The sequence below is a fragment of the Schistocerca serialis genome, chromosome 10, assembly GCF_023864345.2.
Source record: "Schistocerca serialis cubense isolate TAMUIC-IGC-003099 chromosome 10, iqSchSeri2.2, whole genome shotgun sequence".
Lineage (NCBI taxonomy): Eukaryota > Metazoa > Arthropoda > Insecta > Orthoptera > Acrididae > Schistocerca > Schistocerca serialis.
Window position 1 is genome coordinate 88,727,537 of NC_064647.1, and position 144,179 is coordinate 88,871,715.

Below are 144,179 nucleotides of genomic sequence, written 5' to 3' on the forward strand. Positions count from 1 at the left end.
TCTCCTACTTTGGATGGTCAAGATCAGCCGCTCTTCCTCCACCGTTTCCCTTACCGTCCGGATCCCTGAAACAACACCCGTCACCCCAGCCTCGATGAGTTTCGATACTGGAGAACCAAAGTCGGCGTCTGGGTCAGACCTGTGTTACTGCTACAGATTAGTGTTGAATAGGACTGAGAAGGTCTGCTACGCTTAGCACCAACTTTCAACGACTTATCTCTTTTTTCTTAAAAAAAACAAACAAACAAACATCCACATTTATTATTAATTTTCAAGGTTGCTGTGTACTCGTGTGCTGTTTAAAGTACTTTATACAGGAAGCGTCTTACGTGTATGTAGCAGTGTAATCCACTAGTAGTTATGGATTGACGAGTATCGAAGTCGACGTATAAGCAATCACCATCAAAATACACTGAAGAGCCAAAGAAACTGGTACACCTGGCTAATATCATGTACGGCCCCCGCAACGCACAGAAGCGCTGCAACATGATGTGGCGTGGACTCGATTAATGTCTGAAGTAGTGCTGGAGAGAACTGCCACCATGAATCCCGTATAGCTGTCCATAAATCGATAAGAGTACAAGGAGGAGGAGATATGCTCAATAATGTTCATGTCTGGAGAGTTTGGTGGCCAGCGGAAGTATTTAAACTTAGAAGACTGTTCCTGGAGCCACTCTGTGGCAATTCTGCTCGTGTCCGTCGGAATGCATAATGGACATGAGTGGATGCATGTGATCAGACAGGATGCTTATGTATGTGTCACCTGTCAGAGACGTATCAGGGGTCCCATATCACTCCAACGAACAGTCCCTGCTGACATGCAGAGTCAATGGATTCATGAGACTGTCTCCATACCCGTACACGTCCATCCGCTCGATACAATCTGAAACGAGACTCGTCCGACCAGGCAACGTGTTTCCAGTCATCAACAGTTCAATGGGTGTTGATGGGCCCAGGCGAGGCGTAAAGCTTTGTGTCAAGCTGTCATCAAGACTACACGAGTGGGCCTTCGGCTCCGAAAGCCCATGTCGATGATGTTCCATTGAGTGGTTCGCACGCTGACACTTGTTGATGTCCCAGCACTGAAATCTGCAGCAACTTGCGGAAGGGTTGTAGTTCTGTCACGCTGAACGAATCTTTTCAGTCGTCGTTGGTCCCTTTCTTGCAGGATCTTTTTCCGGCTGCAGCGATGTCTGAGATTTATTGTTTCACCGGATTCCTGATATTCACGGTACACTCGTGAAATGGTGGTACGGGAAAATCCCCACGTCATCACTGTCTCGGCGATGCTGTGTCCCATCGCTCGTGCGCCGACTATAACACCACGTTCAGACTCACTTAAATCTTGGTAACCTACCATTGTTTCAGCAGTAGCCGATCTAATAACTGCGCCAGACACTTGCTGTCCTATGTAGGCGTTGCCTACCGCAACGCCGTATTCTGCCTGTTTACATATCTCTGTATTTGAATACACATACCTATACCACTTTCTTTGGTGCTTCAGAGTAGTTGGCTGTTTCACCACTCCCCATTTGGTATAGAGTGCCGTCCACAGTACCAGTGCGTTAGCATCTCTGTTCATGTACTTTGTCTCAGCTGTGTCTACTCAGAATATGTAGAGACACACACAACAAAGAAAAAAAGTACAACCCAATAACAAGTACGTCTACGAGAAAAGTTTTGCGTTGAGTGCAGAGTGGCAGACCGAACAGTGTGAGAAACTTATTGTAAATGTACTTAACGTCATCCATAGCAAACTAACAAAACATGGTAACGTACATGTACCAAATTTTGTCTTAGTGAGAATGACAGTATGTCCAAATACAGGTTCGATTTTCGAATGTTTTTCTTCATAAGAGACCAAACCGCAGTAACTGGATAAAAGTGGGGAACCCTTTCTGTAAATATAATGGATAAAGAGAGCTAATACAACCGACGCAGTTGTTTTCAAATCGATATTTCAATTAATTTTGTCCATCTTATTTCTGATTATGATAAAATCATATGAATTTTTAAGTTGATGTAATCGACACCGACGATTGACAGTAAATACTTAATGACGGCTCTCTTTTTACAGATGTCCCCCCACCTTATGTCAATTCCCGCATTGTCCTCTACCCGAGGACGAAAGGCTACGCTGTCATGTGCATCAGAGGTCAAGCGATTCATTATTTATTTGGAGGTGGTGTTATAGAACTCATGGATTTTTGGAACTGTTTAAACGATCCTCATTGCGCTATTGTCAAGAACCATAAGTCCAGTCAACACTTTTCGAACTTCTTGCGGAGCATCTTCCACGATCCGCCCCATAGTTGGATTATTCATCGCAGGAGATAATGTGATACATTCACACAAGCAGATGAACAGACAACGGTACGTACACGACATTACAAGAAGACATGCCTTGAAAAAAGAGCGTCGGCGTCCGTAGAGTATCGACGCCGCGTGTGCGCGTTACAGAAGTGTTACCCAGTGTTTGTTTTTCTTTCTTTCAGAGACAAATCAGGAGAAATGTGGATTATATTTTGTCAAAAAAAAAAATGAATATTCTCCTGTGTCCATTTGCCCGTTCCATAAGTTCCCGTTTGGGGACGGAGACATCATGTCCAGACCTCGTACAATGACCCCTGCCCACTTCGCCTCCAGATCATTCCTTCTATTCCTTGACCCTACATAAAAAAGTGGTCCTTTTTGGAAGTCTTAACTCTCGAACTCCTTTGTTATATCATAGTTCACACCGGTTTATTTGTTTTCATTTATGTGAGACATCTGTATGGTACTTCGCCTGCTCTCACTATTCACGACGTTTACCTGCAACGGTAACGTATTCATGACTCATATTCTCTAACCAGTCTATAGTATAACAACTGCCAAGACTATGGAAAGAGAACAAATATTTCAATGACCGAACGGACAGTTCATAATGTTGTGAAGAAAATAAAAATAAGTACCACCAGAGAGTTTCGAACCTGGCTCGTCAGTTTCATAGTCAAATACCGTACACACTTTTCCATGACGCCACAGCTGTACACCTGCGCTCAGAATTGCACTTGCTAAGCTTCAATCGTTCACTTTTTATATTTACTTTTTTCTCACAGCTCAGTACACCTTCCTCCTTCTTTCATGCTTGATCTGTGTGAGGTTTTTGACGGGATATCCACTGGGCCATCATACCACTAAATCTGAGCGTGCTAGCTGTGTGTTTTGGTTCGAAGTTTATGAGTGGCATAAATGTTTTGTAGAAACAGGGAGCTCAGCAAGACACGGGAAATCATCAGGTCGTCCAAGCACAGCTGACGACGTCATTGAGCGAGTGAGACAACTTTTTGTCAACAACCTTACGAAATCGACCCAGCGTGCATCTCGTGAACTGCAAACCCAACATATGACCATTTGGCGCCTGTTGAGAAACCGTTTGCATCTGAAACCGTGCAGATTGACGATCGTACAAGCAATAAAACACACTGATAAAATTGCTCGCAAGCACTTCTGTGCGGATATGTTAAATCGATTACATGAGGATGAAAATTTCTTCGACAAAACCATCTTTCCTGGCGAGTCGACTTTTCACCTAATTGGCAAGGTTGACACACATAACTGTAGGATTTGGGGCAGTGAAACTCCACATCAAACATTGCAACATATTCGTGATAGCCCCAAACTCAACGTTTTTCGTGCATTGAGCAAGAACAAAGTGTACAGCCCATTTCTTTCCGTGAGAGAACCGTCAACGGGATAGCGTACCTGTATATGTTACAGCAGTTTTTGATACCACAGCCCCACTACCTGGCTAACGTCCGGGGTTTTCTCAGTGGCCATTTTCCAGGTCAACGGATTGGCCGTGGTGCGCCACTTGCATGGCCCACCACTCGATTTTTTTTTTTTATGGGGATTCATCAAGGATATCGTGTTTGTACCTCCCGTGCCGGTTTCTCTAACTGAACTTAGAGCACGAATTGACGCCGCCACTGAGCAATTTACACCTGCAATGCTACAGCGAGTTTGGGAAGAAATTGACTTCCGATCGGATGTGTGCAGGATAACCAAAAAAAAAGAAAACTTGATGTGTTTCCCTACAAAATAACACTAAACCCAGTTCTATATCTCCTTTCGATAAATTTGTACGAATTTTTAAAGTTGTAAAGTCCTTTTTGAAACACGCTGTATGTGAACGGTTGCGAAAAGCTGTCAAAGCATAAATTTTGATTGCTGTAGTAACGCTCACGAGCTACAATGACGCCCATTTCTTCATAAAATCTGGAAGCTCTTTTCTGGGGAAATGCCCCACCATAAAATCACGCTCCATGGTTTCAGCATTCCAATTTGTAAAATGGACGTTGAGGATTTTAGAAGAGTGTTATCGACCTCACTATCACACCTAAAACTGGTGTTCATCGTAACAATGTACTTTTAAGAAATTTTGAAATGATGAATTTTTCAACGGGTTTCCGTGAACATTGTTTAAAGCTACGTATTGTTGATTGGAATTGTGGGAGGCCACCATTTTCTTCAAGTCACATCGAGGGAGACCACAATTTGCTATTTCTTCACAGCGTGTAGATGCCTCGCAAATTCTAGGGTCCCAATACGTAGGTGGAAGGAAAATACCAACCTTGAAACAAGAACTCTTAACAAAATACTATATCAAACTTGAAACACATAGGCATAACAAATCTACTACATCTCATGCCTAAAGTGAACAGACAGTTTCGTCTGAGCCTCAAGCCAGAGAACGTGCTTAATGAAAATGATGATAACGAGGAATTTGAAGTGTTGGGACAGGTCACAACTATGTGTGTGGTGCATTAAGTGTCTGTTACTTATGTTCTGATTCTAGTTTTACATTAATTACAAACTATATTACAGTTAAAAGAAACTATTGTCTCTAGCCTATATACAAAAATTTTGTAAATTAACAATAATAATAAATATTCCATGGTTTTTATAGGAAGGATGTTAAAAAACAAATCAAACCTATGAGACTGGTGCTTTCCCTGCAAATCTGATTTTCACTAGTATCTATTTTTCCCTAAACTTTGCATATGTGCTTTGGGCCCTTCTGGTTCTCAGTGCCTGAATTATTATAATAGTTTACGCTAGGAAGTGAAAGAACCACAGACTATAAAGTTCACTGCAGTATCACGTATAGTAAACTCGTAATATTGTGGAATAGCGGCAGGTCTTAATAAGAAGTATTGAATCTTAGGAGGGGCGAGTTTTTGAATGGGCACAAACTGAAATCTAACACAGGAATCGCAAAATTAAATACATAGCAACTCAAACGAAACATAAGCAGGACATTATCGGGAGATAAGAAGAACGCAACACAGAATTTCTAAGAGAAAAGTCACTACACAAGTAACGAAAAAATAACAAATCTTGGAATCGATAACCAGAAGTGAGCTGTATAGGTCAATTCTAGTTGTCGAATCGAAGGTTCGCTATTAATCGCTTTTTTGCAGTAGTACAGGAAGCGAACCCATACAGGTAAATCCTGAAGGAATTTGGGAGCCACGCCTAATGAAAATGACATAATAATTGAACGTACAGTTGCCAATTAGAGCGGTATCATGCATGAAAATTCTAAAAGACTCCACAGTTATACGATTTCTGTTTTCGTGTTACCCTCTGTACTATTGTTGTTGCTGGTGTGTACTGCACATTCTTTGAGAATTGCCATGCATGGTATCACTCTAATTGTTGATTCCACGTTCCGTTATTTTCATGAGTTTTATTGGCTGTTAATTATTTCGTCAAACGTTTAATTTTTTTGTATCACTCGTTATGCTACTGTAAGAACGGGAAACACAACTAACGTTGGATTCGACAATTAGACTTGACCTACGGTATATAGAGACAAAAAGTAAATAAATAAACAAATATTCCTAAAAGGAATAACAACAAACAATGAAAAATCACGAAAAATAACGAACCGTGGGATGAAGAACTATAATTGACCTATATAACTGTCCTCTTACTTTGCTGCCTAATCTCGCCCTCGGCAGTGATCGTACATTAGGAGAAAAACAACCAAAGCAGGATTATATATACCGGTAATTGCAGATAGTCTCAGCTGTGCTCTTAAGTTTCTGGCCAAACCCACCTTTGTGAATGGTGCCATATTCGGAAAAAATAGTCATATATAGTTATGAGAACTAAGATTATAAATACGATTTCTACTTGATTCACGAGCAGCAACTTAAACTGTGCACTTAGGTTCCTGTCTACCCCACAACCTAAGAAATGGCGATATATTTGTTATAAACAGCATAGTTTACGGCAGTTATTAAGACAACCACAAATGAAATTTAATAACAAGCCACTTCCATTCTTCGCATCGTAAACTCATGGCGTCCTTCGCTCGGGATGTCATTGGTCAAAGGTGACAGGTGGAATCGGACACGAGATTTGACTCAAAATAGAATTTAATGCCTGAAATTCATCTAAAATACCTTAGAAAGTATATTATTTCTTACGACAGAGGCATGGAAACATGTGTTTCACGGCAGCATCGCGATGTATTAAACTTGTCGAGCGTTATCTACACGAGCGAATACAGTAAGCACTTGGCATGTGCATCTCCGCAGGAACACGTATAATTTGTAGTATTTAGATCTTACCCTAATTACAAGATGGTTCTCCAACACAAACTGCTTTAGACGATCTGTGATAAACGGTCTGGACGACTGATTTGGAAAATTAAATTACCTCGAATATAACTGCTGTGTTGAAGATCTCCATATTCGTTCAATATACGTGACGTGAGAATTAATGTTATGCATCCGCAGAGAGGCGCAATCGATTTAACGCCTTTGTGTTGGCTACCAGGGATTGCCGGAAATCAGATGCTAATTAATGACTTACCAGAGACCGCTATCGTCGCCCGTGCCCCTGCTGCACTTCTCGATTTCTTGAGGTTTTGCTGAATGCGGACAGCACCATTCACGCTGCTCGCCATTCGACTCGACTCAGACTGTTGCTAAGAAACGACACGGGACGTCGAAGAGCCCCCTGTATTGTTGAAAAATGCGTCATGTCGCGATTGGCGTTGTTTACTCTAAGAGGATATGAGCACAATTATGGTCGTATAACTAAACGATCTGTACACCGATAATAGTGGTAGCGTAAATGGTTTGTGTTGTCCGGGACAGTTCCGCCGAGAACGACACTGTCACAGCGGCAGTATCTCATCTAATACAACGAAGAGCCAAAGAAACTGGTACACCTGCACTGTATGGTGTAGGGCCCCCGCGAGCACGCAGAAGTGCCGCAACACGACGTGGCGTGGACTCAACTAATGTCTTAAGTAGTGCTGGATGGAATTGATACCATGAATCCTGCATGGCTGTCCATAAGTTCGTAAAAGTACGAGTGTGTTGATATCTCTTCTGAACAGCACGATGCAAGGCATCCCAGACATACTCAATAATGTCATGTCTGGGGAGTTTAGTGGTCAGAGGAAGTGTTTAAACTGAGAAGAGTGCGCCTGGAGCCACTCTGTAGCAATTCTGGACGTGTGAGGTGTCGCAATGTCCTTCTGGAATTGCCCAAGTCCGTCAGAATGCACAATGGACATGAATGGGTGCTGGTGATCAGACAGGACGCTTACGTATGTATCAGCTGTCAGAGCGTATGTAGATGTATCAGGGGTCCCATATGACTCCAACTGTACATGCCCCATACCGTTACAGAGCCTCCACCAGCTAGACTCCAACTGCACATGCCCCATACCATTACAGAGCCTCCACCAGCTAGAACAGTCCCCTGTTGACATGCAGGACCCACGGATTCATGAGGTTATCTCCAGACCGGTAAACGTCCATCCACTCAACACAATTTGAAACGAGAATCGTCCGACCAGGCAACGTGTTTCCATCATCAACAGTCCATTGACGGGCCCAGGCGAAGTATCAAGCTTTGTGTCGTGCAGTCATCGAGACTACACGAGTGGGTCTTTGGTTCCGAAAGCCCGTATCGCTGATGTGTCGTTGAATGGTTTGCACGCTGACACTTGTTGATGTCCCAGCATTGAAATCTGCAGCAACACGCAGAAAAGTTGCAGTTCTATCACGCTGAACGATTCTCTTCAGTTGTCGTTGGTCTCGTTCTTGCTAGATCTTTTCCCAGCTGCAGCGATGTTGGTGATCTGATGTTTTACCGCATTCCTGATGCTCACAGTACACTCGCGAAATAGTCGTGCAGGAAAATCCCCACTTCATCGCTACCTCGGAAATGCTGTATCCCAGCCGGCCGAAGTGGCCGAGCGGTTCTAGGCGCTACAGTCTCGAACCGCGCGACCGCTACGGTCGCAGGTTCGAATCTTGCCTCGGGCATGGAAGTGTTCAAAAATGGTTCAAATGGCTCTGAGCACTATGGGACTCAACTGCTGAGGTCATTAGTCCCCTAGAACTTAGAACTACACTCCTGGAAATTGAAATAAGAACACCGTAAATTCATTGCCCCAGGAAGGGGAAACTTTATTGACACATTTCTGGGGTCAGATACATCACATGATCACACTGACAGAACCACAGGCACATAGACACAGGCAACAGAGCATGCACAATGTCGGCACTAGTACAGTGTATATCCACCTTTCGCAGCAATGCAGGCTGCTATTCTCCCATGGAGACGATCGTAGAGATGCTGGATGTAGTCCTGTGGAACGGCTTGCCATGCCATTTCCACCTGGCGCCTCAGTTGGACCAGCGTTCGTGCTGGACGTGCAGACCGCATGAGACGACGCTTCATCCAGTCCCAAACATGCTCAATGGGGGACAGATCTGGAGATCTTGCTGGCCAGGGTAGTTGACTTACACCTTCTAGAGCACGTTGGGTGGCACGGGATACATGCGGACGTGCATTGTCCTGTTGGAACAGCAAGTTCCCTTGCCGGTCTAGGAATGGTAGAACGATGGGTTCGATGACGGTTTGGATGTACCGTGCACTATTCAGTGTCCCCTCGACGATCACCAGTGGTGTACGGCCAGTGTAGGAGATCGCTCCCCACACCATGATGCCGGGTGTTGGCCCTGTGTGCCTCAGTCGTATGCAGTCCTGATTGTGGCGCTCACCTGCACGGCGCCAAACACGCATACGACCATCATTGGCACCAAGGCAGAAGCGACTCTCATCGCTGAAGACGACACGTCTCCATTCGTCCCTCCATTCACGCCTGTCGGGACACCACTGGAGGCGGGCTACACGATGTTGGGGCGTGAGCGGAAGACGGCCTAACGGTGTGCGGGACCGTAGCCCAGTTTCATGGAGACGGTTGTGAATGGTCCTCGCTGATACCCCAGGAGCAACAGTGTCCCTAATTTGCTGGGAAGTGGCGGTGCGGTCCCCTACGGCACTGCGTAGGATCCTATGGTCTTGGCGTGCATCCGTGCGTCGCTGCGGTCCGGTCCCAAGTCGACGGGCACGTGCACCTTCCGCCGACCACTGGCGACAACATCGATGTACTGTGGGGACCTCACGCCCCACGTGTTGAGCAATTCGGCGGTACGTCCACCCGGCCTCCCGCATGCCCACTATACGCCCTCGCTCAAAGTCCGTCAACTGCACATACGGTTCACGTCCACGCTGTCGCGGCATGCTACCAGTGTTAAAGACTGCGATGGAGCTCCGTATGCCACGGCAAACTGGCTGACACTGACGGCGGCGGTGCACAAATGCTGCGCAGCTAGCGCCATTCGACGGCCAACACCGCGGTTCCTGGTGTGTCCGCTGTGCCGTGCGTGTGATCATTGCTTGTACAGCCCTCTCGCAGTGTCCGGAGCAAGTATGGTGGGTCTGACACACCGGTGTCAATGTGTTCTTTTTTCCATTTCCAGGAGTGTAGTTAAACCTAACTAACCTAAGGACATCACAAACATCCATGCCCGAGGCAGGATTCGAACCTGCGACCGTAGCGGTCTTGCGGTTCCTGACTGCAGCGCCTTTAACCGCACGGCCACTTCGGCCGGCTCATGGAAGTGTGTGATGTCCTTAGGTTAGTTAGGTTTAAGTAGTTCTTAGTTCTAGGGGACTGATGACCTCAGAAGTTAAGTCCCATAGTGCTCAGAGCCATTTTTGCTGTATCCCATTACTCGTGCGCCGACTGTAACACCACGTTCAAACTCACTTAAATCTTGATGACCTGGCATTGTGGCAGTAGTAACCGATCTAACAACTGCACCAGACACTTGTTGTCTTATATAGGCGTTGCTGACGGCAGCACTGTATTCTGCCTGTTTACCTATCTTCGTATTTGAATACGCATGCCTATACCAGTTTTTTTGGGGGCTTCAGTGAACATTCCAAACCACACAGTTCTCCTGCGAAACTTGCAAGGCCTGGACTTCTGGAAGAAAGGATGTTGTGGGGACGTGACATAGTTCCTGGCTGTAGCCAAGCAATGCCTCCGCAAACTTCTTTCTACTAGGAGTGCTGGTCTCGCATGTTTCGCAGGAGAGCTTATGTGAAATTTGGAAGATAGAAGACAAGGTTCTGGCAGAGGTAAGGTTGTGAGGACAGGTCGCGAGTCCTACTTGGGTAGCTTAGCTGGTAGAACACTTGCCCACAAACGGTGAAGGTCCAGAGTTCGATTCTCGTTCACACACTTTTAACCTGCCAGGAATTTCATAACAACGGAAAATGAAAATTTCGCTTTGGAAAGTAATTTATTTATTTTAATTTTATTTTAGATGCCTAGTTCATTAGGATCATATTGACTATCAGATCTCGGTGATCGTGGAACGAGGAAGTACATGAAATTAACATGAAAAACGTTAACAACAGATAACATTTACACGAATCGTATGCAAATTACAAGTTGATGAGCAAAATCTAGTACAATCAACAATATAACACACGAATTTCTTTCTTTTTTCCTCAGTAGTGGGTCGAGGTTTCGTGACGCTAGATATCACATGTCAGTGACAGAGCGGAGCAAAGGTCATTTTTGTAATGGACGGCCAGAGGGAAAACGACAATTTGTGGGCGGTGCAGTGGGCTCTTTCCTTGGCTTAGAGGGAGAGGTGTGAGATAAACATTGGTGGTTCCACTAGCAGTCATTTATTGAGACATAAGACTTCTCGAACAAACAGAGTAATACAGTGTTTTTTAACTCGCTCAATTACTCGCGGCGGAGTCGTAGTGGGCATGTTCCGGTGACAGCTGATGCGGCGACGGCTCGTGTTGCAGCGGCGCGCAACAGTTCAGCACTGTGCTCGTGACTCGCTGCGGCAGCGGCAGCGGCGCGGTCTTCTCCTTGTGAATTCGCTCGTTGTGTATTAACAAGCGACTACGGCGAGGCGCCGAGTGCTGCGTCCTGAAATCGAACCATCTACCCTCAGGTTAGGCGTCTTCTGTGGGAGTACATCAACCCCTAGCTTCACACGTGATCCATTTGGTGAGGCCGCAATCCTCACCAGGCACCTGGGTAATTACCACACTGTCCATAAAACTTATGCCACAACCTTCTCCACCCGGAATTGTCTTTGCTTTCTTTGGTGGCTGAGAATCGGCCTGTTTCCACTGCTTTGACTGTTGTTTTGTCTCTAGGGTATAGTAGTGCACCCTAGTTTCATCTGTGGTCACAAACCAGTGCAAAAAATCTTGTTCGTTTCTCCTAAAACAAGCCCAACATTGTTCAGATATGTCCATTCTCGTGCATTTTTGATCCAGTGTAGAGTCGCGGCACTCATCTTGCGGATAATTTTTTCATTTCTAATTCTTCAGTTAAGATATGATATACCCTTCCACATGAACCTGACAAGCGTGGGCAATTTCACGCACTTTCAATCGGCGATCCTCCGTGACCATTTTGTGCACTTTTGCAATGATTTCTGGAGTAGTGACACATCTTGGCCAACCAATGTGCGGATCATCATCTAAGCTCTCCCAAACAAATTTAAATTCGTTTGTCCACTTGCAACTGTTGAATACGAAGGAGCAAAGTCCCCCAGTGTATTCTGGAAATCGGCACGAATGTCCTCTGTTTTCATGCCTTTCTCTACAAAGTACTTAATCACTTCTCGAATCTCGATTTTTTCCTTCTTTGCAAATCACTACGTGGGAACAACAACAGAGCCATGTCACCACCACAGCTCTCCTCCAAGAGCACTGACGTGGCACGTGTTTACAGGCAGGATGAATATCACGTGAACAACCCGTTGCGCTAGTGCTGACCTCTGGTGGTGATTCCAAGAACTTTTCAAACCACCCTCGTACTACAGGCCATTTGCAGACATCTCTCCAAGACAATAATGCTGCCCTCGGGAATTGCCTCGCCATTAGTCGGGTGCTGCGATATTGCATATGCCTCGAGGACATTCTACTAGTGTATATCCGTAATAGTTACGCCAGAATTTGGCTACGGTCACCGCATGGAGCCGCTCATGGGTGTCCAGTAGTCTGTAACTCAAGCACCACAGCTGGTTTACTGCAACAATCGCATCGTCACAGTGATGATGGGACACAGAAATTGCTTTCCCATTGTATACTACAGGCTCCCTACCTCCATCCCTCAAAGACACAATTATTGCCCTCAAGAATTGCCTCACCATTAAACGTGTGTTGCGCTACTGCATATGAAAGAGGACATAGTCGAGGCTCCTTCTGATAGTGTATATCTACGATACTCGCGCTGGCATTTGGGTAAGGTCACTGCATGGAACCTCTCCTGGGTGTCCAGCAGCTTCCACCCATTGCACTGCTACTGGTTTATTGTAACCCTCGCATCCTCATAATTTCGATGGGATACAGAATTTGATTTGCTAGTGCATACGACACGCTCTGTGCTGACGTCTCTTCAAGACACTAATGCTGCCGTCAAGAACTGAATCTCCATCATATGGGTGCTGCGCTATTTCATATGCCTTGAGGACATTGTCGGAGTCATTATGCTAGAGTATATGTATAATACTGGAGCAGGCTATCGTCTAAGTTCACTGCATGGAACCTCTCCTGGATGTCCACTAGCTTGTAACCGATGCACCACTGCTGGTTTACTTTAACCCTCGCAACCCTGACATTGGTGATGGGATGCAGAAATACACACATCAAAAAAAGTTTTGCGTCACCCCGGTTCCCAGAACTCTTGAAGATAGCCATTGACTGTGGATCAGTTCCAGTTATTCGACCAGGAAGGAGGTACATGGCTCGTGTTGTCTGTAGTTCAGCCATGTCTAGATGGTCAATACCGCGGTTCGATCGCGTTCGCATTGTTGCTTTGTGCCAGGAAGGGCTCTCACCAAGGGAAATGTCCATGTGTCTCCGAGTGAACAAAAACGATGTTGTTTGGACATGGAGGAGATACAGAGAGACAAAACTGTCGATGACATGCCTCGCTCAGGCCGCCCAAGGGTCACTACTGCAGTGGGTGACCGTTAGGTACGGATTATGGCTCAGAGGAACGCTGACAGAAACGCCACCATGTTGAACAATGCTTTTCGTGCAGCCACAGGACGTTGTGTTACGACTCAAATTGTGCACAACTTCACTCCCGATGCCCATGGCGAGGTCCATCTTTGCAACCACGACACTAAGCAGAAAGGTACAGATATGGCCCATCAACATGCCGAATGGACCGCTCAGGATTGGCATCATGTTCTCCTCACTGATGTGTGTTGCATATACCTTCAACCAGACTATCGTCGGAGACGGTTTTGTAGGCAACCCGGTAAGGCTGAACGCCTTAGACACACTGTCCAGCGAGTGCAGCAAGATGGAGGTTCCTTGCTGTTTTGGGGTGGCATTATGTGGGGCCGACATACGCCACTGGTGGTCATGGAAGGCGCTGTAGTGGCTGTACGATATGTGAATGCCATCCTCCAACTGATAGTGCAACCACATCAGCAGTACATTGGCGAGGCATCTTCATAGACAACAATTTGCGCCCCCATCGTGCACATCTTGTGAATGACTTCCTTCAGGATAACGACATCGCTCGCTAGAGTGGCCAGCATGTTCTCCAGACATGAACCCTGTCAACCATCCTGGGATAGATTCATAAAAGCTGTTTATGGACGACATGAGCCACCAACCACTCTCAGGGATCTATGTCGAATCGCCGTTGAGGAGTGGGACATTATGGACCAACAGTGCCTTGTTGAACCTGTGGATAGTATGCCATGACGAATTCAGACATCCATCAACGCAAGAGGACGTGCTACTGGGTATTAGAGGTACTGGTGTGTACAGCAATCTGGACCACCACCTCTGAAGGTCTCGTTATATGGTGGTACAATATACAGTGTGTGGCTTTCATGAGCAATAAAAAGGGTGGAAATGATGTTTATGTTGATCTCTATTCCAATTTTCTGTACAGGCTCTAGAACTCTCGTAACTGAGGTGATGCAAAACTTTTTTTGATGTGTATAGTTTCACCATTACATACTACAGTGTCTTCAAGACACTAACACGAGGCTCAGTAATTGCATTTCTCTGCTACTGGCGCTGACATTCGTCTACAATCACTGAATGGAACCTCTTCTGGGTGTCCAGCAACTTGTAACCAATACTCTGCTGCTGGTTTACCGTAATTCTCACACAGTCCCGTTGACGATGGGACACACAAATTACTTCTCCATTGCATACTACAAGCTCGCTTCCCATGTCTGCTAAAGACACTAATACTGCCCTCAGAAACTGCATTTCCATCAGATGGGTTCTGTGCTATAGCATATACCTTGAGAACATTGCCAATATCATTCTGCTTGTCTGTATCTATGACAATGGCGCTCGCAGTTGGGTATGGTCACTGACAGAACCTCTCCTGGGTGTCCAAGAGCTTGTAATCGAGGCACTGCTGCTGGTTTACTGTACTCCTCACACCTTCACATGGACGATGGAACACAGAAATTGCTTCGCTATTGCATATTACAGGCTCTGTACTGACCTCTTTCCTAGACACTAACGCTAATTTCAGGAAATTTTTCTCTATCAGACAGGTGCTGCGCTACTGCATATGTCTCAAGGAGACTGTCGGAGACATTTTGGTAGTGCATATCTATGATACTGGCACTAGCATTTGGCTATGGTCGCTGCATAGAACTTCTCCTGGGTGTCCAGTAGCTTCTAACCAATGCACTGCTGCCAGTTTACTGCAACTCTCTCACCCTCACATTGACGATGGGACACAGGAATTGATTTGCCATATCATTCTGCAGGGACAGTTGTATAAAGCAATTGCTTCGCCATTGCACACAACAGGTTCTGAGCTGTCATCTCTCCAAGACACATATGCTGCCTTCAGGAATTACATCTCCATCAGACGGGTGCTGCGCTATTGCATATGCCTCGAGGATGTTCTGAGACTCATTCTGCTAGTTTGCTTGTGTATATCTATGATAATGGCGCCAACATGCGGCTACTGTCACCACATGGAACCCCTTCTGGGTGTCCAGTAACTTATCACCAATGCACTGCCGATCTTATACTCACATTGACATTGGAACACAGAAACTGCTTCACCATTGCATACTACAGGCTCTCTGCCAACGCCTCTCCAAGACATTATAGGTAACCGCAGGAATGGCATCTCCATCAGACAGGAGCTACTCTACTGCATATACTTCGATGAGACTGTCAGAGTCATTTTGGTAGTGCATACATATGATACTGGTGCCAGCATTCGGCCATGGTCACTGCATGGAGTCTCTCCTGGGTGTCCAGTAGTATGTAGCTGATGAACCACTGCCAGTTTATTGTAACCCTCGCAGCCTCACGTTGACGTTGGGACACAGAGATTGGTTTGCCATTGTATACCACAGGCTCTCATCTGAAATTTCTCCAAGAATCTAATGCTGCCCTCAGGAATTGCCTCTCCATCAGACAGGTGCTGCGCTATTGCATATGACTCGAGGACACTGTCAGAATCATTTTGTTAGTATAGTCTATGTTACTGGCACTAGCATTTGGCTATGGTCACCACATGGAAACTCTCCTTGTTGTCCAGTAGCTTGTAATCGATGCTCCCCTGCCAGTTTACTGTAACACTTGCACCCTCAGATTGACAATTGGATAAAGCAATTGCTTCACCATTGCACACTACAGGTTCTGAGCTGACGTCTCTTCAAGACACTAATGCTGCCCTCGTGAACTGGATCTCCATCAGACGGCTGCTTCACTATTGCATTTGCCTCGTGGACATTGTCAGAGTCATTCTGCTAGTGTATATCTATGATAATGGCACTGGCATTCGGCTTTGGTCACCGCATAGAAACTCTGGTGGGTGTCCTATAGTTTGTAACTAATGTACCATTGATGGTCTATTGTAACCCTCACACACTCATGTTGATGATGGGACACAGAAACTGATTCGCCATTTCGTACTATGGGTTCTCTGCTGATGTCTCTCCAACACATTAAAGCTGCCCTCAGGAATTTCCTTGCCATTTGACTGGTGCTGCGATACTGCATGCACCGCGAGGACACTGTTGGAGTCTTTCTGCTAGTGTATACCTATGATACTTGCTTCGACATTCGGCTGTGGTCACTGCATGGGAATCTCCTGGGTGTCCAGCAGCTGGTTGATGCACCACTGCCAGTTTACTCTAACGCTCCGACATTCATATTGACGATGGGACACAAAAATGCTTCGCCATCCCATACTTCAGGCTCTCTGCCTACTTCTTTCCAAGGCACTAATGCTGACTTTCGAAATTGCCTGGCAATTGGACAGGTGCCGAGAAATTTCGTATGGCACGAGGAGGTTGTCAGAATTATTCTGCTAGTGTATATCTATGTTACTGGTGCTGGCATTCAGCTACAGTCATTGCTTTGAACCTCTCCTTGGTGTTTAGTGGCTTGTAACCGATGCAGCACTGCCTGTTTACTGTAAACCTCGCACCCACACATTGATGGGGGGACACAAATATTGCTTCGCAATTGCATACTACAGGCTCTCTCCCAACATTTCTCCAAGACACTAATTCTGTCCTCAGGTACAGGCTTGCCATTAGACGGGTGTTGCAATATTGCACATGCCTCGAGGACAATTTTGGAGTCATTCTGCTAGTGTATAGCTATGATACTGGCGCTGGCTTCGTCTACAGTCACTGCATGAAACCTCTCCTGAGTGTCCAGTAGTTTGTGACTGATGTACTACTGTGGCTCACTGTAACTCTCGCACCCTCACATTGACAATGGGACAGAAACTGCTTCGCCAGTGCATACCCAACGCGCTATACCAACGTCTGTCCAAGATACTAATGCTGCTCTCAGGAATTGCATCCCCTCTAAACTGTTGCCGCACTACTGCATATGCCTCGAGTACATTGTCAGAATCATTTTGCTATCGTATATCTATGGTACTGGTGGTAGCTTTTCGCTATGTCATTGCATGTGACCTCTCCCAGTTGTCCTGTAGTTTGTAAGAGATGCACTGCTGGTGATTTACTGTAATCCTCGTACCCTCACATTGACCATGGGTCACAGAAATTGCTTCGCCATTGCATACTGTGGGGTGATGCCCAATCGTTGCTTATAGGGTGTCTAAAGGATGGTTTGTCCTCAGAACGCTTTACAACAATTCAAACTAATAACATTAGTAGCTTTATTTCTATAAAACAGATATGACAATACTTAAGTTTGGAATTACATCGGTATCGCAAGTAACATGCAAACAGTAATAGTTATCGCTATAGTCGATGTCCAGACAAATAACTGATAACAATCACAACTAGTTTTTCTTATAGCACGCTCCGAAAATACGTTCCACTAATGTCAGTACTGTGAAGCGATCTGAGCGGCCTTAGCCAACAGGAGCGGCGCTTATATTCACTTCTTCCAGAAGTCACTCTTGGCACAGTTCGGTACAATTCAACGCACCATTTTCCGACGTTTCCTCACCACCTTCTCTGGTCTTGCATTCTGCATCTCGGTTCCTTTGCTTACGGTTATGAAAGACACATTCTACTGGCTCAATGCCGTTGTCTCTAGAAGACATTAATGATGGGCCCAGGAATTGCATCTCCGCCAGACGACTGCTAACCCGTTCCATATGCCTCGAAGACATTGCTGGACTATTCTGTTAGTGTACATCTATGAAACTGGCGCTGTCATTTGGCTACTGACTCCGCATGCAACCTCTCTTGGGTGTCCAGTAGTTTGTAACTGATGCACAGCTGCCGGTTTAGCATACCCCACACACAGTATCATTGACGTTGGGACGCAGATATTCCTTCGCCTTTTCATACTACAGGCTCTCAGCTGACATCTCTCCAAGACAATAACGCTGCCCTCGGAATCGCAACTCCACCAGACAGGTGCTCCGCCATTGCGTATGCCTCGAGGACATTTGGCTAAGGTAATCACATGGAACCTGTCCTGTATGTCCAGTACCTGGTAATGGATGCACCGCTACAGGTTTACTGCATGCCTTGCACCCTCACATTGGTGACTGGACACAGAAATTGCTTCACCATTTCATATTACTGGCTCTCTGCCGACGTCTCTTCAGGTCACTTACACTGTCCTCAGGGATTGCATCTCCACCATACGGGTCTGCGCTATTGCACATGAATCGAGGATATCGTCGGAGTCATTTTGCTGGTGTGCGTCTATGATACTGTCAATGGCATTTGGCTATGCTCACCATTTGGAACGTCTCTTGGGGGTCCAGTAGGTTGTAACCGGCGCACTGCTGCCGGTTTACTATAATCCTAGCACAAGCAGTTCGACCATGGGACACAGAAATTGCTTCACAATTACATATTAGAGGCTCTCTACCGACATCTCTCCAAGACACTAATGCTACCTTTGGGAATTGCCTCGCCATTAGACAGGTGCTGCAGTATTGCATATGACTCGGAAACATTGTCACAGTCATTCTGTTAACGTATATCTATGACACTTGCAATGGAATGGGGCTACAGTTACTGCATGGAACCTCTGTTGGGTGTCCAGTAGCTCGTAACTGATGCAGCACTGCCGGTTAACTGTAACCCCTGCACCCTCACATTGACACAAATTGCTTTGCCATTACATGCTACAGACTCTGCCAACGTCTCTCCAAGACACTAATGCTGCTCTAAGCAATTGCATTTCCATCAGAAACATGATGCGCTATTGCATATGCCTGAAGACATTGTTGCAGTCCTTCTGCTAGTATGTATTAATGATAAAGGCGCTGGCATTCGGTTATGGCAACCACATATAATCTCTCCTGGTCGTTCAGTAGCTTGTAACTAATGCACTGCTGGTGTTCTACTGTAGTTCTTGCTACTGCACATTTATCATTTGGGACAGAAATCCTTCAGCACTGCATATTATAGGCTCTCTGCTGACGTCTCCCATAAACACTAATCCTGCCCTTGGGAAATGCCTCGCCATTAGATGGGCGCGGTACTATTGCAAATGCCTCAGGGACATTTTGAGATCATTATGTTAGTGTATATTTATGATACTGGCGCTGGCATTCAGCTACGTTTACACATGAAACCTCTCCTGGGTGTCCAGGAGCTTGTGACTGTTCAGCCACTGCCTTTTACTGTAACACATTGACGATGGGTCGCAGAAATTGCTTCGCCATTGCACAGACTCTCTCTCGTCATCTCTCCAAGACACTAATGCTGCCCTCAATAATTTCATCTTCATCAGATGGATTCTGACCAATTCCATATGCCTCAAGGACATTGTCCGAGTCATTCTGCTAGTATATATGTATTGTACCGGAGCTGGCATTCTGCTAAGGAACCACATGGAATCTCTCCTGCGTGTCCAGTAGCTTGTACTCGATGCACTACTGCAGGTTTACTGTAACCTTCGCAGCCTCACTTGGACGATGTAACACACAAATTGCTTCGCCATTGCATACTACATAATCTCTGCCAACGTGTCTCCAAGACACTAACACAACCCTCAGGATTTGCATCTCTACCATGTGGATACTGCGCCTTTGCAGATGCCTCGAGGACATTGTCGGATTTATTTGCTAGTGAATATCTATTATATTGTCCTGGGATTCGGCTACTGTTACTGCATGGAACCTCTCCTGGGCGTCCAGTGGGTTGTAACCAATGGTCTGCTGGTAGTTTACTGTAACCCACGCAGATTCACATTGACGATGGGACACAGAAATTTCTTTGGCATTGCACACTACAATCTCTACGCTGACGTCTCTCCAAGACACTAATGCTGCGTTCAGGAACTGCATTGCCATTAGGCGGATGCTGCGCTATTGCATATGGCTTGAGGACTTTACTGGAGTCATTCTGCTAGCGCATGTCTATGATACTGGCGCTGTCATTCAGCTACGGCCACAGCATGGAAATTCTCCTGCATGTCCAGTAGCTTGTAACTAATGCTCCTCTGCCGGTTTACTGTAACTCTCGCCCCTCACATTGACAATGGGAAACATAATTTATTCGCCCTTGCATACTACAGGCTCTCTGCTGACATCTCTCCAAGACACTAACGAGTCGTGGAAACTCTTGTAGTAGTCTAGCAGCCATGTCGTCGGGTGTGTGTGTGTGTGGGGGGGCAATAACATAATGGCAGCGGAAGTGTCTTATTCAGTTGTCTGCAGAATGAGTATTATATTTCAATGGCGAAGCAATTACTGTGTTCCAGGTGGGAAAGTTACAGCAACCAATCTGTTTTGTCCCATGGAAAGGCTGCTGGACACCCAGAGGAATTTCCACAGTGAGACCCTAGCACGATGCCAGCAGGAGTCTCAGAGAAACGCTCTTATCCAATGACTCCAACTGTGTCATAGAGACACTTGGTATAGGCCAGCAGACATGTAAAAGAGAGGCGACTCCTGAAGGGTGTCATAACTGGGTGAGTCAATGGTCGATGGAGGATTCCATGCAGATACTCATGAGGTAGGTGGGGCAAAGTCACTGCAAATGCGGCAGGCAGAATGGGTTTCAAGCGCAGGTTGTGTTTTCAGTTTGGTCAACACCACTACCTCCCTCATCATGGAGCTAAGCTTCATGATTATGGTGGTGAGGGTTGGAGGATGGAAAGGAGGTTGGGCCTGGCAGGGAGAGTAGCAGGTAAGGAAAAGTGTAAGTGTGGCATAGGGACAATTGTGACACAAGAGACCTTTTTGAGGAGGTCAGTGTTGAATGAGGGATCGGTTGATTTGATGTCCCTGCAGGTAATGAGAAATGGGGGCATTGGGGAAGAATTTGCAGATTTCTAAGCTTAGGGCGTGGGCATCAAGGAACTTGGAGTTGGGGTGGGAGAGGATGAAGGTGTGCATGGTGGGGGTTGGCATGTGGGGATAGGGTGGGGCTGGAGGAGGAACTCCAGGAAATGATGGTGGGGGCAGGGGAAAGGAAGGTTTGGATAACAATGGTGGTTGGGGTGTTCATGTTTAAATGGACAAGTGCCTCCTGACGACAGGTGGCGCCAAGGTAGGAAACGAAAATGATGAGGAGGGGGGGGGGGGGAGATGAAGACGAAGGCGAAGCAACAGCATAGGAACAGCGACGGCGACAGCGATGGCGACACGACAGAGGCAGCGGCAAGCAGCTGGCAGCAGACCCAGGAGCTGTGGGCGGAGGCGAAGACAGTGGCGGCAGGCAGACTACAACCACAGAGAGCTTGCAACCGGCGAATAGATAGTGAGAGTAGCCTAGTCGACAAATTCTTTCGTAAGGAAGGCGGGATTCCAACCCCCTGGATGCTACACTGCAACTGTAACAGCTTGTCATACGTACAGGACCTGTAGCAGCATCATAGGAGAATGAAACACGTTTATACCCATTTACGAGTTGCAAGGCACATCCTAACCAACAGAAACGTGGGACTATATGGTCTGATATTTTTTTACGAATTTTGTGGTTGTTGTTGTCTTCAGTCAAAAGACTGTTTTGATACAGCTCTCCATGCTACTCTATCCTGTGCAAGCCTCTTAATCTTTGAATAACTATTGCAACCTACATCCTTCTGTATTTCTTTAATGTATTCATCTTTTGGTCATCCTCTACGATATTTACCCTCGACACTTCCCTCGAATGCTAAATTTGTGATCCCTTGATGCATCGCAATGTGTCCCACCAACCGACCCAGTCTTCTAGTCAAGTTGTGCCACAAATTCCTCTTCTCCCCAATTCAGTTCAGTACTTCCTCATTAGTTAAATAATCTACCCATCTAATCGTCAGCATTCTTATGTAGCACCACATTTCGAAAGCTTCTACTCTATTCTTGTCTAAAAATTTATCATCCATGTTTCACATCCATACCTGGCTTCACTCCATACAGATACTTTCAGAAAAGACTTGCTGGCACTTAAATCTATACCCGATGCTAACAAATTTGTCTTCTTCAGAAATGCTTTCCTTGCCATAGCTAGTCTACATATTATATCTTCTCTACTTCGACCATTATCAGTTATTTTGCTCCCCAAATAGCAAAACTCATCTACCACTTTAAGTGTCTCATTTCCTAATCTAATTCCTTCTGCATCACCTGATTTAATTCGACAGCATTCCTCGTTTTGGTTTTGTTGATGTTCATCTTATATCCTCCTTTCAAGATACTGTCCATTCCATTAAGATACTCTTCCAGGTCCTTTGCTGTCTCAGACAAAATTACAATGTCGTCGGCAAACCTCAAAGTTTTAATTCCTAATCCAAATTTTTCTTTTGTTCCTTTTACTGCTTGCTCAGTATACAGATTGAATAACATCAGCGATAGGCTACAACCCTGTCTCACTCCCTTCTCAGTCACGGATTGCATTCCATACTCCTCGACTTTTATAACTGCCAACTGGTTTCTATACAAATTGTAAATAGCTTTTCGCTCCCCGTGTTTTACATCTGACACCTTCAGAATTTGAAAGAGAGTATTCCAGTCAACATTGTCAAAAGTTTTTTTCAGGTCTACAAATGCTAGTAACGTAGGTTTGCCTTTCCTTAACCTATCTTGTAAGAAGAGTCATAGAGTCTATATTGCCTCTAGTGTTCCAATACTTCAACGGAATCCAAACTGATCTTCCCCGAGGTCGGCTTCTACCAGTTTTTCCATTCGTTTCTAAAGAATTCATGTTAGTATTTTGGGACCATGAGTTATAAAACTGATAGTTTGGTAATTTTCACACCTGTCAAAGCATGCTTTATTTGAGATTGGAATTGTTATATTCTCCTTGAAGTCAGAGGGTATTTCGCCTGTTTCATACATCTTGCTCACCAGATGGAAGAGGTATGTCACGGCTGGCTCTCCCAAGGCTATCAGTAGTTCTAACGGAATACTGTCTTCTCCGGGGGCCTTGTTTCGATTTAGGTCTTTCAGTGCTCTGTCAAATTTTTCACGCAATATCAAATGTTCCATTTCATCTTCGTGTACGTCCTCTTCCATTTCCATAATATTGCCCTCAAATATATCGCCCTTTATAGACCCTCTAAATACTCCTTCCACCTTCTGCTTTCCCTTTTTTGCTTAGGACTTGTTTTCCATTTGAATTCTTGGTATTCATACAGGTGGATCTCTTTTCTCCAAAGGTCTCTTTAATTTTCATGTAGGTAGTACGTATCTTAGCCATAGTGATGTACACTATGTGATCAAAAGTATCCGGACACCAAGCTGAAAATGACTTACAAGTTCGTGGCGCCCACCATCGCTAATGTTGGAATGCAATATTGCGATAGCCCACACTTAGCCTTGATGACAGCTTCCACTCACGCAGGCGCTGGAAGGTTTCTTGGGAAATGGCAGCCCATTCTTCACGGAATGCTGCACTGAGGAGAGGTATTGATGTCGGTCGCAGAGGCCTGGCACGAAGTCGGCGTTCCAAAACATCCCAAAAGTGTTCTATTAGATTCATGTCAGGACTCTGTGCAGGCCAGTCCATTACAGGGTGTTATTGTTGTGTAACCACTCCACCACAGACCTTGCATTATCAACAGGTGCTCGATCGTGTTGAAAGATCCAGTCGCCATCCCCGAATTGCACTTCAACTGTGGGAAGCAAGAAGTTGCTTAAAATATCAGTGTAGGACTGTGCTGTGATAGTGCCACGCAAAACAACAAGGGGTGCAAGCCCCCTTCATGAAAAACACGACCACACCATAACACCACCGCCTCCGAATTTTACTGTTTGGACTACACACGCTGGCAGATGACGTCCACCGGCATTCGCCATACCCACACCCTACCAACAGGTCGCCACATTCTGTACTGTGATTCGTCACTCCACACAATGTTTTTCCACTCTTCAATCGTCCAATGTTTACGCTCCTTACACCAAGTGAGGCGTCGTTTGGCATTTACCGCGTGATATGTGGCTTATGGGCAGCCACTCGACCATGAAATCAAAGATTTCTCACCTCCCGCCTAACTGTCATAGTACTTGCAATGGATCTTGATGCAGCTTGGAATTCCTTTGTGATGGTCTGGATAGATGTCTGCCTATTACACATTATGACCCTCTTTAACTGTCGGTGGTCTATGTCAGCCAACAGACGAGATTGGCCTGTACGCTTTTGTGCTGTGCCTGTGCCTTCACGTTTCCACTTCATTATCACGCCGAAAACAGTGGACCTATGGATGTTTATGAGTGTGGAAATCTCGCGTACAGACTATGACACAAGTGACACCCAATCACCTGACCACGTTCGAAGTCCGTGAGTTCCGCGGAGCGCCCCATGCTGCTGTCTCACGATGTGTAATGACTACTGAGGTCGCTGATATGGAGTACCTGGCAGTAGGTGGCAGCACAATGCACCTAAAATGAAAAACGCACGATTTGGGGGCTGTCAGGATCCTTTTGATCACATAGTGTATGCCTCTACGTCCTTACATTTGTCCTCTAGCCACCCCTGCTTAGTCATTTTGCACTTCCTGTCCATCTCATTTTTGAGACGTTTGTTTTCCTTTTCGCACGCATCATTTACTAAGTTTTTGTATTTTCTTCTTTCATCAATCAAACTTAATATCTCTTCTGTTACCTGAGGATTTCTACTAGTCCTCATCTTTTTACCGACTTGATTCTCTGCTGCCTTCGTTATTTCATCTCTCAAAGCTACCCATTCTTATTCTACTGTATTTCTTTCCCCAGTTCTCGTCAACGCTTCTCTAATTTTCTCTCTGGAACTCTCTACAACCTCTGGTTTTTCCGTTTATCGAGGTCCCGTCTCCTTAAATCCCCACCTTTTTGTGGTTACTTCAGCTTTAATGTACAGTTCATAACCAATAAATTGTGGTCAGAGTCCACATCTTCCGCTGGAAATGTCTTACAGTTTAAAACCCTGTTCCTAAATCTCTGTCTTACTATTACATAATCTATCTGAAACCTTCTAGTGTGTCTAAGCCTCTTCGTTGTATACAACCTTCTATCATGATTCTTAAACCAAATGTTAGCTATGATTAAGTTGTGCTTTGTGCAAAATTCTACCAAGCGGCTTCCTCTTTCATTCCTTTTCCCCAGTCCATATTCACCTACTACTTTTCCTTCGTACAATTGAATTCCAGTCCCCCATAACTATTAAATTTTCGGCTCCATCCTTTTATTGCATCATACATTTCGACAGTCTCTTCGTCATCAGCGGAGCTAGTTGGCATATAAACTTGTAATATTGTGGTAGGTGTGGGCTTCGTGTCTATCTTGGCTACAATAATGCGTTCACTATGCTGCTGTTCATAATAGCTTGCTTGCATTCCTATTTTCTAAATTCATTATTAAACCTACTCCTGTGTTACCGTTAATTGAGTTTGAATTTATAACCCTGTATTCACCTGAGCAGAAGTCTTGTTCCTTCTGCTACCAAACTTCACTAATTCCCACTATATGTAACTTTAAACTATCCATTTCCCTTTTTAAATTTTGTAACCTACCTGCCCGATTAAGGGATCTGACATTTCCCCGTTCCGATCCGTAGAACGCCAGTTTTGTTTCTCCTGATAACGAATGTAGTGCACATTATCTTACCTGCACACGGTATCTCAAGACGAAAATGAAAACTGGCCCGTCGCTTCCAGTCTAGTCCAGCGCCATCTACCAGGTGTATTGTGTACCTGACGAGGCGGCCAGCCGGGGAACCCTGGCTGGAAGGAGGCTCAGGCTGGGTACTTCTCTGCTTCCACTCCCACCGCCATCTGCGTTACAATGCGGCGCCAGACCGTCCAACTGCAGCCACATCCCTGACATAGACTCCTCGCTTTAAAAGTCCCAAATGGGCATGTTCTTTTGTCAAAATACCTCGCATTTCTCTCGTGAATTCCTCCTATTTATAAGAGTTATTTTCGAAGACTGAAAAAGTCGGACCACAGATGTGTTGCCACATCGCTAAAGTATCGTTACTTCTTGAGAAAATTTTGTGCAACACTGTGGCGTAGGCTTCTTTTCTTCTAAGTATTCCTTCGTCAGTCAGAAAAGCATCTGTTGTTAACTGTTACGTCCTGCATCACTGGGCTAGAATATTAAACTCATTTTTGTCTCGTGATGGAGTGCTAAGAGCATCCTGTACCTCTGTCACTGGATGCTTTCTCACTTGCGAACTGTCTCTCAAAGTAACCAAATGTTTTACAACATATGAAGTCTCTTAAGTAACAGCTTAGAGAAGTTGTAGATATCAGATTTAGACTACTGTTATGTAAATAGTTCTGCGTAGTCAGCGCGTATACAACTTTCCCACTAGAGTAGCACAACAGCGCAGGCGCAGTGCTCGTCCGTCTCCTCACTACGAGATGGCACTGCCTTAGAGACGGACCTAATTCTGCTTCCGCCGATCCGCGTATTAATATGTAACGCTGCTAACGTAGAACCTTTTCTCCTCGCGGATCACACTCGCGCAGTGATACATGAACGCGCGAGTTATTATAACGAGTGTACAGACCTCCGATTAGTCAGTCTGCATTAGTTTGCACCAGTCTGTACCAGTCTGCATTTGTCTGCACCAGTCTGTACCAGTCTGCATTAGTCTGTACCAGTCTATAGTCAAGTTTCAGTCTGCGCCTAATAACATTACCATATTCCTGTACATAGCCATGAAGATATATGTATAGAAACTTTGACAAGTATCAGAGATATGTGAGAATAAGATTAACGTACCAAGACCAAAGGAACTTCAGATTGTCAATTGTTAATAGCATCCAGAATGAAGTTACGTAATATTTATGCTTGTTATTATTTTAATAAATGTGTGTGAAAATTAATCAAGTTCTGTTTAAAGTTGGTCACCATCAATCTGCTACTTTAAGCGTGCAAGTGGCAATTCTATCGTCTGACCTAACGGCAGAAGATAAAAACGCCACGATAAGACCACGAGACATATTGTAGACACTCGCTTACTTCGTTAGAGCGACAAGTCAAATAATCTGTTGGTTTGTGTACCGAAGGTCTTACAGTACGTACACCACAACTACACAACACTTTATAATTTCGATAATACAATGATTTTATTACGATTATCATCTCATGCTGTACAGGTTCTGTTTAAAAATCTCACTGCACCGAAAAACTGCCTGATTAACACCTCCTCATTTTCGAACTCTCTCTTAAGATAAATGAATGTGTCATCACATACAAAGTCCCTTGAGGTAACAGCGCAGAGAAGTTGTAAATATCAGGTTTATACTATTAGTCACTTTATAAATTCGACAGTATAGTTAATTTTACTAAGATGATCATCTCGCCTTGTGTAGATTCCATTAAAAAATTTCATCACAATGGGAAAACGCTTGATCAATGCTCCAACTCTCGAATCATATCCTTGGTACTCTCAGTCTTGCATGCACACGCCAGGCGACACGTCGTCCATATCAAATTGATAGGCTAATTTGATGATGAGATTTCCTTTTTCCTGCAATCAAATTACACTCGCCAGGTACCTATTACAGATTCTTCCTTGATGTCTCTGGAGGCTTCTCACAGGCTAGGTAAACACTTCATCTGATACCAATTCGGGTGGTAACGGCAGTAATAGATGACGACATCCATCGCTATTTGGATTCTGTCACTCGGTTTTCTTGACATACTGGTGCAAGCAAGTCACTTAGCATTCTGGTATTCTGTTCCGAAAGTAATTCTGCTGAGACCTGTCGGTCTATGGGGACAGTAGGATGTTTCACTATCTTTTACACCCCCAGATTGCTTATGAACAGCTGTCACCAGGACGCTAACCTCCTCCTGGGCTGTACCGCTGGCCGTGCCGGATAGCTGTTAATGATTCCAGATCCGCAAAAGTTGTCCTGTCCTTCCAGAAGGACTCGATGCTTAAATGTCGATGTGGTAAACACTGGGATGTTGAAAAATATGCTTCCCCTCATCCCTCCAGTAAACCGAAACATTCTGAGATGTGTTTTGGCAATATCCCGAGAAGGTTGACACACGAGCAATAACAAAATACCTGTCTCCTGGCAGCCACATCCCAGACGTGTAAGAGTCTGCAGATCTGGGTTTCCCTCACAATACAGTTCTATAGAAGTGTTCCTATAGCCTCCCGCCAAATTAGTGGGCAGATGATCCGAGAACTCTAATCGGAAACCCTGGAGGGAACACTATTGAGAACTGACATTTGAAGCTCACCGCAGAAGGATTCTACTGCCACCAACGTACATTTCGCATAAGGCCCACGAAGATAAGATCCGTCAAGTTAGCGCTCACTGGGAAACATGTAGGCATTCTTTTTTCCCTCACGTTATTCGCATGTGGAATAGGAAATAACTTGCCAAGGAACCATATGGATGTAAATCTAGTCTATTAAGATGTCACGCAATCCAGTTATACGCTCACACAACTCACGGAAGAATGTTAGCTCCTATTTATCGAGGAAACAAAAGACAGAACTACTGCTGCTGATTGTCCCTCTGTAGAAACCACCGTTTAGCCCCTAATTCTCTCATTGCAGTCAGTTCTCGAGACGTATATAAGAGGTTGTGATATATTTGCCAACTGTACTTAGAAGAAACGGTACAGGGCTCACTTTTCAACTGCCCCAGTCATCTAGGTATGGTTTACCTGCTGCATTCTCATGAATCTACCTGCTTCGATGTACAGAATTTGAATCCACCTGATTTCAGTGAGTAAGCCAACTTACGGACCCCTGCTAATTATCTCGAAATCCCATCATGTTCTGACAGCAATATTCCGTCAGTTAGAAGGCTAACAGGTAGAGAGCTATGGAAATGATAAAAATAGCTAACAAACGCACAGGAGGAAATTAAAACCATGCAGAGTATGCGTGGACTGCACAAAGAAATTCTGAAGCATAACACCTACAGCTAATCTATGTCGAATGACTGACTGTAAATATCCCTGCTGTACATGACCTAATCTCGTTTATCGTATTTCTGTGACTACCACGCTAGAAATACGACAGTGTGATGGTGTCCAAGTCTTTGTTGACAGCACAATGCCTCTCTCGTCGTTATTTTTGTAACACATAACTGAATAAAACTATGAACTACAAAAGCTTTGCTAACATCACCTGGTAGAGAATTCTATAAGGTATTACTGCTTCCCTCTCCTCTGATATCTAGTGAAAAAAATACCGTCTGCATGCTGACATCGACCATATGTGGCGATGCTATTAAGTAAACAGGTATTACTCCACTGTGTTGAGTGGTACTTAAGTAAATAATTTAGTGAAATCAAAGTGAACTAGAAATTAGAATATAAATGGAAAACTTGGTTTAGTTTAGAGAGTTACATACTCGCATTCAGCGGGCAGAACAGCAGAACAGAAGAGACAATGACCGTGAAGTCAGCAAGTTCCACATAAGCGGGCGCTGTCGATTCAGCCGTCAGGGCATCGCCCGACCGGCTCACGTGTTTCTCAGTTGTCACATATGAGCAAAGGCCCTCGCCTACATCCCAAGAGCCAATGACCGACGTTAAGAAGATTCTTCGAGAAGCTTTCCAACATGACGGAAGAGGCAATGACCGGCTCACGTGTTTCTCAGTCGTCACATGCGATCAGAGGCCCCCGCCTACATTCCAAGAGCCAATGACCGACGTTAAGAAGATTCTTCGAGAAGCTTTTCAACGTGACAGAAGAGGCAATGGCCGTGAAGTCGTTCACCTCCAGTGAACTGAAGTGAATAAATACGCGAGACGCGGTGGGCCCGACAGATGAAGACGGGGACGAAGACGAAGACGGAGATGAAGACGAAGACAAAGACGAGAGACGAAGGAAGAAAAGAAGAGTAGCAGTAGTTTTCAGTCAGTTTCGGTGCTGAAGACCGTCATGCAAGAAGAGACTGCATCATGCACAGACGCACCAAGTCGGCCGCTGTAATGGAATAGCAAGCAGCAGCCGCGGCGCCAGAAGACAGAAGTTAAAAGGTATTTGAAGTCTGATTTTTACGTACCCGGGTGACTCGTGAGGACGGGAAGGAGACGGCCTCACCTCAGCAGTCACCTGTGAGCTGGGATGAAGACCTGACAGCCGAAGACTGGCAAGCGGGAGTCCATGGTTGGAGTTCGGGACACTGGCCTTGCCCCGCCGCGCCGCTCCGCTGGTCGACACAGAACACACGCGGCCGCTTAAAGAAGAGAAACACTGGGACGCCACATCCAAGGTATCACCATCCGATGCACGACTTCGCTCGCAATAATTAAACGGGCCACCTCGCGCTGCGCGTCTCCAGTCAACTGGGCGAGACGGCGACACGAGATACACACCGCTACGCGTAATCAGACGCCGCCGCCGCCGCCGCCGCCGTTGCCGCAGCAGAAGACTTCACAAACGACACAGCTGCCGCTCTCCGAACCAGAACATCCCGTAAGATACAGTTGTACAAATCTTCAATAAAAGTTATGTAAAAATGATGTTTCATTCGACCTCATACCCGAGCCAAGGAAGAACCCACCCTGCCCACATGTTGTTAAGAGAGAAAAGTTAATTTATTTAATATTTTCACCCTGACAGAATGCTTTAGAATGCTCATCCTGACAATTGACAGCATCAAAAGAGAAAACCCAGTTACATTGAGTGACAGAAGTGTCACATTTAGTAACACAACTGTTACAACTGGAACAAGTGGCCAGTGATCGAAATTGCTTGCACAGACTAGTGTAAAGTTTCGTCCCCTATACTGTAGGAGGACCATATTCCACAGACTACCAATCACAGGACAGGGTCTCTGTGTTGTTCTTTCATAAGCAGTTTGGTACATTGTTCTTTCTGCTGTAACACACTAAAGCAGTGTGTGACTGCAGCTTTGTACACCGCCATACATTCTGTTTTCCTCCACGACTTTCAGGTCTGCGTCAGATGCTAAATCGACATCTACTGGCTCTCATAAAAATCTGAACATCACATGGTGTAAACTATGCTGCTTCTACAACACACAGGATGGTTGAAATAAGAGAGGTGGTGTTTCTTATTGACATAAAGTTTGGAAGACTTCACAACATATGAAAAATGGAAGAGTTTGAAGCTTTTTCAAACGGCTTTCTGAAGATGATGACCGCTTTATTTGATCTTATCTTCCACAGTGACGAGGTGGCTAATGTCTCTTTGTCCTGTTTTGATTGATTCCTTGTATAGCACCTAGTACACGATCACTTTCCAGTGCTGGCCAACAATGAAAGGTGTTGCTCCCACCAAGGCTCTTTCCATCTCAAACAGGTAGTATCAGTCAATTATTAAGTCATAATCAACAGTGTACTAGTGGACAGATGGGATGGAAAAGACTCAGTTAATATGGCACAATGTACTGTAATAAGCGCCACTGTTGATAGTGCAATCAATTTTAGTAATTTTACCAGTTTTTCCGCAATTACAACGCCGACCAACGACATGACAGCATGCTTCTCAATTTCTGTATCATCGCTAAACTACCTGTCCACTACTTCTCGTTAACTGCATACTAGGTTAAGAGAGTAGATACATGACTGGGCAGTACATCCATTCATGATTAATTCTCGAACATAAACATTAAACTATACCAGACAGCGCTCTACACCGCTGCTGTTAGGTTATCTATGCATTTGTAGCACTTAGATAATAGTGCATAATTTATGATTACAATTGTCCATCTTTCCGTATGTGGAGGGGAGTCAAAGAGCATTCTCGCATTCTCAGGATAAAGTTGGAGACTGAAAGATGGTCTTTGACCTACCCTTCCTACAACTCTGTCACCTATTTAATTTGCAGGTGACCAGAAGTAGTAGGCTACTATACCCTCTACATTCCAAAAGTCTCGTGAAGGAACAGAGCCATCTTAATCTGTAACTGCTGTTCAGTGAAGATTGTTCCACATCAGTCTCACTCACGGCACCCATCCGAGTGCAGAAGATCTCTCCAGATGAGCACATGTCGAGGAGGTTAGCACCCGTTATTGGTATATAGTAGACATGAGAGTGCTGTGACAATATAACAGGCGGATTATGCATGTGGAGCTCCACATGGATGGAGTTTGAAGCATTTTACGTAATTCAAATGGCTCTGAGCACTATGGGACTTAACATCTATGGTCATCAGTCCCCTAGAACTTAGAACTACTTAAACCTAACTAACCTAAGGACATCACACAACACCCAGTCATCACGTTTACGTAATTCAACTGCCCTATAAATTCTTAAGTATTGTTCTTGTATCTGCAATCAGTACCAAAAACTTACTGAGAGAAATTATTGTAGAACATAAACACTTACCCTCCTAAGGCTGCTAGTTCTGCACTTAAACACGCTATAATGTTAAAACCACGCGTTTTGCAAGATATTAGTCATGAGGACTGCAACGCTCTTAATGCCGTAATGCAGGACATATATGTCCAACATCTGACCGACATCCACCCTGCAAGTTATCCATCCCATTCACTATGGTGACAAACTTTCAGATGCTAAAACTATTTCCCTCTACAAGAAAAAAAAAATAGGCTCTTTGCGATACAGGTGAATATCAATTTTCTGAAGGTGTATAGCATCCACTGTTCACATCTGATCATGGTTCAGAAATTATACAATGCTCACATCAGTTCTATAAAATGATAGTCAGCAATGGAGATTGCCTTTTACAAGGAAACAGACAAACATATAGCAGTGGTGTTTCACATGTGAAGTTACATGCTATGCTGCCCTAACGCCAGGAACAGAACACAGCTTCTTCCACATACAACATCTGTCAAGCAAATGTATACATGGAGATTGCAGTGCCTCACAAACACATGCCTTTAAATTAGAATCACCGTAGTTAAGAAACTGAAGATGCGGCAGGACAATGGAATATATCACATAAATCTTCATTCGTCAAGAGGAGGGTGTCAAAACAGGTTTTCCAGAGATGGACATGTTTCATTACGCATGTGTTGGTAGTGCTCTGCTGATTGTGGTATGGAGAGGTTTCCTGTTAGAGACCGCGGGTAGATAGCGCTCTGGGTGACACACAGAATTGTATACAAGTGGAATGCAGGTTATACCACACAACGGACATTCAGAGCAAATTCACCGCAACTGTAAAATATGTAGTTGGAAGACTGGATGGATTTGAATACAGTGCTGTACTATACCATCTGACCAGAAAAATAGTCCATTTGAGCTAGGTGTTCACAGCTGTACTACATTAAAAAGCAGTTTTAGAATATGTGGCGAGAAGTGATATCATGATCGCTTGGGTAGAAGTGACATAAAATCACTTACAATTGTGAAAATTGATGGAAAATACATATAAATTGAGGGAAATACGCTGAAATGTGAGTCTGTCCACTAGTAAGCTGTTTATTACCATATAATAATTGACTGCTACCACTTGTTTGAGATAGAGAAAGTCTTGGTGGGAGCAACACCTTCCGCAGCTGGCGAGCACAAAAACCATGTTTGCATACAAGCTGCAATATAAGGAATCAATCGAATCAGAACACCAAAACATCTGCCATCCCATCACTGTGGAAGATGAGATTAAATATAGACATCATCACCTATGGACAGCTGTTTGGAAACGCTCAACAAAGCAACAAACTATTATAGTTCCCACATGGTGTGATGTCTTCCACATTTTTTGTCAACAACAAACACTGGCTCTGAGTTTTATTTCAACATTTTTGTGTGTTGTGGGAGCTGCATCTGCATAGTTTGCACCATGTGATGTCCAGCTTTCTGTGAGAGCCAATGGAACGAAATGTGTTAATATCAGTTTAGTATGCAACACAGATCTCGAAGTCATGGTGGAAAAACAAAATGTATGGCGGTACACAAAGCTGCTGTCATTCACTGCTTGGATGTGTAACAGCAGAAAAAACAATGTATCAAACTACTTATTAAAAACAGCACAGGGACCCGCTCTTGTGATTGATAGTCTGTGGCATATGGTCCTCCTACAGTATGGCTGACGAAATGTTACACTGGTCTGAGCAAGCAACTTCAATCATTGGCCACATGCTCCAATGGATTATTAATAGGATCGCCACATATGTTCAATGTCAGCACACTGATAGTACATGTTCCCGATATATCAGAAAAGAAGGATGCAGTAATATCTACCAGGTTGTGGTAGCCGAGTTTTTATAGTTCGTAGTTTGTTAGTTTGTTGGATGGTTCAACATGACAAGGATGGAGAGTATGTTTGGGTGACAGTTATGAATGCACCCTTAGGGATGCAGATCTCCTTTGGACTGTAGTACCTGTATGTAATTTGGAGATGCACTACAATGCAGTAGCCAAATTCTCATCGTTCTTCCAGTTCCCGTATTATGTGGAGGCTTCCTAATTTTCCCAAAAAGAGACACCACTCTAACTGCTTGTACTGTGTTTTGTACTTTCTAGTGTTGCAGGAGAAAGCTTCATTTGGCCTTACACACTGTACATAGCTGGCAGAGCTATGACAACATGTTCCCATTTCCACTAAATGATCAAAACACGGTCCTGTAGCATTATCTCACCCTGTTTCTCTACGGGATGGAGAACATGGTGGATATAGTGCTCTCCATCTTCTCCAGAGTTCTGACTTAAATTTAAACGATCACATGAACAAAGCTGTGCGGAGGGTGAGGCAGAGACTGAGGACCATTTACAAGGTGCAGAGAGACTGTCCAAACCCATTCTGAAGTTTTGCTGTATGGTTTCCTTAGCAGATACGTTCGAAAAAGGTGACTCGTTTTGGGATATCAGAGTGCCACGAAGATGATTCGCCAGTGGCTGTAATCATTAAAAGATATCTCCATGGGATCCAACGCAGGTATGTGGTTGAATGGAGTGACATGATTCCAAGTCGCAGACAGCATTTGCACCAGAAAGCGTAATACTATAGAGCTGAAAAGCCAGTGTATTGGTCATAGGATTTTATTCATTTGATAGTTGATATTATCTTGCTTCAGAACAGGTTCAAATGGCTCTGAGCACTATGGGACTCAACTGCTGAGGTCATTAGTCCCCTAGAACTTAGAACTAGTTAAACCTAACTAACCTAAGGACATCACAAACATCCATGCCCGAGGCAGGATTCGAACCTGCGACCGCTTCAGTACAGGCAAAAAAACTTTACACAGGTCTGTGGAAGCGACTTCTATCACTGGCCGCCTGCTCAAGTGGACCAATACATATATATTTAATGGTATCAGCACACATTGTTGATGCCAACACACCGTCGGTATTTGTTTCCCGATATATCGGAAGAGAGGGAAGCAGTAATACAGAGTTCTCTACCAGGTGATGTTAGCAAAGCTTTTGTAGTTGGTAGATTTATTCAGTTATGTGTTGCAAAAATAACGAGGAGAGAGACATTGCACTGTCAACAAAGACTCTGACGCCATCACACTGTCGTATTTCTGGCGTTGTAGTCACAGAAATACGATAAACGACATTAGGTCATGTACAGGAGGGATATTTATAGTCAGTCATTCGATATCGATGAAATGTAGGTGCTATGCTTCAGAATTTCTTTGTACAGTCCATGCATACTCTGCATAATTTTAATTTCCTCCTGTGCGTTTGTGTTATTTTTCTCATTGTGATAGGCGTCTACCTGTCAGACCTCTAAGTGATTGAATATTACTGTCGGAAAATGATGGGATTTTGAGAGAATTACCAGGGGTCTGTAACATGGCTGGGAGTATTTCTCTTACTTGTCGAAATCGGGTGGATTCAAATGCTGTGTATCGACAGCGGGAAGATTCGTGAGAATGCAGCAGTTAAGCGATACCGAGGCATCCAGAAGCTACAAAAGTTACATTAGTTACTAGATATTTCAACAAAGTATTATTTATTCGCAAATTAAAGAACAATGAAAGCGTTGAAAGAAAATGGTTGTTGTACTCGCCTTCCAAAAACTCTGTGTTTTTCACGCTACTTATTTACCCCCTCTGATGTAAATCTTTTATGCTCTCCGAGTGGATGTAATGATTGGAAGCACATTAATCACATAATTTTAACACATGAAAATAGCCCAGAAGATAGGCAATCTATGATCACTTACCTGGCACGAAGTAAAGCAGCTGGTGGATAGATACAGAATTATTATCTCAACATCAAAAAGATGTGGATTACAGGAAAAATGTTCTTAAACAGATTGTAGGTGCTGTAAAAGTTTTGCCATCGAGAGGGCTTGCGTTTCGCGGTGACAATAGAATCCTAGGATCACCCAACAATGGAAATTATGTGGGATGTGTGGAAATATTGAATGAATTCGATCCACTTCTTGCAGATCACCTACAAAAGTTGGGGAGTCCTGGAAAAGGTAACACTTGTTATTTATCAGCGAGTATCTGTAATGAGTTTATTGATCAATAGGAAAACAGGCCCTAAAAACTGTAACTGAAGTTAAATTACTGAAATATTTTTCCATTAGCGTTGACAGTACCCCCTATCTGCCTCATGTTGACCAGCTAACTTTTATAATTCGATACATAAAAGAAAGCATTCCTGTTGAAAGGTTCTTGATATTTATAGCTATTAAAGGCCATAAATCTGAGTATTTAACGGAAGCCAACTTGAATTTTTCAGAAAATCATAATATTCACATAAAAGCTTAATGAGGACAAAGCTATGACAATGCTTTATGTATAGTGGTCTACAAGCAGGCCTCAAAGAGACATGTGAATTTGGCACCTTGCAGGGAGACCACATTGAAAAATTAAAAAAGTTTCAGTGATGTAAGTACTTTTTTCTATTCCGTTCCGAGAACTTTTTAAACCACCCTCGTAAAAGAACTTTCCATATTTTTGTCGCCCCCTGCAAGGAGCACGTGCCTCGATGGTTAACCACGTGTGGCGTTGTTCCCGATGAGAGGAACAGGCACCACGTGAAGCGGCTTAAGCCGGGTTCACACTCACACACACACGCACACACACAACCACAAAACTAATGTGGCGTCACAACTCATGTCTGTCAGTAATGGCATAGTGAGCTACCGTTCACATAGGACACCACCCTACGTAGCTCTTACGAGCTTTTAGAATCTTGTTGTATTCGTCGATGTAGGCATTTCTAATAACTAATTTTCAGTTTTAACAGTTGACGCATCACAGTCTAAAGCTATACTACTGGCCATTAAAATTGCTACACCAAGAAGAAATGCAGATGATACACAGGTATTCATTGGACAAATATATTACATTTTCACGCAGTTTGGTTGCTTTGAGCCTGATAAATCAGTACCCAGAACTACCACCTCTGGCCGTGATAACGGCCTTGATACGCCTGGGCATTGAGTCAAACAGAGCTTGGATGGCGTGTACAGGTACAGCTGTCTATGCAGCTTCAACACGATACCACAGTTCATCAAGAGTAGTGACTGGCGTATTGTGACGAAGCAGTTGCTCGGCCGCCATTGACCAGACGTTTACAATTGGTGAGAGATCTGGAGAATCTGCTGGTCAGGGCAGCAGTCGAATATTTTCTGTATCCAGAATGGCCCGTACAGGACAAGCAATATGCGGTCGTGCATTAACTTGCTGAAATGTAGGGTTTCGCGGGATCGAATGAAGGGTAGAACCACGGGTCATAACACATCTGGAATGTAACGTCCAACTGTTCAAAGTGCCGTCAATGCGAACAACAGGTGACCGAGACGTGTAACCAATGGCACCCCATTCCATCACGCCGGTTGATACGCCAGCATGGCGATGACGAATACATGCTTCCAATGTGCGTTCACCGCGATGTCGCCAAACACGGATGCGAACATCATGATACTGTAAACAGAACCTGGATTCATCCGAAAAAATGACGTTTTGCTATTCGTGCACCCAGGTTCGTCGTTGAGTACACCATTGCAGGCGCTCCTGTCTGTGATGCAGCGTCAAGGTTAACCGCAGCCGTGGTCTCCGAGCTGATAGTCCATGCTGCTGCAAACGTCGTCGAACTGTTCGTGCAGATGATTGTTGTCTTGCAAACGTCCCCATCTGTTGACTCAGGGATCGAGACGTGGCTGCACGATCCGTTACAGCCATGCGGATAAGATGCCTGTCATCTCGACTGCTAGTGATACGAGGCCGTTGGGATCCAGCACGGCGTTCCGTATTACCCTCCTGAACCCACCGATTCCACATTGGTCATTGGATCTCGAACCACCCTAGCAGCTATGTCACGATACGATAAACCGCAATCGCGATAGGCTACAATCCGACCTTTATCAAAGTCGGAAACGTGATGGTAAGCATTTCTCCTCCTTACACGAGTCATCACAACAACGTTTCACCAGGCAAGGCCGGTCAACTGCTGTTTGTGTATGAGAAATAGGTTGGAAACTTTCCACATGTCAGCACGCTGTAGGTGTCGCCACCGGCGCCAACCCTGTGTGAATGCTCTGGAAAGCTAATCATCTGCATATCACAGCATCTGCTTCCTGTCAGTTAAATTTCGCGCCTGTAGCACGTCATCTTCGAGGTGTAGTAATTTTAATGGCCAGTGGTGTATTTGCTGCATAGAGTCCATAATTTATACTGTGCTTGTTCTCACAAATTACAAAGTTTATACGACTCGCTTTTTGATTTACAAATATTAAATTTATTTATTTACTTATCCAAAAATCTTTTAAGATTGTGGGATACGTCAGTGGTTTTTGCACACTCACACACACACACACACACACATTGTTGCTGCAGAAAATCGAACACAGGTTGAAGTTGTAGTTCTAGAAGCTTCTAAAGTGTACCTGCCGACTACTGTTTCACTTTGTTCGGCAATAAAGGGAAAACACACTGAAATCGAATGGAGTACAGCAGCAATTACTGCACGATAACTCCGACAGAATGATTGTACAACCGAGTTCAACATTTTGTGGCAAGACAAAAATTGCATCTCTTAAGGTACGCCACCAAAATCTCGGAGTTCACGCACGCAACTGCAGTAAGCCACTATACTCTGTTCATCATAAGAATAAATCTGATGTAAACAAACACAAACGCGATGATTGCTCAGAAGTCGTAGCACACGCACCCTGGTGTTGTTACGCTCTTGGAAGTAGGTCCTATTTATGTACTACATAAATTATCACCAATCTACGTTAGATGAAACTTTAAGATATTGAAATGTGTTAACAGCCATCAACGTGTTTCTTCATTACGCTTTAGCTATGTAGTTTTTATTTAAAAAATCGTGTACAGTCACAGCCTCTGCACTCTTGCGCTCTGATTGTCGCGCTGATGTGCAGTACGAAAATGGCTGAGGCTGCTTCGTGTTCCGCAATGAAACACACGTATGGAACAAGGTTAAAGAGTGCCGAGAAATAGGCTGTTCTAAATGTTTTTCAAACATTTTCAGAGATAATCGGCTTTGAAGTTTTCCGAGAGAATGTGTTAGTTTCAGCTGAGACACATATACCAACAGCCGAATCAGTAACATAATAGCATGAGAATTTACTATGGTTAATGGTTTGCCAATTTAAATCTCGTCTGACTCATTGTCTTTTCTCATTTAATTTGTTTTACCTACGTCTCGTAATTGTAAAATTCACCATCATCTTTTGTGAATTATGAACGTCTTCTTGTTCCTAATTACATATTACACGCGAAATTCCTGTTTTCATTTCAAATACAAGTTCATAGTTATCTATGTTTTATGAAATACTGTTAATAAAAGTTGCTTAAATTTAGGAGACATAACAATTTAATTTCTTAAGGCAAAAATGAAAAACCAAATATTCTTTACGTTTTGTACTACAGATGTAGATAAGTGTCGTAGAAAATGTGGTGTCACCGCCAGACACCACGCTTGCTAGGTGGTAGCCTTTAAATCGGTCGCGGTCCGTTAGTATACGTCGGACCCGCGTGTCGCCAATATCAGTGATTACAGACCGAGCGCCGCCACACGGCAGGTCCAGTCTAAAGAGACTCCCTAGCACTCGCCCCAGTTGTACAGCCAACTTTGCTAACGATAATTCACTGATTTGCAGAGACGACAGTTTAGCATAGCTTTCAACTACGTCATTTGCTACGAGCTAGCAAGGCGCCCTATTCAGTTACTATAAGAACTATCTTCAAGAATGTATTCTGAATAGATAATATTGTGAATCATGAGCGACGTTCATCATTAATTGGTTAAAGTTAAGTATCAAATTAATTACGTCCGCTTTCTGAATTCTCATCCCTTGTCATGTTCCAGACCTCACGTCAGTATAGCTCTTCCCTACTCACGCCAGCCTGAGTGAGCTAAAACGGGTGCATTTCGACCTCCACTAACACAAAAGAAATACAACAAACAATCATTTTCACAGCATCGAACACACCATACAAATGCTGCATTTTTACATTTGCCACTGTACCATTACAACTGAATCCAGCCAAGTTACGGGATTTGGGTGGGATGTATAATGGTACGTCATAAAGGAAGAAGAGAAAATGCGGCGCTTGGGTGGCTTCGTGGATTCTTTTGTTGATAGGCTCGTTATCAACGTAGCAGGTGACACTCCCAGAACTGAAATGTATTTCTCGAATTCAGATAAGGAAGGAGATAAGAGATTACCAGACGACTGACTCTAATTAATACCTTTAGTGGCTTCAGTATTCAACAGTACGGTGAAATCCTTGCAGTATGCTTTTGCATCACACACAGCTCATTCAAAAAAACTACCCTGTGTATAAGTTAGAAATTTTCATCACTCTTGTTTGTAGTTAAAACACTATGTCAGGTAAAAACGAGAGTATTTTATGCTTTCCGTCTGGTCACCTAAGAAGCTCGCGGTAGTGCTGGAGTTTTGCCGAATATTATTCCATTCCTTTAAAAATTGAACGACATTCGAAGCTATATTGTTTATCTGCTCGTCTCTTTTTACGTCTCAACTGCAACAGGTTACTTGGATCACTGGCTGGCCAGTGCTGTCCCAAGTTTAATGCGCTGGTAAAGCTGTTGTCCCGTATTATCGCACATTCTGTAAGTGTAACACAGCATAAAACGTATCCATATGATTGTACTTGATTGTACTGGTCACAGTTTGGCTTCTACTCCACGTGAAATGAAATCCGATGAGGTTCAAGCAAACGTGGAAGAATACATGACGTAATGTTTACATCAGGTTTATTGTTACGATGAACAGAGTTTACAAGCAGGAATCAAGGATAGATGTCAATTTGCCACTTTTGTGCCATTTACAGGACATTCGCTAAAGTTGGTAGGTGTCCAAGCTGCTGGGTGTTTATTAGAGGCAACGAAGTTTTTTGAAATGGTTCAGAAAGTGTACAACTTTTTGTCGAGCTCTACCCACCAATAGAATATACTGACAGAACATTTAGGTTCAAAAAAAGTCGTTAAAAGTCTTTCACAAACCAGATGGTCAGCCCGAGCTAATGCAGTAAGCGCCTTGCATGAAGGTAATAAACAAATTATAGAAACGTTGATGACCATCGCAGAAGATACAGAACAGGCAAGAGAAACTAGAGGCGAAGCTCTTAGTCTGTCCGGAGAAATGGGAAAGCTGGAATTTATTATACTAACCGAAATTTGGAGTATTGTATCGGAAAGAATAGACAAAACAAGTAATTGTCTTCAGAAAGAAACAATAATACTGCACGTTGCAACTAGTTTGTTCGTTCACTTGATAATTTTATCATTAACCTCAGGGATAAATTTGATGACTTCGGATCGTCCGCCAAAGAAAGAAACCCGGAATCTGATTACAAGGACGTATCTCAAAAAACAAAACGTAGGAGCTCACGCCATAGTTTGTTTGATGGCTCTGCACTGTCGGGTCAACTGTATGGAAAAGAGAAATTCAAAGTAGAAAAGTTTCTCCCATAATTGACATCCTGAGCCTTCATCTGAAACGGCGATTGAGTTCGTGTGAGAACATTAGTCAACGTTTTGGTTTATTTATTCATCTGAAAACTCTGAATTCCGAAGAGCTGAGACAAAGTTGCAAAGAATTTGCTGAAATTTATTATGAAGCCATTAATGAGGTAGAAATGGAAACGTATTGTCTGCATTTAACAGAATACTTCAAATTATTCTTAGTAAAAATGGGGAACTAATAGTGTATCGGAAATACACTCCTGGAAATTGAAATAAGAACACCGTGAATTCATTGTCCCAGGAAGGGGAAACTTTATTGACACATTCCTGGGGTCAGATACATCACATGATCACACTGACAGAACCACAGGCACATAGACACAGGCAACAGAGCATGCACAATGTCGGCACTAGTACAGTGTATATCCACCTTTCGCAGCAATGCAGGCTGCTATTCTCCCATGGAGACGATCGTAGAGATGCTGGATGTAGTCCTGTGGAACGGCTTGCCATGCCATTTCCACCTGGCGCCTCAGTTGGACCAGCGTTCCTGCTGGACGTGCAGACCGCGTGAGACGACGCTTCATCCAGTCCCAAACATGCTCAATGGGGGACAGATCCGGAGATCTTGCTGGCCAGGGTAGTTGACTTACACCTTCTAGAGCACGTTGGGTGGCATGGGATACATGCAGACGTGCATTGTCCTGTTGGAACAGCAAGTTCCCTTGCCGGTCTAGGAATGGTAGAACGATGGGTTCGATGACGGTTTGGATGTACAGTGCACTATTCAGTGTCCCCTCGACGATCACCAGTGGTGTACGGCCAGTGTAGGAGATCGCTCCCCACACCATGATGCCGGGTGTTGGCCCTGTGTGCCTCGGTCGTATGCTGTCCTGATTGTGGCGCTCACCTGCACGGCGCCAAACACGCATACGACCAACATTGGCACCAAGGCAGAAGCGACTCTCATCGATGAAGACGACACGTCTCCATTCGTCCCTCCATTCACGCCTGTCGCGACACCACTGGAGGCGGGCTGCACGATGTTGGGGCATGAGCGGAAGACGGCCTAACGGTGTGCGGGACCGTAGCCCAGCTTCATGGAGACGGTTGCGAATGGTCCTCGCCGATACCCCAGGAGCAACAGTGTCCCTAATTTGCTGGGAAGTGGCGGTGCGGTCCCCTACGGCACTGCGTAGGATCCTACGGTCTTGGCGTGCATCCGTGCGTCGCTGCGGTCCGGTCCCAGGTCGACGGGCACGTGCACCTTCCGCCGACCACTGGCGACAACATCGATGTACTGTGGAGACCTCACGCCCCACGTGTTGAGCAATTCGGCGGTACGTCCACCGGCCTCTCGCATGCCCACTATACGCCCTCGCTCAAAGTCCGTCAGCTGCACATACGGTTCACGTCCACGCTGTCGCGGCGTGCTACCAGTGTTAAAGGCTGCGATGGAGCTCCGTATGCCACGGCAAACTGGCTGACACTGACGGCGGCAGTGCACAAATGCTGCGCAGCTAGCGCCATTCGACGGCCAACACCGCGGTTCCTGGTGTGTCCGCTGTGCCGTGCGTGTGATCATTGCTTGTACAGCCCTCTCGCAGTGTCCGGAGCAAGTATGGTGGGTCTGACACACCGGTGTCAATGTGTTCTTTTTTCCATTTCCAGGAGTGTATATCACCTTTTGAAAGAAAACAAAATTGAAGATACATTCCACAGTATAGAAATCGCATAGAGAATCTTTTGAAGCATGATGTTAACCAACTGCAGTGCAGAATGGTCCTGTTCCAAATCGGAAAGAGTAAAATGTGAATTAAGAAGTATAATGCTTCAAGAGAGATTAACCAGTTTATCGCTGATGTCCGCAGAACGTGATATGTTCAAAAATGTACGTTTTAAAAGTGATTAACGATTTTTCCCATCTCAAATCTAGAAGGGTACCTCTTCAGCCAACATAGATTTTTAAGCACTAACCTGTGAATGCTAAAAGTGTTACTTTGTGGATTATATTATATTATCTATTCATTTAACGTGACTATCAGTAAATAAAAGTATATCTAGAACCTCGCTTATCTACTGTCTTTGTCTATTCTAACAAAATAGTGCTCTGTCAAGGTCATAGGCAGCCCATTATCCTAATGTGTTCAAGGCTTCCAAACGGTTCAAGACCGCCCTGGGTGGCTACTAATCATTCCCTTTCCTATTCCACTTGCCAATAACGCGAGGGAAAAAGACTGCCTACATGTCTCCCAATAACTTCTCGGATCTTATCTTTGAGGTCCTTATGCAAAATGTACGTTGGTGGCAGTAGAATCCTTCTGCGGTCAGCTTCAAATGTCAGTTCTCAATAGCGTTCCCTCCAGGGTTTCCGATTAGAGTTCTCGGATCATCTGCCCACTAATTTGGCGGGAGGCTATAGGAACACTTCTATAGAACTGTATTGTGAGGGAAACCCAGATCTGCAGACTCACATACGTCTGGGATGTGGCTGCCAGTAGACAGGTATTTTGTTATTGCTCGTGTGTCAGCCTTCTCGGGATATTGCCAAAACACATATCAGAATGTTTCGGTTTACTGGAGGGATGAGGGGAAGCATATTTTTCAACATCCCAGTATTTACCACATCTACAATTAAGCACAGAGTCCTTCTGGGAAGAAAAGGACAACTTTTGCGTATCTGGTATCATTAACAGCTATCCGGCAAGGCGAGCGGTACATCCCTGAGTCCATATCTACCCCATCGAAATTTAAGCGCCGAGTCCTTGGAGCCGACCGAAGTGGCCGAGCGGTTCTAGGCGCTTCAGTCTGGAACCGCGCGACGCTGCGGTCGCAGGTTCGAATCCTGCCTCGGGCATGGATGTGTGTGATGTCCTTAGGTTAGTTAGGTTTAAGTAGTTCTAAGTTCTAGGGGACTGATGACCTGAGGAGTCCCATAGTGCTCAGAGCCATTTGAACCAGTCCTTGGAAGGACAGTACAACTTTTACGGATCTGGAATCATTAACAGCTATCCGGCACAGTTCTGACGCTCAGGAGGAGGTTCGCGCCCTGGTGGCAGCTATTTGTAAGCAATCTGGCGGTGGGAAGGATAGTGAAGCGTCCTGCTGCCTCTCATAGACCGACAGGTCTCAGCAGAATTACTTTCAGAGCAGAATACCAGAATGCTGAGTGACTTACTTGCACCAGCATGTCAGGACAACCGAGAGATAAAATGCAAATGGCGTTGGCTGTCGTCAGCCGACTGTTAACCAACCATACTGGCATCAGAGTAAATGTTTACCCAACCTGTGGGAAACCTGCAAAGACATCTCGGGAGAATCTGTAATAGTTACCTGGTGAGTGTAATTCGATTGCAAGAAAAAATTACCTTGCGAAGGATCTCTCACGATCAAATGCAACACCTGCTGTGTTGGATCGCGCCATCTGCGTGTAACCTGTAAACAATAGTTTTTTTATTGTATGTACTTTATTTTCAGCCTGGTTACACATTTGCGTTGGGAGAAAGTGCATGGCGGTTACCCACCCCTCACTGCAACATCTGTGGAAAGTTTTGTGTATCACTTCATGTGTTAAACTTCTGGCAGATGCGGTGTTTTCCGCAATGAGCTTCTCAAATTGATCAAATCACTTGTTTCTGTGATTGTTAAATTTCATTGACAAAGCACATTATAAATGCAAGAGATCTTTATGGAAAGTCGAAGATAACAGAAGGGATCAACAACAATAGAATATTAATTATTCAATTTTCTTATGTCTGTTTTGAACTGTGCTAAAAAATGATAACATCGTTGCATTTTCACTTGCATTTTATTAAATTTAGATAATTTAACTCATTACAAATGAGAAATATTTTTACAAAAAGGCAATTATGATATTAGGGCAGAGCAACAATGATGGTTTGAAGAATTTTACCGCTGTCGGAACAAAAAATTTCTAAGTGCTTCAAAGGGAGTCGTTTTGACTTATTTTTGTACAGTATTTTGTTAGTCTCTTTAATGTGCAGGGATTACACCTTTACCTCTCGATCCCAGATCGTTTTTCCCCGTTGCTGCTTTCGTCTTCTGCTGCTTCTTCTTCTTCGGAAGATACCTGTAAATTTCTGAGGTGTCTAAGGTTCTTCACCCCAAGTGGAGTAGAGCTAATGCGTGATACAGTTGTTTGAAAATCCTTTTCTTCTGATCGTTGCAAAAAATGTAACCATTGGGCCAAAAGCACAAATGTTTTGCAAATTTATACGAAGCAGGTAACTTAGTGTTGTGTGATCTCATATTCGGTACTTTTATAAAATGTTACAATGAATGGCTTGCGTTTCTCCGGTCTCAGGATCTACTGAGTTGTCTGTATGCAGAGTTGGTGCCAGGCTCACACATTTTCCATTTTTAGAAACATAGAACTCTTAGCAAACTCCAGAGGAATCTCGTGTTTGTTTTTCTTCATCGACACAAAAATAGAGTTTTCCTTCCTAACTGTTCTGTCAGACGAATAGTACTAAACCAGTTTTCTGCCGTCACATTTCGAACTAACTGATAAAAAGTTTCACATAGTCATAGAACAACATCCAAAGGTACAGTGCCTATGTGGTGTAATCATTGTTTCTGGAAACCAGTGTATCTTTCCAATTTATTCAGGTAAAATATTAGGGAATCAAGAGGAGCATATATATCAATTCCACATTTGTTTGGTTAGCGGAAACTGCACTTTGCTCGGATACTTGCAGTTTCTCATGTACCGCATCATCTGCTAGAAGTGTATAGGATTTCTGGCAGTTGTGAACAAACACAGGAAATATTTCCCGAATAGCTATAATATAGTCCAATTGTCTCCTTTCATCGCGAGTCACACTATTGTCAAATGTAAGACACTGCAAAATGAAGTAGAAGCGCTTTTTATTCATTACAAGGCGAAATTTTTCAATGCCGCCCACATCGATTCCTCACCGATCCTCTAAGCTTTGTCTGTTAATTTTCTTAATACCAGCTGACAGCAGAAGACAGCTGAAACTTTCAGTTCAATGACATCTACTAGTTCTATGCCTCTCTCACACACCGAAATGAAGATTTGACACACTCAATATACTGATCTGTATACAAAACTATGTATAATTGACAAACCGACGTATCTACGGGTCAGTTCCTACAGTCCAAAGGCGTTCTCGCTGCATTCGCCATACCTATAGGTCCAAGTAACTTTCGAATAACATTCTAGGTCCTGAAACAGTCTATTCGGCAGTGGTACTTTATTTATTCCATTTTGCCTCTGTTTCAGTATAATAATGTTCGTTATTGTCAAGTACTTTTTCGTTATCTTCTCTGCCGTCTTCCTCTGTTCCTGCATCTTCTTACCGAACATCGGATGGTACGGTGCGGCATGGCATGGAAATGCGGGGGATCTTGAGGATCATTACAATTGAAAAACGTGGTAAACTCTTAAGCTTCTCTGGAGGTACCTTTTCAACTCTTGTATCTATTGTGTCAGCGTTCCTGGTCTGAATGAGTTGTTCAAGAGGTTTTTAAGATGAAGGTTCTCAGCAAGGGCCAAAAGTGATCTGATCAGTCAGTTTTTTCTCCGTGTTCATTGGGAAACGTAGAGATCGATTGATCGACGATACAAGTGAAATGCGCATGGGAGCTACAGCTTTTAATGTTCAGCTTTCGGAATTGGAAGTTATTGCTAACGTCTTACGAAAGCGGAGGACCACTCGGGAGTTTCGTTCGCCGAGACGCCTGCTCCATACGGTGTTTTCGATCACTGAGACACCAGTACTGAGGTTGTTATGGAACCTGAACTTGGTCTGTTTGAATGTAAGCCTCTTATCAGTTAAGTGAAGGCCTTCCGTCTAGAAACCCTAATCTGCAAAATGAATATTGTTACTGTTGTGGTGTGCCAGGGCATTTTGCTCCACAATTGCAAGCAGGGTGGAAGAAATCGGTGAGCAAGCAACGCATAAGAGGGTAGGGTGCCACTCTTTGAGTGTCTCACCATGAGCTTGTAATCAGGTCAGGGTGGCAATAAACAGTCCGCTTCCCTTTGTGTGTGCCTTGCTAAACCACGAACCAGTCTGTGCCTTACCAGAGTTGGGAACTAGCGTTTCTTATTAAATTACAATTGATGCCTGGGACACCAGTCAGTCTGTAAATTCCCTAAATTCCTTATCGATGCTCAGGCGCGCAGGACAGTCAATGGTGAGCCGCTGTCCTTAGTTGGTTCATTAGGGGGCAGCTGTGCAACTATCAATTTCTCCTGACCTTTGAATCGTATTGTTGCCAAAGGGTTGAGTATTAACTTCCTGTTGGGCTGTGATTTTATTCAGAAGACTTGTATAATCTTGGATTGTGCTAGTAGGTAATTTTGTTTTAAATAACGTCTGGTACAAAAATTTAGGTTGTGTGGGTCTTGAAAATTACCACGTGTGTCTAGTATAGTTATCGAAACTGGGTAGTTTGATACTGCTCATTTGTCAGTGAAGAGGGCTCAAGATTTGCTCCTCATGTTCAGAGAATTTCCTGACGTGTTAACTGATAAAATGGGCGTGACTACTATGGTAGAATACTGCATCCTTCTTTTTGATGAGAGCGCGGTACGAAAGTCACCTTACAGATTAAATCCTCCCAATATGAAGATTTTGCGTTAATTTGTTGAGAATTTGTTCAAATCTCCAAACGTGCGTGAATTCCTAAGAGACCAAAGCGCTGAGGCCATCAGTCCCTAGACTTAGGTAATACTTAAACTAACTTAAAGTAACTTATGCTAAGAACAACATAGACACCCTTGGCCGAGGGAGGACTCGGACCTCCGGCGGGAGTGGTCACGCAATCCGCGACATGGCGCCTCAAACCACGCTGCCGATCCGCGCGGCTGTTGAGATGATGTTGCGCGATTCAGTGACTAGGCCATCCACTTCGCTATACGCATCTCATCTCCTATCTTCTTAAGGGCAAATGGGAATGGTTTAACTACAGACTGGAAGTAGGCTACTGTCCACTAAATCATTGTTTTGGAATCAGTCCTACTCTTGTTGCATAGTTTTTACCCATTTTCAAATAACTTCCCGGAATTCAGCCAGGTAACACTTTCAGCAACCGCCGATATTTCAGCGGGAGAAAACCCGGCCATTTTCAAGGCAACTGCAACGGACAGGAGACATACATGCAAATTTAATACCTCGGTTCTCGGACTGATGCAGGAAAGATAACACACACCCTTGACACTAGTGTCACCAAAGATGACCAAAGTCAGAGCTATCGACAGTGAGACTACAAATTCGCAGGTGAGGTAGCATTGACTCTGTCCCTCTGTTTTTTGACAAGAGAGAGAGGCGGATTCCAAACAGAGTTTAAACAAAAAGCCCCATCCTGTTAACGAGGTTGCTTGGTAATTTAATCTCAACTGCCTCTTTAATAACATTGTCTCAATAGCTGGACGTGCATGCCAATATCTCGGTGTTATATAACAACATGGGGAGTCCAGTATCCAAGCAATGTTCAGCAATAGCAGATCTACTTGGCTGCTGTATGTGCCATCCCGCAGCTACAAGGAATGCAATATACACCCGCCTTACGCAGACCAAGATAATCCTTAACAGAACTCAAAAGCACTCAAATTCTGCTTTCATCACCATTCTGCCAGATACGTGTCCGGATTTCGTGTGTAGCGTTGTGAATTGTGCGTAACTGTCCTGTGTTCGTAGTTGACAAACCCTCTTCTTTGTCAGTTGCGACTCGAATTCTTTCAACGTCTTATTTCATGTTGCACAGTAGACACAATATCAAGGATATACTGGTACAAATTTTCTTTTTTGTTTGTGCTATTTTTTTCCTGATTATGTTACTGCATTTGGTCATTTCGTCAGGCTTTTCTATTTTATACAAAATGGATCTTTGATACATATTTCGTCGAAGACGACAATGAGAATGATGATAACAATGTGTCTCAAACAGGATTATATACGAGGGTGTGCTGATAGGTAATGCCTCCGAATTTTTTATACGCAAATTCTTAAAGCTGTTAAATAAAACGAACGTTATTAACATATGCATATGTATGTCTGCATATTTGTTTCTCAATACAGTCACCCTGGGGACAAACATTTCTCGCAATGAGGGACCAGTTCGTTGGTACCGACACTGTAGAATGTCTGAGTTTGTTGATGTTGCCACAACCTCAACCCTGCTTGCAGCACTTCATCACTATTAAAATTAGGGCTCGAAGGTGTTCTTTAAATTTTGGAAGCAGATGAAAATCTGAGTTCTCAAGTGAGGACAGGATAGAAAATTATCTGTGACAGTAAATGCGAGGTGTTGGATTGTAGGAGGTATCGCAGTGGTCAGGTGTGGTTTGGCAATGTGGACGAACTCTTCGAATTTGAAGCTATTACATCACACTGTTTCTCACTGTCCTATATAGTTACTTACTATCACGTCACAAACTACAATTCAGAGCCCTGTATTGGTAGAGAGCAGCAAATATGTGGATGTGAAGACGAAAGAGGTAGAATGTTAATAACATGTTTTATTGAAAAAGCTTTGAGTGTTTACAAAAAAGTTCGGAGGCATTACTTTACAGCACACTCTCATAACTTTGCCATCACACAGTTCGTAATCCAGGCAGAGCTATAAACATAAGGTGTTTTACTTACTTTGGAAAAGTCCAAAGTTCTTTCTGTATGGTGACTGCTTCAGAGTGAAGCAGCGTTCACACATCTACTGACTTGTTCAGTTTTTTTTACTTTATTTCTTACAGCAATTCCTACTCCAGTTTAACAGTTTCTGCAAGCTGTAGTTCAGCAGACTGCCGGCAGAGGCAGTGGCGGCGCCTGTCCGGCCAGAGTCGATGTGTATTGGGTTGCGTGGTGGCCCCTGCAGACGCTCTACTCACACGACTATAGCAGGGAAATATACTGCAGATGGACAGAAGGGAAATGCAGGAGGAGCGAAAATGTACTACAGCAGTCAGACTGAAGATCTACTTCAAGCAGTTTGTGGTAATGCGTCTCATAACCTCAGTACAACACCTTTGTGCGAAATGTATGACTACAGGTTGTTCTATGATTTTTTAAATTAATAATTAACTAATAATATGATTTCAGATGATAGGCACATACCATGATGCCAATGTTACTAAGTTCAGTCTTAGATCTGAAGATACATTCTAACTGTAGAAGCTATACGCTGGTGATAGGGGCATGGCCAAACAGAGTGGTTTCACATAGCATGAACCATACTCCTATCAAGTACTCTTTAACAACCAAATATTCTACAAAATTAGTGTGTATTAGTCATCAGTTTTTTTCAATTTCTGGTGGGTTGCATGATAGGAAGTTTACCCCTCGTTACTTAAATTAGTTTGCAGATATCTAACTTTACCGCTATTGTAGTAATGTCAATGCTGTGATTTTAAGTACTACATAAAGATGGATACACACAATGATGTCAAAATTATTTTTGTGTTTTATTTATTTTCAAAACGTGCAGCAGTGATACAGTGAAGTCCCCTTCATTTTACTCGAGAGACGTTTGTTGGGCTGCGCGTCAGCACGTCTATCGCCTGCTGGTGGCCGTGCTGCTCGGCGATGTCTAGCGGCGTCAGTCCCCCGATAGTTAACGCCCCCCTGTCGGCCCCGGCCTCCAGTAGCACAGTGACGGCCTCCACGTGGTTCCTCCATGCGGCGCAGTGCAGCGGCGACCACCCTGTTGAGCTCCTACCGTTGGGGTCAGCCGATGCGGCCACCAGCAGCCGCACCACGGCTGCGTGGCCATTCCCCGCGGCCCAGTGCAGAGGCATGTCCTCATTGTTGCTGCACCTCGCGTCCAGAGGCGCCCCAGTCTTCAGGAGGCACCTCGCTGCCTCCAGGTGCCCCTTTTCTGCCGCCCAGTGCAAGGCGGTGTTCCTCTCCTCGTCCTTGGCCGCCACATTCGCTCCAGCCGCCAACAACGCCCACAGCTCCTCTACTGCACCTCGCTTAGCCGCCTGGATCAGCCTCGTGTCCTTCTCCTCTTGAGAAAGGCTCCTGCAGAACACGCAGAAATTCTCACATTTTTGTGTGCGTGCACACACACACACACACACACACACACACACACACACACACACACACACACACACACACACACACACACTTTTCCAATAAAGGAGACTATCATTGAAAGGAAACTGTAACCATTTCTAAAAACAAATGAATCTATGGCAATCTGTGACAAATGAATCTATAATTCTCTCCCTCCTGTGACACGAAACAGCAGAAGAAGGTACAGTGGGCTCAGCTTCTCAGAATCTTCATTCACTCTCCATTAAAAATTCTTAGACTCCATTTCTCAATAGCTTCATCCATCACATTGCATCACATTGATTCATGGCAATAAGTACCTTTGACCTCAGGACACTACTGTTAAGCAGTCATTTCCCTCCACTGAAAGAGATGCTTCATGCAGCACGACTGATCCTATGCAGCAGTCCATTATGACTAGGTCTAGAAATTAAGACGTAATTTTTAAGCACTTGCTTAGCTATGGTTACAACGCATGAACATCCTACTTACTTAGCACACAAATGGTTATGATTGAACTTACGAACAAGTCTATATCTAATCTGTAACATCCGTCAATATGGGCCATATAAAATAGATGGTCACTACTCAAGATTAGTATATTTGACCTGAAATGGTCTAGAATCAAGTCAAAAACTAATGCAAGTGTCTGATTGATCTTCTTGACGACGTTATGGTTATGAGTTGCAGAAAACGCTAAAGTAGGGGATAATGTGGTGGCAATGGGGTCATAATAATGACGATGTTGGCTTTATAATATCCTTCCCAATCCTAAGTTCTTTTAGGTGATTCAACTTCGTGCTTAAGCACAAAATTCTCCTAGACAGGCCATACCTTGTAAGCACATGATGTCTTCCTCATTTCATGACCAATGAATACTTCATAACTGTTAAGACAGTCGATCTAAGTACATTCTGCTCAGGATAACATATACGCCCTTTTCCTAAGCTATACCTTTTATTTCACGTTACTAGTAAATTTAAGGTCAGGAGTTAAGTTCGCATCTTGTCCCAACAAGTAACTAGCACACAGTTTATGTGCAGGAGCAAGGTATTGTGTCCGCCTAGGCGGGCCTCATGACACTACGGTCAGTTCCAGTACAGCACTCGTGGCTGTCACGAAGTGGGGCCGAGACAGTTTCAGTTAAGTTTTTACAGTCTGACGATAATTTATGGATTTGTAGTTTTATCTTGATGTTCACTATGGACAAACGGTAGTTACTTTTATTCTGAAAAAGGTTGGATTATCCCAACTGAAACCTAGGTAAATTCTGGGTAAACGGTGCAACTGCGGCTGTTGGTCATTAAAATTAATATTTATACAGTTGCTGACAGGGCCGCGAAATGTTGAAAATATTAAAGTTTTTACTTCGGTGCCTACTTGTGATTCCACCTTCACTCAACCACTTTCTACAGCTGCTGATGACTTTGGCACATTAACAACGTCGCCATTTCGTCGTTCCTAGTCACATTACATTCTAACCTTTGTCAAAGTTGGTTATGTTAGTGGATTTTCCCATTCGTGGCCCACATCGTCGCTAGAGCGATAATCCAATAAGTATAATGTGAAGTAGGTAGAAATTGAATGAAAATACGCCAAAATGAAGGGAAATTGAGTGAGAATGAGAAAGCACTTCCATGCCTGCTTCGCGCAGGCAATTTCTTGTACACGGGAACAAGTGTACAACAGCAAGAGGAATTCGACACAGAAGTACTGGGAACCAGGGAAACAGCAAATTTCGCCAAAAGCGATAAGAAATCTGGAATAGTATGTTTAACGTGTATCACTACCAAATGCATAGTATTAAATTTATATACATCGGATCACAAACCCAGTATGATCCCAGAGTTATCAGCAATCACCATACAGATCTTTATAAAGGGTCTGGACATATGATTACAATAAAATTCATGTCATCCTTAGCTAAAGAGCATGTATTACCAGCTGGGGAACTGCAATATACAACAACAGAATAGATCGTGTGTTTGAAGTCGTGCAAAACTATTTAAGTGTTTTAAACTCCAACAAACAGTATTTACAATGCGTTTCTTTGTACTCGCTATGAATCACAACCTTGCAGTGTCAGCTAACAAATACCTTACAGAAAAGTTGCTGCATGGTTTTAACAACATTCTCCTGTATGTCTATTGAAGTAATAGGGATATGTAAAAGTTGACTGTCGTCAATGCTGTCCTGCAAAAGAGATCCATCTGCATCTAAACTGATATGAATATGCGTTAAAGGATGATAGATTTGTAACGAGGTATGATTCGAAGGTAGACTAGATTTGTTTCGGTAATTCTCTTTGGTTGCATCAGTTGTTTGGTATAACCTGTGTTCGACTCTAATGTTCTGTGTGCGACTTACAGCAGTATCCACCTGCAACCATTAACAGCAGACCTCCCCAAACCACCGTCAACAGAGGACTTCCAGCGCATGCATGATGAATCATGTCGACCAAACCAATGGAAAATCTATTTTGGCTGCCTTCTCTAGACATACTAAGAGGTATGCGGAATACTCCATTTCCCTGCCACATCTTGGATATAAACTGTCTTCTGTTTCGTAACTGCAGTGATTCTACGTCAGTGACAGGGGTTTGTGTGATACTGCAGTCCATGTGCATACTAATGAAAGGAAATATTGCCTCTATTAGGTTGTATTGTGCTTTATTAAAATCGTGCTATTAGCTACCTTCAGCCATGAGCTATTATCGAGCACATTTGCCGTGTCATGTTTTATGTATCATGCTCATCGCATAGCAAATGTGTTGGATAATGACTCATGGCCGAAATTAGCTAATAGCATGATTTTAAAAAACACAATACAGACTACAACAGATAATGCATTATTCTGTTAAACACTCAGAGGCTATGGATCCCTGCAGAAGCAAGATCTCCCTATGTATGCATTTGCTTGAGAGATGATGTGTGTGGAAGAGACTATTCTGTTCACAGAGTTAGTGCAGCATGGCATGTAATTTCACATGCTGAACACTGCTACACATTCATCTATTTCCTCATAAGATGTCATTGTTCCATCCACTTTCGGCTGGTGACAATCATTTTATAGGACTAATGGAAGCATAACAATTTCAGGGACTGAAATCATGTTAACAGTGGGCGCTATATATATATATATATTATATATATAAAATATATATATAAAAAATATATATTATATATATATATATAAAAAATATATATTATATATATATAAAAAATATATTATATATATATATAAAAAATATATATTATATATATATAAAAAATATATTATATATATATATATATATATATATATATATATATATATATATATATATATATATATATTATATATATCAGGAAAGCTACATAGTGCATGTATCACAAATAATGTGTTTCTTTTTTCCTATAGCGTAGAAGGTAGTAGTTTTATCATCTTCAAATTTCTCACCATAGTGAGTGGGATATAAAACTTGTAGGGTGAATTTATGTCATGTGTTGAAAATATATTTCCAGCATTGCAGTATTAACAGTGTTGCACTCCACACAACTAAAACATCGAAAACTACACTGTTCCATTATTATAGCATGCTCAAGTTCAGAACTGTGTAGCCATAGGAATGTGTGTTTACGTTCTATTATCATTTCTCTCTTTCCAGTACTTTCTTCGTATGGAATCCAAACACTACAACTATAGAACTGATACCACAAGTAATGTATGTAAAATACTTCAAACTCCTTCCATCTGCTACTACATCATGCATAAACTATATGTTTCTTCCTCTGTCCAAATATCCGTTGTGTCACAACAACAAACACGAATGTATCAAGCTCATATCTACTATACGCAAATAAGGAGTGCTAACCTCCTCAGTATGCATGCAAATAGAGAGATCGTGTGTAGTTGGATGGGTGATGTAAGATTGGTACAGATCGGCAGTTACAGTACTGGTATGAGAATACCAATCTATATCACTAGCACCAGACAGTTCTACAAGATTGGAACACGTGTTATAATCTTTCCAAAAGCAAAATATTGCCCTGTATTGATTATGTGCAACTCAGCTTATACACAAGCTGTCGAATGTAGTGGGTATAATCTGGTCAGTTCCAAATTAAATCAGAGACCATCTTGCAGGAAAAATTGGTTAAAGAGAGAGGCAGGCAGGCAGGTAGAGAGGCAGGCAGGTAGAGAGGCAGACAGGTAGAGAGGCAGGCAGGTAGAGAGGCAGGCAGGTAGAGAGGCAGGCAGGTAGAGAGGCAGGCAGGTAGAGAGGCAGGCAGGTAGAGAGGCAGGCAGGTAGAGAGGCGGGCAGGCAGGTAGAGAGGCGGGCAGGCAGGTAGAGAGGCAGGCGGGCAGGCAGGTAGAGAGGCAGGCGGGCAGGCAGGTAGAGAGGCAGCCGGGCAGGCAGGTAGAGAGGCAGCCGGGCAGGCAGGTAGAGAGGCAGCCGGGCAGGCAGGTAGAGAGGCAGCCGGGCAGGCAGGTAGAGAGGCAGCCGGGCAGGTAGGTAGAGAGGCAGCCGGGCAGGTAGGTAGAGAGGCAGCCGGGCAGGTAGGTAGGTAGAGAGGCAGCCGGGCAGGTAGGTAGGTAGAGAGGCAGCCGGGCAGGTAGGTAGGTAGAGAGGCAGGCAGGCAGGTAGGTAGGTAGAGAGGCAGGCAGGCAGGTAGGTAGGTAGAGAGGCAGGCAGGCAGGCAGGTAGGTAGGTAGAGAGGCAGGCAGGCAGGCAGGTAGGTAGGTAGAGAGGCAGGCAGGCAGGCAGGTAGGTAGGTAGAGAGGCAGGCAGGCAGGCAGGTAGGTAGGTAGAGAGGCAGGCAGGCAGGCAGGTAGGTAGGTAGAGAGGCAGGCAGGCAGGCAGGTAGGTAGGTAGAGAGGCAGGCAGGCAGGCAGGTAGGTAGGTAGAGAGGCAGGCAGGCAGGCAGGTAGGTAGGTAGAGAGGCAGGCAGGCAGGCAGGTAGGTAGGTAGAGAGGCAGGCAGGCAGGTAGGTAGGTAGAGAGGCAGGCAGGCAGGTAGGTAGAGAGGCAGGCAGGCAGGTAGGTAGAGAGGCAGGCAGGCAGGTAGGTAGAGAGGCAGCCGGGCAGGTAGGTAGGTAGAGAGGCAGCCGGGCAGGTAGGTAGGTAGAGAGGCAGCCGGGCAGGTAGGTAGGTAGAGAGGCAGCCGGGCAGGTAGGTAGGTAGAGAGGCAGCCGGGCAGGTAGGTAGGTAGAGAGGCAGCCGGGCAGGTAGGTAGGTAGAGAGGCAGCCGGGCAGGTAGGTAGGTAGAGAGGCAGGCAGGCAGGTAGGTAGGTAGAGAGGCAGGCAGGCAGGTAGGTAGGTAGAGAGGCAGGCAGGCAGGTAGGTAGGTAGAGAGGCAGGCAGGCAGGCAGGTAGGTAGGTAGAGAGGCAGGCAGGCAGGCAGGTAGGTAGGTAGAGAGGCAGGCAGGCAGGCAGGTAGAGAGGCAGGCAGGTAGAGAGGCAGGCAGGTAGAGAGGCAGGCAGGTAGAGAGGCGGGCAGGCAGGTAGAGAGGCGGGCAGGCAGGTAGAGAGGCAGGCGGGCAGGCAGGTAGAGAGGCAGCCGGGCAGGCAGGTAGAGAGGCAGCCGGGCAGGCAGGTAGAGAGGCAGCCGGGCAGGCAGGTAGAGAGGCAGCCGGGCAGGCAGGTAGAGAGGCAGCCGGGCAGGCAGGTAGAGAGGCAGCCGGGCAGGCAGGTAGAGAGGCAGGCGGGCAGGCAGGTAGAGAGGCAGCCGGGCAGGCAGGTAGAGAGGCAGCCGGGCAGGCAGGTAGAGAGGCAGCCGGGCAGGCAGGTAGAGAGGCGGGCAGGCAGGTAGGTAGAGAGGCAGGCAGGCAGGCAGGTAGGTAGGTAGAGAGGCAGGCAGGCAGGCAGGTAGGTAGGTAGAGAGGCAGGCAGGCAGGCAGGTAGGTAGGTAGAGAGGCAGGCAGGCAGGCAGGTAGGTAGGTAGAGAGGCAGGCAGGCAGGCAGGTAGAGAGGCAGGCAGGTAGAGAGGCAGGCAGGTAGAGAGGCAGGCAGGTAGAGAGGCAGGCAGGTAGAGAGGCGGGCAGGCAGGTAGAGAGGCGGGCAGGCAGGTAGAGAGGCAGGCGGGCAGGCAGGTAGAGAGGCAGCCGGGCAGGCAGGTAGAGAGGCAGCCGGGCAGGCAGGTAGAGAGGCAGCCGGGCAGGCAGGTAGAGAGGCAGCCGGGCAGGCAGGTAGAGAGGCAGCCGGGCAGGCAGGTAGAGAGGCAGCCGGGCAGGCAGGTAGAGAGGCGGGCAGGCAGGTAGGTAGAGAGGCAGGCAGGCAGGCAGGTAGGTAGGTAGAGAGGCAGGCAGGCAGGCAGGTAGGTAGGTAGAGAGGCAGGCAGGCAGGCAGGTAGAGAGGCAGGCAGGTAGAGAGGCAGGCAGGTAGAGAGGCAGGCAGGTAGAGAGGCGGGCAGGCAGGTAGAGAGGCGGGCAGGCAGGTAGAGAGGCAGGCGGGCAGGCAGGTAGAGAGGCAGGCGGGCAGGCAGGTAGAGAGGCAGCCGGGCAGGCAGGTAGAGAGGCAGCCGGGCAGGCAGGTAGAGAGGCAGCCGGGCAGGCAGGTAGAGAGGCAGCCGGGCAGGCAGGTAGAGAGGCAGCCGGGCAGGCAGGTAGAGAGGCAGCCGGGCAGGCAGGTAGAGAGGCAGGCGGGCAGGCAGGTAGAGAGGCAGCCGGGCAGGCAGGTAGAGAGGCAGCCGGGCAGGCAGGTAGAGAGGCAGCCGGGCAGGCAGGTAGAGAGGCGGGCAGGCAGGTAGGTAGAGAGGCAGGCAGGCAGGCAGGTAGGTAGGTAGAGAGGCAGGCAGGCAGGCAGGTAGGTAGGTAGAGAGGCAGGCAGGCAGGCAGGTAGGTAGGTAGAGAGGCAGGCAGGCAGGCAGGTAGGTAGGTAGAGAGGCAGGCAGGCAGGCAGGTAGGTAGGTAGAGAGGCAGGCAGGCAGGCAGGTAGGTAGGTAGAGAGGCAGGCAGGCAGGTAGGTAGGTAGAGAGGCAGGCAGGCAGGTAGGTAGGTAGAGAGGCAGGCAGGCAGGTAGGTAGAGAGGCAGGCAGGCAGGCAGGTAGGTAGAGAGGCAGGCAGGCAGGCAGGTAGGTAGAGAGGCAGGCAGGCAGGCAGGTAGGTAGAGAGGCAGGCAGGCAGGCAGGTAGGTAGAGAGGCAGGCAGGCAGGCAGGTAGGTAGAGAGGCAGGCAGGCAGGCAGGTAGGTAGAGAGGCAGGCAGGCAGGTAGGTAGAGAGGCAGGCAGGCAGGTAGGTAGAGAGGCAGGCAGGCAGGCAGGTAGGTAGAGAGGCAGGCAGGCAGGTAGGTAGAGAGGCAGGCAGGCAGGTAGGTAGAGAGGCAGGCAGGCAGGTAGGTAGAGAGGCAGGCAGGCAGGTAGGTAGAGAGGCAGGCAGGCAGGTAGGTAGAGAGGCAGGCAGGCAGGTAGGTAGAGAGGCAGGCAGGCAGGTAGGTAGGTAGAGAGGCAGCCGGGCAGGTAGGTAGGTAGAGAGGCAGGCAGGCAGGTAGGTAGGTAGAGAGGCAGCCGGGCAGGCAGGTAGAGAGGCAGCCGGGCAGGCAGGTAGAGAGGCAGCCGGGCAGGCAGGTAGAGAGGCAGCCGGGCAGGCAGGTAGAGAGGCAGCCGGGCAGGCAGGTAGAGAGGCAGCCGGGCAGGCAGGTAGAGAGGCGGGCAGGCAGGTAGGTAGAGAGGCAGGCAGGCAGGCAGGTAGGTAGGTAGAGAGGCAGGCAGGCAGGCAGGTAGGTAGGTAGAGAGGCAGGCAGGCAGGCAGGTAGAGAGGCAGGCAGGTAGAGAGGCAGGCAGGTAGAGAGGCAGGCAGGTAGAGAGGCGGGCAGGCAGGTAGAGAGGCGGGCAGGCAGGTAGAGAGGCAGGCGGGCAGGCAGGTAGAGAGGCAGCCGGGCAGGCAGGTAGAGAGGCAGCCGGGCAGGCAGGTAGAGAGGCAGCCGGGCAGGCAGGTAGAGAGGCAGCCGGGCAGGCAGGTAGAGAGGCAGCCGGGCAGGCAGGTAGAGAGGCAGGCGGGCAGGCAGGTAGAGAGGCAGCCGGGCAGGCAGGTAGAGAGGCAGCCGGGCAGGCAGGTAGAGAGGCAGCCGGGCAGGCAGGTAGAGAGGCGGGCAGGCAGGTAGGTAGAGAGGCAGGCAGGCAGGCAGGTAGGTAGGTAGAGAGGCAGGCAGGCAGGCAGGTAGGTAGGTAGAGAGGCAGGCAGGCAGGCAGGTAGGTAGGTAGAGAGGCAGGCAGGCAGGCAGGTAGGTAGGTAGAGAGGCAGGCAGGCAGGCAGGTAGGTAGGTAGAGAGGCAGGCAGGCAGGCAGGTAGGTAGGTAGAGAGGCAGGCAGGCAGGTAGGTAGGTAGAGAGGCAGGCAGGCAGGTAGGTAGGTAGAGAGGCAGGCAGGCAGGTAGGTAGAGAGGCAGGCAGGCAGGCAGGTAGGTAGAGAGGCAGGCAGGCAGGCAGGTAGGTAGAGAGGCAGGCAGGCAGGCAGGTAGGTAGAGAGGCAGGCAGGCAGGCAGGTAGGTAGAGAGGCAGGCAGGCAGGCAGGTAGGTAGAGAGGCAGGCAGGCAGGCAGGTAGGTAGAGAGGCAGGCAGGCAGGTAGGTAGAGAGGCAGGCAGGCAGGTAGGTAGAGAGGCAGGCAGGCAGGCAGGTAGGTAGAGAGGCAGGCAGGCAGGTAGGTAGAGAGGCAGGCAGGCAGGTAGGTAGAGAGGCAGGCAGGCAGGTAGGTAGAGAGGCAGGCAGGCAGGTAGGTAGAGAGGCAGGCAGGCAGGTAGGTAGAGAGGCAGGCAGGCAGGTAGGTAGAGAGGCAGGCAGGCAGGTAGGTAGGTAGAGAGGCAGCCGGGCAGGTAGGTAGGTAGAGAGGCAGGCAGGCAGGTAGGTAGGTAGAGAGGCAGCCGGGCAGGTAGGTAGGTAGAGAGGCAGGCAGGCAGGTAGGTAGGTAGAGAGGCAGGCAGGCAGGTAGGTAGGTAGAGAGGCAGGCAGGCAGGCAGGTAGGTAGGTAGAGAGGCAGGCAGGCAGGCAGGTAGGTAGGTAGAGAGGCAGGCAGGCAGGCAGGTAGAGAGGCAGGCAGGTAGAGAGGCAGGCAGGTAGAGAGGCAGGCAGGTAGAGAGGCGGGCAGGCAGGTAGAGAGGCGGGCAGGCAGGTAGAGAGGCAGGCGGGCAGGCAGGTAGAGAGGCAGCCGGGCAGGCAGGTAGAGAGGCAGCCGGGCAGGCAGGTAGAGAGGCAGCCGGGCAGGCAGGTAGAGAGGCAGCCGGGCAGGCAGGTAGAGAGGCAGCCGGGCAGGCAGGTAGAGAGGCAGCCGGGCAGGCAGGTAGAGAGGCAGGCGGGCAGGCAGGTAGAGAGGCAGCCGGGCAGGCAGGTAGAGAGGCAGCCGGGCAGGCAGGTAGAGAGGCAGCCGGGCAGGCAGGTAGAGAGGCGGGCAGGCAGGTAGAGAGGCAGGCGGGCAGGCAGGTAGAGAGGCAGCCGGGCAGGCAGGTAGAGAGGCAGCCGGGCAGGCAGGTAGAGAGGCAGCCGGGCAGGCAGGTAGAGAGGCGGGCAGGCAGATAGAGAGGCAGCCGGGCAGGCAGGTAGAGAGGAAGCCGGGCAGGCAGGTAGAGAGGCAGCCGGGCAGGCAGGTAGAGAGGCAGCCGGGCAGGTAGGTAGAGAGGCAGCCGGGCAGGTAGGTAGGTAGAGAGGCAGCCGGGCAGGTAGGTAGGTAGAGAGGCAGCCGGGCAGGTAGGTAGGTAGAGAGGCAGCCGGGCAGGTAGGTAGGTAGAGAGGCAGCCGGGCAGGTAGGTAGGTAGAGAGGCAGGCAGGCAGGTAGGTAGGTAGAGAGGCAGGCAGGCAGGTAGGTAGGTAGAGAGGCAGGCAGGCAGGTAGGTAGGTAGAGAGGCAGGCAGGCAGGCAGGTAGGTAGGTAGAGAGGCAGGCAGGCAGGCAGGTAGGTAGGTAGAGAGGCAGGCAGGCAGGCAGGTAGGTAGGTAGAGAGGCAGGCAGGCAGGCAGGTAGGTAGGTAGAGAGGCAGGCAGGCAGGCAGGTAGGTAGGTAGAGAGGCAGGCAGGCAGGCAGGTAGGTAGGTAGAGAGGCAGGCAGGCAGGTAGGTAGGTAGAGAGGCAGGCAGGCAGGTAGGTAGGTAGAGAGGCAGGCAGGCAGGTAGGTAGAGAGGCAGGCAGGCAGGCAGGTAGGTAGAGAGGCAGGCAGGCAGGCAGGTAGGTAGAGAGGCAGGCAGGCAGGCAGGTAGGTAGAGAGGCAGGCAGGCAGGCAGGTAGGTAGAGAGGCAGGCAGGCAGGCAGGTAGGTAGAGAGGCAGGCAGGCAGGCAGGTAGGTAGAGAGGCAGGCAGGCAGGTAGGTAGAGAGGCAGGCAGGCAGGTAGGTAGAGAGGCAGGCAGGCAGGCAGGTAGGTAGAGAGGCAGGCAGGCAGGTAGGTAGAGAGGCAGGCAGGCAGGTAGGTAGAGAGGCAGGCAGGCAGGTAGGTAGAGAGGCAGGCAGGCAGGTAGGTAGAGAGGCAGGCAGGCAGGTAGGTAGAGAGGCAGGCAGGCAGGTAGGTAGGTAGAGAGGCAGGCAGGCAGGCAGGTAGGTAGAGAGGCAGGCAGGCAGGCAGGTAGAGAGGCAGGCAGGCAGGCAGGTAGAGAGGCAGGTAGAGAGGTAGGTAGAGAGGTAGGTAGAGAGGTAGGTAGAGAGGTAGGTAGAGAGGTAGGTAGAGAGGTAGGTAGAGAGGTAGGTAGAGAGGTAGAGAGGTAGAGAGGTAGAGAGGTAGAGAGGTAGAGAGGTAGAGAGGTAGAGAGGTAGAGAGGTAGAGAGGTAGAGAGGTAGAGAGGTAGAGAGGTAGAGAGGTAGAGAGGTAGAGAGGTAGAGAGGTAGAGAGGTAGAGAGGTAGAGAGGTAGAGAGGTAGAGAGGTAGAGAGGTAGGTAAGTAGGTAGGTAGGTAGAGAGGTAGAGAGGTAGATAGAGAGAGAGAGAGAGAGAGGTAGATAGAGAGAGAGAGAGAGAGAGAGAGAGGTAGGGAGAGAGAGAGAGGTAGGGAGAGAGAGAGAGGTAGGGAGAGAGAGAGAGGTAGGGAGAGAGAGAGAGGTAGGGAGAGAGAGAGAGGTAGGGAGAGAGAGAGAGGTAGGGAGAGAGAGAGAGGTAGGGAGAGAGAGAGAGGTAGGGAGAGAGAGAGAGGTAGGGAGAGAGAGAGAGGTAGGGAGAGAGAGAGAGGTAGGGAGAGAGAGAGAGGTAGGGAGAGAGAGAGAGGTAGGGAGGGAGAGAGAGGGAGGGAGAGAGAGAGAGAGAGAGAGGGAGGGAGAGAGAGAGAGAGAGAGAGGGAGGGAGAGAGAGAGAGAGAGAGAGGGAGGGAGAGGGGGAGGGAGAGAGAGGGGGAGGGAGAGAGAGGGGGAGGGAGAGAGAGGGGGAGGGAGAGAGAGGGGGAGGGAGAGAGAGGGGGAGGGAGAGAGAGGGGGAGGGAGAGAGAGGGGGAGGGAGAGAGAGGGGGAGGGAGAGAGAGGGGGAGGGAGAGAGAGGGGGAGGGAGAGAGAGGGGGAGGGAGAGAGAGGGGGAGGGAGAGAGAGGGGGAGGGAGAGGGAGGGGGAGGGAGAGGGAGGGGGAGGGAGAGGGAGGGGGAGGGAGAGGGCGGGGGAGGGAGAGAGCGGGGGAGGGAGAGAGCGGGGGAGGGAGAGAGCGGGGGAGGGAGAGAGCGGGGGAGGGAGAGAGCGGGGGAGGGAGAGAGCGGGGGAGGGAGAGAGCGGGGGAGGGAGAGAGCGGGGGAGGGAGAGAGCGGGGGAGGGAGAGAGCGGGGGAGGTAGAGAGCGGGGGAGGGAGAGAGCGGGGGAGGGAGAGAGCGGGGGAGGGAGAGAGCGGGGGAGGTAGAGAGCGGGGGAGGGAGAGAGCGGGGGAGGGAGAGAGCGGGGGAGGGAGAGAGCGGGGGAGGGAGAGAGCGGGGGAGGGAGAGAGCGGGGGAGGGAGAGAGCGGGGGAGGGAGAGAGCGGGGGAGGGAGAGAGCGGGGGAGGGAGAGAGCGGGGGAGGGAGAGAGCGGGGGAGGGAGAGAGCGGGGGAGGGAGAGAGCGGGGGAGGGAGAGAGCGGGGGAGGGAGAGAGCGGGGGAGGGAGAGAGCGGGGGAGGGAGAGAGCGGGGGAGGGAGAGAGCGGGGGAGGGAGAGAGCGGGGGAGGGAGAGAGCGGGGGAGGGAGAGAGCGGGGGAGGGAGAGAGCGGGGGAGGGAGAGAGCGGGGGAGGGAGAGAGCGGGGGAGGGAGAGAGCGGGGGAGGGAGAGAGCGGGGGAGGGAGAGAGCGGGGGAGGGAGAGAGCGGGGGAGGGAGAGAGCGGGGGAGGGAGAGAGCGGGGGAGGGAGAGAGGGGGGGAGGGAGAGTGCGGGGGAGGGAGAGAGGGGGGGAGGGAGAGAGCGGGGGAGGGAGAGAGGGGGGAGGGAGAGAGGGGGGAGGGAGAGAGGGGGGAGGGAGAGAGCGGGGGAGGGAGAGAGCGGGGGAGGGAGAGAGCGGGGGAGGGAGAGAGCGGGGGAGGGAGAGAGCGGGGGAGGGAGAGAGCGGGGGAGGGAGAGAGCGGGGGAGGGAGAGAGCGGGGGAGGGAGAGAGCGGGGGAGGGAGAGAGCGGGGGAGGGAGAGAGCGGGGGAGGGAGAGAGCGGGGGAGGGAGAGAGCGGGGGAGGGAGAGAGCGGGGGAGGGAGAGAGCGGGGGAGGGAGAGAGCGGGGGAGGGAGAGAGCGGGGGAGGGAGAGAGCGGGGGAGGGAGAGAGCGGGGGAGGGAGAGAGCGGGGGAGGGAGAGAGCGGGGGAGGGAGAGAGCGGGGGAGGGAGAGAGCGGGGGAGGGAGAGAGCGGGGGAGGGAGAGAGCGGGGGAGGGAGAGAGCGGGGGAGGGAGAGAGCGGGGGAGGGAGAGAGCGGGGGAGGGAGAGAGCGGGGGAGGGAGGGAGGGAGGGAGTAGGAAGGAGGGAGGGAGGGAGTAGGAAAGAGGGAGGGAGGGAGGGGGAAGGCTGGAGGGAGGGGGTAGGAGGGAGGGAGGGGGAAGGAGGGAGGGAGGGGGAAGGCTGCAGGGAGGGGGAAGGAGGGAGGGAGGGAGGGGGAAGGCTGCAGGGAGGGGGCAGGAGGGAGGGAGGGGGAAGGAGGGAGGGAGGGGGAGGGAGGGAGCACATCTAGAGTTTCGCTTAGAATCCTTAGCCAACAGGCAAACAAAGGGGCAGCACGCTTTGGAATAGAGCACAGGGTGCTGCTATGGATATGATTCGTTTGTTGAGGTGGTAATCATCAAAGGTGTTTGTGAGTTCATTCAATTTCCGACCTTATCATACCCCAATGCGAGAATACTCCACGCAAGAGAAAATGTTCATTGTAATAAAATCTTACCCAGTTTATAAAGTGATATATTTAAGAAACGTAGTCTCTGCACCTCCTCTCTGCTGCTGGCTATCTCCCACGCTACGAAACAGTATTTGTGTCATGTGATGTTGGCAACGTACTATTGTTCACAGTATGCCCACATGCATATAGCACTTGCATAGTACGGATGGTATTCATTTAACAATGATACAGAAACTGAGAATAATGATGCACTGTCACTGGCTGATATCACAAGATCGCAGCAATGAGACGTTTTGTTGACATGAGAAGTCTTAAAGAGCAGTGGTTTAGAACACGAGCAATTGGGTAAATGCGGTGAAATTACGGAAAAACTTGGTAAAATTGAGATACTGATGGAAAATAAGTAAAATCGAGGAAACATAAGACAAAAATGTGGATGAATGGGAATAGTTACATGTTCGTTTGTGTATATGAAAATCATTCTATTTCATTCCTCGCTCTGATCTGGTGTCTCTGAGTAACGGAAGTGCACTGAGGGTTCCCAACAACACGATGCAGGTCAGTAGTGGTCTCCAACGTACACACCGTGCACTGAACCATGGATCTTCCAGTAATACTGTAAGGACAGTGTGTGGATGGGAATATACACCAATAGCCACTATCTTATCACATCAGTGTATGACGATGCAGCACTCGTGGTGGAATCTGGAGATCAACACATGTATTTAAGACTTCCCAAGAGTAGAATACGTACAGTCTGTTCTCGATTCTCATTGACTGGAATACCTATGTGTTAAATCATTTCGTGGAAGTAGCAAACTGGAGACATCTCTTGGGAATGGTACATCTGTGGATCTCAGGTGATGTTTTCGTGTAAGCTAACTGGATACCTCTAAGATACTCTTTTTACATTATGTGTTAAGAACTGACGACATTTTAATTGCAATAACGCCCTTTATTCTTCGACAAAGGTGATAACGATGATGTGGTGGGAAGGTTTTGCTACTGGGAAGCCATGGTAGGTCGTGCGAAGTGACACCCTACTTTTGAGTGCGCGTGTATGGAGACATACCACAATTTTTTGGGCTCTGTACGCCTATAAATGATAATCACTCGATTTGCCGGGAATGTTGTGCCGTTGGAACGTAAAGTTACTGTGGTTAGTGCTCCGACATAGCACCAGACGTGTGTGGGAATTATTCAGACTACTATTCCAGCTGTAAGGGAAGGACAGATTTGACGTGTGGAATTGTGATTTCAACACTTTTTTTATGGCTTTAGGGCGCAAAACTGCTACGGTCATTAGCGCCCGGTCTGTGACTTAGGAAAAGGTAAAAAAATGAAACTGTAAACCAGCATCAATGGGAACGAAACTCAAAAAATTGGGGAAACTAAAAACAGAAGGAAAACAAAAAAACACTATAGGAGGGGGGTTGTTTGTCCCTAAAAAGAGCTTCAAATGACTGACATCATCTCACTGGCACTAATAAACCCAAGAAAGCGATCGGCTGAGCGCGTGTCATTTGCTAAAATGGAAGATATATCAGGCGACAACTGTAGATGGGCGCGTACCGTAGAAAAATAGGGGCACTCAAGTAAAAGGTGTCTCACCGTCCACAGCTGAGAGCAGTGGGGACAGAGTGGGGGAGGACCGCCACTTAAAAGATTTCGATGGCTAAAAAGACAGTGCCCTATCTGGAGTCTAGTTAAAATTATCTCCTCCAGACGACGAGTTCGGGAGGAAGAGGTCCAAGCACAGGAAAGAGTTTTCACGTCCCGAAATTTATTATGGGGAAGTGTCAACCAAAGTGCGTGCCATAAAAGAACAACGCGACGACATAGAACACTCCGTAGATCGGCGAAGGGATTCGTACAAATAGCTGGCCGAAGAAGAGAGACTGCAGCCTTGGCCGCTATATCTGCCGCCTCACTTCCACAGAGACCAACATGTCCTGGGATCCATAGGAACGCCACAGAGACGCCCCCAAGTGGAGCAAGTGGAGGTAGTTCTGAATCCGGTGGACCAGAGAGTGGACAGGGTAGAGAGCTTGAGACTGAGGAGAGAGCTGAGCGAATCTGAGCAGATAACATACTGTATCTGCTGATGTCGTCGGATGAACAGCGTAAAGCTCCGCAGTAAAATCCGAGCACTGGTCGGGAAGCCGAAATCGATTGGGGGTGTCGCCAACAATATAGGTACTACCAACTCCAAGCGATGTTTTGGAGCCATCAGTGTAAATAAATGTGGCATCCTTCATTTGTGCGAATAGAGCAGCAAATGCCCGACGATAAACAAGAGAAGGGGTACTATCCTTGGGAAACTGACAAATGTCACGGAGCAGGCAGGTCAGGGTCCGGAGCCAAGGCGGTGCTGTACCCCAGATGCCGAAGAACAGACGGCCGAGCAGAGGGGTAAACTCTACTTCCATAGTGCAATTTCGAGCGCACTAAGGTGCGATAGAGGCGGAGAAGGACCACTCGGTCCGCTCCCCAGGAGGTGCCATTCAGGACACTGAGGGTGTCGAGGGATCGCAGACAGCGAGCCGAAAGATAGGAAACGTGGGAGGACCAGCACAGTTTTCTGTCTAACATAAGACCCAAGAATTTTGCGACGTCCGCGAACGGAAGGTTGACAGGGCCTAGATGTAAGGAAGATGGAAGAAACTCTGTACGACGCCAAAAATTAACACAAACGGTCTTACTGGGAGAAAAACGGAAGCCGGTTTCGATGCTCCAAGAGTGGAGGCGATCGAGACATCCTTGAAGACGTCGTTCAAGAAGGCTGGTCCGTTGAGAGCTGTAGTAGGTCGCAAAATCGTCCACAAAGAGGGAGCCCGAGACATCAGGAAGGAGACAATCCATAACTGGATTTATGGCAATGGCAAACAGTACAACACTTAGCACGGAGCCCTGGGGTACCCCGTTTTCTTGGGAGAAAGTACGGGAGAGAGTAGTGTTCACCCGCACTTTAAATGTGCGCTCTGCCATAAATTCACGAAGAAAAAGGGGCAGCTGTCCTCGAAAGCCCCAGGAGAACAGTGTGCGGAGGATGCCTGTCCTCCTACAGATATCGTACGCTCTCTCCACATCAAAAAATATTGCTACTGTTTGGCGTTTCCGGAGAAAATTGTTCATGATGTAAGTGGAGAGATCAACAAGATGGTCAACTGCAGAACGATGCTTTCGGAAACCGCATTGGGCAGGTGTTAAAAGGTTTCGGGACTCCAGCCACCAGGCCAAACAGCAATTCACCATACGCTCCAAAACCTTACATACACTACTCGTGAGAGAAAGGGGCGATTGCTAGAGGGGAGATGTTTGTCCTTTCCAGGTTTCGGAACAGGAACGACGACAGCTTCCCGCCATCGTCTGGGGAAAGTACTGTCTGTCCAAATTCGATTATAAAGGCGAAGGGCGTAACGCAGACTATTGTATGATAAATGCAGCAACATTTCGATGTGGATACCATCCGGTCCTGGGGCGGAAGAGCGAGAAGATGAGAATGTGTGTTGGTGTTCCTACATAGAGGAAACACTTTAGCGATTTTGAGAGGAGAAAGCTAGAGGTCGCACTTCCGCTGCACGTTTCTTCGGGAGAAAAGCTGGCGGGTAATTTGAAGACTTCGAAAACTCAGCAAAGTGTTGACCCAAGGAGTTAGAAATTTCGACAGGGTCCACTAATTTATCATGCGCGACAGTGAGCCCAGAGACTGGGGAGAAACTAGGTGCGCCAGATAACCTGACTCCAAACTTCCGAGGAGGGAGTGAAGGTGTTAAATAAGCTAGTAAAGAAGTCCCAGCTTGCCTTCTTGCTACCGCGGATGACGCAACGGCATCGCGCACGGAACTGCTTATAGCGGATACAGTTGGCCAAAGTAGGATGGTGCCGAAAACGTGAAGAGCAAGTTGCCACTCACGTATTGCGTCTCGGCATGCCTCGTTCCACCAAGGAACTGGGGGACGCCGGGGCAATTCGGAAGTGCGAGGTATAGAACGTTCCGCAGCTGAAAGAATAACGTCTGTAATATGAGTGACCTCATCGTCGACGCTACGAAAGTGACGGTCATCGAATGTCGCTAGAGACGAAAAGAGTGCCCAATCGGCTTGAGCAAACTTCCAGCGTCTCGGACGCATATATGGCAGTTGTTCAAATGGTTCAAATGGCTCTGAGCACTATGGGACTCAACTGCTGTGGTCATCAGTCCCCTAGAACTTAGAACTACTTAAACCTAACTAACCTAAGGACATCACACCCAACCATGCCCGAGGCAGGATTCGAACCTGTGACCATAGCAGTCGCACGGTTCCGGACTGCGCGCCTAGAACCGCGAGACCACCGCGGCCGGCTATGGCAGTTGTTGCTGCAATCTAAGGACACATGGGAAGTGGTCACTGGAGTGTGTATGACCAAGAGCGAACCATTCGAAGCGCCGAGCTAGCGGAACAGTACCGACCGAAAGGTCCAAATGAGAGAAATTTGTCATGGGTCCCCAGTGTTGAGGCAAACAAGATCCGCTTGGTGGAAGATGTCTATCAATAGTGAACCACACGGACAAGGACGCGGAGATCCCCAAAGCGAGTGGTGGGCACTGAAGTCCCCAACCAGCAAATAGGGAGGCGGAAGCTGACCAAGAAGATGGAGATCAGCTCTTGCCATTGGTGTGGACGATGGCATGTATACAGTACAATGAGGAAAGGTGTATCCAGGAAGGGAAAGGCGGACAGCGACAACTTGGAAGGAAATGTTTAAGGAGATTGGCTCATAATGGACAGTGTCATGGAGAAGAATCCTGAGTCCTCCATGTGCTGGAGTGCCTTCAACAGAGGGGAGATCAAATCGGACTGACTGAAAATGGGGGAAAACATAGCAATCGTGAGGACGCAGCTTTGTTTCCTGAAAACAGAAGATGACCGGCGAGTAGGATCGTAAGAGGAACGACAATTCATCCCGATTGGCTCGAATGCCACGGATATTCCAATGGACATTGGGTGGACAGAAAAGGGAAGAGTGTGACCAAGGTTGCCATCAACTCAACGACTGCTCAGACCTTGCGACCGACAGCGTGGAACAGCTATCAGCTGAAGGCAGAAGATCGCCATCCATAGGCTGACCGGGAGCAGCTTCTGCCACCAGCAATCGGCCGGTTGATCGGCCGCCAGCAGTGCGCCTCGGTGACACACAAGACTACCGAGGGCGGTTACCGCCAGGTGGTGCTGTAGAGGAGACACGCCGTGGCCGAGGAGAGGAACTGGGTTTATTATTAGCCTTCTTGGAAACTGGATGTTGAGATGAAGGAGGAACCTATGGTTGTAAAGGTGGGGTACGTAAAGAATCTTCACGAGTAGGCTCTTTTTTGGAACTCCGGGTGTCTGATTTTGGGGCGCGAGATTCAGCAGAACCCGATGAAGGCTGAGCCATAGAGTGAGCAGGCGAGAGTGGGGACGTTGAACGGGCGATCTTCGCGCTGGCCGATCTGGCTACCGTGGCACTAAAGGTGAGATCACAAGTCCTTCGTTGGCCGAGGAGAGGCAAGGACGGTGCTGTATTTACCTGTGTGAGGGACAGTGGGCTTTCGACTGGCGAATAACTTTCGAGCAAAACTTTCCTTCACTCTGATTTCCTGAATCTTTGTCTTTAAAAATGGGGCAATCTCGAGAGGAAGCAGCGTGGTCACCCATACAGTTGATGCAATGAGGGGATGGAGGTGGACAAGCTCCCTCATGGGCACCCTTGCCACACGTAACACATTTGGCCGCATTGGAAAAGGACTGGCTGGTATGATTGAACCACTGACACCGGCAGCAACATGTAGGGTTTTGGATGTAAGGGCGATCGGAAATTATCTCATAGCCCGCTTTTATGTTCGATGGACGTTGAACTTTGTCAAATGTCAAGAGACAGTTCGGGTTGGAACGATGTTTTTGTCAACCCTTTTCATGACGCGATGAACAGCCGTTACGCCCTGGTCAGGCAGGTAGTTTTGAATTTCCTCATCGGACAATCCGTCGAGGGAGCGTGTATAAACGACCCCATGTGATGAATTTAGGGTGCAGTGTGCTTCCACCCGGACAGGGAAGGTGTGTAGCAGTGAAGCACACAGCAATTTTTGTGCTTGGAGGGCACTGACTGTTTCTAACAATAAGGTGCCATTTCGTAATCGGGAACAAGACTTTACAGGACCTGCAATTGCGTCGACACCTTTCTGAATAAGGAAAAGGTTGACTGTGTAGAAGTCTTGACCTTCGTCAGACCGAGAAACAACAAGGAACTGTGGCAACGATGGAAGAAGTCTGTGGCTGAGGCTCATTGAACTTAGGCTTGTGAGCAGACATATTAGATGATGAGGAAACCATTGCAGAAGTATCCCCCATGATTACCAGTGTCTCCGATGGCGCGCTCCTTCCTTGTAGGGGCCATCTCTGAGGGCACTCCCGCCTTAGGTGATTGTTCACACCTTAGGTCACACCTCCCGAGGAACGGACGGTTGGACCAATCCGCACTTTCAGAAGGTATCAGCTTGGGTAATCACCCCTCCCTGGGCCTGGCCATTACCAGGGGGTACGTACGTGTCCTACCTGTCTACCCAGGGCGGGGGATTACGCGTTACCCTGTCACCGCCTACGCATGGGAATGCGTGGGTCAGCCTTCAGACACGCACTGGAAGGAAAAAAGAGAAAGAGAGGAGGAAAGGAAAGGAAAGGAAAGAAAAGAGGTCTCAAACGCCGCAGTGGAGAAAAGGTCAAAGGATGGGGCAGAGGATGGGGCAGAGGATGGGGCAAAGGATGGGGCAGAGGATGGGGCAAAGGATGGGGCAAAGGATGGGGCAAAGGATGGGGCAAAGGATGGGGCAAAGGATGGGGCAAAGGAGGGGGCAAAGGAGGGGGCAAAGGAGGGGGCAAAGGAGGGGGCAAAGGAGGGGGCAAAGGAGGGGGCAAAGGAGGGGGCAAAGGAGGGGGCAAAGGAGGGGGCAAAGGAGGGGGCAAAGGAGGGGGCAAAGGAGGGGGCAAAGGAGGGGGCAAAGGAGGGGGCAAAGGAGGGGGCAAAGGAGGGGGCAAAGGAGGGGGCAAAGGAGGGGGCAAAGGAGGGGGCAAAGGAGGGGGCAAAGGAGGGGGCAAAGGAGGGGGCAAAGGAGGGGGCAAAGGAGGGGGCAAAGGAGGGGGCAAAGGAGGGGGCAAAGGAGGGGGCAAAGGAGGGGCAAAGGAAGGACAAAGACTTGCCAGCAGGCAACGCACAGAAGGCAACGCACAGAAGGCAACGCACAGAAGGCAACGCACAGAAGGCAACGCACAGAAGGCAACGCACAGAAGGCAACGCACAGAAGGCAACGCACAGAAGGCAACGCACAGAAGGCAACGCACAGAAGGCAACGCACAGAAGGCAACGCACAGAAGGCAACGCACAGAAGGCAACGCACAGAAGGCAACGCACAGAAGGCAACGCACAGAAGGCAACGCACAGAAGGCAACGCACAGAAGGCAACGCACAGAAGGCAAAGCACAGAAGGCAAAGCACAGAAGGCAAAGCACAGAAGGCAAAGCACAGAAGGCAAAGCACAGAAGGCAAAGCACAGAAGGCAAAGCACAGAAGGCAAAGCACAGAAGGCAAAGCACAGAAGGCAAAGCACAGAAGGCAAAGCACAGAAGGCAAAGCACAGAAGGCAAAGCACAGAAGGCAAAGCACAGAAGGCAAAGCACAGAAGGCAAAGCACAGAAGGCAAAGCACAGAAGGCAAAGCACAGAAGGCAAAGCACAGAAGGCAAAGCACAGAAGGCAAAGCACAGAAGGCAAAGCACAGAAGGCAAAGCACAGAAGGCAAAGCACAGAAGGCAAAGCACAGAAGAGAAAGCACAGAAGAGAAAGCACAGAAGAGAAAGCACAGAAGAGAAAGCACAGAAGAGAAAGCACAGAAGAGAAAGCACAGAAGAGAAAGCACAGAAGAGAAAGCACAGAAGAGAAAGCACAGAAGAGAAAGCACAGAAGAGAAAGCACAGAAGAGAAAGCACAGAAGAGAAAGCACAGAAGAGAAAGCACAGAAGAGAAAGCACGGAAGAGAAAGCACGGAAGAGAAAGCACGGAAGAGAAAGCACGGAAGAGAAAGCACGGAAGAGAAAGCACGGAAGAGAAAGCATGGAAGAGAAAGCACGGAAGAGAAAGCACGGAAGAGAAAGCACGGAAGAGAAAGCACGGAAGAGAAAGCATAGAAGAGAAAGCATAGAAGAGAAAGCATAGAAGAGAGACCAATGTACAGTTTCGAGCGTCAGTCTCCGGATGTAGGCACTAAACATACTCCCAGAGGGGGAGAAAGGGAAGGGAAGAGGCGGAGGTGAGGGGGGGGGAAGATGGGGGATGGGGAAGGATGCGGAAAAGGAAGGTTTGCAGCCCGGAAAGGAAGTTGGGCCACACTAGCTCGGGGTCCTGTGCTCACTACGCAAGTATCCGCAAAAGATTTGTGGACCTCCTGGGGGGATTTCAGCACATTGACGGATATGTCTAACCATGAGGGGTGATAGATTTGTTCTGTAAATACCTACACAATATTTCAGTGCAAGGGTACAAGTGAATCTGCTATAGTGTAAAATCATGGATATGCAGAACGTTCTCTCATCAGCTCCCCTAAGCAGATCCTAATATGTTCTTTGTCTACACCAATCAATACTGGTGATGTCTTTTGAACCCTTTTGTCTATGAAAGCGCTGTTGATTGCCTCACAGTGTCAGCCACCTGTGCGTTTCAGCACATGTTCGAGAGAGTCTTTGTGGGATGCAATACCTTCTGGAAGTACAATGGAAAATACCTGGAGCCTATTCTCCAATATGGTTGGTTGGGAGCTCTAAATAGCAAATAATTTCCTACAGTAGAGCAGAGTCGAGACACTTTGGTGGTGTGAGAGTGGGCATACCATAATTTCATTGGTCGTTATAGACACCCAAACGATAACTGCATTGCTTTTATGAAATGTGTATGTGTTGTAGTGGAAAGTAAATGTGGTCTGTGTTGCAAAATGTGCAAAGAAAATGCTGTGGGTGGGTAGTGTACAGACAATGTCCCACCATAAGAGAGGTATGGATTTGATGTGGAAAATTCGATCCCAGAGAATCTATAGCCATAAGGGATGTGAGAGATTTATGTGGAAAATTATGTCCATCATTAAGGAGGATAGAGGATTGCTTGGGGAACTGAAATTACCAGAGCCACAGTCGTCACGAGGAGGTACTTCAGATTCTTCGCTTATTGCTGTCACCATACTTGTAATTACAATGATAAATATGTGACTGGTTTCCTGGAATGACTCTGCTCGGTGTCCTGGCATGTGGCATAAGGTGCCGGTGGGTAGAATGAATGGACATTTGTGGCTTAAGACGCGAGCCACTGCTGAGCCTCCCAAAGTGGTCAGAAGCGTTATGAGGCTGCAGTTGACCTGAGCATGCCGCTCTCTGGTTCAGATGGTTCAAATGGCTCTGAGCACTATGGGACTTAACATCTGTCGTCATCAGTCCCCTAGAACTTTGAACTACTTCAACCTAACTAACCTCAGGACATCACACACATCCATGCCCGAGGCAGGATTCGAACCTGCGACCCTAGCAGCCGCGCGGCTCCGTACAGAGCGCCTAGAACCGGTAGACCACCGCGGCCGGCCGCTCTTTGTGCCGGCGATAGCGAACTAACACTCAGCATGTGTTGCGATAGCGTTTATTGCGAGGTGTCTCCCATTTCAGCATAAAAGTATCACAAACATCGTCATTTAGGCGTGTAACATTTTGCTGCTGATATCTGTTTCGAGATCGGTAAATTAATTCACGATTCATGAACCTTTACTCATCGATAGAGCTCAGAAAGTAAATATTCTTCTAGTATCGGAGTCTGAAGTGGTCGCAAATTGTTGCAGGTACCATGACAATAAGCAGACTATGCTGGAAACAGAACCATGAACGCACACATTTGTGTCGGAGGAACCAGCACTGTCTTTGTACTGCAGTTTGCAGATTGACACCTGCCTGCGGAGGGCTCCCACCCTGCACATGCGGGTGCAGTTGCCCTGTGACCGTTGCCTGTGGTGGATGAGCGACCAATCTCAAAGGTCAAGTGATTTTGGCGGTGGGTTATATCTAGTACTACCACTACATGTGGTGCATGTGCTTCGGTTTTTGGGATCTGTGTCTTTGTGATAAATGTTGGAGTGTCTGGAGGTCGACATCTACGTGCAGCATGCAGAATCATGATTTTGTATGGTGAGGGAAATGAACTGGGCTTACTATAGCGATGTAGCAATATGGTATATGGTGGTACAATCGTTTGTGGTGATGTAGCCTAGTTGGAGATCGATTTCACACAAGCACAAGCTTCCTTCGACAGTAGCAGAGCAGCGTGATTAAGTGTCTTTGGCAGTAGTTTCCGTATTTCATGATCTTTAGGTCACTTTTTCATCATTTAACTATCAGTGCAATATGATGGCCTTACGTTTTTCGATGTGTACAAAACGTTTTCCGCTGAAATTCTCGTAATTTGTCCATCTTTAGAAAGTGGCAGACAGTATGCACCCATAGCAGCAGCAATTTGGTTGGTTAAATTCTATAAGCAATCAGGATGCTCCAGTCACAGGAAGTTCCATGATGTCAAAAAGTCAGAAGACATTCTTCGTGGGGAGAGGGGGGGGTGGGCATGACAGTCCTTACAGAATGGTGTAAACAAGACAGGGGCAGAAGAAGGCAACAACACAAAGTTCCATGGACGTCAGAGAGTCCCGTGAAGTCTTCTTGTTCGAGTCCAGGAAGACCAGGCTGCTCTGGTTTGGACAAGTGGGATGCTATCTCACACCTGCCATTGTGGCTTCAGAGCATCTCCAGACCAGCCGTCGTAGGATATCGAAAAGTCACCTAATATTCCAGCCATTTTTCTCGTCTGTAGATCAGTGCTTCGAATTCTAGGAGAATCTTTTAGACATCTGATCTGCTGTGTCTGCTTTTTTCTTTTTTCTTCTTTTCTTCGAGACCTGTTGTGGAGTTTTGAAATATGTCACGAACTTTAAGATACAGAATTGTTCAGATTTTCCCATATGTGCTTAGACATCAGAGTGGATTTCCAACTGTAGAACTGTGCTTCGAAAAGTGAGGAAAATACAAAGTAAGAGCCCTAACGGCTCTAACTCCAGCAGCAAACTAAGTCTGCTCAGAATTTCAGAAGAATTATGAAAACTACAGTAGCTGTAAGACTGAAATTTTTCTCTCTGTTACAGTGCCTCCAAACAAGCAGCTGAAACTCGAAAAGTGGTGGTGGAAGTCTGCAGAAAGTGGAGGAGGGGGCAATGCAGTACACAGAAAGTAAATAAAGTACAACAACCTAACCTACCTCTCCAGCAGTTGAGCACAGATGGACAATTTCCTTCCATTTACAAGGTGGGGTGGCTGTCGAGGGAGGTGAGCGATGCCATAAGAGTGGGAGGAGGGGTAGGTTAGTGGAGGCTGCCCAATTGAGTCGAGGGAGGTGAGCGATGCCATAAGAGTGGGAGGAGGGGTAGGTTAGTGGAGGCTGCCCAATTGAGGTGTTTCTCGCCAAAATGTGAAATTTCCTCCCATTTCCAGGTTGTGGTGTGGCAATGTGGCGCGCGGAAAAACAGCCGCCATTTTGAATAAATTATCTGTTCCATGACAGATTTTGTCTTACTACTCCTGCTTTTTCTGTTTTGATTTCTGGACGACATAAAAATATTAACTGACAACAGAGTCCACAGCAATACCACTAAGCCTCTACAATCTTTTAAAACCGTGAATGTATTGCAGTTTATCTCTAAATAAAGTTTCGTACCCACCCATATCATCTACATTACATACTGTGCCATAACCAAGTTTTTAGTTTTTGTTGTTTTCTGCTTCCAGCAAGAAAATTATATCTACAGTTACTTTGTTGTACAAAACTAGTCTTTGAAAGTTTGTAATGGTTTTTATGCGTGTATACAGTTAATGATTAAAGTAGTTTTTAGTCTGTCACGACCTGAGATTTTTTGTGTAACGTCTTTTTTCCATCTCCCTAACCGTCTAGGGCCCAACTTAGTCACTCCCTTTAACATTTACGACGTTATTCCTATTGGTACCAAGTGTAATAATACTCTTTCTCGACACATGTTGTGCTCTCCAACCAAGTTTTCTTATTATCTTCACGAAGAAAGTTTTCACTCCCTTTTTAAGGATTCTTCTAGTTTGCTTTATTTCCTCCTGTTTTATTTCCTCCTCCAATGTATCCCTTGACGTTTTTGATAAGCCATTGTTGTTGAGTCCGGAAAGTTTTCGTCTGTTTCTAATTGGAGAATTATAGTACTGCGCTGCATTGTGGCAGCTACATTGTGCTAGAGTGAATGGTGTGTCTCCTCTAATTCCACTGACTAGTAGATACAACGCACTCCTAAGCTTGTGAGACGTTGAGTGTTAGTATCCTGCAGTGAGTTCATCAATACCACGGCAAGCCAGCCCACATATGCCGACACCTGGTGGGATGTTTGTGAAATCTGGCACTGGGAGGTGCCAGGCTATTGACTTGTGGAGGGGCCCACCTGTCAGCTCTGAGGTGTCGCCTTGGCCTCTGAGTGTGTCCTGAAACACGTGACCATGGGGCTGATGCTGTTATAACGGTATGGTTTACTACATCTGATAATTGCAACAGGTCAGTATTCACAGCATGGCAGCATCAGATATGGAAAATTATGGATATCCAGCTGCCTTCTTTGAACTGTGCTGCAGCATAATACAGATTTCCTGATGCTGGTAAAGAATGACATACTGCTCTTCTATTACTTCCCTTTATCAGTAATGATCAGGCAGAGTAAGATCCAAGTACTCGCCTACCTGTCTGCAAATAACACCCTTTACTGTGTCTGCTTCAACACTCAGCCGCACATAGTTGAGCTCTCAGCAAGAATGTCTCCTCCTGAGTGCAAAGTCAACACATACTTTGTACAGAAGCTTGACGCCAAAGCCAAAACCTAAATAACGTGTTGCGCGCGCGCACACGCGCGCACACACACACACACACACACACACACACACACACACACACACACACACGGAGAGAGAGAGAGAGAGAGAGAGAGAGAGAGAGAGAGAGAGAGAGAGCGCCTTGGGATATGATGGTTTTCTGTTGTGCTTACCTGGTTTCGGTCGGTGGCTCCCTGAGCAGCCGTCTCACTTCAGCAACGTCTTGCGGCTGCTCGAGCTCTGCATCGGCCCAGCCCTGCGTGGAGAACACCTGGGGGTGTGCTTTTATGAAGGCGATGGTAGCCAGGGCGAGGCTGGTGCAGGAGTGCCTCGCGGCCACCACAGCGGCGGCCGCCGCATTCTCCACATCCAGCTGCGCGATCAGCTGCTGCTCGCACGCCGCTTTCAGCCCCAAAACGCCGTATTTGTCTGCGGCTGCCAGCAGCTGGGAGGCCAAGCTGGGCAGCTGGGGGGCCAAGCCGGGCAGCTGGGGGGCCAAGCCGGGCAGCTGGGGCGCCCGGAGGGTATAGAGGTAGGCCACCAGCAGGCTCAGCTCGGGGCCCCCCGTGTCCGTGATGGTCACCTCGCTGCTCCTGGCCTCCAAGGTGTCGTGCCGAAACATGGCGGCAAACACAGGGCTCCTGGCCGCCAGGACCGCCCTGTGCACCACCAGCCTCGTCTGGCCCGACACCAGCTCCACGAGGCCTCCGCCGCCTCCAGCTTCCAGCATGGCGGCCAGGTCCACAGTCGCGGTCTCCTCCACATTGGTAACAGTATCCATTGCCGACGACTCTGAAACACAGCACGACTGAGCTGGCTTTTGCCGCTTCACAGCACCTCCATCACTCTTATGTTGTACAGCCAGAAGCCTGAAACTTCCTGGCAGATTAAAACTGTGTGCCCGACCGAGACTCGAACTCAGGACCTTTGCCTTTCGCGGGCAAGTGCTCTACCATCTGAGCTACCGAAGCACGACCCACGCCCGGTACTCACAGTTTTACTTTTGCCAGTATCTCGTCTCCTACCTCCCAAACTTTACAGAAGCTCTCCTGCGAACCTTGCAGAACTAACACTCCTGAAAGAAAGGACGCTCCGGAGACATGGCTTAGCCACAGCCTGGGGGATGTTTCCAGAATGAGATTTTCACTCTGTAGCGGAGTGTGCGCTGATATGAAACTTCCTGGCAGATTAAAACTGTGTGCCCGACAGAGACTCGGTAGCCCAGATGGTAGAGCACTTGCCCGCAAAAGGCAAAGGTCCCGAGTTCGAGTCTCGGTCGGGCACACGGTTTTAATCTGCCAGGAAGTTTCATATCAGCGCACACTCCGCTGCAGAGTGAAAATCTCATTCTGTAAACATCCCCCAGGCTGTGGCTAAGCCATGTCTCCACAATATCCTTTCTTTCAGGAGTGCTAGTTCTGCGAGGTTCGCAGGAGAGCTTCTGTAAGGTTTGGAAGGTAGGAGGCAAGGTACTGGCGGAAATAAAGCTGTAAGGACGGGGCGTGAGTCGCGCTTGGGTAGCTCAGATGGTAGAGCACTTGCCCGCGAAAGGCAAAGGTCCCGAGTCCGAGTCTCGGTTGGGCACACAGTTTTAATCTGCCAGGAAGTTTCATATCAGCGCACACTCCACTGCAGAGTGTAAATCTCATTCAGGCAGAAGCTTGTCGAGCAACAGTTTGTAAAAGGTAGCCTGCTACGGGTGAATCAGAAGCCGGTGATATCCTTGCCGTGTCGAACAGCAGCAGGTCTCCACTAGGACAATGGTAATAGTTTCAGCACCCTCATTATGCACAACATGTCTACAGAATGGGCGAAGACCTCATTTCTTTAACTTCCAGTGTCACTTGAACATGAAATGTTTCAAAATGGTGATATAGCACATTACTGGCAAGGCCAGAAGATCTATGTTGGTATTTCGCTAGACGACTTACCATCCTACCGTGCGGGGTGGTTAGCACACTGGACTCGCTTTCGGGACGACGACGGTTCATACCCGCGTCTGGCCATCCTGATTTAGGTTTTCCGTGATTTGCCTACATCGCTTCAGGCTAATGCTGGGATGCTTTCCTTGAAATGGCACGGCCAACTTTCTTCACCATTCTTCCCTAGTCCGATGCAACTGATGATGTAAGGAGTTTGGTGGGGTGGGACACTACGAATGTAGTGTGACATACAAGGTGAGAATGTGGGTCTCGCGGGAGGCGTGCGCGATATGTCCCTACAGTCGCACTACCCTCTGTGCCCTCAGTGGCTCAGATGGATAGAGCGTCCGCCATTCAACAAATGGTCAAAACAAACCATTAACTTGCACCACGATCACTGAATGAAAAATGGAGCGCCACAGTGATCCCAAACAGTTCGTATCATCACGATCGAAGGCAAACTTCTTGGGAGCTACGAACCGTGCAGGATGTTCAGCTAGGATCCACTCTTAAACAATGCGTATATCACATTGGTGTAACGGGCCGATGAGAACTGGTGGAATGAGATGGCAGGCAACCGAATGCGGAAGAGTTCGTTGTGCAGCTTATCGTGAAACTGGCGTAGCTGCAGATACTGCGATAAAAAGGCACGGAAAACACAAACATCCAGACGGCGAGCTTGTCCAGTGGTTTCAGGTGGTGTGAACTGCAACGTCACACTTCACTTTTCAGGAGGGATAGTTTGCTCTAAAGATGTATGATTTTTACACGCAGACCGGGAATCAAGAGAAAGCAATTTATTTTGACCAGCTATCGGCCAAAGGCAGCTCTTATACCACATTTGTAGCTCTCTTACGCCCATTTTCCCACTCTTGCTAGCTGTGACTTAAATATTCCCTATTGCCCTTGCAAGATCACGCACACGAGAAAAAATATTAGGGGGCAGGGCACCTCAACCTTCTCCCAACACAATGAATAACTTTCCAGCGAATTTACTTGCCATCCAGCTTAGCAGTCGGCGCAACTGAATGCGAATGTGTTAAGGCATTGCTATTAACTGATCTTGATACAACTCTCTTCGTATCTCTAATTTCCAGAGTTCCTTTCATATGCATGTCCTCTTCAAATTCCGCTTGGTGGGAGTTAAACAAATTTCTTACTGAACGATGGGATAAGTTTGTTTATGTCGTCTACAAATTTTCTGGCCGATTCCACAGTTTGCTGCGCGTTTTCAACTTGACGCTTCGTTTGAAGCTTCGTTATCTTACGTCTTCGAGTTCGCTGTTTGAAGTTATGCAACCGTCCACTGCTTCGCTACGAACCACCATAATCTATGTCGAGCGCCAATCCGCTGTTTTTTTCTTATGCACTATACGGTCATATCACTTATTACACGAAATCTGTTCATAATGTGGTTTTACTATGGTGCGGATGATCTTCCACGTACTTTTTTATGTTTAGATGTTTACAACCCTCTCCTTGGACAACGATTGTCGTTCATTACGTTTGACTGGAGTCGAGATTTGTGGCTCCCTATTCGACAACGATGGCGAACTGCATGCCTCGACATCCTTTTCTTTAAAATTACAGGAAAGTTCGTGCAGGGTGACAATTACTGAACTATAACGTAAATTAGCTACAAACTACGGCGGGCACATGTTCTTCAACATGTAAACGTCACTACCGATATTCAGATTTAGTTTATGACATGCTCGATATACCTGCCATCGTTGGCGACAATGTGGCGCAGACGAATAGCGAAATTCTCGACGATTCGCTGAAGTGTCGGAACATCGATGCTGTCGATCTCCTGAATGGCTGTTTTCAGCTCAGCAATGGATTTGGGGTTATTTCTGTAAACTTTGTCTTTAATATAGCCTCACAAAAAGGACTGGCATTTGTTCAGATCCGGAGAATAAGGCGGCCAATCGAGGCCTATGCCAGTGGCCTCTGGGTACACCAGATCCAGAATGCAGTCCCCAAAGCGCTCCTCCAGGATCTCAATCTCCTGCTTCGATGGGGTCGAGCTCCGCCTTGCATAAACCACATCTCGTCCAAATCAGTTTGGATAATAGGGATGAAATCATATTAAAAAACCTTCATGTACCGTTTGAAAGTCATGGTGCCATCAAGGAATGTCTCAAAGGTTATTCCGTGAATGGACATTGCACACCATATATTCACCCATTGAGGGTGAAGAGACTTCCCGATAGCGAAATGCAGATTCTCAGCCCCCGAACGCGCCAGTTTTGCTTATGAACGAACCCTGACAAATGAAAGTAGGCTTCGTCGCTAAACCAAACCATGCATTTGAACGCTAATTCCCATCATGTCCCACGGCCAACCGTGTAATTTGAACGGCCTAACGCAAACCGTTTAGAAGTTATGACAGTTTCATTTCATATACACTCCTGGAAATTGAAATAAGAACACCGTGAATTCATTGTCCCAGGAAGGGGAAACTTTATTGACACATTCCTGGGGTCAGATACATCACATGATCACACTGACAGAACCACAGGCACATAGACACAGGCAACAGAGCATGCACAATGTCGGCACTAGTACAGTGTATATCCACCTTTCGCAGCAATGCAGGCTGCTATTCTCCCATGGAGACGATCGTAGAGATGCTGGATGTAGTCCTGTGGAACGGCTTGCCATGCCATTTCCACCTGGCGCCTCAGTTGGACCAGCGTTCGTGCTGGACGTGCAGACCGCGTGAGACGACGCTTCATCCAGTCCCAAACATGCTCAATGGGGTACAGATCCGGAGATCTTGCTGGCCAGGGTAGTTGACTTACACCTTCTAGAGCACGTTGGGTGGCACGGGATACATGCGGACGTGCATTGTCCTGTTGGAACAGCAAGTTCCCTTGCCGGTCTAGGAATGGTAGAACGATGGGTTCGATGACGGTTTGGATGTACCGTGCACTATTCAGTGTCCCCTCGACGATCACCAGTGGTGTACGGCCAGTGTAGGAGATCGCTCCCCACACCATGATGCCGGGTGTTGGCCCTGTGTGCCTCGGTCGTATGCAGTCCTGATTGTGGCGCTCACCTGCACGGCGCCAAATACACATACGACCATCATTGGCACCAAGGCAGAAGCGACTCTCATCGCTGAAGACGTCACGTCTCCATTCGTCCCTCCATTCACGCCTGTCGCGACACCACTGGAGGCGGGCTGCACGATGTTGGGGCGTGAGCGGAAGACGGCCTAACGGTGTGCGGGACCGTAGCCCAGCTTCATGGAGACGGTTGCGAATGGTCCTCGCCGATACCCCAGGAGCAACAGTGTCCCTAATTTGCTGGGAAGTGGCGGTGCGGTCCCCTACGGCACTGCGTAGGATCCTACGGTCTTGGCGTGCATCCGTGCGTCGCTGCGGTCCGGTCCCAGGTCGACGGGCACGTGCACCTTCCGCCGACCACTGGCGACAACATCGATGTACTGTGGAGACCTCACGCCCCACGTGTTGAGCAATTCGGCGGTACGTCCACCCGGCCTCCCGCATGTCCACTATACGCCCTCGCTCAAAGTCCGTCAACTGCACATACGGTTCACGTCCACGCTGTCGCGGCATGCTACCAGTGTTAAAGACTGCGATGGAGCTCCGTATGCCAAGGCAAACTGGCTGACACTGACGGCGGCGGTGCACAAATGCTGCGCAGCTAGCGCCATTCGACGGCCAACACCGCGGTTCCTGGTGTGTCCGCTGTGCCGTGCGTGTGATCATTGCTTGTACAGCCCTCTCGCAGTGTCCGGAGCAAGTATGGTGGGTCTGACACACCGGTGTCAATGTGTTCTTTTTTCCATTTCCAGGAGTGTGGTTCAATAATTGTCACCGTGTAATATTTCATTACCGTTCAACAAATGTTTTTGCTGATGTTTTTTACCAAGAAGTAATGAAAATAAGAGGGTCAGTATTGCACATTTCTAAAATTCATTTTTATACTCAGTTTGCTCTCGGCTAATGCTTATCGTAAATAGTGCTGCAGCTCCTTTCGGTTCCTTGCTTTGGTTTCATTGACACCATTGTCGCGTATCTACTTACACACCCTTAAGTTAGGGGGAATGGGGCCATATTCTTTTTACTGATAGTAGTGGTTACTCGCCACCTCCGCCTCCAATTTCTACCTCGTTCTCTTATAGAGAAATGTATGTTTACTTTGTTGTCCTCGCGTAGTCCTAAAAATTAATCTTAAAACTTACATCCATTCACTGAAGATGGTCATAAAAGACAGATATTTACTATCGTGTCTCTTGTTCAGGAAATAGTTTGTTCAAATGGCTCTGAGCACTATGCGACTTAACTTCTGAGGTCATCAGTCGCCTAGAACGTAGAAATAATTAAACCTAACTAACCTAAGGACATCACACACATCCATGCCCGAGGCAGGATTCGAACCTGCGACCGTAGCGGTCACGCGGTTCCAGACTGAAGCGCCTTTAACCGCACGGCCACACCGGCCGGCCAGGAAATAGTTGCTGACTGCAGTTATTTGTGTTGATACGTGCTGGTTTGTGACGCGGGCAAATCATTTTTCACTGTTGGCGTAGAGCACCATTATCAGTTCTGTGAAACTCCCTGGGTTGGTAAGGCTCCAATCTGAAAGAGAACTTGACCTTTTAATTGGACTCTAAAAATATTCACGTCATTTCCTTGCAATCGGAAGTTAAGCGAATTTCTTGCTACAAGGAAATCAGCGAGATTCGCCACACAGTGTAGAAGGAAGTTTCACCAAGGCGTTCATTTCGGAGCTTTCTGATTTGTATCCAAATTGCAGTAATTGTTACTACCATTCATCATGAGGGCGGACGTGTTCACATTTTCACTTTTGTTCGTGGTTAATACACAACTAAATCACAACAGTTGTCACGTTGTTCCTTACTGAATGTTCTCGCCACTCTTGTCCATTCAAAAGTTTCGGAGTACGATTATGTGGACACGCATTACAGCTTGCGAGATGCGATTATCAGTGACTGGTGTAACGGTGCTTGGCTTTACCTAATATGAAAAGCGTGATTTCTTCCAGTCAATTATGTTGCAGGCCAGGCGTGCTGTACAATACAATGCAAATCACTTATTTTTAGTCATCTTATCTTTGTCGTTGTTGTTGTTGTCTTCAGTCCTGAGACTGGTTTGATGCAGCTCTCCATTCTACTCTATCCTGTGCAAGCTTCTTCATCTCCCAGTATCTACTGAATCTGCTTAGTGTATTCATCTCTTGGTCCCCCTCTTATCTTACGATGAAATAATTATTCTACACGAGAATCATGACATAGGAAATAAATGTAATGTCAATCAGAGGAGAGCGAATAGTGGTTGGAATTCACAAAATGTTGTTGTTGTTGTTGTTTTCTGTCCAGATACTGGTTTGATGCAGCTCTCCATGCTACTCTATCCTGTGCAAGCTTCTTCATCTCCGAGAAACTACTGCATCTACATCCTTCTGAGTCTGCTTGGTGTATTCATCTTTTGGTCTCCGTCTACGATTTTTACCCTCCACGCTTCCCTCCAGCACTAAACTAGTGATCCCTTGATGCCTTAGATCTTAGAACGTGTGCTAACAATGGACCCCTTTCTTCTAGTCAGGGTGTACCACAAATTCCTCTTCTCCGCAATACTATTCAGTATCTCCTCATTAGTTATGTGATCTACCCATCTAATCCTCAGGCTTCTTCGGTAGCACCACATTTCGAAAGCTTCTATTCTCTTTTTGTCTAAAGTATTTATCGTCCCTGTTTCACTTTCATACATAGCTACACTCCATACAAATACTTTCAGAAAGAACTTCCTGACACTTAGGTCTATACTCGATATTAACAAATTTATTTTCTTCAGAAACGCTTTCCTTGCCATTGCCAGTCTACATTTTATATCCTCTTTACTTCGACCATTGTGAATTATTTTGCTCCCCAAATAGCAAAACTCAAAATGGTTCAAATGGCTCTGAGCACTATGCGACTTCTGAGGTCATCAGTCGCCTAGAACTTAGAACTAATTAAACCTAACTAACCTAAGGACATCACACACATCCATGCCCGAGGCAGGATTCGAACCTGCGACCGTAGCGGTCGCTCGGTTCCAGACTGTAGCGCCTAGAACCGAACGGCCACTCCGGCCTGCTAGCAAACCTCATCTACTACTTTAAGTAGTCTCATTTCCTAATCTAATTCCCTCAGCATCACCTGATTTCATTGTACTACATTCCATTATCCTCGTTTTACTCTTGATGTTCACCTTACATCCTTTCAAGACACTGTCCAAGACACTGTCACAAAAATGTACACGAAAAGTGTCACGGAATAGCATTAACTTCCCTGCCCACTGGGGTGTAGCCGGTGTTTTCATGTCACTACTGCACAGCCTAAAATGACAGACCCCGTTCTTTGAGAAAAACCACCCCTACGCTTACGTAGCCACAACTCAAACGGTGGGCAAAGACGGTGCCGCTATTGTAGCGATCGAGGTATGTGTTGTCTTAATATGGGCATTCATTTTCTTTTTGTGTTTCTTCCGTTTACAAATTTGTAGAAATAGTAGTGTTAAAAGGTAATTACATCAACAAGGAATAATAACAACGGTGGCGAATAATTTTCTTAACGACCTAGATTACAAAAAATTAAAAATTTAATCCTGGTCGCTTTATAGAGGCTCTTTCACTCATTCCGTCACACTTTTTCAACGTCGTTCGCACAACTACACGGATACTGCTTTTCATATAAGGATTCCGCCGACAGCAACTAACGAATGCAATCTTTGTGCAACCATACCGTTCCTTCCGAATATTCGACGGTAAACAAACTTGATTTACATTTAAAAACATTTCTTTCGCAAATTTATTCTGATGCATACCACGCTTAAAATAACATTGCACTGAAACAAAAAAGAACGACGCTAAAAGTTAATCAAGAATTGTGTTGTGCATCGCTACTGCATCCGTACGGCTAAGCAATTCCCGCGGGGTCTCCACAAGCACAAAGCAATTTTGATGTCTCGAAATGAAGTTCTTAACTTAATGATAAACATAAACGTCGTATAGATTACACTTTGGTGTGCAGTTTGGCGATATTTTTTGTTCCGTGCAAGTCGGTTGACCATCTTCATCTATTAAAAACCTTGACGGTGTTACACTGAAGCGCCAAAGAAACTGGTATAGGCATGCTTATTGAAATACAGAGAGATGCAAACAAGCAGAATACGACGCAGCAGTCGGCAACTGCGCCAGACATTTGTGTAGCGATGAAGTGGGCATTTTCCCGTACGACCGTTCCAAGAATGTACCGTGAATATCAGGAAATTCCGGAAAAAGATTCTGCAAGAATGCAAATTTCAGTTCTGGGCCATCAAAATGTGTCAGCTTGCGAACCATTCAACGAAACATCATCGTATACCCTTGATGACTGCGCTACAAACAGCTTTTTACGTCTCACCTGAGCCAGTTAACACCGACATTGGACTGTTGATGACTGGAAACATGTCTGGTCGGACGAGACTCATTTCAAATTGTATGGAGCGGATGGACATTCACGAGTATGGAGACAACCTGATGAATCCATGGATCTTACATATCAGTAGTGAACTGTTCAAGCTGGTGGAGGTACTGTAATGGTGTGGGGCGTGTGCAGTTGGAGTGATATGGGACCCCTGATACGTCTAGATACGACTGACAGGTGATACGTATGTAAGCATCCTGTCTGATCACCTGCATCCATTCGTGTCCATTGTGCAATCCGACGGATTTGGGCAATTCCAGTAGGACAATGCGACGCGCCACGCGTCCAGAATTGCTACAGAGTGGCTCCAGCAACACTCTTCTGAGTCTAGACACTTGCGCTGGCCTCCAAACTCCCCAGAAATGAACATAATTGACCATATCTGGGATGCCTTGCAACGTGCTGTTCAGAAGATATCTCCACCTCCTCATACTCTTACGGATTTATGGAGAGCCCTGCAGGATTCATGGTGTCAATTCCCTCCAACACTACTTCAGACATTAGTCGAGTCCATGCCACGTCGGCCGGCCGATGTGGTCGAGCGGTTCTAGGCGCTTCAGTCCGGAATCACGCGGCTACTACGGTCGCAGGTTCGAATCCTGCCTCGGGCATGGATGTGTGTGGTATCCTTAGGTTAGTTATGTTTAAGTAGTTTCATGTCTAGGGGGACTGATGACCTCAGATGTTAAGTCCCATAGTGCTTAGAACCATTTGAACCGTGCCACGTCGTGCTGCGGCACTTCTGCGTGCTCGCGGGGGGCCCTAAATGATAGACTGGTGTACCAGTTTCTTTGGTTCTTCACTGTAACTGAATTCTGATAAATGATGGTGCGAATGGCTGTGATAGCTAAGTCCATTTGTCAAAGTTGGCTGTGCAAGGTGAACCACCTGACATGTTCCTACAATATGAGAGGAGATGAAAACCAGACGGACGTCAGATTCAGCACGAAAACTGCCTAGCTATCGTCCAGTGTCTTCCTTGCTTGCTAGGGTCGTACACCCCTACCGAACGAGTATTTTCGTTGATAAATACCATGCGCCCGTAGGAAAAATTGTCACTTTAAGTTCAAAAACTACGTGCAACGTACATTGCAAAACGGAATACTGGCAGAAATGAAAACCACAATTACTTAAAAAGACACATTTCAGAAATGTGAATTTGTAACTAAATAAATAATTCAGTAACGTACGCTTCTAACCTGATTTCAGCGAACCCACCGCCCTCAGTCACTTATCCTCCTTCCTCTACCATACCGACAGGAATGTCACACATTGTCTTTTAATAAAGCTGGCAAAAGAGGCACAGAAGATAAACCACAAATTTCTTCTGGCCATTAACAAGAACACTCAAGTGCAAGAGGCCTGAAATTCTACAAATGCGAAATAAACTGAGAACAGCCGATGTCGAAAGCAGTCTACTGCGAAATCAGAAAAAAAATGGTTCAAATGGCTCTGAGCACTATGGGACTCAACATCTTAGGTCATAAGTCCCCTAGAACTTAGAACTACTTAAACCTAACTAACCTAAGGACATCACACACACCCATGCCCGAGGCAGGATTCGAACCTGCGACCGCAGCAGTCCCGCGCTTCCGGACCGCAGCGCCAGAACCGCACGGTCACCGCGGCCGGCGCGAAATCAGATCGCAGACGAAAACCGTAAAGCAGCCCATCATTCTAAACAGAGAACGAAATTGAAAATTATAGTTTCCACAATGTTGAGAAATTTCAAGTGAAATTAACACACGAATACGTTTCTGAGCAGCACAATCATAAAAATTAAGTCTCTTAAAACATGTAGGTATTGTTTAAAGCATATGGTGTAGTGAAATGCTTTCGAAATCACAATATCGAAACTTAGTAAACATTCCGAAATACCGATAAACATTAACACACACATACAGATGCTGTGGTAGCCACGGATACTATTTTTGGAAAGATCAAAACAAACGCTTCAGTGCATCGAATTTTGACAATGTTGAAGGTTCAAGAAAAATTGCTATTAAGACTCGTCTAAAAATTAATGGCTACGTTATGTTAAGGTAATTAACTTGGAACGAACGTAAGAACAAACTTGTGAGTCATGCTCCACTATTTTTATTTGTTGCCCTGCTGCACAACTGGATTCAGCTGTCGTTTGCGAGAGACCATCGCAATTCCTGTAGATGTTGATTTGAGGTATTATTCAGCAAAAGCAAGCCGGAACGGGAAATAATGAATTAACTTCTACTGGCAGTGAATCAAATACACTTCGTCTGGATATGTCTCGATATTAGGAAAAGCTAATTTACATCTATCTACATCTACATCTATACTCCGCGAGCCACCTTACGGTGTGTGGCGGAGGGTACTTATTGTGCCACTATCTGATCCCCCCTTCCCTGTTCCATTCACGAATTGTGCGTGGGAAGAACGACTGCTTGTAAGTCTCCGTATTTGCTCTAATTTCTCGGATCTTTTCGTTGTGATCATTACGCGAGATATATGTGGGCGGTAGTAATATGTTGCCCATCTCTTCCCGGAATGTGCTCTCTCGTAATTTCGATAATAAACCTCTCCGTATTGCGTAACGCCTTTCTTGAAGTGTCCGCCACTGGAGCTTGTTCAGCATCTCCGTAACACTCTCGCGCTGACCAAATGTCCCCATGACGAATCGCGCTGCTTTTCGCTGGATCATGTCTATCTCTTCTATTAATCCAACCTGGTAAGGGTCCCATACTGATGAGCAATACTCAAGAATCGGACGAACAAGCGTTTTGTAAGCTACTTCTTTCGTCGATGAGTCACATTTTCTTAGAATTCTTCCTATGAATCTCAACCTGGCGCCTGCTTTTCCCACTATTTGTTTTATGTGATCATTCCACTTCAGATCGCTCCGGATAGTAACTCCTAAGTATTTTACGGTCGTTACCGCTTCCAATGATTTACCACCTATGGCATAATCGTACTGGAATGGATTTCTGCCCCTATGTATGCGCATTATATTACATTTATCTACGTTTAGGGAAAGCTGCCAGCTGTCGCACCATGCATTAATCCTCTGCAGGTCCTCCTGGAGTACGTACGAGTCTTCTGATGTTGCTACTTTCTTGTAGACAACCGTGTCATCTGCAAATAGCCTCACGGAGCTACCGATGTTGTCAACTAGGTCATTTATGTATATTGTAAACAATAAAGGTCCTATCACGCTTCCCTGCGGTACTCCCGAAATTACCTCTACATCTGCAGATTTTGAACCGTTAAGAATGACATGTTGTGTTCTTTCTTCTAGGAAATCCTGAATCCAATCACAAACCTGGTCCGATATTCCGTAAGCTCGTATTTTTTTCACTAAACGTAAGTGCGGAACCGTATCAAATGCCTTCCTGAAGTCCAGGAATACGGCATCAATCTGCTCGCCAGTGTCTACGGCACTGTGAATATCTTGGGCAAATAGGGCGAGCTGAGTTTCACATGATCTCTGTTTGCGGAATCCATGTTGGTTATGATGAAGGAGATTTGTATTATCTAAGAACGTCATAATACGAGAACACAAAACATGTTCCATTATTCTACAACAGATTGACGTAAGCGAAATAGGCCTATAATTATTCGCATCTGATTTATGACCCTTCTTGAAAATGGGAACGACCTGCGCTTTCTTCCAGTCGCTAGGTACTTTACGTTCTTCCAGCGATCTACGATAAATTGCTGATAGAAAGGGGGCAAGTTCTTTAGCATAATCACTGTAGAATCTTAAGGGTATCTCGTCTGGTCCGGATGCTTTTCCGCTACTAAGTGATAGCAGTTGTTTTTCAATTCCGATATCGTTTATTTCAATATATTCCATTTTGGCGTCCGTGCGATGGCTGAAGTCAGGGACCGTGTTACGATTTTCCGCAGTGAAACAGTTTCGGAACACTGAATTCAGTATTTCTGCCTTTCTTCGGTCGTCCTCTGTTTCGGTGCCATCGTGGTCAACGAGTGACTGAATAGGGGATTTAGATCCGCTTACCGATTTTACATATGACCAAAACTTTTTAGGGTTCTTGTTTAGATTGTTTGCCAATGTTTTATGTTCGAATTCGTTGAATGCTTCTCTCATTGCTCTCTTTACGCTCTTTTTCGCTTCGTTCAGCTTTTCCTTATCAGCTATGATTCGACTACTCTTAAACCTATGATGAAGCTTTCTTTGTTTCCGTAGTACCTTTCGTACATGATTGTTATACCACGGTGGATCTTTCCCCTCGCTTTGGACCTTAGTCGGTACGAACTTATCTAAGGCGTACTGGACGATGTTTCTGAATTTTTTCCATTTTTGTTCCACATCCTCTTCCTCAGAAATGAACGTTTGATGGTGGTCACTCAGATATTCTGCGATTTGTGCCCTATCACTCTTGTTAAGCAAATATATTTTCCTTCCTTTCTTGGCATTTCTTATTACACTTGTACTCATTGATGCAACCACTGACTTATGATCACTGATACCCTCTTCTACATTCACGGAGTCGAAAAGTTCCGGTCTATTTGTTGCTATGAGGTCTAAAACGTTAGCTTCACGAGTTGGTTCTCTAACTATCTGCTCGAAGTAATTCTCGGACAAGGCAGTCAGGATAATGTCACAAGAGTCTCTGTCCCTGGCTCCAGTTCTGATTGTGTGACTATCCCATTCTATACCTGGTAGATTGAAGTCTCCCCCTATTACAATAGTATGATCACGAAACTTCTTCACGACGTTCTGCAGGTTCTCTCTGAGGCGCTCAACTACTACGGTTGCTGATGCAGGTGGTCGATAGAAGCATCCGACTATCATATCTGACCCACCTTTGATACTTAACCCAGATTATTTCACATTCGCATTCGCTAATAACTTCACTGGATATTATTGAATTCTTTACTGCTATAAATACTCCTCCACCATTGGCGTTTATCCTATCCTTGCGGTATATATTCCATTCTGTGTCTAGGATTTCGTTACTGTTCACTTCCGGTTTTAACCAACTTTCCGTTCCTAATACTACATGCGCACTATTTCCTTCAATAAGAGATACTAATTCAGGAACCTTGCCCTGGATACTCCTGCAGTTTACCAATATTACGTTAACTTTTCCTGTTTTTGGTCTCTGAGGACGGACGTTCTCTATCAACGATGATAATGTCCTCTCTGGTAAGCCGTCAGGTATTTTATCGTTTCGCCCAAGGGGGGGTCCCTCTAACCTAAAAAACCCCCGTGTGCACGCCACACGTACTCTGCTACCCTAGTAGCTGCTTCCGGTGTGTAGTGCACGCCTGACCTGTCTAGGGGGGCCCTACAGTTCTCCACCCAATAACTTCCTCTATACTGCATCGAATTGACTAACCCGACGGGAAATAGGTATCTTCAGACGCCTTTCATCTAAGAAAGTGTGTAAAAAATACTTTTGCTATAAAATTGGTATAGTTATTGACGATGAGATGATCTGTTACAAACACACTCATGTTTGGGAAAAACACAACACGTTGAATGACTAGAGATAGGACGTTCATATTCATAGGAAATGTACATTAGTGCGTTCTTCAGAAATGATTAGCGTTTCAATCACACCTGTTCTACAGGTGTCCTGTTGCCTAGTACCCACAGGGTCCGCCATGGACCCTGATGACTTGTCTCGTGTGTTACAATATCAACGCGCTTAAGACACCAATAGCCTCCATTCAGGCTGCATTTACCTGGTTCCAAAGTTCATCTGTGGTGGGCGGTACCCATCGTTTGATCATATCCCACTCATTTTTTATTGGCGACAAGTCTGCTGATCAGCGGGCCAGGGCAAAAGGCTGACTGCAGCTACACGTGGTCGTGCATTGTCTTGCTGAGAAATGGCGTATGGGGTGTTGTGCAGAAAGGGTGTGGCTACAGGTCGCAGGACGTCATTCAGGTACGTCATACGGGTCACAGTGCCCTGGACACACACCAACTGTAATTTGTGGATGTACCCAATAGCAGCCCACACCGTAAGGCCTTGAGCTGGCGCCGTATGCCTTGTGCGTCTGCAGTCACTGATGCCGGTCCTGCGTTCTGCGGCGAACCAAAATTTGGCTATCTTAGTCAAACAAACAGAACATGAATTAATTCGAAAACACTATCTGATGCCATTCCTGTCCCCAGTGACGTCTTTCCAGACGCCATTGCCATATAGCAAGTCTCTGCATATTCGTCAAATGTAGTCGGACTGTCACCGCTGACAGTGTACGATGTGTTACACTGTTGCGCCAGAGTCGAGGAAGACGCACATCTGTCCTGCAATGCCATTCGGATGAAGTGTCGGTCCTCGGGGATGGTCTGGGTGGTGCGACCTGAACCATCTCGTCGTCTTCTACGGCCTTTTGTTAACCATTCTGCTCACATCCGTTGCACTGCCGAAACACTTGGTCCCACACGAGCAGCAATTTCCCGGATGAATGCATCACATTTCCTCATGGCAGTAATGGGCCCTCTTTCAAACTCACTGGTTTGACGGTACGGTTCGTGTGTACGTCTTCGAGGCATCCTGCACGTCTGCTCAAGTCACACTGATCCATTACCTTCGCTTTGCAGCGACAACGAGAGCGGCAGGCACATTTTACCGGTAGGTGGTGTTGCGGCACTATATAGATGTTAACCTCGAACTTGTGGGTCAACATGATTCAAATGCTGATTATTTCTGCAGGACATACTAATGTACTTATCCTGTGAATCTTAACGTCCTGTCTCTAGTCGTTCAAATGTCCTGTTTTTTTTTGTTTTTTTTTCTTCGGACATAGTGTATTGTCGATTAGTCTACCAACAGGATAAATCCGCAGAATTTGCTGGTTTGAAAGTTTTCCCACAAGTTAGTCCCCACTCTGTTGGATTCGACATCTGTTCAACGAATGGTATCAACCCTGCAGTTAGCCGACCGCTCCGCAGCCAATGACGCAAAATTCTTCCGGGAAACAAAAGCTGTAGGGTTTGAAAGTGGTCACTCAACGGAATCATTCACAACGGGAATGAACAACCTGGTGGGCCTCTTTAAATCATCTTAAAAGTACTTCGCATAAAAACTCAAGGACTCGTAACGTTATTGAAATCCAGAAACATTCCTGCCGTTAAAAGTAATCCCTTTGGTTCTGAAAGAAGTCCCCAGTCCCTAAGCATAACTATTCAAAGTGTCTTAAGAAAATCTTAACACTTGTGGAAAAGAGGATTCAGCTACGTCCTGGCTGCAAGACTAAGTCCACTTCAACGCCATTTCGCAATCGTTAGATCTTAGTAAAATTTCCTCAATTTGCAAGTGAGCCTGTAAATCTGTCACCTTCCGGTGGGAACTATAAAAGTAATTGTTAATGTTCGGTGAAATGTTTCGATAAGAGAAACATTTCAAGTGAAAGAACAAAGGAGATTTGGAATTGGAAAACATATTTAAGAAAGCGCCATCTGTTCCAGGTATCTCTACATAAGCTCAAAACCTCTCACATCAGATATAAGCAGTCTAGTTATGCTTGATTCGTTAAAAAATTCCAGGAAGCGTAAGTGCTTAAGCGTAAGAAAGAGAATCAGAATGCGAGAATAGCGTCATAACAAATGGCACCTTAGCTTCGATTGTAACGAACTTCTACGAATGATTCGCAAACAGAAAGTGACGAAAACGCAGTTCGAATTTACAGAGCAGACTCGCCCTCAGCGTTGCTTGCACACGCGCGGAGAATGACTGAATAGCGGATGGGCCTCTATGCGTGCGTCGCGAACTTGCGAGTGAGAGAGGCAGCTAAGGAATTTTAGAACAGGAAAAGAATACAGCTCGCATGACGAGAAACGACTTGAACTAAAACTATACCTGAATGAAAATCTATAAAATTTGTAATGCCAATCTTTTTCAACATACAAATAATAATATAATTTGTCAAAGGTAATAGAAATATTGTAGTACCTGAAAACTTTGTGCAGCATACTCAGTTTTTTGCCTGCATATTTTTCTGTGTAGCTATGAAACGTAGCTTTGAAATAATAGGTATACTTCAACGTTCTGCTATGTTTATAGTTTTATTCTTTATCACAAGCTGGAGGCAACACACACAGAAAGGTATTGAGATATAACACGATACCATGCTAAATGTTTCACTTTACGCACATAATGTATTATTGCGACATACGGTGACGAGCCAAAATAAATGTTTCATAATTTGTTCGTCTTTGGAAACGAAATACATCATTGATTCTGTGTGTTGGGAAGGGAATGAGACAGGGTTGTAGCCTATCCCCGATGTTATTCAATCTGTATACTGAACAAGCAATAAAGGAAACAAAAGAAATGTTCGGAGTAGGTATTAAAGTCCATGGAGAAGAAATAAAAACTTTGAGTTTCGCCGATGACATTGTAATTCTGTCAGAGACAGCAAAGGACTTGGAAGAGCAGCTGAACGGAATGGACAGTGTCTTGAAAGGAGGGTATAAGATGGACATCAACAAAAGCAAAACGAGGATAATGGAATGTAGTTGAATTAAGTCGTGTGATGCTGAGAGAATTAGATTAGGAAATGAGACACTTAAAGTAGTAAAGGAGTTTTGCTATTTGGGGAGAAAAATAACTAATGATGAAGGAAGTAGAGAGGATATAAAATGTAGAATGTCAATGGCAAGGAAAGCGTTTCTGAAGAAGAGAAATTGGTTAAAATCGAGTATAGATTTAAGTGTCAGGAAGTCGTTTCTGAAAGTATTTGTATGGAGTTTTTTTTGTTTTGGTTTTAGGGCGCAAAACTGCTATGGTCATTAGCACCCGATCTGTGACTTAGGAAACGGTAAAAAACGAAAATGGAAAGCAGCAGCAATGGGAACGAAACTCAAAAAATTGGAGAAACTAAAAGCAGAAGGAAAGCGTAAAAATCCACTACAGAAAGGGGTTGGTTGTCCCCAAAAAGAGCTTCAAATGACTGACGTCATCTCACTGGCACTAACAAACTCGAGAACGCGATCGGCCGAGCGCGTGTCATCTGCAAAAATGGACGATATCTCAGGCGACAGCTGTAGACGGGCGCGTAGCGGAGTAAAATAGGGGCACTCAAAAGGTGTCTTACCGTCCACAGCTGAGAGCAATGGGGATAAAGTGGGGGAGGATCGCCGCTTAAAAGATGTCGATGGCTAAAAAGACAGTGCCCTATCCGGAGTCTAGTTAAAATTACCTCCTCCCGACGACGCGTTCGGGAGGAAGACGTCCAAGCACAGGGAAGAGCTTTCACGTCCCGCAATTTATTATGGGGAAGTGTCGACCAATGTGCGTGCCATAAAAGAACAACACGACGACATAAAACGCTCCGTAGATCGGCGAAGGGAATCGATCGAATGGCTGGCCGAAGAAGAGAGACTGCAGCCTTGGCCGCTATATCGACCGCCTCATTGCCACAGATACCAACGTGTCCTGGGAGCCAGAGGAACGCCACAGAGACGCCCCACAAATGGAGCAAGCGCAGGCAGTCCTGAATCCGGTGGACCAGAGAGTGGACAGGGTAGAGAGCTTGGAGACTGAGGAGAGAGCTGAGAGAATCTGAACAGATAACATACTGTATCCGCTGATGGCGGCGGATGTTTTTGACAGCCTGGAGAACAGCGTAAAGCTCCGCAGTATAAACGAGCACTGGTCGGGAAGCCGAAATCGATTTGGGGTGTCGCCAACAATATAGGCACTCCCTACACCTAACGATGTTTTCGAGCCATCAGTGTAAATAAATGTGGCGTCCTTCATTTGTGCACATAGAGCAGCAAATGCCCGACGATAAACAAGTGAAGGGGTACCATCCTTGGGAAACTGACAAAGGCCACAGAGCAGGCAGATCCGGGGACGGAGCCAAGGCGGTGCTGTACCCCAAGTTGTCAAGAAGGTTTTAGGAAAGCGGAAGGAAAGAGAATGTAGAAGTTGACGGAAGCGCACTCCCGGTGGTAGGGAGGAAGGGCGGCCTGCATACCCTACATCCAAGGAGGCGTCAAAAAAATTTCATGGGCCGGATTAGCAGGCATGGAAGACAGATGGCTAGCATAACGACTCAGAAGGACCGCTCGCCGATTGGACAGCGGAGGTTCACCAGTCTCGGCATAAAAGCTTTCCACAGGGCTGGTGTAAAAAGCTCCAGACACTAAACGTAATCCACGGTGGTGGACAGAGTCGAGACGCCGAAGAATAGGCGGCCGACCAGAGGAGTAAACTATGCTTCCATAGTCCAATTTCGAGCGCACTAAGGTGCGATATAGGCAGAGAAGGACCACTCGGTCCGCTCCCCAGGAGGTACCATTCAGAACACGGAGGGTGTCGAGGGATCGCAGACAGCGAGCCGAAAGATAGGAAACGTGGGAGGCCCAGCACAGTTTTCTGTCTAACATAAGACCCAAGAATTTAGTGACGTCCGAAAACGGAAGGTTGACAGGTCCTAGATGTAAGGAGGATGGAAGAAACTCCTTACGTCGCCAAAAATTAACACAAACGGTCTTACTTGGAGAAAAACGGAAGCCGGTTTCGATGCTCCAAGAGTGGAGGCTATCGAGACATCCTTGAAGACGTCGTTCAAGAAGGCTGGTCCGTTGAGAGCTGTAGTAGATAGCAAAATCGTCCACAAAGAGAGAGCCCGAGACATCAGGAAGAAGACAATCCATGATCGGATTTATGGCAATGGCAAACAGTACAACACTCAGCACGGAGCCCTGGGGTACCCCGTTTTCTTGGGAGAAAGTACGGGAGAGAGTGGTGTTCATCCGCACTCTAAATGTGCGCTCTGCCATAAATTCGTGAAGAAAAAGGGGCAGCCGACCTCGAAAGCCCCAAGAGAACAGTGTGCGGAGGATGCCTGTCCTCCAACAGGTATCGTATGCACTCTCCAGATCAAAAAATATTGCTACAGTTTGGCGTTTCCGGAGAAAATTGTTCATGATATAAGTGGAGAGAGCAACAAGATGGTCAACTGTAGAACGATGCTTTCGGAAACCGCATTGGGCAGGTGTTGAAAGACTGCTGGACTCCAGTCACCAAGCTAAACGGCAATTCACCATACGCTCCAAAACCTTACATACACTACTCGTGAGAGAAATGGGGCGATAGCTTGAGGGGAGATGTTTGTCCTTTCCAGGTTTCGGAACAGGAACGACGATAGCTTCCCGCCATCGTCTGAGAAAAGTACTGTCGGTCCAAATGCGATTATAAAGGCGAAGGAGGTAAAGCAGACTATGGTACGATAAATGCAGCAACATTTGGATGTGGATACCATCCGGTCCTGGGGCGGAGGAGCGAGAAGAAGACAGTGCATGTTGGAGTTCCCGCAAGGAGAAAACAGTATTGTAGCTTTCGCGATTTTGAGAGGAGAAAGCAAGAGGTCGCACTTCCGCTGCACGTTTCTTCGGGAGAAACGCTGGCGGGTAATTTGAAGAGCTCGAAATCTCAGCAAAGTGTTGACCCAATTGCGACGGGGTCCACTAATGTATCATGCGCGACAGTGAGCCCAGAGACCGGGGAGAAACTAGGCGCGCCTGAGAACCGTCGAATCCGACTCCAAACTTCCGAGGAGAGAGTGAAGGTGTTAGCTAGTAAAGAATTTCCAGCTTTCCTTCTTGCTATCGCGGATGACGCGACGGCATCGCGCTCGGAACTGCCTATAGCGGATACAGTTGTCCAAAGTAGGATGGTGGCGGAAAACGCGAAGAGCTCATCGCCTCTCACGTATTGCGTCACGGCATGCTGCGTTCCACCAAGGAACTGGGGGGCGCCGGGGCAATGCGGAGGTGCGTGGTATTGAACGTTCCGCAGCCGTAAGAATAACGTCTGTAATATGTGTGACCACATCGTCGACGCTAGGAAAGTGACGGTCATCGAATGTCGCTAGAGACGAAAAAAGGGTCCAATCGGCTTGGGCAAACTTCCAGCGTCGCGGGGGCATATATGGCTGTTGAGGCTGCAGTCTAAGGACACATGGAAAGTGGTCACTCGAGTGTACATCATCAAGGGCGAACCATTCGAAGCGCCGAGCTAGCGGAACAGTACCGGCCGAAAGGTCCAAATGAGAGAAAGTTGTCGTGGAGGCAGACAAAAATGTAGGGTCCCCAGTGTTGAGGCAAACTAGATCCGCTTGGTGGACGTCTAGCAATAGTGAGCCACGCAGACAAGGATGTGGAGATCCCCAAAGCGGGTGGTGGGCATTGAAGTCCCCAACCAGCAAATAGGGGGGGGGGGGGGTGGAAGCTGACCAAGAAGATGAAGGAGATCAGCTCTTGCCATTGGTGTGGACGATGGAATGTATACAGTACAAAGAGAAAAGCTATATCCAGAAGGGGAAAGACAGACAGCAACAGCTTGGAAGAAAGTGTTTAAGGGGATTGGGTGATAATGGAGTGTATCATGGAGAAGAATCATGAGTCCTCCATGTGCTGGAGTGCCTCCAACAGAGGGGAGATCAAATTGGACAGACTGAAAACGGGGGAGAACAAAGCGGTCATGGGGACGCAGCTTTGTTTCCTGAAGACAGAAGATGACCAGCGAGTAGGATCGTAAGAGGATCGACAATTCATCCCGATTGGCTCGAAGACCGCGGATAGTCCAGTGGATAATGGACATAGGGTGAACAGAAAATGGAGGAATGTGACCAAGGTTGCCGTCAACTCAGTGACTGCTCAGAGCTTGCGACCGATAGCATGGAATGGCGTTCAGTTGAAGGCAGAAGATCCTGATCCATAGGTTGTTCAGGAGCAGCTCCTGCCACCAGCGATCGGCCGGTTTATCGGCCACCAGCAGTGCGCCTCGGCGACACAGAAGACGGCCGAGGGCGATTACCGCCAGGTGCTGCTGTACATGAGACACGCCTTGGCGGAGAAGGAAATGAACTGGGTTTCTTACTAGCCTTCTTGGAAACTTGATGTTTAGATGAAGGAGGAACCGATGGTTGTGAAGTTGTGGAACGTGAAAAAATCTTCATGAGTATGCTCTTTTTTCGAAGTCTTGGTGTCTGACTTTTGGGCTCGAGATTTAGCAGAACCTGATGAAGGGTGAGCCATAGAGTGGGCAGGCGAAAGTGGGGAGGTTGAACGGGCGATCTTTGCGCTCGCCGATCTGACGACCGTGGCACTAAAGGTGAGATCACAAGTCTGCGTGGCTGCCTCCTTTGTTGGCCGAGGAGAGGCAAGGACAGTGCTGCATTTTCCTGTCTGAGGCACAGTGGGCTTTCGACTGGCGAATAATTTTCGAGCAGCAAAGGTCGACACCTTTTCCTTCACTCTGTTTTCCTGAATGAGCTTTTCGTCTTTAAAAATGGGGCAATCTCGAGAGGAAGCAGCGTGGTCACCCGTACAGTTGATGCAACGAGAGAATGGAGGTGGACAAGCACCCTCATGGGCATCCTTGCCACACGTAACACATTTGGCCTGATTGGAACAGGACTGGTGTGATTGAGAAGCTGACACCAATAGCAGCGCGTAGGGTTTGGGATGTAAGGGCGAACGGAAATTATCTCATAGCCTGCTTTGATTTTCGATGGGAGTTGAACTTTGTCAAATGTCAAGAAGACAGTCCAGGTTGGAATGATGTTCGTGTCAACCCTTATCATAACTCTATGAACTGCCGTTACACCATGGTCAGACAGGTAGTGTTGAATTTCCTCGTCGGACAATCCGTCGATGGAGCGAGTATAAACGACCCCACGTGATGAATTTAAAGTACGGTGCGTTTCCACCCGGGCAGGGAAGGTGTGTAGCAGTGAAGTACGCAGCAATTTTCGTGCCTGAAGGGCACTGACTGTTTCTAACAACAAGGTGCCATTTCGTAATCTGGAATAAAACTCTACAGGACCTGCAATTGCGTCGACACCTTTCTGAATAATGAAAGGGTGGACCGTGGAGAAGTTGTGACCTTCGTCAGACCGAGAAACAACAAGGAACTGTGGCAACGATGGAAGGACTGTCCGTTGCTGAGACTCATTGAACTTACGCTTGTGAGCTGACATAGTAGAAGATGAGGAAACCATAGCGAAAGTATCCCCCACGATTACCGGCGTCTCCGATGGCGCGCTCCTTCCTTGTGGGGGCCCTCTCTGAGGGCACTCCCGCCTTAGGTGATTGTTCACACCTCAGGTCACACCTCCCGACAAACGGACAGAGGGGCCAATTGGCACTTTCGGAAGGTATCATCTCGGGTAATCACCCCTCCCTGGGCTTGGCCGTTACCAGGGGGTATGTACATGTCCTACCTGTCTACCCGGGGCGGGGAATTACGCGTTACCCCGTCACCGGCTATGCATAGAAATGTGTGGCTCGGCCTTCAGACACGCACACGGAGGAAAAAAGAGAAAGGGAAAGGAAAGAAGAGAGGTCTCAAACGCTGGAGCGGAGAAAAGGGCAAAGAGAAGAGGTAAGGAAAAGAGAAGGACAAAGGAAGGACGAAGACTTGCAAGCGGAGAAAGCAAAGAATTTGTTGCAGTTTCGAGCGTCCATCTCCAGACGTAAACACAAAACATACTCCCAGAGGGGGAGAAAGGGAAGGAAAGAGGTGGAGGTGAGGGGGGGGGCCAAGATGGGGGATGGGGAAGGATGCGGAAAGGGAAGGTATGCAGCCCGGAAAGGAAGGAAGGTCACATTACCTCAGGGTCCCATGCTTGCTACGCACGTAGCCACAAAAGAGTTGTGGACCCCCTGGGGGGATTTGTATGGAGTGTAGCCATGTATGGAAGTAAACGTGGACGACAAATAGTTTAGACAAGAAGAGAATAGAAGCTTTCGAAATGTGGTGCTACAAAAGAGTGCTGCAGATTAGATGGGTAGATCACATAACTAATGAGGAAGTATTGAACAGAATTGGGGAGAAGAGGAGCTTGTGGCACAACTTGACTAGAAGAAGGTGTCGGTTGGTAGGACATGATGTTCTGAGACATCGAGGGATCACTAATTTAGTATTGGAGGGCAGCGTGGAGGGTAAAAATTGTAGAGGGAGATCAAGAGATGAATCCACTAAGCAGATTCAGAAGGATGTAGGCTGCAGTAGGTACTGGGAGATGAAGCTTTCACAGGATAGAGTTGCATGGAGAGCTGCATCAGACCAGTCTCAGGACTGAAGACAACAACAACAACAACAACAACAACAACACCAACACCAACACCAACAACAGGGATCCAAAAGTGTATTGGTAGATTTGTGTAGGTATGTGGCAGCAAATGTCTACGTACAGTTCATGTAATTCGCTTAAATGGTGGTCCACTGATGTCCGTACGCGGTGATGGCGCCCGACAGCAACCCACATGGATTCATTAGGATTTACATAAGGCGAATTTGGTCTTCGAGACATCAACCTGAGTTTTATTATAATGCTCCTCAAAGCACTGTGGCAAGGTTCTGGCTCTGAGACACGGACAACGGTACTTCCGAACGATGACATGGCCATTGGGGAAGATATCAAACATGAAGAGATGCAGGTGGTTCGCAGATGGCAGCGTGCCAGATTACTACCACAGGTCACATGCAAGCGCAGGAGAATGTCTCCCACAGCATAACACAGCTCTCACCATCCTGCGTCCGTGGCGCGCTGCACGTTTCGAGCCACCGTTCACCTCGATGATGGCGTTTGTGGAGACGACGAACGACCTCGTGTAGCAAAAATGTGATTCACTAGAAGACGTGACACGTTTCCATTGATCTGCGGTCTAATTCCGATGTTCTTGATGATTCTTCCGGGTTATATGGCCGTGGTCCATGGAATACTTCTATTCCTAACGTTTCGTCCAATACTACGTTGGTCATCCACAGAGGTATGGCTGGTCCTGTTGAGTCCTGCCGAGTCGGGAATAGTTAGGAATAGAAGTATTCCATGGACCACGGCCATATAACCCGGAAGAATTATAAACAACAGTACCATCCGGTCGTGAAAGCCTTCATTGTATGACTAATTTCGATGGTCCTGCGCCCACGGCAATTGTAACTGACGAGGTCGTTGGGTCAACATGTGAACGCACAGGGGTTATCTGCTGCGGAGCATCAGCATTCCTCTCTTCCCACAGAGATGCCACAGGTGACTATCTATCCTACTTGACAGAGCAGACAAGCCTCGGAACCCCACATTCTCTGAAGAGTCTTGGGTGTCAAACAGCTTAGCGCCTGGTGGTAGTTTCACTGTCCTATCTCTTTCAATGGATGCTCTCGACAGTAACACGTGAATACTATCGAGATAGTCGTTCACAGGCTCTGCGTAATAATAATACGGGAGTTGGAACTTTAATAGTGGCAACTATTTATTTACGACTTACACAAAATACACTCCTGGAAATTGAAATAAGAACACCGTGAATTCATTGTCCCAGGAAGGGGAAACTTTATTGACACATTCCTGGGGTCAGATACATCACATGATCACACTGACAGAACCACAGGCACATAGACACAGGCAACAGAGCATGCACAATGTCGGCACTAGTACAGTGTATATCCACCTTTCGCAGCAATGCAGGCTGCTATTCTCCCATGGAAACGATCGTAGAGATGCTGGATGTAGTCCTGTGGAACGGCTTGCCATGCCATTTCCACCTGGCGCCTCAGTTGGACCAGCGTTCGTGCTGGACGTGCAGACCGCGTGAGACGACGCTTCATCCAGTCCCAAACATGCTCAATGGGGGACAGATCCGGAGATCTTGCTGGCCAGGGTAATTGACTTACACCTTCTACAGCACGTTGGGTGGCACGGGATACATGCGGACGTGCATTGTCCTGTTGGAACAGCAAGTTCCCTTGCCAGTCTAGGAATGGTAGAACGATGGGTTCGATGACGGTTTGGATGTACCGTGCACTATTCAGTGTCCCCTCGACGATCACCAGTGGTGTACGGCCAGTGTAGGAGATCGCTCCCCACACCATGATGCCGGGTGTTGGCCCTGTGTGCCTCGGTCATATGCAGTCCTGATTGTGGCGCTCACCTGCACGGCGCCAAACACGCATACGACCATCATTGGCACCAAGGCAGAAGCGACTCTCATCGCTGAAGACGACACATCTCCATTCGTCCCTCCATTCACGCCTGTCGCGACACCACTGGAGGCGGGCTGCACGATGTTGGGGCGTGAGCGGAAGACGGCCTAACGGTGTGCGGGACCGTAGCCCAGCTTCATGGAGACGGTTGCGAATGGTCCTCGCCGATACCCCAGGAGCAACAGTGTCCCTAATTTACTGGGAAGTGGCGGTGCGGTCCCCTACGGCACTGCGTAGGATCCTACGGTCTTGGCGTGCATCCGTGCGTCGCTGCGGCCCGGTCCCAGGTCGACGGGCACGTGCACCTTCCGCCGACCACTGGCGACAACATCGATGTACTGTGGAGACCTCACGCCCCACGTGTTGAGCAATTCGGCGGTACGTCCACCCGGCCTCCCGCATGCCCACTATACGCCCTCGCTCAAAGTCCGTCAACTGCACATACGGTTCACGTCCATGCTGTCGCGGCATGCTACCAGTGTTAAAGACTGCGATGGAGCTCCGTATGCCACGGCAAACTGGCTGACACTGACGGCGGCAGTGCACAAATGCTGCGCAGCTAGCGCCATTCGACGACCAACACCGCGGTTCCTGGTGTGTCCGCTGTGCCGTGCGTGTGATCATTGCTTGTACAGCCCTCTCGCAGTGTCCGGAGCAAGTATGGTGGGTCTGACACACCGGTGTTAATGTGTTCTTTTTTCCATTTCCAGGAGTGTAGATATATGTTTCAAAGTTTTGCTGTCGTTCAAAGTAGTAGCAAGAATTATTCATAATGAGTTACCAGCGACGCGAAAGTCTTTTAGATGCCCTTAGCAGCTCCAGCTGTGTTGATGCTTCGACTGGAGCGATCTATTGCCCGATGTACCTCTGCAACAGTTCGAAAGTGAATGGCATGAAAAGCTTCCATCATCTTAGAAACCAAATTGAAGTCGCAGGGGCTTAGGTCCAGGAAGTGTGGTGGGTGGTACAGCACGTCCCAGCCCCTTCGATCTAACAAATGAATCACAGCTTGCACCATATGCGCCCGTGCATTGTTGTGCTAAGTGTTGCGCTGGTTCTGCAGAAAGTGAGTGTCGTCGCTTCTTTCTCTAACCTGATCTCAGGCTGGGTTTCAAAAATGAACAGCACAGCACGGCATTCGCTTCAGAACTGTTACAGAGAACCGTTGGGCAATAGACCGCACCACTAGAACTGTCAACACAGGGGCGCTGCCAAGGCTATCCTGCGACTTCCGTATCGCAGGCAACGAGTTGCACACAAAGCTGGTGACTATTTTGAAGTACAGTTATACTTTAAAACGGCCTATCTGTTTGGTATAAATTGTAAATAAATAGTTGCCACTACTAAAGTTCCAACCCTCGTAATCTGCCCTTTGTCAAGATCAAAAAATGGTTCAAATGGCTCTGAGCACTATGGGACTTAACTTCTGAGGTCATGAGTCCCCTAGAACTACTTAAACCTAACTAACCTAAGGACATCACACACATCCACGCCCGAGGCAGGATTCGAACCTGCGACCGTAGCGGTCGTGCGGTTCCGGACTGAGCGCCTAGAACCGCTAGACCACCGCGGCCGGCCTTGGTCAAGATCGCTTCTCTCAATCTATTACCGCATTTGCACCCCATATCTTCGATAGGATTATCCCCCGTTAGTGTCGGCTCTGCTTACCTACTGTCTACATCTACAAGGATACTCTGCAAATCACATTCAAGTGCCTGGCAGAGGGTTCATCGAACCACCTTCACAATTCTCTATTATTCCAATCTTGTGCAGCGCGCGGAAAGAATGAACACCTATATCTTTCCGTACGAGCTCTGATTTCCCTTATTTTATCGTGGTGATCGTTCCGCCATATGTAGGTGTCAACAAAATATTTCCACATTCGGAGGAGAAAGTTGGTGATTGGAATTTCGTGAGAAGATTCTGTGGCAACGAAAAATGCCTTTTTTTTTTTAATGATTTCCAGCCCAAATCCTGTATCTTTCTGTGACACTCTCTCCCATATTTCGCGATAATACAAAACGCGCTGCCTTTCTTTGAACTTTTTACATGTACTCCGTCAGTCCTACCTGGTAAGGCTCCCATACCGCGCAGCAGTATTCTAAAAGAAGACGGACAAGCGTAGTGTAGGCAGTCTTCTTAGTAGGTCTGTTACATTTTCTAAGCGTCCTGCCAATAAAACGCAGCCTTTGGTTAGCCTTCCCCACAACATTTTCTATGTCTTCTTTCCAATTTAAGTTGTTCGTAATTGTAATACCTAAGTATTTAGTTGAATTTACGGCTTTTAGATTAGACTGATTTATCGTGTGATCAAAGTTTAACGAGTTCCTTTTCGCACTCATGTGGATGACCTCACTTTTCGTTATTTAGGGTCAACTGCCACCTTTCGCACCATTCAGATATTTGAAACTTCCTGGCAGATTAAAACTGTGTGCCCGACCGAGACTCGAACTCGGTTGGGCACACAGTTTTAATCTGCCAGGAAGTTTCATATCAGCGCACACTCCGCTGCAGAGTGAAAATCTCATTCTGGATTCAGATATTTCTTCTAAATCGTTTTGCAGTTTATTTTTATCTTCTGATGACTATTAGTCGATAAACGACAGCGTCATCTGCAAACAACCGAAGACGGCTACTCAGATTGTCTCCCAAATCGTTTATATAGATAAGGAACAGCACAGGGCTTATAACACTACGTTGGGGAACGCCTGAAATCACTTCTGTTTTACTCGATGACTTTCCGTCAATTACTATGAACTGTGACCTCTCTGCTAGGAAATCGCAAATCCAGTCACATAACTGAGACGATATTCCATAAGCACGAAATTTTACTACGAGTCGCTTGTGTGGTACACTGTCAAAAGCCTTCCGGAATTCCAGAAATACGGAATCGATCTGAAATCCCTTGTCAATAGCACTCAGCACTTCATGTGAAAACAGAGCTAGTTGTGTTTCACAGGAAACATGTTTCCTAAACCCATGTTCACTGTGTGTCAATAGACCGTTTCCTTCGAAGTTAATTATAATGTTCGAACACAATATATGTTCTAAAATCCTGCTGCATATCGACGTTAACGATATGGGCCTGTAATTTAGTGGATTACTCCTACCTTTCTTGAATACTGGTGTGACGTGTGCAACTTTCCAGTCTTTGGGTACGGATCTTTCGTCACCTCGTCACGTGCCCAAAACGCCATCAGGCGGCATCCAACGTCGTGGTGGGCAGTGGTCACAATCTTTTGGCTTATCAGCATATAAGTGCACTGCACCAGTTGAATTTCCTTTGTAAACAATACGACCATGAGATTTCTAAAACCAAGGCTGAAGTGATGGATTCCCTGGGCAAAGAGCCGGTTCAATTAAAAATCAATTGTGATAATGTTATTATAGAACAAGTTTTTTTTATTTTGTGGTAAGGTCTTATGGGACCAAACTGCTGAGGTCATCGGTCCCTAAGCTTTCACACTACTTCATGTAACTAACTTACGCTATGGACGACACACACACACACACACACACACACACACACACACACACACACTAGGGAGGACTCGAACCTCCGAGGGGGGAGCCGTGCGGACCGTGACAAGAAGCACGAGACCGCACGGCATAGAACAAGTACCATCCTGCGCGTACCTAGGATGATGGATTGGTCTAGAGATTGGCGACGATCTAGATGTATTGACTAGATCTGGAAATATGAGACACTATTTGTAATGTATTTTTAAATAAGATAAGACAGCAAATGAGCGTACACTTCTATGAAAGCATGGATTTTCAAGCATCTGTTCATGGTAGCAAGTGGCGGGGCGTACATTAGGCAAAAAATAAAGTGCAGAACTGTTATTTCTAAGAACAAAACATAGGACATAAGACACGAAACAATGCGACAAGAAATAAGAGACAATTGAAAGAATAGCGAAATACTGCAACAAATTATGTATGCGTACACAAAATGGCGACAGTAAACAAAGTCCCTAACTTCTTTCTTCTACAAACATCATAAAGCGTTATTTTTATTCTAATTTATTGCATATCTAGTATAAAAGCCAAACCTAAACACACAATACAACAATGTTTACATTGCGGTGGAGCATGTCGCAAAAATAACCATGTAGATTTGCAATCTTCAGACGAATGCACAATGTGTTGCGCTGGAACCATCGTGGCCATCCAACACTGCTCCATGGTTGTGGCAGCGTCGCTGTTGCACATCTCCCCGCGGTCCCTCCCCCCCTCCCCGCGCCGTCACTTTGCGCCACTCTCGTCGCGAACGTAATTCATCGGAAGTCAATGTTAAGGCCAAGCGTTTTAGTTAATCTAAATAATCTGGTTAAGTAATGCATACATGATTTTTCGAAATAAAATCAAACGTTTTGCGAAATGATTTGTCTAAAACTTTGAAATAAAAAATATTAGAGACATTTGATGCACCTTATTTTATGTTCATGATTTCGAGTATCATTCAAAGCCTCGACGAATGTTTCTCTGATATATGTATTTGTTGTGCACAAATAATTTCACATACTATTTGACTTTTTTAAGTTTCATTCAGAAAGCACGATCTTACTGACACCTCATTTTCTTTCCTAACGTCTTCTGTTCTCGAAAATCCTAACTTTGGTACTTGAACATTGTATCTCTTTATGCGCAAAACACCTAGGTCTAGAACTTTGACAGTTCATTTACATAGCTTACAGCAGCTTTTCATGAAATATTTCAATTTCTCCTCAACTCAGTAACTAAGTTTTCCTTAATTGCTCTGATTACTTTCAAGCAATTAAATATTTTCATGCATAAGGACACCTCAACCTGGTCACTTTGATACTTCGTTTGCCTGTTTCTTTCTGTGTGTCTGGACAAGAAAATTCGAACAAAACCTCGTGGTGTACTTTATAGGGAGTCTGTTTTCGTTCTGCTCACACGTTTGACAAAAACGTATCGAGTGTTAATCATACGATAAAAGAGTCCTTTCTGCGTGCTGGCAGTTCCAAGGAAACGTCGTTTCGCAACCTTGAACCGTTTATGAGATACGGCGATTATTTTTACGACCACTCGATTCCCGATGCGCAGGAAAGGATTCGGACGTAATGCGGGATATAACGACCAGTATCTCGAGAATGAAAACATGTATCAGTCCTATCTCAACTTTATAGACAATTTAGATATACTGGTTACATTTCATATGCAGTAAGGTATGACCTAAAATGGACTATACGGAAAGTCTACGCAATGTGATTTTACCTCTGTAAACTTAAAAATGTCGTGCAGCTATGTACTCGGTTTCGTGCAGTACAGTAACTGTGACGAACAACGAAAATAAGTTCAAACCTTTATCGAGTAAAATATATCAAGCTGCAAGGTGCAGAAGAATCAAAATTTTTCACCGAATACTTTAGATAGCAATCGTTCGCTATCTGTTTGGCTCTGAGGCTGTCTGACGTTGCTGGACTCGCCTCTACAGTTACATTGCGAATTACTTCGATAGTTCACTTCATAGTTTAACATCTTGATAAAGTCTGCAGTTACAACCAAAGTAGCTGGCTCGGCGCTCCTACCTGCTATATTGACACGCACGCCTGCACAGCTGAGGAGCTGAAACACACAGTAGTCTCGTCCGCCACGTCTGACCGCTGCCACGCCCGGCAAGCAACTGTTCGAGAACAGGCGGGGCCGCCACTCCGACGTCGTGTCACTCCGAATGATGGCGGAGAAGGCCGAACGCGAGCGAATGCTGTATTCCGAGTGAGTCATTGGAGCCTTCATTGCTATATTGCATCGGCGTTTCGCCGTAACAACACAGATGCAATAGGGTTGCGTCATCATGGGTAATACATTAATTTTGGACCACATTGTTAAAGATTTTACTTTCCCTTCGAGCATTACAACTCCTTTTAACTGGAAACGAGTACCTTCTTTGAATACCTTCTTTTATTGTTAGGATTTTTTTGACGTGAAAACTTGTCCTGCAGGTAGTCCCTACTTCACGCTGTTGCAAAACTGGAGCATTCATTTTTATTGCGATTATGCACGACATACCCTTACATTACATGTCGTGTCGTGGACTTTTGTGTTAAACGTACCTGATAATCGCCTGTGCACTACAGTCATGACGTTCATCCGACTCTACAGTGAAATACTGCTTCAGCACGTGCTCAAGGCACTACTGAGCTCTTGGAGGAATGTAATATGCAGACCAACTTTAGCTGAACAAATCGTGCAATTTTTATAGTTCGTTTCCTTGCGAGTGATCACATTCACATTCATACGAACATCTACTGCATATCGGGCAAGGAGGCATTCTCACTTACCAGTCGTAGAAATTAGATCCCTGCCATATGACACACGTAGTGTGGATTAACGCCGTGTACGACACACCAGACGTGTTTTCCGAAGGACGATTCGGTTGACTTGTCGCCTTGTCATCAAACGTTTGCGGTTCCCATTCGATAGCCACTTCCTAAAATCATTGGGGGAAGTGGCAACAAAACGACTATTCACGTTGGTGTGTAGAATATATGAGTCTGCCGACATACCACCTGACTTTCGGAAAAGCATCATCCACACAATTCCGAAGACGGCAAGAGCTGACAAGTGCGAGAATTATCGCACAATCAGCTTAACAGCTCATGCATCGAAGCTGCTTACAAGAATAATATACAGAAGAATGGAAAAGAAAATTGAGAATGCGCTAGGTGACGATCAGTTTGGCTTTAGGAAAAGTAAAGGGACAAGAGAGGCAATTCTGACGTTACGGCTAATAATGGAAGCAAGGCTAAAGAAAAATCAAGACACTTTCATAGGATTTGTCGACCTGGAAAAAGCGTTCGACAATATGAAATGGTGCAAGCTGTTCGAGATTCTGAAAAAAGTAGGGGTAAGCTATAGGGAGAGACGGGTCATATACAAAACAACAAGAAGGAATAATAACAGTGGACGATCAAGAACGAAGTGCTAGTATCAAGAAGGGTGTAAGACAAGGCTGTAGCCTTTCGCCCCTACTCTTCAATCTGTACATCGAGGAAGCAATGCTGGAAATAAAAGAAAGGTTCAGGAGTGGAATTAAAATACAAGGTGAAAGGATATCAATGATACGATTCGCTGATGACATTACTATCCTGAGTGAAAGTGAAGAAGAATTAAATGATCTGCTGAACGGAATGAACAGTCTAATGAGTACACAGTATGGTTTGAGAGTAAATCAGAGAAAGACGAAGGTAATGAGAAGTAGTAGAAATGAGAACAGCGAGAAACTTAACATCAGGATTGATGGTCACGAAGTCAATGAAGTTAAGGAATTCTGCTACCTAGGCAGTAAAATAATCAATGACGGACGGAGCAAGGAGGACATCAAAAGCAGACTCGCTATGGCAAAAAAGGCAATTCTGGCCAAGAGAAGTCTACTAATATCAAATACCGGTCTTAATTTGAGGAAGAAATTTCTGAGGATGTACGTCTGAAGTACAGCATTGTATGGTAGTGAAACATGGACTGTGGGAAAACCGGAACAGAAGAGAATCGAAGCATTTGAGATGTGGTGCTATAGACGAATGTTGAAAATTAGGTGGACTGATAAGGTAAGCAATGTGGAGGTTCTATGCAGAATCGGAGAGGAAAGGAATATGTGGAAAACACTGATAAGGAGAAGGGACAGGATGATAGGACATCTGCTAAGACATGAGGGAATGACTTCCACGGTACTAGAGGGAGCTGTAGAGGGAAAAAACTGTAGAGGAAGACAGAGATTGGAATACGTCAAGCAAATAATTGAGGACGTAGGTTGCAAGTGCTACTCTGAGATGAAAGATGAAGAGGTTAGCACAGGAACGGAATTCGTGGCGGGCCGCATCAAACCAGTCAGTAGACTGATGAAAAAAGATAGCCACTTCCTTTCGGCTGGTAACTGAGTAGTTGTGCAGAATCAACTGTCATTATAGGTCCCGAGATTACACCTCACTGTTGCAAACGAACGTTACATCACAACACAGACAGATATCTGAATATAGCGAACAGCGAAAAAGAAAATAATAATAATGGCGGGAGGGTAGTTTGAACACTGCTCGCCCGTGTCGTAACCTAACACCGTGACCACTTTTTTTCTGATCTGATTTTGTTCATTAATGGTCGCTTCATTTATACTTTGCGACGTCATCCGCGAAACATCCGCGGATGTTGCGGTTAGATAAGTGCTGTTTCTCTTACGAAGACGTCACTCGTCGAGCAGCCGCATGTGCAGCAGCAACGGCACAGAGGGACGGCGCCTCGTTTCTATAGGAGGAGAAGGCGTTTGCGCCTGACAGTGTATAAAGCTGTCGATGACATTCAGATTAAGGCCCCTTGTCCACGACAAGAATATTCGCCGGACCGGCGTTTCTGCCGGCCGGTAGAAAACCGGACACCCTTGTCCACGGAGACGGCGCTGGAAATACTGCAGTCGAGTTGTGCGCAACGGAGCAGTAGGATGGATAACAGCGACCTTTGCACTCTCGTTGCACAATATTATTTTTACAAAAAGAAATAGCGTCGTCGTAGGAAGTATTGGATGCATCCTGTGCTGCAAGATCGATTTAAATTTGGTGCCTTCAGTACGCTATATGAAAAACTACGACAGGACGACGCAAAGCACTTTAAATTTTTACAGGATGTCAAAAACAACGTTTGACAAATTACTGTAAATTTTACAAACTCATCAGCAACATGAAGACACCAATATGTGAAACTCCAAATCTCCTACTGAAATGCTTGCAGTCACACCGAGGTAAGTACACAAATGAAATTTATTTATTAGAAACTATTAATTTGCTGTATCAAAAATTAACACCACAGTTTAAAAACGCTCTTGATAAAAAAGTAGAATGACAGTGAATAGGGTTTTCTTATTTCCATTAAGATGAAAGAAACAATGTTCGATTTAGAATTGCTTTCAAAAATCAAATGTCTCGGAAATGTTGGATACGGTGGATGCAGGACTTGTATACGTTTCCAAAGACATGTCTTCATTAGGTGGCCTTGTACAAGGTGATACTTGATAGTGTTCTGCAGAGGTCTACGCCGAATAGTTGCTATCTTGATTTGGCCTCGGTGTATGATACGATGATGTACCACCAAAAGTTTGGTGAGTCATAGTTCCAGGAATCTTGGGCAGATCTGATGCATGTTTCTGTATTGTGGTTTCGACCTAATTCTTTTTATAAGTTTCATGACTTTGTACTGGAAGTCTACGATATCATCATCGTTAAATTTATCTACAGTTGGGGCAATCCCCCTAAAAAAAGACATACTTCTACTGTGGCACTGCTCAATAGAGGCGTCAATGATAGTCATCATTTTTCTGTCCAATTCATTTGTAGCTGTTTTGTTTTTCTGCGGCTTTTCTTTAAATTGGTGACAATATTTTTCAGACTGATTGTCAGCGGGGTTTACCTCGTCACTATTATCCGACATATTTGGTGAAGTTTCTCGTCTGTCTGCTATCATTTTAAGAAAATGTAGCTGCTCGTAAAATACATATTTCCGCTTCTTGCTTGCTCCAGAACCGCTCTTATTTCCTCCGTTTAATTTCCTGTGGCATTTCATCCAGTTATCTCTTATGTTTGCACATTTTTAACTACCATCTTTCCTGAAAAGAAAAGAAAGCCGAAGTAGAATCAAACCCATATGTGTTTCTCATTTCAGGTACCTTGCAACAGGAAATACTTTCACCGATCTCCATTAAAGTTTCAGACTGGGAATAAAAACAATTACTAGAATTGTACGTTAGGTTTGTATGAAGATGTGGTTGTTAGTGCATAACACATACACGCCCATTCTGGAGGAAAGTGACTGGCTGAATATAGCGCGTCAGTTTGAAAACACTGCAAAATTTCCAAACTGCGTAGGGGCCATTGATGGTAAACATATCAGAGTTATCAAACCACAAGAAAGTGGATCAATGTCTTTCAGTTATAAAGGCTATTATTCGTTAGTCCTGATGGCGGTATTGGATACAAATTACAATTTTATTTATGTGGATGTCGGTGCTTATTGTGACTCAAGTGTTTTGAAAGAAACGTCTTTATGGAAAAAGTTGCAGACAAACAAACTGAACCTACCACCTCCTAGGGCAATCCAAAATATTCCAGGGGAATTGCCTTGTGTTTTCGTTGCAGATGAAGAGTTTGCATTGCATAATAATTTACTTCGTCCCTATGGTGGGCGAGATCTTGATATCATTAAGCGTATTTTTAACTATCGCTTGAGCAAAGCAAGACATGCTTTTGGCGTAATGGCCTATAAATGGAGGGTTTTTCTCCGGCCTTTAAATGTCTCCATTGATTTTGCGACTGACATAGTGAAGACTTGTACTGGTCTACAAAATTTCATCCATAAAGAAGAGGGTCTTAATACTCTGTGTGCGGATACTATAGATGTGGACTCTGACGTGCGAGAACTGCCACGTACACAAGCAGTAGGAGGTGGCGTGTCAGCGAACACGATCAGAAATCAGTACGCTAATTACTTTGTTTCTGAAAATGGGAAAATTCCGTGGCAAGATAAGTTCGCCTAATGTATTCATATTTTATGAGAAACAAACAGTAGTATCTACATCTACATCTACGTGATTACTCTGCAATTCATATTTAAGTGTTTGGCAGAGGGTTCATCGAACCACAATCATACTACCTCTCTACCATTCCACTCCCGAACAGCACGCGGGAAAAACGAACACCTAAACCTTTCTCTTCGAGCTCTGATTTCACTTATTTTATTTTGATGATCATTCCTACCTATGTAGGTTGGGCTCAACAAAATATTTTCGCATTCGGAAGAGAAAGTTGGTGACTGAAATTTCGTAAATAGATCTCGTCGCGACGAAAAACGTCTTTGCTTTAATGACTTCCATCCCAACTCGCGTATCATATCTGCGACACTCTCTCCCCTATTACGTGATAATACAAAACGAGCTGCCCCTTTTTGCACCCTTTCGATGTCCTCCGTCAATCCCACCTGGTAAGGATCCCACACCGCGCAGTAATATTCTAACAGAGGACGAACGAGTGTAGTGTAAGATGTCTCTTTAGTGGACTTGTTGCATTTTCTAAGTGTCCTGCCAATTAAACGCAACCTTTGGCTCGCCTTCCCCACAATATTATCTATGTGGTCTTTCCAACTGAAGTTGTTCGTAATTTTAACACCCAGGTACTTAGTTGAATTGACAGCCTTGAGAATTGTACTATTTATCGAGCAATCGATTTCGAACGAATTTCTTTTGGAACTCATGTGGATCACCTGACACTTTTCGTTATTTAACGTCAACTGCCACCTGCCACACCATACAGCAATCTTTTCTAAATCGCTTTGCAACTGATACTGGTCTTCCGATGACCTTACTAGACGGTAAATTACAGAAAAAGAATGTGGTGTGTAATGAAAACGAAAGAAAATAAATTTGAGATGAAGTTAAACTACATACCTATATCATTTCTTTCCTTATCTCCAAGCGTTTTAAAATATTCTTTAAGTTGTGTACGCACATTCTTCCACGCTTCCAAAGTCAGTCGTCTATCCTTATATTCTTCAGTTGTCTTATTCCACAGGACTGGTCGTTCCTCCATCAACGCAATCAAAACTTCACAATCGATATTCAGTTCAGCATTCATCTTGAAACTCAACAGGTAGCACGTATCTGACGACTCCAGGCGCGACTAAACTCTCCCGGCACCCGGCGAGCTGCCGGCTCGTAGACACGCAGACGTGTTCCAACATGTCCAACTGACAAGGGAACCTCCCCATCGCATCCCCCTCAGATTTAGTTATAAGTTGGCACAGTGGATAGGCCTTGAAAAACTGAATACAGATCAATCGAGAAAACAGGAAGAAGTTGTGTGGAACTATGAAAAAAATAGCAAAATATACCAACTGAGTAGTCCATGTGCAAGATAGGCAACATCAAGGAGAACGTGAGCTCAGTAGCGTCGTGGTCCCGTGGTTAGCGTGAGCAGCTGCGGAACAAGAGGTCCTTGGTTCAAGTCTTCCCTCGAGTGAAGAGTTTATTTTCAGACAATTATTATCTGTCCGTCCGTCCTTTGCGAGGTAACTGCGCCGTAGCATGAGGATGCTACACCTAAACAAACATCGAAACACACGACGTCAGTCGACAACGGAAGAGAGAGTATTCCTGCTAACGAGGCTCCCTGGCTGGCAGTTGACTGTTCGCTACTTTGGACGGGAGTGCATTAAATACGTGAGATGTATTCCGTGGGCAATATGAATCCAGCAAATATAGCTCGCGGCTTCAATAACAAGGTCAATGAATATTTTCCGAACTGTAAGTGTGCGGTGCGGTCGCAAGACATAGACACTTAACTTATTACAGTGAACAGAGACGTCAATGAACAAACGGACAGTTCATAACTTTGCGAAAATGAAGGAAGAAAAATTTTCACACGAGGGAAGACTTGAACCAAGGACTTCTCACTCCGCAGTTGCTCACGCTAACCACGGGACCACGGCACTCCTAGGCTGACGTTATCCTTGATGTTGCATATCTTGCACATGGAGTACTCAGTTTGTATATTTTGCTTATTTTTTCATAGTTCTACACAACTTCTTCCTGTTTTCTCGAATTATCTGTGTTCAGTTTTTCAAGGCCTATCCACTGTGCCAACTTATAACTAAATCTGAGGGGGGTGCGATGGGGAGGTTCCCTTGTGAGCACCCGGCGCACCGTCCGGCTGCCGGCTTTGCAGTGGGCAACCGGAGTTGCATCCGGCAGCCGGGCCGGTCGTTTCGCCGTGTCGTCCCGCGGACAAGCGCTCATAAGAAACGATGTGTCACTACAAACCCGGCGAATCTGCCGGACTGGCGGCCGGCGGATATTCTTTTCGTGGACAAGGGCCCTAGTACTAACAATGGTGTGGGTGCACAAGTGATTCAGTGTTTTGCGGATATGTAATGAATTTTTCGCCTACGAACGCAGATGCGAGTCGACGTGGCAATGTCTGGATGCCCTGAAGTAGACACTGTTGGAGGGTTGAGATTTTAAACAGTCGACAAATTATTGCTTATCGGACATTTCAGATATGTGAGATGGTACACAAAACAGGTCCGAACGCTGTTGCAGAGGCAACGGAAGAAGGATGCGAAGTTCAGAAGAACGCGAAATCCCGAAGATTGACTAAAATTTACAGACGCGCGGGATTTGGCACGGACTTCAATGCGAGATGCCTTTAATAGGTTCCACAACGAAACATTGGCTCGAAATTTGGTAGAAAATCCTAAGACATTCTGGTCGTATGTAAAGTACACAAGCGGCAAGACGCAGTCAATACCTTCGCTGCGCAGTGCAGATGGTACTGTTACCGAGGACTGTGCCGCTAAAGCGGAGTTATTGAACGCAGTTTTCCGAAATTCCTTCACTAGGGAAGACGAATGGAATATTCCAGAATTTGAAACACGAACAGCTGCTACCATGAGTTTCTTAGAAGTAGATACCTTAGGGGTTGCGAAGCAACTCAAATCGCTTGATACGGGCAAGTCTTCAGGTCCAGATTGTATACCGATTAGGTTCAAATGGTTCAAATGGCTCTGAGCACTATGGGACTCAACTGCTGTGGTCATAAGTCCCCTAGAACTTAGAACTACTTAAACCTAACTAACCTAAGGACATCACACACATCCATGCCCGAGGCAGGATTCGAACCTGCGACCGTAGAGGTCGTGCGGTTCCAGACTGTAGCGCCTTTAACCGCTCGGCCACTTCGGCCGGCTATACCGATTAGGTTCCTCTCAGATTACGCTGATACAATAGCTCCCTACTTAGCAATCTTATACAACCGCTCGCTCACCGATAGATCTGTACCTACAGATTGGAAAATTGCGCAGGTTGCACCAGTGTTTAAGAAGGGTAGTAGGAGTAATCCATCGAATTACAGACCTATATCATTGACGTCGGTTTGCAGTAGGGTTTTGGTGCATATACTGTATTCAAACATTACGAATCACCTCGAAGGGAACGATCTATTGATAAGTAATCGGCATGGTTTCAGAAAACATCGTTCTTGTGCAACGCAGCTAGCTCTTTATTCGCACGAAGTAATGGCCGCTATCGACAGGGGATCTCAAGTTGATTCTGTATTTCTAGATTTCCGGAAAGCTTTTGACACCGTTCCCCACAAGCGACTGCTAATCAAGCTGCGGGCCTATGGGGCATCAACTCAGTTGTGCGACTGGATTCGTGATTTCTTGTCAGGAAGGTCGCAGTTTGTAGTAATAGACGACAAATCATCGAGTAAAACTGAAGTGATATCAGGTGTTCCCCAGGGAAGCGTCCTGGGACCTCTGCTGTTCCTGATCTATATAAATGAACTGGGGGACAATCTGAGCAGTTCTCTTAGGTTGTTCGCAGATGATGCTGTAGTTTACCGTCTAGTAAGGTCATCCGAAGACCAGTATCAGTTGCAAAGCGATTTAGAAAAGATTGCTGTATGGTGTGGCAGGTGGCAGTTGACGTTAAATAACGAAAAGTGTCAGGTGATCCACATGAGTTCCAAAAGAAATCCGTTGGAATTCAATTACTCGATAAATATTACAATTCTCAAGGCTGTTAATTCAACTAAGTACCTGGGTGTTAAAGTTACGAACAACTTCAGTTGGAAAGACCACATAGATAATATTGTGGGGAAGGCGAGCCAAAGGTTGCGTTTAATTGGCAGGACACTTAGAAAATGCAACAAGTCCACTAAAGAGACAGCTTACACTACACTCGTTCGTCCTCTGTTAGAATACTGCTGTGTGGTGTGGGATCCTTATCAGGTGTGATTGACGGAGGACATCGAAAGGGTGCAAAAAAGGGCAGCTCGTTTTGTATTATCACGTAATAGGGGAGAGAGTGTCGCAGATATGATACGCGAGTTGGGATGGAAGTCATTAAAGCAAAGACGTTTCTCGTCGCGGCGAGATCTATTTACGAAATTTCAGTCACCAACTTTCTCTTCCGAATGCGAAAATATTTTGTTGAGCCCAACCTACATAGGTAGGAATGATCATCAAAATAAAACAAGAGAAATCAGAGCTCGAAGAGAAAGGTTTAGGTGTTCGTTTTTCCCGCGCGCTGTTTGGGAGTGGAATGTCTCCAGCCATCCTGATTTAGGTTTTCCGTGATTTCCCTAAATCGTTTCAGGCAAATGCCGGGATGGTTCCTTTGAAAGGGCACGGCCGATTTCCTTCCCCGTCCTTCCCTAACCCGAGCTTGCGCTCCGTCTCTAATGACCTCGTTGTCGACGGGACGTTAAACAACACTAACCTGGGAGTGGAATGGTAGAGAGGCAGTATGATTGTGGTTCGATGAACCATCTGCCAAGCACTTAAATGTGAATTGCAGAGTAATCATGTAAATGTAGATGTAAATGTAGAGGTGTGCAACAGAGACTTCGATACATCTTATTATATGTCTACAAAGCTGTTGGTTGTTACGACGAGGAATCATCGTAAAATAAATGTGTCGGAAGCTGTATCAGTATGAGTTAAAGGAGCTCTTTACTGTAGCAAGATTAAAGTTGTTCGTGATGGTACACAGTATTATTGAAACGAAGTAGACTGTTTACTCTTCATTCCTCACCCTTGCTGCAGTACTTAAATCTCTGGCATAAGAAATTATCGTACATACTTCATGATAAAGTATAGGGGCTGCAAAAGATAAATTAACTGCGGTAGACATCCTATTCTACGCGTCTTGTTATTCGGACTGCCTGTATCTGTCCTATGTGTAGCAGCTCTGAGTTGCACGTATGTACACCCCGTGTGCCCAGTTGCATCCGTACTCCCCAAAACTTGTTAAGGTCTGTGTGACGAATGGTATTTCAGGTGCAACTGTCTTCTGCCACTCTTCCTGTTTCGTTCGCGAATACTGCGTCGTAAGAATGACTGTCGTTCAGAGACCGTACATCAGCTGCGAATTTTTCTGATTGCACCGTCGTGGTGCTTTCGCGACACGTGCGTGGGACGAACTTATTAAGTTGCCCCAGTCTTCTTGCCAAGTACGCTCTCGTAACATCAACAAAATCTGTAGGTGATCCAAAACATCCTCTCGTACTGCGTTTGGCACTGGCGTTTGTTGAGGATTTCCGTAATGCTCTCGCGTCGACCAGACGACACCGTGACGAAACGGACCGTACAGCATTTAATCTTTTCTCTCTCTCTCTCTCTCTCTCTCTCTCTCTTTCGCTCTTAACGTAGAGGAAGATATCAGTCGTCACAGGACTCCGACAGTATCTAGGTCGACGGGTCCTACAAGGAATGTTAAGAAAGGTAGGAAGATACATTTGCTCAGCATGGGTGACAGGATACAAATTTCAGAATAACTCAGCAGTCAGCATGTTCAATGATGAGGGCGAAGCTGTGGAGAACGAATGGAAAAAAATTCAAAGGCATCGTTCAATATGCCCTAGACAAGTACATTCCGAGTAAGGTTCTAAGCAATGGGAAAGATCCACCATGCTTTAATAGCCGTGTCAGAAAAGCGCTACGTAAACAAAGAGAACTTCATCTCAGATTCAAGAGAAGTAAAAAGCTAGCTGACAAACAAAAGCTGAACAAAGCGAAAATCAGTAAGGAGAGCAGTGAGAGAAGCGTTCAATGATTTTGAAAGTAAGACGTTGTCAACCGACCTGTGTAAAACCCTAAGAGATTTTGGTCCTACTTAAAATCAGTAAGTGGGTCGAAATCATCTAGTCATTCTCTCAGCGACCACACCGGTTCAAAATGGTTCAAATGGCTCTGAGCACTATGGGACTTAACTTCTGAGGTCATCAGTCCCCTAGAAATTAGAAATACTTAAACCTAACTAACCTAAGGACATCACACACATCCATGCCCGAGGCAGGATTCGAACCTGCGACCGTAGCGGTCGCGCGGTTCCAGACTCTAGCGCCTAGAACCGCTCGGCCACTCCGGCCGGCGACCACACCGGCACCGAAAGAGAGGATAACAGAGAGAAGGCCAGAATACTGAATTCGGTCTTCCGAAGCTGTTCCACCGCGGAAGATCGTAACACTGTCCCTCCTTTCAGTCATCGTACGAACATCGGAATGGCAGATATTGAGATAGTCGATCGCGGAATTGAAAAGCAGCTACAATCGCTTGGTAATGGAAACGCTACAGGACCACATGAAATACCTACAACATTCTATAAAGATTATGTGAAAGAACTTGCTGCACCTCTAGCAGTAATTCAGCGTAGATCGCTTGAGCAACGGAAGATACCTAACGACTGCAAAAAAAGTCAGGTCATTCCCGTTTTTATGAAAGACCATAAGACAGATCCACACAACTATAGGCCTATCGTTGACGTCACTTTGTTGTAGAACTATGGAACATGTTTGATGCTCAAGAATTATGACGTTTTTGGAAAATGAACATCTCCTCTATAAAAATCACCATGGATTCCGCAAACAGAGATCTTGCTAAAAGCTCGCTCTGTTCCTCCATGAGATCCACAGTGCAGTGGACAACGGCCCCTAGGTTGATGCCGTGTTCCTTGATTTCAGTAAAAGGCATTTGACACCGTCCCGCATTGCCGTTTAATGAAAACAAATACAGAACTTAACACGCCGCTCTTAACGGAACAAAATCGACAGATACAAAGGTAATATCCGGAGTACCACAGGGAAGTGTGATAGGACCGTTGCTGTTTACGATATATACAGAGGGGTCCAAAAAAATGTATCCCTGTTTAAAAGTCCATAACTGGCAAACTAACTGACGGAGTTGTCTCATCTTTGGTAGTGTAATAGCTTGTAGTTCCGGCAGTCGCCACACAAGTGTTGTATTGCGTTGTTTTGTTTTGTCAGATGACAGTCTCCAGCTAGTCAGTGTTTTGTTCTTAGTTGCACCTAGTTACTCGAGTAAACATGGCTGGCGCAAGGCTTACATTCGATGAAAGGAAGTCAGTTTTGAAGGGGTATTTTAAGTACGAAAACATTAATGAGATTCAACGGAAATGGCGAAATGAGTATCAAACAGAGCCACCGACACGTTTAACGATTCGTCGCATTCTAGACGAATTTGAAGCCGAAGGCTGTGTTAAAGATGTACACAAACAACGACATGGACGACCTGTTACAGTAACAAGTCCAGCTAACTCCCGTCGTGTGTTACAACAATTCACTCGCTCACCAGAGAAGTCTGTGAGACAGTCTGCCCGTGAAACTGAAGTGAGTCGCTCAAGTGTTCGGCGAATTTTGAAGACAGTAAAGTGGAAGTGCTGCATCCCACGCAATGAACGAGGACGATCCAGATCGTAGAATGGAGTACTGCGAGTGGTTTACTAACATGGTGCGTGTTGTGGATTGGCAAGACAGCCAATCCACTATGAGGAAGCCGAAAGGCACGCGTTTAAGCTCACGCAGGCTGGCGTGAGGTCTGGAACAGGACACGGAAATGAGACTAGTAAAAAACGTACGTAGCTTCTGGAATACTTAACTTTAATCCATAATTGGTGAACATCGCTCTTGACGGTACATGTTTTATAGCATCAATAGTAACTGGTAATGGCGCCTTGCTAGGTCGTAGCAAATGAAGGCTATGCTAACTATCGTCTCGGCAAATGAGAGCGTAATTTGTCAGTGAACCATCGCTAGCAAAGTCGGCTGTACACCTGGGACGAGTGCTAGGACGTCTCTCTAGACCTGCCGTGTGGCGGCGCTCGGTCTGCAATCACTGATAGTGGCGACACGCGGGTCCGACGTATACTAACGGACCGCGGCCGATTTAAAGGCTACCAGCTAGCAAGTGTGGTGTCTGGCGGTGACACCACAGTGCGCAACGATGAAGAGTTTGCAGAGATGATTGTGTGGTCTGGTGAGGCACAGTTCAAACTAAATGGTACAGTAAATCGCCACAATTGCATCTACCGGGCCGCCGAAAATCCGAACGTCCATGTAGACAAAGCGGTGAATTTTCCAGGAGTAAATGTCTGGTGTGGGTTGTCTTACCGGGGCTTGATTGGGTCATTCTTCTTTGACGGGGCGGTGTACCTTCAGAAGCTTCAAACATCCATTTTACCTGCCGTCCGAGACTTTTATGGAGACGGAAGAGTTTACCTTCAACAATATGGTGCCCCAGCCCACTACCAAAATCGTGTTAGGTCGTATCGCGACTAAAATCTACCAAGAAGATGGATAGGCCGTAGAGGTGCTGTGGAGTATCCATCACATTCCCCAGACATAACTCCTCTGGACTTTTACCTGTGGGGACCACCAAAGGACGTCACTTATCGACAAAAGCCACGCACGTTGGATGAACTTTGAGAATCCATCGTACATTCGTGTGCAACTATCCAACTGAACACGTTGCAGTCAGTAGTTCGTGCTGCAGTTCGGCGGCATCGTTTGTATGTGGATGTTAATGGTGGGCATTTCGAACACCTACAGTGATATCTTTAAGTTGGACTTTAAGCTATACTTTCGCCAAAAATGAGACAACTCCGTTTTTAGCTTGCAAGTTATGGACTTTTAAACAGTGGATACAGTTTTTGGACCCCTCTGTATATAATGTTGTAGAAAGGGTCAGATGGTTTTTAAGGCTATTCGCAAATGATGCAGTTGTCTGTATCAAAGTAGCAACGGCAGAAGATAGTAAGAATTGGCGGAACGCCCTGCAGAGTACTGATGAATGGTACAGGCGTTGCCAGTTGATCCTGAAGGTAAATAAATGTAAGATATTGCGCTTATATAGGAAAAGAAACAGCTTGAGACAGCGTCTGCCGTAAAATATCTAGGCGCAACTACCCAGAGCGACCGTAAGTGGAAAGACCACATAAAACAGACAGTTGGAAAAGCTGACAACAGACTCAGATTAATCGGAACAGCATTAAGGAAATGTAACTCATCCACGAAAGGATTATAAGGCGCTTGTTCGCCCGATTTTTGAGTATTGTTCATCTATCTGGGATGCCTGTCAGGTAGGACTGATAGAGGAGACAGAAGATCCCACCAAGAGCGGCGCGTTTCGTCACGGGATCGTTTAGCTGGTGAGAAAGCGTTACGGAGATGCTAAACAAACTCCACTGGCAGACGTTACAAGAGAGGCGGTGTGCATCACGGAGAGATTTGCTATTGAAAATTCGGTACAGCACTTTTCAGGAGGAGTCAGACAACACATTACTTCCCCCAAACACATCTCACGTATTGACCAAGAGGAGAAAATTCGAGAAATTAGAGCCAATACAGACAATCATTCTTCCCACGCACTATTCGCGAGTGGAACAGCGTTGGCGGGATCAGGTAGTGGTACCAAAAGTACCCTCCACCACACACCATTATGTGGCTTGCTGAGTATGATGTAGATGTAGGAGAGTTGAGAGAGCCTCGTTCGGCATCTGTTTCCGTCTCCAGCGAGAGCTCGCCCCCACTGAAATGGCTGTCGGCAGCTGCTTATCAGCAGTGCGTCCCACCTGTCAACATCCGAGGCCGACCGCCAGTGCCGCCCTGCATTTCGCAACCGCCTCCCGGCGTTCTGGCGCTTTTGCAGGCTGCGACAGAGCCACGGAGCTGCGAACGATGCAGACAGCGTGTAGACGACAGCCGTACCTCAGTGGTGCGGGGCAAGTCGACACGCACAGTTTTACCAACACCGACTCAAAGGAAGGCCTCGGCGCTTGTTCGTGACGTCACGTCAGCTAGGCACGGCGAACGCTAGGTCTGTTGCAGACATACTCATAATGGTGGTGTCTCCCTCTCTGACACAGGAAAAGGTGAAACTATTGGCGGTAGTTGACCAACACACATTGTTCTGAGAGATTTCTGCAATCAATTAATTGTGCAATTCATTATACTTCTTAGCAAATAGTGTACTCCTGAACTTAAATTTCCACCTGTTTTAAGGATTGACATACAAAAGCAACTTCATGGTCCAGCAGCAACAGAATTCGTGCTTCTTTACCTTATTTGTAAATCTGAGGAAGTTACGTTTGTACTGGGTTGCTTTTACAAGAAACTGTGAGCATATTGGTGCTCTTCTTTAGGTATCTTGGTTGACTATGGGGTGAGGAGCACTGAATGTTAATGAAATATCTTGCGATTGTACACGTTGGGGGAGGGGGTGGGGGACAGAAGAAGAGGCAAAAGAGAGACACTTGTTTTATCAAATAAAATTTTTTTATCTTATAAAGTTTCTCCTTTCAGTTGCAAGAGGGGAATATTTATCTTCTCTAATGCGAATGTTTAAAAAAGTTTAAGCTCAGCAGTATTTTCGTTGTATGAAACTATTTTGTTTCCTGTTTAGAATTCCTTTCGTTGAAAACGACTGTAATCTAATGACTGGCAACAGTTGGACATTTACACATGTAAATTAGTTCACATTTCCAGTGAAGATGTCAAACGAAAATAAATAAACAAATAAATAAAAAAAACTAGTTCATTGTAAGGGGGTTGGGGTAAGTTTCGATAGCAAAATGGATCAAGTAAATATAGTTACTTGAATGTAAAATTTCCGAAGCATGCAATGGGGCAAAGCATCTTCTCATATTGATCTACGTTTGTTTCGACAGGATTCAGTAATACAGATGATCTTCATTTGTAGATTTACGATAGTAAGAAAATCTTTCATCTAAATAAAACTGCAGAATTCAAAACAATACCAAACATTTTGTCCAAAAATATGAGATTTATAGTGATAAGCACGCCCAGGCGTTTCTGCCTGCAACAGACCTGGCGTTCGCCGTGCCTAGCTGACGTGACGTCGCCAACAAGCGCCGAGGACTTCCTTTGAGTTGTGTTGGTTTTACACGGGACTCTTGGAGGGAGGCAGCCTCAGACTGGGCTACAAAGGCCACTTAAGTTACGGCGCACGCGCGCCTCCGAAATTTGGATACTATCCTTCCGTCGTCTCACGCCACAGGTTTATTCCCTCAGATTTTTGAAAACTTTTTTTCACTTATATTAGTATCGCAAACTTTCCCACGTGAGTAATGAGACGAAAAACAATTTTGTAAACGTTATGCAAAAATAAAGCGCGTTTACATTTCGATCTAAAGTTAATCCTATGTCATAGGAAGAAGGCCAGTCCAACAAAACTTTTGATTTTTCGGTGTTAAAACTTACACAAACGGAAATTTTACATTTTGTAACTACAAGAACAAGCTGTTTTTAGTATTCAAGGACGGTTTTAACGAGGAAAAGGAATGAGGTTCAAAACGACGAGAGGACAATCAATACGGGAGGCCGCGCGCATGCGCTGTGGGCCAGTCAGTCTCCCGACCTGACAGAACACAAAAGAGTCCCGAAACAAACTGCTCGTCTCGACCTTCCCTACACCAACGTGGAGCGCTGTAAACGCTTGTCATTTACACCCGCTATATACTGCAAACGGAATTCCCTGTAAGTTTCACTTATTGTACTCCCAAAACCGTTACAGCGCGGAAAGCGTGCAGAAAGATTAGAAGAAGGTCAGCGTTGGCCGTAATATTGATGGTTTATTGATAGCAAAATCGATTTTCAATCACATAGTGATCATCTTCAGTGCTGGAAGTTCAAAATTTCACACAGCGATCAGTGAATAAAAAACAAAAGACAACAAATACACCTGAGCATAAACCAACTGCCGGCCGCGGTGGTCTAGCGGTTCTAGGCACGCAGTCCGGAACCGCGCGACTGCTACGGTCGCAGGTTCGAATCCTGCCTCGGGCATGGATGTGTGTGATGTCCTTAGGTTAGTTAGGTTTAAGTAGTTCTAAGTTCTAGGGGACTGATGACCACAGTAGTTAAGTCCCATAGTGCTCAGAGCCATTTGAACCATTTAGCCATAAACCAACTGTTGGAAAGAACATACCTGTGGTGTACAAATTAAACTCATAACCCCGAGTATCAAGTTATTATCAGTATCCAAAGCTTATGAAACGATCACAATAACTGAAGCCGCTGTTTACATTCAGCTATACAGCAGACCTTGGTGTGAGAGGATCTTGGAACGCCCTCTATGTGGCGTGTGTCACGTGTAGATTTAACAATACTTTATTTGGCAAGAGATTACCACAAAATCCCAAAGTTCACTTGAAAATCATTAATTGAATATTTCAAATTTCAAATTGTACATTAAAAAACGCACAGCAAAAAAGGAAGGGGGAAATGCACATCTTGCCAACATACACTGGCGTGTTATTTTCCAACAACTTAAAAAACATGTAAGAATAAAAATCAACAGGTAAAATTATATGGTGTCAGATTACAGGACTAGTAAAGAAGAAAATATACAAATAACATGACATCAAATATAACAGAATTTGTCATAGCACAGTAACCGCCATGTGGCGTAGGAAGTCAGAGATACAAAGTTCTTAACTTACGTAAAATATTACATTGAAACCAAGAAGTCAAATACATAAACAGTGGCAATTATACAATATATGTCACGATATAACAGGTCAAAATGCCATGAAACACATTTCGTGTTACAAAAATTATTTTAGGGTGCAGACTAACAATTTTTTATCGTATTTAACGACGTGATGATACACACATCTCATTCACCCCGTTGGGACATGTAAACACTTTATAAATATTTCTGAGGCTTAATTACAAAAATCATCGTAATTATGAAAGCAGAATGTTTTAAAAGCACATTGTGGATGCAGAGGTCGTTTAGCGCACTCGTGAATGGAAACTACTGTTACAAATTGCAAAGAATTAGCTATATGTTGGCTAGACACAAGTGTACGAAATACGCTAGCTTGGTAGATACCTCCACTATCACACCTATTATTTATAGAAAAATTTCTCATATGATACAAACAGAACTTGGGTATAAGGAGACAGTGTTCTCTTTAAAGTATAAAAGCTTTGTCCCAAAAAAATACATCGCACTCTACTTATACACTTTTGCACAAGCACTGGGTCAGGACCCATCATACACTTACACTTGATACAACAGAACTGAAAACTGTCAAGCAAACTGTTTTGGATACTCATATGAAGGAGATAATTTTATTACATGCCTTATAGAAGCAGTGGGACCCCTTATAACATGAAAGCTGATTTTGAAAATACCATATATCCAAAGTAGGCCATAACAATTGATCTAAAATCCAAGTTGTGGATAAGTAGTAATATACATAGTACATCCAGAAAAAAACGTCATAAGGTAGGCAACGTGACAGTACAAATTACTCCCAAAGTATACATCGTCACCCTTAAATAATTCCGTACTGGTGCGAGACTGACGGTTCAAATGTGGTATACTGGTGTATCGGACCTTGGTTTAAGATAACTTTAAAACGTTTGAAAAAAAATCTTGCTTCGTATGCATTTTAGGTCCAAAAAACACGTTCTTCTTGGTTTTTATTCAAGCGCGCCTCTTCGATTCTTTTTCACTTGTCCAAATCGGTTCAAACTTTGGAGGGAGGTACACAAATGGTTAAAATCAAAACGAAATTATTTTTATGCAGTAACCTTTATCCCTTGTCGAGATACGATGGTTTAATGTCGAGTTAAATGTAGCATGTAAAATTCATTTTTGCGTGAACAGAATACTCGGAAACGATTTAAAGTCAACCAGACAAATAAAATAGGTCTTCTTAACGATACAACTGAAAACTCGCTTTCAAAAATTTAGCTTGATTCGGATTTTACGCGCAAAAAAACACTTTTTGTGGTGTTTTCTTCTCGCGGGGCACTTCCTTGTTTCAGACTTGTGTGAGTCGGTTCAAATTTTGTAAGAAGATAGGCAAATACATGTACATAATCGTCGCGTATTGTTTTGTGACAGCTTAATCCGCTGCGACAATATAAGCGAAGACAACAGAGAAATTGTAAACTGGATGAGTTGTGATCCAAATCAACAGAAATCTACATCGACTGCCAAGCTTTCGCGGTCTAATGTCAAAATTATGGTAGAGTAAAAGTGGGGAACCAGAATCAAAGACCGAGCGTGGTGGTGCAGTGGTTAGCCACTGGACTCGCATTGGGGAGGACGACGGTTCAATCCCGCGTCCGGCCATCCTGATTTAGGTTTTCCGTGGTTTCCCTAAACCGCTCCAGGCAAATGCCGGGATGGTTCCTTTGAAAGGGCACGGCCGAATTCCTTCCCCATCCTTCCCTAATCCAATGAGACCGATCACCTCGCTGTCTGGTCTCCTTCCCCAAACAACCCAAACCCCCCCCCCCCCCCCCCAATCAGAATCAAAAATGCTGCTATCAAAGCACGAAAACAGGCGAATATGTCGGCAGAGTTAGGGCTGTAAAAGAAGGGAACTAGCTTTTCGACTTATCTGAGAGTTTCAAAGACGTTTAAATCAAAACATCGGGACACATACGCGCTTTTTCACCAGTTTACCCTTCTCCCTCAGCGCTGTGAGTTCTCTTAGATGTAAGGTGTTGGCACACCTGCGTATTGCTATTTATAGGTTCAAGGTCCTGATCTTGTGTTCAAATGGTTCAAATGGGTCCGAGCACTATGGGACTTAACATCTGAGGTCATCAGTCCCCTAGAACTTAGAACTACTTAAACCTAACTAACCTAAGGACATCACACACGTCCATGCCCGAGGCAGGATTCGAACCTGCGACCGTAGCCGTCGTGTGGTTCCAGACTGAAGCTCCTAGAACCGCACGGCCACAGCGGCCGGCACCTGTGTTCAAAATGCAGAAGATTCACCAGCCATAGGAAACAATATATTTTATCATATGGCTGAACGCCATCTTGTAATATTTGAGAACGTTTTTCTGGGGGGGGATAAAGTTGCTGGATATGTATTAGTTCCTGGAGGACGCTAAAAAAGTTTTTTGATTCCTGGTGTGGGTGGGTGGGTGAGTGGGGGGTTATTTTTTTCCCCCGAGGGATTGAAAGCCCACCCTGTTTTACATCTGTGGCGAGGGGGCGGAACAACAAATATACGCAAACGAATCTGCTTCTAAATACGCGTCTACAATAGGAAGTATCCCAGAGTGGGGATGAACGCTACGTCATGCTGCACGACATGACAAACGCCATGTCGGATGACATGGTGGTATGTGTAATGTTATACGACATTACGTCATTTATCATGTACCATGCTACGTCACTTGACACGATGCATCGTATTACACGACTTGGGTATTAATACGAACTATTAAAAAGGCACGGATATCTGAAAGTTTCAAAGACGTTTAAATCAAACTGTCGTGATATAAGTCGGACAGCTAGTTTCCTTGTTTTAGATCCCTAACTCGGTCCAGGACATACTCGCTATTATTGTGCATTTTCCGTTCCGATAACAATACGATCTTCCGATTTCGTCCCGTTAAGAACATTTTCAGTTGTATGTGGTAAAAAGTACTGATTTCGGCCACAGTTGTGGTCCTGTGCACGGTAAGCTCGTACTTTCTCCACTCAACGGCCTTCCTGAACTCAACGCAGACGGCACAATGCTCCGGACCTCACGGGGGAAGAGGCGGAACTGTGTTTGGCGAGCGCTTTGTGCACTGAACCTTCGTTGAATTTTATAGAGATGTTCGTGCTCCGTAACTGATAGGCGTCACCAATGTTATTACACGCGTCTGTCCTACGACCCTTCTTGAAAAAGGGAACGCTCTGAAATTTTCTCTATCGGTTGGTATGCTTCTTTCCTCCAGCGATCTACGTACGATAAACTGATACGGTAAGAAACTGACAGGAGAAAAGGAAGCCATTTCAAGTAACCTCTGCAGAACTTTCGAGTCGTCCATTCCAGTACGACTTAAGTCAGTTTCGTATTTCGAGATCACTTACCTCAACAACCGCCATTTCGGAGTTGTGTGATTTTCGAAACGAGGAGCCGTACTAAGATCTTTCGCTGTCCGTCACCTTTCGATGCTGATACAGAGTGGTCAGGGAGCTGCTAGATACGTGGATTCGATCGCCTTAGTTACTTTATGTAAGGCCAAAGATTACTGGAATTTTGTTCTGTTACGTTGGCAATAATATGTTAACGAAATCATTTACCACTTCTCACATTGCTATCCCCACAGTCACTTTGTAAGTGGGCTGTTTAGGTTTTTATGTTGGTAACGCCACGTAGCGCTCTGTCTGAAAATCACTGACTGTGCTGTGTGCAGTCTGTGGCTGGTTTGCATTGTTGGAATATTTGTTATTGTAGTGTTGGGCAATTGCATGTGAACAGCGCGTAGCGTTGCGCTGTTGGAGGTGTGCCGCCAGCAGTGGTGGATGTGGGGAGAGAGATGGCAGAATTTTGAGAGCGGACGATCTGGACGTGTGTCTATCAGAGAGAGTAAATTTGTAATACTGGATATCATGAGCTGATATATATATCTGATGACTTTTGAACACTATTAAGGTAAATACATTGTTTGTTCTCTATCAAAATCTTTCATTTGCTAAGTATGCGTATCAGTAGTTAGTCCCTTCAGTAGTGAGAATCTTTTATTTAGCTACCAGTATTGGCGCTCGCTGTATTGCAGTAGTTCGAGTAACGAAGATTTTTGTGAGGTAAGTGATTCATGAAAGGTATAGGTTATAGTTAGTCAGGGCCATTCTTTGTAGGGATTATTGAAAGTCAGATTGCGTTGCGCTAAAAATATTGTGTGTCAGTTTAGTGATGATCAGAATAAGTAAAGAGAGAAATGTCTGAGTACGTTCAGTTTTGCTCATCTGTTTGAAAATCGAATAACGTAAGAGGTTTATCAGCACAGTCATTTATAATTTCTCTAATGGAACGTTTCAACTTTAGCTTCATTCACCTATTCTTAGTCGTCTATCACTTCGTTTAAATCTGCAATGAAGCTCTCTTTATCTTCGTGGCAACTTTCTAGTACGGCACTGAACCATGGCGGCTCCCTCCTACCCCTCACTACTTCCCTCAGCACGTAATGGTCTATTGCGTATCGTACAGTTTTTATGAATTTTACCCATTCGTGCTCCACATCTCTGACGTCAGGAATGAGTATTTGATGACATCTCAGACACCCTGGTACTTATTTCCTGTAACTGAATAAACAAAAACACATTTTCCCACATTTCGTTTCAACATGCATAATGTCGGATGCTACCGTAGCTTTATCAACACCGGCGTCCCCTGCCATAAGTCGTTCAAAAAGTTCCACTAATCTTCAGATAATAACTTCAGAACAATATAACATGGATAACTTTCTCGGACATTTTCAACGGCATGACTCTCCTTTCCCCCTCCCCCTCTCCCCCCCCCCCCCCCCCCCTCCCCACCCTTATAAATCAGAACGGTCGGTCGAGCAACAGAACTGCGTCTTCTAGTTTGCTCTGAAGCGGTATGTCACTTCGATTCCTGCACTTGATTGTGACACCCGGATATCCCTTGTGAAGCTTCTATGCCATGTTTGTCTGTAAAACCTGGGTCGTAATTTTCCTCTACACTTTCGTAACAGAAGCACTTCATAAGCTTTAGACTGTGATGAACGACAAGACTGTTTGGCAAGACAGAACAAGCTTCGTGCAAAATGTGGTGACGTATGCAACTTGTTGACTGTAGGCATCTTTCGTTCACTTTATTCACGCATTACATGTAGCAGTACATTATGCCTTCAATAAATGTGACAGGGAAGCTTTTCAGAGGGAAAGTGGGAGAACAAAATATTTCGCGAGTGCGCTGAAAGATATTCAAGGTCGTCTTTCACAAGCCGTATTCCCGTACATAACGACGAGCGAAGGATTTATACAGGAAGAAAGTACCGACTGTGTGATAATCAACGACTTCTTATGTCGGTCCACTACAGTCATGATATAGAAACCGAGGCTACGTGAATTATTGTCTCAACAGAGAACACACTGGAGTTCTTGAAAAGATGTGATATGTATGACAGTATTTATTCTCGTGGTGTGAAATGTAATACTCAAATGTTAAGTGATAAGTCTGCAGTTGTTATAATTTCATACGGAACTTTAACACCGTATCTACAAGGTGTCCCATTTATCTTGAAAGGCCTAAATAACTGTTTGTCCAGATGCAAATTACAAAATGTTTCAAGCAAATGTTCTTAAGCTGTCAGTGGGACATCATCAGCATTTTTGAATAGGTCTTTAGGAGAGGAAATGAACTACAGAATAAAAAATACGGAGTGCCATTTAAAAAAGTCATACCGCTGTTCATATGTTTACAAAACACAAAGCTACAACGAAGGCAATCATGCTGATTGATGTCCCCCTGACGGCTAAAGGACATGTGCTTGAAACATTTTGTAATTTACATCTGGACAAACAGTTATTTAGGCCTGTCAAGATAAATGGGACACCCTGTAGATACGGTGTTAAAGTTCCGTATGAAATTATAACAACTGCAGACTTATCATTTAACATTTGAGTATACAGGGTGGTCAAGATAAATGGGACACCCTGTATAGCATTTTTCAAGTGAAGTACATATGTCGCACAGGAGTAAACGAATCTATTATGAAGTCACCTGAGTTGAATGTCTTGTGTGGTAATCCACGATGTTAAACTGCCTGCGGTTAGTTTGAAGCTACAAAATCTGTCCTGGAAGTTTGGATAAAGCAGCTGAGCTTTGCAGAAGAAACCTTTTTGTATGTTGACATCGCGTTTTGTGCCATTACACTTTAAGAAATGGAAGCGAGAAGCGGGAGTTCCTGATGTGGTTTTTTTTTTCACCTACGTTTAAACACAAAACCTGCTAAATGTGGCGCAAAAGTTCTTTGATTGATACCAGATGAACAAACATTCAACCGAACCATTCCAATGTCTAGAATGGCCACCTGTTATGAACTAATCCGGTTACCTACTTGTGACCTATCAGCTTATATCCATCTAAATTCAGTCAATATGAGGGAAGCTCATATTTCGCTCAACATGCTTGTAATTCTGGATCTGAACGCCAAATTTTGAACATGTTGTTGAATTCAAATTACAATTAAGATGACACAGAAAGAGTTCTCCCACTTGCATCATGTTACGCACGTTCTTTCTGTGAGTGTAATGAATGCAAAAAGGAGGCTCATTTTACGACAGGGCATCATCACCTCAAGCCACAACGTAACTGACACATCGCTATGCGATCACAACGCACACTTACACACATAACCTACCTGCAGCTGCGCGGTGCACGACCGGGGGTACTCAGTTACAATACAGTCTAACTTGTTCCTCACGGCATTCGCTTACTAGGTGACGGAAAAGTATCTGCATATGTCTACCGTATACGCGCGCTAACACCTCTCACCTTACCCTCGAAACCCGTATGTGCAAATGTGTGTGAAATCTTATGGGAGTTAACTGCTAAGGTCATCAGTCCCTAAGCTTACACACTACTTAACTTAAATTATCCTAAGGACAAACACACGCACCCATGCCCGAGGGAGGACTCGAACCTCCGCCGGGACCAGCCGCACAGTCCATGACTGCAGCGCCTGAGACCGCTCGGCTAATCCCGCGCGACTCGAAACCAGCAGGGTGGCAGCGCGGTCTCTTTGGAGTACCGGTTATCTGAATTTAGGGGAGTGGGTCGTCTTTATTCCAGGGATTGCCATCTATGCTCCTCGAGTGTTCCTGCTATACTTCCGTATGGGCCATACGGACGAGTCGTAGCAGCTCGCCTCCGAATTTGTCCACTGCCTGTCGTCATGCGTAAGTGATAACGAATTCAAATATTTCGCAGTAACCATACTCTTTAGAGATACACCGCCTTTTCCTAGAAGCGTTACAACAAACCGCGCGGGGTAGCCGCGCGGTCTCGGGCGCCTTGCAACGGTTTGAGCGGTTGCCCCCGTCGGAGATTCGAGTCTTCCCTCGGGCATGGCTGTGTGTGTGTGTGTGTGTGTGTGTGTGTGTGAGTGGTGTCCATAGCGTAAGTTAGTTTAAGTAATGTTGTAAGCCGAGAGACCGATGACCTCAGCAGTTTGGTCCCACCACCCTAAAACAAAATCGAGTCTTTCACTTGCCTTCCCTAATGCAGATTCTATTGCACCGGCCCCTTTCACACCGGTTCTGAATACTGGCACTCAGTACTTGCGCAGTGTGACCTGCTAAAAGTTACCGACTGAAGGGGTACTATCGGGCTCCTTCTTCTTGTCAGAGGTGATCCACATTTAAGTACATCTCCAGCTACATCTACATCCACATGGATACTCTTCAGATCATATTTAAGTGCCTGGCAGAGGGTTCTTGGAACCATCATCACAATAATTCTGTTTTGTTCCAGTGTCGTACAGCGCTCGGAGAAAACGATCACCTATATCTTTCGGTGTGAGCTCTGATTTCCTTTATTTTATTATGATGATCGTTTCTCCCTATGCAGGTCGTCGTCAACAAAATTTTCGTACATCTGTTACATTTTCTGAGCGTCCTTCCAATAAAACGCAGTCTTGGTTAGCCTTCACTACAACATTTCTTATGTGTTCCTTCCAATTTAAGCTGTTTGTATCCCTAGGTATTTAGTTGAATTTACGGCATTCAGATTTGACTGATTTATCATGTAATCGAAGGTTAACAGATTCCGTTTAGCACTAATGTGGATGACCTCACACTTTTCGTTATTTGGGATCAATTGTCAATTTCTGCACCATACAGATATCTTTCCTAAATCGTTTTGGATTTTGTTTTGATCTTCTGATATTTACTTTTTTTTTAGTTTCGGAACCAGGTCACAATCTTCCACCCCAGTATAGGACCACGTCCAAGGCTTCTTTCCTGCCCAGCCATAGATCGTCGAGGTTGCGCCTGTAAGGCTAGTCTGGGCAGGCGAGCAGACGCTCCACTCCGTGTCCTGCGCACCGCCTCAGTCGAACTTATCATCCGTGGTTCCAAGACCGCACCTAATCGTGTTTGTCTTCACCGGCGCCACCGCTCCTTATTCGGTTCAGTGTGCTCCACGTCTTCTACTTTGCGCTGATTCCACTGGGCACTTCCTGTGTTGTTGGGTAATCAGCTGGTGGTTCTTCTATTATCGTGGTCAAGAACCTTTTACGGGATTTCAGTCGCCCGGGTTTACACTCAGTGCCAAAAATGGGATGACGATCGTCGATAGTTTGCCTGAGCCTCTCAGTGAATTCATGTGATGTTCTCCGAGAGTTGGAATTCACAAACCTGGCAGCTCTATAGAGTTTCGGTAGGGAAGTAGGTCTAATGCATCCCGTTGGTAATCGACATGTTTCAATAAGACTTATGTCGACTCCTTTGCATGGGTTGATTTGGCCCATACTGGGCAGGCATATTCGGCTGTAGAGAAGCACAAGACTTGTACGGTGGTTCTTAATATGGAAGGCCTGGCACCCCATTTGCTGTTAGCTGGTTTCCGCAGAATGTTATTTCTGGCAGTTAGCTTTTGCCGTGTCTTTTCGCAATGGCACCCGTATCTCAAAGATCTGTCGAGCACCACGCCCAGCTAAGTTGGTCTGTCGGTGTCCTCCAGTGTGGTATTTTTCCACGAGACATTAAGTTTGCGGTTAGCTTGCCAGGATCGAAGGTGGAAGGCGCTGAGGTGTTTTGGGCGGATATTGGCTTCAGAAAGTTGTTTTTATAATAATCTGACATTTACCTAAGAGCTTTCTCCAGCTTCTGCTCTACATTCTCAAAGGTCCTCCCCTGCGCTGTAATTGCCAGGTCATCAGCATACAGAAAATGTTTTGTGTGCTTAGGCATCGATTGGTCGTTGGTGTATAGATTAAATAAGCAGCGCGCCAAAACGATTCCTTGGCCCAGGCCATTTTTCTGGTTTCACCATCTGCTCTTTTGCCCATTGAAGACATTAAACTGTCTATTTTGTAATAGGGACTCGATAATCTTAACAAATCGACAGTCTCTCGGTTCATTATAGAGCTTCTGGAGCGGCAGTTGTATGATACGCAGAGCTAAGGTCGACCAGGGCTAGCCCTGTTATCTTTTTATTTTCGTATCCCTCCTCTATGCATTCTGTTAAGCACAGAATTTGGCTAGCACATGATTTTCCAGGTCTAAAACCAGCTTGTTGAGGAATACGTTTCATCTCAGTAGAGTCTGTCATACGATTTAGAGTAAGTCTCTCATACAGTTTGTAAAGATGACACAGGAGAGATATTGGGCGATAGCTCTTTGGTGAATCAGGTGCCTTCCCGGGTTTCGAGAGTGCCACTATCCTCAAAAATGGTTCAAATGGCTCTGAGCACTATGGGACTTAACATCTGTGGCCATCAGTCCCCTAGAACTTAGAACTACTTAAACCTAACTAACCTAAGGACATCACACACATCCATGCCCGAGGCAGGATTCGAACCTGCGACCGTAGCAGTCGCGCTGTCCACTATCCTCGCCTACCTCCACATCTTGGGGATCTTACATGTTTCCCGACATTGATTGAAGAGTCGCAGAATGCAGCTCTTTGTGCCCGGTCCAAACCGTTTGATCTGCTTCGTGTGCATGTCATCCGTCCCAGCTGCTTTGCCGCTTTTCATATTGCTGAGACCGTTGTTGAATTCCTTCACTGTAAAGGGTGTTAAAATCCTACTAGTTTCTGATTATATTGTCCTGTTAACATTTACTTTCTGTTGTTTTGTATTAGCCTTTCCATTCAGGAGAAGTTGATTAGCCACTCGACTAGGTGCTACCGCTGCAGACTGCTGGTACCATTTGGGTCTCCGTCAAGTTTTTTTAAAATAAGATTTCAGGCTATTTTTCTGCTATGTGTCATATCCATCCTCTCCAGGGTCTCCATTCATCTGTTTTGCAGAGCTTCACTTAGCATTTCCATCAAAGCCGTACCACATGCTATTGTTTCTTGACTAAAGGGGTCCTTTTGCGATAGTTCCTCGCACTTGGCTAGGAGATGCCTGGAGTCCTGTGAGAGATCTGGGATACACTGCTCTCGGCAGTCTCGTGGTATATGTTGTCTGGAGATTTTCTGTACAATTCGCACAAATGGCTGATAGTTCGCCGGCCGGGGTGGCCGTGCAGTTCTAGGCGCTACAGTGTGGAACCGCGCGACCGCTACGGTCGCAGATTCGAATCCTGATAGTTCTCTGGGGTTGGGGCGAGGTTTACTAAGGCTTTACCCACTTCCCCTGCGAAAGTTTCCCAATTGGCCTTTTTAAAATTAAATCTTCTGCGAAACGGTACTGTAAGGGTCTTGACTGCTGTATGCACCTGTATCCCTACTGGTCTATGCTGTCTTCGAGGTGTAGGTTGATATACTACTTTACTACAGCAGTGTTTTATGTTTGAGCTGGTAATGAAATTGTCGGGGTATATCCACGTTTCCATATTTTACTTGTAAAGGAGGGGGGAGAGGGAAGTTTTGGATCGTGGAGGATACTGAAGTTACTTGTTTCTGTCCATTCCTTCAACAGGTGTCCGTTCTCGTCTATTTCACTGTATCCATAAGTGCTGAAGTGGCAGTTAATATCTCCTGCAATGATTTTGGTATTTTAGTTTGCAAAGTTTTTTGGGGGCGTGAAAGCAAACATGTTTCCTGGAGGTTTATACACGGATATTACCGTAAAGTTTCTAATTTCAGCTGTTAGTATTTCGATATCATTGGCTGTAGACTTTCCGACAAAAGTCGCCGTTATCTCAGCTCTGACAAATACGGCACTGCCGTGATGAGGATGTGGTGCTTCCACAGCTAGTGGCATTCCTTGTATTTCAGATGTTTTTGCTTCTGCGGTGCTGTGCGTTCCTCGGATGCATGACACATTCCATTTATGAGTCTGGCAGAGTTCCGATAAGATGTCTTGTTTGTTGTTTGTAATACCCTCGACGTTTAGGCTTACAGTCGTCAGGATTGGCTCTGAGAAGTGCCTATTTGTTACTGTGGTGTGCGTACTGTAAGACCTTCGGTACACACACCGTCAGATCTAACGAAGTAGACGAGTGTCAGCAATATGTCTCGTGGTCTTATCGTGGCGTGTTTATCTTCTGCCGTTAAGTCAGACGATAGAAATGGCACTTGCACGCTTAGAGTAGCAGATTGACGGTGACCAACTTAAAAATCATAGATATCATGTAACTTGATTTTGGATGCTGTTTACAATTGACAATCTGAAGTTCCTTTGGTCTTGGTACATTAATCTTATTCTCACATATCTCTGATACTTGACAAAGTGTCTATACATTTCTCTTCATGGCTATGTACAGGAATATGATAATCTTCTTAGGTGCAGACTGAAACTTGACTATAGACTGGTACAGACTAATGCAGACTGACTAATTGGAGGTCTGTACACTTGTTATAATACCTTGAACGTTCAGGCATCACTGCGCGAGTGTGATCCGTGAGGAGAAAAGGTTCTACGTTAGCAGCAATCTCATTGGCTGCGTTACATATTAATACGTGGATCGGCGGAAGCAGAATTTGGTCCATCTCTAAGGCAGCGCCATCTCGTAGTGAGGAGACGGACGAGCGCTGCGCCTGTGCTGTTGTGCTTAGCGGGGCGCGCTCTAGTGGGAAAGTTGTGTACACGCTGACTACGCAAAACTATGTACACAACAGTTACCTTCTTCCAAGTTGCCGGTGACGGAAGGATTGGCCGTCATCGTTATTCATAACGTTTCGAGGGGACGCCGGCATGCTATAATCTGATGCTGCTGCTGTAGCATGCTCTCGCGAAGGCTCCTTCCTTGTCCCCCTGATCTTCTGACAACTTTACTTTACGACAGCATCATCTGCAAACGACGTAACACGGCTGCTCAGATTTGTCCCAAATCGTTTATATATACACTCCTGGAAATGGAAAAAAAAACACATTGACACCGGTGTGTCAGACCCACCATACTTGCTCCGGACACTGCGAGAGGGCTGTACAAGCAATGATCACACGCACGGCACAGCGGACACACCAGGAACCGCGGTGTTGGCCGTCGAATGGCGCTAGCTGCGCAGCATTTGTGCACCGCCGCCGTCAGTGTCAGCCAGTTTGCCGTGGCATACGGAGCTCCATCGCAGTCTTTAACACTGGTAGCATGCCGCGACAGCATGGACGTCAACCGTATGTGCAGTTGACGGACTTTGAGCGAGGGCGTATAGTGGGCATGCGGGAGGCCGGGTGGACGTACCGCCGAATTGCTCAACACGTGGGGCGTGAGGTCTCCACAGTACATCGATGTTGTCGCCAGTGGTCGGCGGAAGGTGCACGTGCCCGTCGACCTGGGACCGGACCGCAGCGACGCAGGGATGCACGCCAAGACCGTAGGATCCTACGCAGTGCCGTAGGGGACCGCACCGCCACCTCCCAGCAAATTAGGGACACTGTTGCTCCTGGGGTATCGGCGAGGACCATTCGCAACCGTCTCCATGAAGCTGGGCTACGGTCCCGCACACCGTTAGGCCGTCTTCCGCTCACGCCCCAACATCGTGCAGCCCGCCTCCAGTGGTGTCGCGACAGGCGTGAATGGAGGGACGAATGGAGACGTGTCGTCTTCAGCGATGAGAGTCGCTTCTGCCTTGGTGCCAATGATGGTCGTATGCGTGTTTGGCGCCGTGCAGGTGAGCGCCACAATCAGGACTGCATACGACCGAGGCACACAGGGCCAACACCCGGCATCATGGTATGGGGAGCGATCTCCTACACTGGCCGTACACCACTGGTGATCGTCGAGGGGACACTGAATAGTGCACGGTACATCCAAACCGTCATCGAACCCATCGTTCTACCATTCCTAGACCGGCAAGGGAACTTGCTGTTCCAACAGGACAATGCACGTCCGCATGTATCCCGTGCCACCCAGCGTGCTCTAGAAGGTGTAAGTCAACTACCCTGGCCAGCAAGATCTCCAGATCTGTCCCCCATTGAGCATGTTTGGGACTGGATGAAGCGTCGTCTCACGCGGTCTGCACGTCCAGCACGAACGCTGGTCCAACTGAGGTGCCAGGTGGAAATGGCATGGCAAGCCGTTCCACAGGACTACATCCAGCATCTCTACGATCGCCTCCATGGGAGAATAGCAGCCTGCATTGCTGCGAAAGGTGGATATACACTGTACTAGTGCCGACATTGTGCATGCTCTGTTGCCTGTGTATATGTGCCTGTGGTTCTGTCAGTGTGATCATGTGATGTATCTGACCCCAGGAATGTGTCAATAAAGTTTCCCCTTCCTGGGACAATGAATTCACGGTGTTCTTATTTCAATTTCCAGGAGTGTATAAGAAACAGAAGAGGGCCTATAACACTTCCTTGGGGAATGCCGGAAATCACTTCTGCTTTACTAGGTGACTTTCTGTCAGTTACTACGAACTGTGACTACTCTGACAGGAAATCACAAATGCAGTCACATAACTGAGGCGATATTCCATAACCACTTAATTTCACTACAAGCCACTTGTGTGGTACAGTGTCAAAAGCTATCCGGAAATCTGGAAATATGGAAACAATTTGTAATCCCTTGTCAATTGCTCTCAACACTTTGAAAGGGTACAGTACCGCCCGACATTGAAAATAGGTACAACATTCTTCGTTATTCTTGTCAGAACAACATATTTTTTGTAATAATAACTCAATTTCACTTAATATACCGAAGCCAGATACCAGCGTAGGAAAGAAAGACAATTTATTTATTTAATTGATCGCATGTGCACTCCCACAAAATAAATCCCTACACCCAATTTGGTGATATCTGTGAAATGAATGAATGTATGGTCGTCTGCTAACTGCAGATAGTGCATGTTCAATATATGATCATCTTTGAGACGGTCTGTGGTGTCACCGCTAGACACCACACTTGCTAGGTGGTAGCCTTTAAATCGGCCGCGGTCTGCTAGTATACGTCGGACCCGCGTGTCGCCACTGTCAGTGATTGCAGACCGAGCGCCGCCACACGGCAGGTCTAGAGAGACGTCCTAGCATTCGCCCCAGTTGTACAGCCGACTTTGCTAGCAATGGTTCACTGACAAATTACGCTCTCATTTGCCGAGACGATAGTTAGCATAGCCTTCAGCTACGTCATTTGCTACGACCTAGCAAGGCGCCATTATCAATTGCTATATATATTGTGATGCATGTACCGTCAGACCGATGTTCACCAATTATGGATTAAAGTTGATATTCCAGAAGCTACGAACTTTATTTGCTATTCTCAAGACATTGTCCTGTTCCAGATCTTACGCCATCCCGCGTGAGCTTTAAGCGTGCCTTTCGGCTACCTCACAGTGGCTTGGCTGTCTGGCCAAGTCACAACAATTTGACGACGAGGATTTTGCGTTCGTATTGATGCAGACTAATTTACTTGTGTCATGGCTTCGCCACAATCTCCAGATGTACTGTCCGAATTTTATGGCTTACAGAATCAGCAGACGCAGGCCTTATTGGATGCCCTTGTACAGCTTCTCCACGGTCAACGTGCAATGCAAAACGATGCGGCAGCCGCCGCTCCACCGCTACCGCAGCCACACAACGCTGTTGCACCACCTTTTCGTCCGTTTGATGCAGCACCGGAAAGCTGGACGGAGTGGTCAGACCAATTTGGATTCCATCTCGCCGCCTACAGAATTCAAGGTAATGAGCGGCAGCCTTTTCGCCTTTCTTGCGTCGGAGTGGCCACGTATTGTGTGATAGTGAAATTATTTCACCGACGCGACGTAGCAACTCTGTCCTACGACAAAATGTTGTCTGCATTAGATGCATATTTCAAAGAATCAGTCAATGTAGTTGCAAAAAGGTATACCTTCTTTCATACAAAACATACGGCAGGTCAGACTAATAGAGAGTGGGTTGCAACCTTGCAAGGCCTTACTAGGGATTGTGCTTTTGAGTGTGAATGTGGACTCCCTTATTCAGATACTATGGTACGTGATGCTATTGCACAGAACGTTTCTGATGTTCGTATATGGGAACAGATTTAGAAACTAGTCAATCCCTCCCTTCAACAAGTGATGTACATATTGGATCGGCAGGACACACTTGACTTTGCTCAGGAATCATTTGAAACTTCCCCAGCCGCATGTCACATTAACCGGCCCGCCAGGCGAGCTGCACGGAACAGTAACCTGCCCTCGCGCCCATCCGCGCAGCTGCCGCCAAGCTCTCAGCCACGTGTGCCGCGCAAGCAAGCAAATGCTGTGCTAAAATCATGCCTGCGGTGTGCTACTAGACATTCACGTGAGAATTGCCCATCACGCCAAGCTATTTGCTTTTTCTGTAATAAAAAATGGCATGTTCAAAGTGTTTGCCAGAAAAAGCTCAGAATGGACGCTCACAACCATTCCAGACCCTTTGCTTCGCGCCAGAATCGGAATCGAACCAAGATTACTGAGGCTCGTGAACCTTCGCCCATGGAAATTCATGTAGTTCATTCCACTCCGCCCAGTGCCACTCTCTCTCACAGTGACAATGTTCGTCCACAAATACTGTGCATCGAAGTCGACGGAAATCCCGTCATGTCGCAAGTGATTCTGTACCAGTGTCAGTTCAAGTTGCACGAGACAGTCGCTCTTGTCGTCAGCAGGACCATAAACTTTTTGTAGACTTGGCCATTAATGGCAAAGTGATACCGTTCCAGCTCGATAACGGAGCTGCAGTTTCACTGATCAATCACGACACGTACAAACAGCTGGGCACACCTCCGTTGCGTGCCGCAAATGTTAAGCTCAGTAGCTATTCCGGTCAGCATATCCCTGTGTTAGGACAGTGCAGCCTTCTTGCAACATACAAGGGACGAACA

At 46.3% G+C, this 144,179-nt stretch overlaps 1 protein-coding gene across 1 annotated transcript; it reads right to left on the reverse strand.

Annotated features, from left to right (window-relative positions):
• Window positions 1-51,464: 51,464 nt before the first annotated feature.
• Window positions 51,465-110,298, reverse strand: LOC126425126 (ankyrin-1-like). The gene is made up of 3 exons (XM_050088070.1): window positions 110,186-110,298; window positions 78,429-79,047; window positions 51,465-52,047 (listed from the first exon to the last, which is right to left on the reverse strand). Exons 2-3 carry the CDS (start codon window positions 79,034-79,036, stop codon window positions 51,534-51,536), a joined length of 1,122 nt encoding a protein of 373 aa, XP_049944027.1. The 5' UTR covers window positions 79,037-79,047; window positions 110,186-110,298; the 3' UTR covers window positions 51,465-51,533.
• Between the last annotated feature and the right edge of the window lie 33,881 nt (window positions 110,299-144,179).

Coding starts and splice junctions, on each gene's coding strand:
- LOC126425126 (XM_050088070.1), bottom strand. CDS start 79,036: ATGGATACTGTTACCAATGTGGAGGAGACCGCGACTGTGGACCTGGCC. Junction 52,048..78,428: donor GAGCCACCGACCGAAACCAG/GTAAGCACAACA, acceptor CGTGTTCTGCAG/GAGCCTTTCTCAAGAGGAGA.